Source organism: Pseudophryne corroboree, chromosome 1, assembly GCF_028390025.1.
Source record: "Pseudophryne corroboree isolate aPseCor3 chromosome 1, aPseCor3.hap2, whole genome shotgun sequence".
NCBI classification, from domain to species: Eukaryota; Metazoa; Chordata; class Amphibia; order Anura; family Myobatrachidae; genus Pseudophryne; species Pseudophryne corroboree.
Window position 1 is genome coordinate 58,356,501 of NC_086444.1, and position 144,179 is coordinate 58,500,679.

A 144,179-nucleotide genomic window follows, 5' to 3' on the forward strand; every position below is an offset into this window, starting at 1 on the left:
AGAGGAAACATTTAAAGATAAATCAGAGGGTTTACCTGGCCGCCCTTGTGTCTACAAGGAATGACCTACCAATTACACCAACTGCAACCTCAGGCTTACTATCAAGGCTAACAATCAACTTCACTGGCTGCAGACTATAGGTGCGGCCCAAAATTTTTCCTATATGATCCCTGATTACAATTATGTGTGTCATAACTTTGCTTGTGTTCTTGTCTAGGAGGTCTGACTTTATGTGTGCTGTTACAGTTGCTGGCATAATGCCCTTCCCTTTTACACAGATAACAAACCCTTGGCTTCCTCCATGTGCCAGGGGCTGGGGGTTTTGGTCGATTTGATGCCTCTTCTAGTGCTTGGATGCTCATCACCATCAACCGCTCTCCCTGTGCTTCCCTGGTTCTTTGGATATTATGGTCATGTTTGATAACGGACTCCCTTAATGCAGCCACCGAGATACCTCTCCAGTTAGGTTGAGTGGTCTGTACCCTTGTTCTCAACATTTCTTTTAAACCTTCCATTAATACGGACACCGCTACCTCTCTATGATGTACACTTTCATCAATGTCCGCGATCCCAGTGTATCTAGCCATTTCCTCTAATGCTCGATGGAAATAATCAGAAGCAGTTTCACCTTCTTTTTGTCTAATGGAGAAAATTTTGTTCCACTTGACAACAGTTGGGAAATGTACTCCTAACTGCAGATTGATCTGTTTAACATTTTCCTGATTGTATGCATCAGTGAGAGGTTTCTCTTCATCTAACTTACAATCAGAAATGAATTTCAAAGGGTCAATAGTAGAGGGCAAACATACCCGCAGTACTGTCCGCCAATCTTTGTTAGTGGGTTCGGCGGCGTTACCTAGTTCTTTAATGAACCTTTGGCATGCGGCTAGATCTTTCCTGGGATCGGGAAATTCAGGCATAATTGTCCTCAATTCTGTCCGGGACCAGGGACAATGCATAGCAATGTCTCTGACGGGAGTGACTCCCTGAGCGTCAGTCTTTCCATTTGGGACTGCAATCACCCTGACAGGATTAAGTTCAACTACATCATCTTGTGTTGACTCTACAATGTGAGGTGCAATTGTCTGTGCATAATATACAATACCGTACTTACCTGTGGACACGACCTCAGCTGACCCTCCGTTAGGGGGCTTTACTACTGCCTTTACCGATTGGGCCGTGCCCACCTGGGTGCCCTGTATGGTGGTTGCTGGAGAAAGTGCCGACATCTTGCTGGGCTCACTTTCTTGCTTGTAATCCTGAGGGAAGTTTAACATGGGGTGCAACTTGCACGGGTTAGAATTTGTACATTTATCAGTTTTACTCCTATCGTCATTAACACATTTATTACGTTTACTCTTATTGTCATTAATACATTTATTAAGTGCACTATTATCATCATATCCCAGTATGCCATTCTCTGTAGCCATTGTCTCTCCAGTTGCCATCAGTTTCCTGCTAGGGTTAGAACCAGCTGTGTAAGCTAATTCCTTCTGTATATCACTCTCTCGTTGCCATAAATGTAAACAGTTTGTGTGTCTGATCCTTTGTTTTTGGGACTTTAACAGACAGATCCTAAGCCTTAGATTATGTAATACCTCTGAGTCAAAACTACCTATCCCAGGAAATGGTGCTTTATCCCCCACAGTCATTCGTGTCCATTCATCACAAAAGGTCTCAGTGTGGGGACCATACTTCCCCCACATTACTAACCGGGCAGACCCCTGGGGTCTGAACTCTGCAGTCTGAACCCTGACTGCTAAACGTCCCTGTGCTGTGCACTTGGCTTCCATTGTGGACCTTTTTAACACAGAAAAACTTCCTAAAATGCACCAAACACAGTAGTCTACGGTGGAAATCCTTAAAGCTCTTCCACTGAACTTCTTCTGCTCCGGGTATCCCCAGTCCGCCTTTTAGCATACTCGTGTAGCCGTTGCAGGCCCTACCTCTATTTTACACAAATCACGATTGCATGTGCTCACTACAACGCGTATGAGGATAAGATTTAGGCACAAATATGCAACCTCATATCATGTTGTGTCAATTGTTTACACATACAACCGTGCGGTCCAATCGTACCACTTATAGACACTTGTTATCTATAAATGGTAGGATCATTGGAGTCTCTTCCGTCTGTGCGCCACAACAGCTGGAGTGTAATACCACGAAAACTTTTATCACACTCCGTCGCACATGTACACCTGGACCGTGCTCGCACGTTTTCACCTAGACCATGCTTCACCAAGCTTCACCAAGATCACCAAGACCATCAAACCCACCAAGCGGGATTCAATACACTCATACCTTTTTCAGCCCACACTATCATTCTATAGTTTTCTGATCAGAAAAATCATTTCTTGTTAACTGATAGCTTTCCCCAGAGGTAATACAGAAAAAAAGGTGTTTTTAAACTAAATATTGGATACTGATCAATTTGTGCTATTATCGCGTGGCTACCGTATCGCCTAAACTAAAACAATGCTATCGTGTGATTTGTATTTAGTGGGCGTATCTGTACGTACGTTGCGTAATATATGCCACGTGTGTAGGCCTTTGCGTTGCGTACGCAATCTCGCACGTGGTCCGAGACACGTATACAAAGGCCGGATACGTCCACAGTAACACAAATACCACGCTTCTATAAATGTAAACGATATTTAACTATAATCGCTTACCAAACACCACACAGTATCTCCTGTATAAACCTTTATAACTGGGTCAGGCTGCGTGTGTGTTTTACACTTACTCCCTTAAATATTACTCTTTACTTTTAACTAAATAGCAACAAATTTCTCAGCACGTAATCAATGCTAATGGCAAAAAAGCGGGTAGATATGCAAAATACACAAAATACAGGTCTGAATGAATCTAGTAATCAATGCTTCCAATATTAGCGTACTTAGTCCGTAGGGGTACGCACTTAGGGTAACAGACGCTAAGCCGTGGGCGCGACGCACGAGCGATGCGTACGCTCACGGTTTCACGCTTCGTACCAAGCACGCTATAGGTGTACCGAGTACCGTACTGCTACGCTATTGGCGTAGCGGACGCTGCGCCGTGAGAGTGAGACACGAGCGGCGCAGACGCTCACAGAATGATACGCAGTAAACCTTATTAATAACACACAGTAAGAATATGCTTATACTCTAAACCTTAGTAATCTAATACTACAATGATGTAACGCTGGAAACCCTTAACAATGTGTATGCTATTTGAGCGATTGTGACGCTAAGAAAACCCTTAGTAAGGAGTGAAAACACAAGACCTGGTTTTTGATTTAAAAACCACAGCGGTTCTAACACCGCCATGGATGGTTTAGAGAAAAGGGGAAAAACACAATACAAGTTATACACTACAAACTAACATCAAAATCTAACACAATAACAGAGAATAATATGAACAATAACAAACAAGAGTGAACAAATTGAAACGAATGGCGAACAGAATGGATAACAAAATGGCTACAGAGAAATATACATACGTGGGGATGATTCGCAAGCGCGTCCTGGATCCAGCCCTCAGCATTCAGAGAGAAAGCCTTCAGAGAGAGTGAGTGTCTGGCCAGGCAATGGTGGTCTTTATATACACAACATACATTCACAATACAATGGTCCCTATAATCTCATTGTTCATTGGACACAGGAATGTGTCTCCACATTATAGCAAAGGTCATAGGTGGATTTGAACAGGTGGGCTGTGTCTTTCTCCAACTGCTCTGGTGGGAGGTATCCTCAGGATTCCCGCCGCATGTGTAATTTACAGCAAATACAATATATGTTCATAAACTACTTTTGCACATAACTATACGCAGGAGCGAGCGATCCTTTCCTAACCAACACCGAAATGTTACCCTTACAATATCCTACAGCTGGATACTAGACAACACCTTTCAACCTTTATCTGACCCTTCCTATCATGTAAAGAGGAATCTCTCTGTCCAGGAACCGTTTAAACTAAACATACTCGCTGACATTGTCTAGGGGAATATTAGCTATAAAACACACTATATGGGTTAAATATGCTACGATCGAGTCGCACGCTAGACGCTCACAAACTCCACCGTAAATACACATCTCATGCGCTCGAGACGCTGTAGCGTCCCCTACGCAACTTGCGGGTATGTGCACGTACAGGGGAGTGGGTGCACGAGCAGCGCGCGTGTGCATGAGGGGTTAGTACAAGGCATATGCATCATGATATTTTTCGACTTTGACAATATATAGATATCTGTTGCTTGTACTTGTGCTGTTTGGTGCGCTTTGTTCATATGCATTATTAATAAATGAGCCCTGTGATCCATGCAGTTTCAATGGAGCTGCAAGTTAATATATATATATATATATATATATATATATATATCTTTGCTTGTACTTGTACTCTTTGGTGCGCTTTGTTAATGTTATTTGTAGTTGTACTGTTTTTATACATACAGTATACGGTATATAAAAATGTTGTTACGTTTCATGCACAAGGCGCCTTACAACAGGCTTGTTGGATGGCAAAGGCTGAAATAACTTTATTTGTAAGTCTCATATATGGCCGCTACTGGAATGAAGCCCCCATAGCAGATAAAGCCCCTCTAAATGATGTTAATCTTATTAAACTCATCAAACACTTTCCAAATAGAAAGATTAGTACAGCTGCATAAGAAGCATTTGTTGTCATCTTTGGTATTTTTCTAAATATTTGATTGGTCTAGCTTTTTTGATTTGTGAGTAACAGTTGAGTCTAAAAGAGAAATGGTTAAAAATCTTCACCTACCACCAAAAGCAAATGTGTTAAAAAGACTTGATGGTAAAAGGTTTAACCATCAAAATGCACTTGAGTCTTTTGTTACCCAACGGACTACCATTTTCTTTGATCTATTACTCAATGAAGGATGAGAAAAGGCTGCATCATTCCTCACAAAGCATCCCACAGAGTGAAAGGAGGATGAAGTTTATATTGAAATGGGAGAAAAAGTTTGCCAATTAAAAGTTGTAAATGACCATGCAGAGCGAGGGATTGCATTGACTCTAGTATTACAAAAAATGAACAGCAGAAATAATATCTTCTTCGTTTAGTCAACCTCCAAAGAAATTCCTGCTTCTAAGTCCAATGTCATGCAGATGACAATGGGCGAGTAAAACCTTCGGTATATTACCTTAAATTATTTGTTTTAATAGTTTTGACTTGTTCATTTTTTTCAATAAATAACTTTTGTAAAAAGTAAATTTATATCTAATTTTACCCTCAAAAGCAATTAATCCTAGCGACCTCTAAATATTATACGATTGGGCTTAAATTTGGCACAAATACTAGGTAGCATGTTTGGAATAAAAGCAACCTTGTGGGGAACCTAAATTCGATTTTTGAAAAAAAAATGGACCACCCTAGTGCACACGTATCCACGCATCATGGCATGCAGCTATTCATGGGCACGCAGCTTAGTTGCCCTGTGTATGCACCATGCATTTGACACACACCCATTTGCAGGTATGATTATCACACCCGTATTGCCGTGAATAGTCACAATCACTGGGTATATCTGTGTTATGAGCCACAGCTGTGGCTCATTCCTGTTTTGCATTTTGGTTATGTATTTTATGTTATACTTCTGTTTATGTTCCCCATGGGTGTCATGGGGTGTTCGGAGCTCACCCTTAAGGAGAGGGTACTGTTATGAACCACAGGTAGTGGTTCATTCCTGTTTTCCGTATTTTATGTTTATAGTTGTCTTGCAGGCCAGGATTTCCCGTTGCTCTGGTTTAAGAAGACTCTTGTTTGCTGCCAGTGGTGAGTCTGTGTAATTGTAGCTTGTTCCCATGTGTTCAGCTTCACCTGTCTGTTAATTGCACCTCTCAGTTGTGCAGCAGGGCAGCTGCACAACATGATTAAGTAGGACTCTCTGTTATATTCTGGCTCAGTGCAATACACAGACGCTGGTGATAGTTCCAGAGTTCTTGAGTTCTGAGCTAGTCCCTGCCAGTTCCTGAGCTCCTGTTAGCAGTGTCTGTCTAGCTGCTTCCAGTGTCGGTTCCAGTGTCGGTTCCAGTGTCTGATCCCGTGTCCTGCCGTGAAGCGTTCCTGTCCAGAAGTCCTGTGGCTTTGTCTGTGCCTGGTCGAGTGTCTGGCTTCTTGGTGTCCACCGGTCTGTCGTTTGGGATTCTGCCTGTCCTCCGGTTCTGAGAGTCTGTGTCGGCTGCATTGGGGGTTCCTGTTCTGTTTGCCAGTATTTGTACCGGGTCAGTGAGTAGCGGCTTTGCCGCGTCCGTCGGCCTAGGCCGCAGTATTCTTTGGTTATATTTTGTTACTGGTGTTTTGCAGAGGGTTCTGCTTATGCTATCACCGCCGGTACACAACAGTATTGTGTCGGCGTGTGGACAGCATTTCCTTTGTTGTTCTTTTCCTTTGGCGGCGTGCCGCACATATATTTAGTTTTAGAGTTGTTAGTAGCCCCTAGCCTTCTGTTTGCTTTAGTTAGAGGTCCCCTTGTTATTATCCTGTCTCAGTTCACGCCTTGTCTCACTCTAAGACCTGGGGGCATCGGAGTTGGGCAGACCTAATCCGCCCTTCAAACGCGGCTGCCGTGGGCCCAAGAAACCATAGTCACTCAGGCGTGAACTGACCACACAGGTGAAACAATGGAGGTAGGGTGCTAGGGGCTATTTCCACACCACACCTTATTTCAGCATCACGTTCTGGTGCTCTGGACTCACTACGCAACATCTCCCTTGTTCTGAGCACCAGGAACCTAACATTATCACCAGCCATACAACAAAAAAGAAACAAAGCTAAATAGTAGTTTTTTCTTTTTTGATCCAGTGTCTTGTCTAGAATTCAGTGTGCAGAATCCAGTCCGGTGTTTAGAATCCAGTCCTGTCTAGAATTCAGTGTGCAGAATCCAGTCCGGTGTGCAGAATCCAGTCCTGTCTAGAATTCAGTGTGCAGAATCCAGTCCGGTGTGCAGAATCCAGTCTTGTCTTGTCTAGTTTAAAACAAAAAATCCAGTCCAGTCTTGTCTTGTCTAGTCTAGTTTAGTCTTGTCTTGTCTAGTTTAAAATCCTCCTATGCCAACTATGCAAGCCCTGCAGGCGTCTCTCTCAGCCCTGAACTCTGCTTTCAGTGCTTTGAAACCTGAGCGACTGGAAGTTTTGCAGCAATCCTTAAAGCAACTGCAAAACCTTCTGACTAAAATTTTGCTTATCTTGCCAGAAGTCGTTGAGAGTTCATCTACCTCTAAAGAGACTCTTGCTCACAAAATGGTGACAAGAGAATCCTCAGGTTCAGTAGGAGAGAAAAAGTTTAAAAGTTTTCTGCGGCCCAGGCTCTCAGAAGAGGAGCGTCTGCGTCGCAGAAACTTACATTTATGCCTATATTGTGGGGGTTTAGGCCACTATCTGCAGACCTGTGAGTTGCGCAAGCCAAAGTGTGGCGACAAGTCCTGCCCTCTGGCCAAGTTGAGTCAGGACACAAGACCTACTCCTGTCTCTACTGTGGCAGAGGTACTTGTCACACAACCCACACTAAAAAGCACTCTGTCCTATGATTGGGGTCCTTGGGCTAGGGAGCCCCATTATAGATTCAGGAACCAAAGGAGAATGTTTCTCTCCTCTCTTGATTTTCCTGTTGAAGCAGAGTTGCAAACCCCTGGAGCGGTGCCCGATGCCCGGGGTCCTGGAGTGGTGCCCGATGCCCGGGGTCCTGGAGTGGTGCCCGATGCCCGGGGTCCTGGAGTGGTGCCCGATGCCCAGGGTCCTGGAGTGGTGCCCGATGCCCAGGGTCCTGGAGCGGTGCCCGATGCATAGGGTCCGGGAGCGGTGCCCGATGCCCAGGGTCCTGGAGCGGTACCCGATGCCCAGAGTCCTGGAGCGGTACCCGATGCCCAGAGTCCTGGAGCGGTACCCGATGCCCAGAGTCCTGGAGCGGTACCCGATGCCCTGGGTCATAGAGGGACATCGAATATTATAGCTCAGGTGTCAATACCAGAAGGGGTCTCAGAAGCTGTTACCCCAGGTAGAGACTTGAAAAGCGCAACTCCAGAGAAGGTGTCTAAAACCATAGTTCTAGAAGGGAACTCGAGAAGCAAAACCCCAGAAGGGATCTTTGAAGTAATATCCCCAAGTGGGGTGTCGAGAGACACAGCCCCAGAGAAGGGTCTAGAAGTCGCTTCCCCAGGAAAGGACTCAAGAGGCATAGCGTTAGTGGAGGTTCTGAAGGTTATAGCTTCAGCAAAAGTCCCGGAAGTCGTTGTCCCGGAGAAGTTTCGATAATTATCGACTCGGAGAGGGAGGCTGACGGCCTGGTCCCAGAGAGGGAGGCTGACGGCCCGGTCCCAGAGAGGGAGGCTGACGGCCCGGTCCCAGAGAGGGAGGCTGACGGCCCGGTCCCAGTAAAAGAATCCGAGGTGCTGCCCCCAGCGGGGTTCCCGAAGGCCACTGCCCCGGGTGGGGTTCAGAAAGTCACTGCCCCGGGTGGGGTTCAGAAAGTCACTGCCCCGGGTGGGGTTCAGAAAGTCACTACCCCGGGTGGGGTTCCGAGGGCCACTGCCCCAGGTGGGGTTCAGAAAGTCTCAGCCTCGAGTAAGGTCAATAGTGACCAGGTCCTAGCAAAGCACTCTAGTCAGTCAGATGGGAAGGAAGCAGATCCTGACTCTGTTGATATCTCAACATCTATAATCTTTGATGGGGACTTAGTCCAATTTCTGGCGCTTTACAAACACTATTACATCATTATGTTGTCTAGACCATTTCTGGGCATCACTTCAGAGAACCTTGTGCTCTATCTGATATATTCCTTTAGAGGGGAGCCTTTTGAGTGGGCATCCAATTTAATGAAAACTGAAGATCCCATTATTCAGGATCCCCCAGCATTCAGTGATGCAGTTATTACAAGATATGGTTCCAAAGAAATTGGTTCAGGTTCCTCTAGGTCACCCGTCTTATCTGCTGAGAGTTCACCGTATACTGTAAACTTGGCACAAGAGTCTCAGCCCGTTGTTTTGACTGCAGGATGTGCTTTTCTGTCTTCTTCTAATAGTAGTACTTTGCCTGAAAGTTCAGCTCCCAAGGTTAAGAAACCAATCTCTGATTTGAACCCAGCCTTGCTGGGAGGTACCATCAGTTCAGACAATGTTTGGGGAATTACCTTGGTCAGACCTCAAGAACTTTGTAAAAATAAGAAGAAGAAGAAAAAGAAATAAGTATTGACTCTAGCCTTGATATATAAAAAAAAAAAAAAAAGATTTTTTTTCCTTGTCTTGTGTCCAGTGGCCACCATCAAGAGGGGGCACTGTTACAAGCTGTTGCCACAGCTTGTTTCTGTTTCTTGTCTTTGTCTGTTTGTTCCAGTGTCAGGTTTATTAATGTATACCTTGTTTTGGAAAACCTGAATTTTGGGGTCCTTTGACCCCTCCTCAAGGGGGGGGGGTACTGTTATGAGCCACGGCTGTGGATCATTCCTGTTTTGCATTTTGGTTATGTATTTTATGTTATACTTCTGTTTATGTTCCCCGTGGGTGTCATGGGGTGTTCGGAGCTAACCCTTAAGGAGAGGGTACTGTTATGAACCACAGGTAGTGGTTCATTCCTGTTTTCTGTATTTTATGTTTATAGTTGTCTTGCAGGCCAGGATTTCCCATTGCTCTGGTTTAAGAAGACTCTTGTTTGCTGCCGGTGGTGAGTCTGTGTAATTGCAGCTTGTTCCCATGTGTTCAGCCTCACCTGTCTGTTAATTGCACCTCTCAGTTGTGCAGCAGGGCAGCTGCACGACATAATTAATTAGGACTCTCTGTTATATTCTGGCTCAGTGCAATACACAGACGCTGATGATAGTTCCAGAGTTCTTGAGTTCTGAGCTAGTCCCTGCCAGTTCCTGAGCTCCTGTCTAGCAGTGTCTGTCTAGCTGCTTCCAGTGTCGGTTCCAGTGTCGGTTCCAGTGTCGGTTCCTGTGTCGGTTCCAGTGTCTGATCCCGTGTCCTGCCGTGAAGCGTTCCTGTCCAGAAGTCCTGTGGCTTTGTCTGTGCCTGGTCGAGTGTCTGGCTTCTTGGTGTCCACAGGTCTGTCGTTTGGGATTCTGCCTGTCCTCCGGTTCTGAGAGTCTGTGTCGGCTGCATTGGGGGTTCCTGTCCATTTGCCAGTATTTGTACCGGGTCAGTGAGTAGCGGCTTTGCCGCGTCCGTCGGCCTAGGCCGCAGTATTCTTTGGTTATATTTTGTTACTGGTGTTTTGCAGAGGGTTCTGCTTATGCTGTCACCGCCGGTACACAACAGTATTGTGTCGGCGTGTGGACAGCATTTCCTTTGTTGTTCTTTTCCTTTGGCGGCGTGCCGCACATATATTTAGTTTTAGAGTTGTTAGTAGCCCCTAGCCTTCTGTTTGCTTTAGTTAGAGGTCCCCTTGTTATTATCCTGTCTCAGTTCATGCCTTGTCTCACTCTAAGACCTGGGGGCATCGGAGTTGGGCAGACCTAATCTGCCCTTCAAACGCGGCTGCCCTGGGCCCAAGAAACCATAGTCACTCAGGCGTGAACTGACCACACGGGTGAAACAATGGAGGTAGGGTGCTAGGGGCTATTTCCACACCACACCTTATTTCAGCATCACGTTCTGGTGCTCTGGACTCACTACGCAACATCTCCCTTGCTCTGAGCACCAGGAAACTAACAATCTGTAGATATCTGAGTTTAAAAATGTAAAGAGAGGAAGCCATTCTGTGTGAATCCTAAACTGATTAACAAGCACTTTGATACTGTGCTACTGAAACTGTGAAATGCTGAAGATAATTGTCACATTGAAAGTGGAAAAGTGTTTAATATGCCTTGTCTTTAGCAAACCAAAGCTGTTGTTTCCTGAATCAGAAAAGACCACCATAGATGATAATCCCAATACTATTGCCTATTGTGGATTTCAAAAATATGTGTGTTATTAGGCAGTAATTGTCCAACAACAGAGTATTGCAACAACAAAACTTAGAGGGTTATTCAGAGTTGTTAGCAAACTAAAAAAGTTAGCAATTGGGCAAAACCATGTTGCACTGCAGGTTGGGCAGATGTAACATGTGCAGAGAGATTTAGATTTGGGTGGGTTATATTGTTTCTTTGCATTGTAAATACTGGCAGCTTTATTTTTACACTGCAATTTAGATTTCAGTTTGAACACACCCCACCCAAATCTAACTCTCTCTGCACATGTTACATCTGCCCCACCTGCAGTGCAACATGGTTTTGCCCAATTGCTAACTTTTTTGGTTTGCTAACAACTCTGCATAACCCACTTAGTGCGCACGTCAGAGTAAACTGATTAGTTTTGATATTTTTGCTAAATATGTGTGTAATAATTTATGTTGACTATTTCATTATATCAATGTTTTGCAAAGGATACGATGTGTTTAGTGTGTAGTATATTCAGACATTTGAGAGACTGCAATTTTCCTTGTTATAGCCAAAGAGGTGCTGCAGCAGTTAAGATTAAGAAGACCATTCAACAACTATTAGAAAGAGTTATTGCCCATTGCTTGTTCACTACTATATTACATTTGTCATATTCATTTTATACAGCAAATTCCTGTCATACAGTATGTTTAGTGATCATTATTTTCGTCATACAGTGACCTGATCTGGACCTATGTACTCTTATCACCTTTTAGTAAATGTACTTGATTATTCTATTATCAAGGCTCTCACGTTATGTAATTTTCCTGTGTGTGGGGGGCAAGCCTCTCTGCTAAAACCTGCGGTGGATAAAGCTTGCGGAGTCTAAAATCTTAGAATGCTAGTAGATGAAAACTGGAAATGTAAAATGTAAATTGTATACAGATTAAGGAAAGCTGCATTAATTACCATATGTTACATTTCCAGCAACAATATATAATTATGAAACCTGTGTGTGAGTGTAAACAGGCATTCATCAATATATGCATGAATGTTTTAATAAAAGAAAGACATAAAACAGACACAGGGCAACTCATCAATCAGAATACAGATAGAAACTATGAACTCATTCTGGCACACGTGAGTGGCCTGACTATCATTGCCAGGTTTCCATTTGAGAAAATAAACACATGCTTGAACGTACTGTACTGTGATGGTATATCATACTATCCTATAGCCATTAAGTTGGCATTTAAGGGCAGGGGCACCACAATGTTTTTAGGTTCGGCGGCAAAATCTAATCTCATTTTGGCACCCCTAAATTGCTGAATGTCACCCACTCAGGGGCAGTTGGACTTACCCGCCACACCACCTACCTGAGGGAGATAGATATAGTCATATCTATATATGAAGTGAGAGGTGAGAAGGTCCCAGGGTTGGTCCCAGAGGAGGGGCTGGCCCACAGTAACTAGCCACACACTGTAGGGGCTACAGCTGGGTGCAGGGCAGAGGAGGGCCGTGGAGGCAGTCAGAGAAGGACTGTGTGGAGGGAGGAGGTGGATCAGCGAAAAAGCGGATTATCTCCATCCTGACACTGCCAGTGGAAAGTCTAGATGGAACATTTTATTTCTTCCTACGTTTGTCAATTTCCTGAAATTTATTTTCCCATGGGAGAATTTTTTTTTTTTTTTTGCTGTCCATGGAAAACCATTGTCTGCATGCAGCACAACCGTTCAGTTCATTGTGTGCAAGCCTCACTCCAGCTCACAACAGTCATCTCTTTCCACTCCCTTTCTGGTTTCCATCCCCTACAATCTTCAGAAATCACTCTCACTAAGGTCATCAATGACCCTCTCACTGCCAAAGTCAATAGTAAGATCTCAGTTCTCATCCTCTTAGGTCTATCTACTGCTTTTGACACTGTCAAGCACCCAGTTCTTCTTCGAATTATCTATTCCATTAGTCACCTTGAGTTTGATCTCTATTGGATCAGTTCTCATTTCATTAACAGATCCCCAACTTTACCTTCCACTATTTTTTTTTTACCTCTCCCATTATGACCATCCTTAGCACCCTCCTGTCCTCTATTTTTCCTCTGCTCTTAGAAATCTCATCAGGTCCATCAATGCTCAGCTGCGCCTTTATACCAGTGGCACCAGATATATTTATTAGTTTAGACACAAACATAACCAGTTAATCCATTAATTAGCCTATGTTCCTGCCTAAGTCACAGTGGGCACGGGGGAACCAACATTACCCAGGTTTCAAAGTTAGATAGATAGTCAATAGATGACACCATATGGTCAACATGGTCAAAAAGTCAACAGGGTCAACAGATCGACAGGTAAAAGGTAGACAGTGCTTAAGTTCGACAGGTACAAAAGGTCAACAGATTAAAAAGGTCGACTTGGCTGTAGTTGGAACATATACAGTATGGTTGACATAAGTTTTTTAGGGGTTTTTCACATATTTTTGAACTGTCGCTTGATTTACCATCCACGTGGACTATGATTAGGAATAGTAACTTGTGCCGAGCGCAGCTGTAGCAGACTGAGTCACCTTGCCCGAAGCATGGTGAGCGAAGCAAACCCACGAGGGTATGTTTGCAATAATTGTGGTCATATATGATGAAACATAGAAAAAGAGAACCAAAAAACTCAAAACAGTTGTGTCTACTTTTTCAATGGCCTACCTTGTGGTAGGAACCTTGTGGTGGTGGCCTACTTTGCGGTAGATACCTTGTTGTGGTGGCCTACCTTGTGGTAGGTACCTTGTGGTGGTGGCCTACCTTGTGGTAGGTACCTTGTGGTGGTGGCCTACCTTGTGGTAGGTACCTTGTGGTGGTGGCCTACCTTGTAAAGGTAGGCCATTGAAAAAGTAGACAATTTTTTTGAGTTTTTTGGTTCTCTTTTTCTATGTTTCATCATATATGACCACAGTTATTGCAAACATACCCTCATGGGTTTGCTATGTTGACCTTTTGACCCTATCGACCTAATGCATGTTGACCATATGGGGTCGACCTAATGACTGTCTGTCTAGACACTATCTATACATTGGAACCGCTTAAGTTTCTTGGCTATAAATCACATATGAGTTATGAAAAGCTTGTCCCCAATAGCTAATCCCATTATTTTTGCTACTTTTTTTATGAAGAGAGATCCAAAAGATTCTATTTAATTACTGTAGATCCTCTATACCACGCCCCATTACCCTAACCCATTTTGATATTTAGATTATTTTCACAAACAGCAGGATAAAAGAGGCCCAAACCAGCACATTGTTTATGGTCCATTGAGGTCTTAATCAGCTCTTGACGTGACCCAGCAAAACTCTGACTGTGATTTGCTGAGAGCTGATAATACTCTGACACTGAATTTTGGGGGTCATTCCGAGATGATCGTAGCTGTGCTAAATTTAGCACAGCTGCGATCATTCACACTGACATGCGGGGGGATGCCCAGCACAGGGCTATCCCGCCCCGCATGTCAGTGCCGCCCCCCCCCCCCCCCCCGCAGAAGTGCAAAAGCTTCGCACAGCGGTGATGCCTTTGCACTTCAAGAGTAGCTCCCGAGCAGCGCAGCTTTAGCATGCTGGCCGGGAGCTACTCATTGCTTCCGGCTCGCAGCTGCTGCATGTGATGTCACGCAGCCGCTGTGGTCCGCCCCCGTTCGGTCTGGCCACGCCTGCATTGGCCGGACCGCGCCCACGAAACGGCGGCCAAACGCTGCCGTTCCACCCCCCCCCCCCCACCCAGTGACCGCCTCTGCCTGTCAATCAGGCAGAGGCGATTGTAGCGGCCTTCGGCCGTCTGGCATGCGCAGTTCTGACCCGATCGCACCGCTGCGATAAACTACAGCATGCGATCGGGTCAGAATGACCCCCTTTATTTCATACAGACTTGTTTATTATTTACATTTTTTGTTCGATTTTTCTTCCTTTATTTTTGCAAATCATTGTCAGCTATGTAACTGATATTACATATTAATGTTCAGCAAAACATAAAACAAATTATTATTCTGAAAGTACTGTAGGTAGTTATATCTGTGCATAAGTATTATAACAATTATATTTGTCGTGTACTATTTAGTAGTCAATGAATTAATCATTGAGTTTCTCAGAACAGTGACAATCACACTATAGGGCATGTGAGATAATTATGGTTTGTCAATCAAATTGTCCTATGCCGCAATCATTGCATATTCAGCACACCGGAGACCAGTCTCACCCATAATTTCATCTGCCAATAAAAATGTATAAAAGTGCATGACACACTGTGGGGGAGGTGTATCAAACTTTGCTTAAACAGCTTCTAATGTACCTATCACTTTATAGAATGTACTGTATAAATGTTAGCTAGAAGCTTGGTATAGGCAACTTCCACACTCTTTAGAAGGTTTAATATATTTTCCCCTATTTATTAAAACTGGGAGATAAATAACATTTTCTATCATCTTATCAGAGTGAAAGGAAAAATTTTGCCCAATTTACCATTAAACTATCGCCAGGGTAGCTGAGTGACACTCATTTCCCCAGCGATACTGGCTGACAGCGCTAAGAGGACTCTTACCATGATCCCCTCTGAGTATGCACGACCTGGCTTTAACAGGTAACACATACGCAGTCAGTGGCGGATTTAGCGGGGGGCGATTAGGGCGAACGCCCCCCTACACATACCGGCACCGGGATGGAGGCCGGGTCCCGCCGCGGTGTTGGGAACGAGGTGGAGAGCGGTGCAGCGCGGGGGGGGAGGGGAGAGAGAGAGAGCGTCCTCACGCGCATACAGCGGCTGAGCGGCCTCTGTTCTGACCACGCCCCCTCCTTCCTGTACGCGCGTCAGGACGCTCTCTCTCTCTCCCCGTCCCCCGCCGCGCTGCCCGCTCTCCACCTCGTTCCCAATGCCGCGGCGGCACCCGGCCTCCATCCGACTCCTCATGCTGCTGGCTGCAGCAGGTGTTACTGTCTGCCAGCCATGTCTCCTACCCTCCAAACTTTAAGTAAGTGTGTGTGTGTGCCCCCTCTGTGTTCCATGTCTCCCCCCTCCGCTCCTAGCTAAAGTGCCTGTGTTCCATGTCTCCCCCCTCATCTCCTAACTAAAGTGTATGTGTCCCTGCATTATTTTGGCTCATTCAGTGTACTGTAATGTGAATTTCGGCTCATACATTGTGCTATAATGTGAATTTTGGCTCATTCTGCGTGCTATAATGTGAATTTCGGCTCATTCAGTGTGCTATAACGTGAATTTTGGCTCATTCAGTGTGCTATAACGTGAATTTTGGGTCATTCTGCGTGCTATAATGTGAATTTCGGCTCATTCAGTGTGCTATAACGTGAATTTTGGCTCATTCTGCGTGCTATAATGTGAATTTTGGCTCATTCTGCGTGCTATAATGTGCATTTCGGCTCATTCTGCGTGCTATGATGTGCATTTCGGCTCATTCAGTGTGCTATAATGTGAATTTCGGCTCATACAGTGTGCTATAATGTGAATTTTGGATCATACTGTGTGCTACAATGTGAATTTCGGCTCATTCAGTGTGCTATAATGTGAATTTTGGATCATACTGTGTGCTACAATGTGAATTTCAGCTCATACAGTGTGCTATAATGTGAATTTCGGCTCATTCTGTGTGCTGTAGAAACAGAATTTGTCGGCAGATAAGAACCACTTGGCCCATCTAGTCTGCCCCTTTTTCTTTTTTTTTTTACATTATTTTTTTTTATCTCTAACCTTATCTGATCCTTATTTCTTTGTAAGCATATCCTTATGTCTATCCCATGCATGTTTAAATTGCCCTACTGTCTTAGCCTCTACCACCCCTGATGGAAGGAATGGCGATTCGCCAGTCTGTATCACCAGTGCGCAGGGTTCTCTCCACTAACTGGCAACATTTTATTAGTAATGGCAACAATAGGAAATTTAGAAGCGAACGGGAAGGGCATTACTAAGTGGGTGGGGCTATGATTAGGGGGAGGAGTCATAATTCTTAAACCGCCCCCCCTAAAAGTTAAGTCTAGACCCGCCACTGTACGCAGTGCGCTGGAAGCCCAGACTAAGGAGAAAGGGCCATTTAAGTGCAAAAGCGTGAATTAGTTTATGGCTGGTAGTTGTAATTTACTGACAGGCTTCATGTTAGATTTGTATCTGAGTCAATCAATATAGATGTTTTAGGTTCCCTTTGACAGGAGGTAGGTTTCATTCCATTTTAATATCTCCACACTCCCTCATTTTTGGCTGGTACTTTATCACTCTCCACTTTCTCTCTCTCTCCAAGGTTTCATATTTCTCCCCATAAATGTTATATGTTGTGTGTTCTTAATAATCACAATTTCTTTCAGAAGAGCTGCTTGGTGGGCAGATGGGGTGCGGTCAGGATCCCGGCATTCGGGATATCGACACTGGAATCCCAACACTGATGGGATTACCAACACCAGGAATCCCAACATGGATGACAATGCTAGCACTGGGATCCTGCCACCACTCAGGATAGGTAAGCCATGGCAAGGGGGGGAGGGGAGGGGGCATAGGATCAGGCTCGGGGGGATGGTTAGGGATAGGCTGCGGTGGTGGGAGGGTTAGGGATAGAATGTGGGGACGGTGGGTTAGGGCTAGGAAACCCCTGGGTTAGGCTGAGGAGGAGGGGGGGGGGGGAGGGTTAGGCTGCAAGAAGGGAGGACAAGGTTAGGCTCCATCTGAGAGGGTTAGGCTGCTGTAGGAGGACGGTTAGGTTTAAGTTGCGGGGAGGGTGGGTTAGGGTTAGGCACAATTGGGGGGGGGGATGGGGTTAGGCTGCGGTAGGAGGGCGGTTAGGTTTTGGCTACGGGGAGGGTAAGGGGGGGGGGTAAGGGATAAGGCTTACCTACCGTACTTTGCAAGTGTCTGGATGCCACAGTTGGTATTTTGCCCGCCTGGATATCGGATGTAGCCTGGGCAGATACTGCTCGATGGCCGGACATATTGGACACAAGGGCAGTTACCAGGCATTTCCCCTTTCATAATTGTGAGAAGGCTGATACCCTAGGGGCGGCTTGGACTCTGTCTCAGATGCAGTGCCAGTGCTGGCCAAGTAAGGGAAGGTTGTTCCTTGGTTACCCAGCAAAGGCTGGTCTAGTTACGCCCTATATATGTATGTAGTACTTGCAGATTGGCTGTTACCGGGGGTCAGTGCCTTCTTCCCATCCTAAATTCATATAACTGGAATTTAATTATAAATAGATGCTTTGATCTCACCTTTATAAATACAGTTGCCTGTATCATTATTTCTAGGTTTAAGTCACATTTACATTTAATTAGAAATCTCAGTGCATCATTTACTTACAGATTACTAGCTTCCAGTTATGCATATATTAAAATAAACAGAAAAAAATGAAAAAGAAATAAAAAAATAGAAATAACAACAATAATAATAATAATAATAATAATAATAATAATAATATAATATTTAAAGCACAATCCCCTGTTATTGCAATGCTAAGATGACAATAATAACAGAACAGTCAGTTCTTATTCCTCATGGGAAAATGGGCAGTACCATTGCGTGATGGGTCAGCAGCCATTCTGCCACAAGGGCATGGGGCACTGGGCACCGCCCTGGGCACCATTTCAGCACGCGGTGTACCTACAATTGACAACTGTGTCCACTCACTTCTTATATAAGTGTGGAAATGCCGGGGTTTTCTGAACATTTTCCTATCATGAGTGACGTGGGCAGCCGGGTGGCTTGATGATGCCATTGTCATTCTTACTGAACTGCATCATCATGGCCCCTGCCACTACTTTACCTATCAAGGAATTTACTGCTTTGTGCAGTATGGGCTGGGCCGCAATGACATGATCATAGCTCTGTGCCCCCATACCCCCGTCTGGCTGCACTCACCCCTGGACCCTCCCAGAGACCTTACTGAGAGGTCAGCAAGTATGTCCCAGAGGGAGCTGAGTATTGCATTGGTGATCCACCGATATAAAACTGTTTTTTTCCATCTTTTATTGCCACAGGGTCGCACATCTGTCCTAAGCTGTCTTATAAGCTACATGGTAATACTACATACGGTAGTAGCTTGGAAATAGATTTACTGAACTGCACATACAGTCAGGGCCGGTGCAAGGTTTCTAAGCACCCTAGGCAAAACTTCTGCCTACTGCCCCTTCCCCCTACTCTGTTAAATGTCTGCTGTTCTATCCCCGCCACCATCTGTGTGCATGGTGCTGCTGATCCCCCCAGACTGTGTGCATGCCTGCTCTTTATCTCCCCCCCCCCCCCCCTCACCACACTGCTGCTCTCGCCCTCTTTCCTTATCAATGCAGAGAATGCACTGTGCAGCCACCTTACCTGCAGACTGCAGTGCAGAGTTGGGACAGAGTAGTCTGTGAAAGAGCCTGGAATGAAGAGCAGTGCTGCATGTCACCCCCAGCCAGGACTCCAGGAGCTGTCAAAGTTACTGCCTGTGCCGGGTGGAGGTGGAGCTGGAGGCTGCAATACGGGAGCTTAGCAGTCGCGGCTACTGTAACATACGAGTTCTGGGGGATTGCAGCGGCTGGGAAAGGTAAGACCATTCAACCTTTTTCAGGCAGCTGTAGCAGGCTGCCCCCTCAGGTCCCGGCGCCCCTAGGCAGCTGCCTAAAGCTGCCTAGTGGAAGCTCCGGCCCTGCATACAGTACTGTCATTTGGTCCCTCCACACCTGTCGGAGATACAGAGTGATACTTGTTTAAGCACCCGATGGGAGATGAGGGTCAGAAACAAAGAGATCCCTTATCCACCTAATATGAAGTTCACAGACATTTCACAAGAAAAAAATAATAATAAAACCTTATTGTTTTTACTAAACAACACATCATAAAAAAAAAACAGAGGGGCAGATGTATTAAGCCTGGAGAAGTGATAAAGCAGTTATAAGTGGAAGGTGATAAAGCACCAGCCAATCATTACGGGTTTGAAAAATGACAGTTAGGAGCTAATTGGCTGGTGCGTTATCACCTTCCATTTATCACTTCTCCGGGCTCAATACATCTGCCCCACAATCTTTGCACATGAGATACTTTTACTCCTTGTCCTCTATCATCGTAAAATGATGATTGGATTCCAGAATTGCAGTTACATTGTTTAAGTGATTATGTTGGTTTCTCAGTTAAAAATGTACATGTAGATGGCTCTATTATTGCCGACACCCTACGCACTCAAATATCCGTTCTTCATAACACACTCTTAAAGTCTTTGAAAGGAGGTAAACTAAGTTTTTTTGACAGGTTCAACCAGGGTGTGGCTTGATGGAATAAGGCGGTTGGATAATTATGGCAAGGGTTGTCCTGATATCTTTGAATGAGAGTATAAGATATCTTTCTGAGTTGGACGAATCTGTGGTCTCTTATCCGTTCAGCCGCAGAAGCTTGCTTAATACCTATACTAATGCGATTATCCGCCTGTCTGTGCCGATAAACTGATCATCTTCATGCAGAAGGCCGTGTGGCCCACTGGTTTTGAGTCTTTGGCTGCAGCCATCACAATTAGTATTGTTATTTACAGCCACTCCATTGGGTGCGAGAAAGAGAATAGTCAGAAACAGGCATCACATTTCCGTTAGCACGCCAAAAACGAGCATGGAAGTCAGCCTTACACACCCACGATACTCCCTTGGCTCTCCTATGGTATGGGTCAGTTCAGTATGATTGGTCACTGTCCATATGTGTGTATATGTATGTACTGTATGCCTGTTGTGGAATCGGTGGGACCCGTCCACATTTGGACTTGCATCCTACACTCTGCCTCATACTCTGTACATGCTGATATCAGATATTACCACAGTTTTCACTCATAGGTCTATTGCATTGACCTACCCTGAATTAACAGATGATGAGAAAAGTGTAATTAAGTTTTCCAGTGGCTAAAATATCTATATTAGTGGTCAGTGGTTGATTCTTGATGTTTAGAATACCCAAATTATGATGGAATGTTGATAATGTTCCAGTTATTATACATAATGCTTTTACTGCTATACTTTGCAGGACTATACATTATATTTTATGGTCTGCAGGCATTACTGATATAAGTATCTAGAAAATGTACAGTATTATCAATCTAGGACACATTTTACTCATCATCATCATCCAAAAATGTAACTTCTACAATTTCTTTTGTTAGAGGTAATGTTGTAGTGGTAGTGGGTGTTGTAGTTGTAACTAAAGTTGTTGAGGGTGATGAAGTGGTGGAGGGTGTTGTAGTTGTAGCTAAAGTTGTTGAGGATGATGTAGTGGGTGCTGTAGTTGTAGTTAATGTTGTTGAAGGTAGTAGAGTGGTAGTGGGTGCCGTAGTTGTTGCTAACATTGTTGAGGGTGATGTTGTAGTGGTAGTGGGTGTTGTAGTTGTAGCTAAAGTTGTTGAGAGTGATGTAGTGGGCACTGTAGTTGTAGCTAAGGTTGGTGAGGGTGATGTAGTGGTAGTGGGTGCTGTAGTTGTGGCTAAAGTTGTTGAAGATGATGTAGTGGGCACTGTAGTTGTAGCTAAAGTTGTTGAGGGTGAAGTTGTAATGGTAGTGGGTGTTGTAGTTGTAGCTAAAGTTGTTGAGGGTGATGTAGTGGGCACTGTAGTTGTAGCTAAAGTTGTTGAGGGTGTTGTAGTGGTAGTGGGTGCTGTAGTTGTTGCTAAAGTTGTTGAGGGTGATGAAGCGGTAGCGGGTGCTGTAGTTGTAGCTAAAGTTGTTGAGGGTGATGTTGTAGTGGTAGTGGGTGCTGTAGTTTTTGATAAAGATGTTGAGGGTAATGTAGTGGTAGTGGGTGCTGTAGATGTTGCTAAAGTTGTTGAGGGTGATGTAGTGGTAGTGGGTGCTGTAGTTGTTGTTAAAAGTGATGTTGTTGTGATAGTGGGTGCTGTAGTTGTTGCTAAAGTTGTTGAGGATGTTGTTGTAGTGGGTGCTTTAGTTGTTGCTGAAGTTGTTGAGGGTGATATAGTGCTACTGGGTGATGTAGTTGTAGCTAAAGTTGTTGAGGGTGATGTAGTGGTGGTGGGTGCTGTAGTTATTGCTAAGGTTGTTGATGGTAATGTAGTGATAGTGGGTGCTGTAGTTGTTGCTAAAGTTGTTGAAGGTGCTGGTGTAGTGGCAGTGGGTGCTGTAGTTGTTGCTAAAGTTGTTGAGGGTAAAGTTGCAATGGTAGTGGGTGTTGTAGTTCTAGCTAAAGTTGTTGAGGGTGATGTAGTGGGCACTGAAGTTGTAGCTAAAGTTGTTGAGGGTGATGTTGTAATGGTAGTGGGTGCTGTGGTTGTTGCTAAAGTTGTTAAGGGTAATGAAGTGGTAGTGGGTGCTGTAGTTGTTGCTAAGGTTGTTGAGGGTAATGTAGTGGTTGCGGCTGCTGTAGTTGTAGCTAAAGTTGTTGAGGGTGTTGTTGTAGTGGTTGTGGATGCTGTAGTTGTTACTAAAGTTGTGGGTAATGTAGTGGAAGTGGGTGCTGTAGTTGTTGCTAAGGTTGTTGAGGGTAATGTAGTGGTAGTGGGTACTGTAGTTGTTGAGGTTGTTGTTGTTGTTGTAGTGGTTGTGGCTGCTGTAGTTGTTGCAAAAGTTGTTGAGGGTAATGTAGTGGTAGTGGGTGCTGCAGTTGTTGCTAAAATTGTTGAGGGTGTTTTACTGGTAGTGGGTGCTGTACTTGTTGCTAAAGTTGTTAAGGGTGATGTAGTGGTAGTGGGTGCTGTAGTTGTTGCTAAGGTTGTTGAGGGTAATGTAGTGATAGTGGGTGCTGTAGTTGTTGAGGGTGTTGTTGTAGTGGTTGCGGCTGCTGTAGTTGTTGCTAAAGTTGTTGAGGGTAATGTAGTGGTAGCGGGTGCTGTAGTTATTGCTAAAGTTGTTGAGGGTAATGTAGTGGTAGTGGGTGCTGTAGTTGTTGCTAAAGTTGTTGAGGATGTTGTTGTAGTGGTAGTGGATGCTGTAGTTGTTGCTAAAGTTGTTGGGGGTGTTGTACTGGTAATGGGTGCTGTACTTGTTGCTAAAGTTGTTGAGGGTGTTGTACTGGTAGTGGGTGCTGTAGTTGTTGGTAAAGTTGTTAAGGGTGATGTAGTGGTAGTGGGTGCTGTAGTTGTTGCTAAGGTTGTTGAGGGTGATGTAGTGGTAGTGGGTGCTGTAGTTGTAGGTAAAGTTGTTGAGGGTGTTGTTGTAGTGGTTGTGGCTGCTGTAGTTGTTGCTAAAGTTGTTGAGGGTAATGTAGTGGTAGTGGGTGCTGTAGTTAATGCTAACATTGTTGAGGGTGATGTAGTGGTACTGGCTGCTGTAGATGTTGCTAAAGTTGATGAGGGTAATGTAGTGGTAGTGGGTGCTGTAGTTGTTGCTAAAGTTGTTGAGGATGGTTTTATAGTGGTAGTGGATGCTGTAGTTGTTTCTAAAGTTGTTGAGGGTGTTGTACTGGTAGTGGGTGCTGTAATTGCTGCTAAAGTTGTTGAGGGTGTTGTACTGGTAGTGGGTGCTGTAGTTGTTGCTAAAGTTGTTAAGGGTGATGTAGTGGTAGTGGGTGCTGTAGTTGTTGCTAAAGTTGTTAAGGGTGATGTAGTGGTAGTGGGTGCTGTAGTTGTTGCTAAAGTTGTTAAGGGTGATGTAGTGGAAGTGGGTGCTGTAGTTGTTGCTAAGGTTGTTGGGGGTAATGTAGTGGTAGTGGGTACTGTAGTTGTTGAGGGTGTTGTTGTAGTGGTTGTGGCTGCTGTAGTTGTTGCTGAAGTTGTTGAGGGTAATGTAGTGGTAGTGGGTGCTGTAGTTGTTGCTAAAATTGTTGAGGGTGTTTTACTGGTAGTGGGTGCTGTAGTTGTTGCTAAAGTTGTTGAGGGTGTTGTACTGGTAGTGGGTGCTGTAGTTGATGCTACAGTTGTTAAGGGTGATGTAGTGGTAGTGGGTGCTGTAGTTGTTGCTAAGGTTGTTGAGGGTAATGTAGTGGTAGTGGGTGCTGTAGTTGTTGATGGTGTTGTTGTAGTGGTTGTGGCTACTGTAGTTGTTGCTAAAGTTGTTGAGGGTAATGTAGTGGTAGCGGGTGCTGTAGTTATTGCTAAAGTTGTTGAGGGTAATGTAGTGGTAGTGGGTGCTGTAGTTGTTGCTAAAGTTGTTGAGGATGTTGTTGTAGTGGTAGTGGATGCTGTAGTTGTTGCTAAAGTTGTTGGGGGTGTTGTACTGGTAATGGGTGCTGTACTTGTTGCTAAAGTTGTTGAGGGTGTTGTACTGGTAGTGGGTGCTGTAGTTGTTGCTAAAGTTGTTAAGGGTGATGTAGTGGTAGTGGGTGCTGTAGTTGTTGCTAAGGTTGTTGAGGGTGATGTAGTGGTAGTGGGTGCTGTAGTTGTAGGTAAAGTTGTTGAGGGTATTGTTGTAGTGGTCGTGGCTGCTGTAGTTGTTGCTAAACTTGTTGAGGGCAATGTAGTGGTAGTGGGTGCTGTAGTTAATGCTAAAACTGTTGAGGGTGATGTAGTGGTAGTGGCTGCTGTAGATGTTGCTAAAGTTGTTGAGGGTAATGTAGTGGTAGTGGGTGCTGTAGTTGTTGCTAAAGTTGTTGAGGATGGTTTTATAGTGGTATTGGATGCTGTAATTGTTGCTAAAGTTGTTGAGGGTGTTGTACTGGTAGTGGGTGCTGTAATTGTTGCTAAAGTTGTTGATGGTGTTGTACTGGTAGTGGGTGCTGTAGTTGTTGCTAAAGTTGTTAAGGGTGATGTAGTGGTAGTGGGTGCTGTAGTTGTTGCTAAAGTTGTTGAGGGTGTTGTTGTAGTGGTCGTGGCTGCTGTAGTTGTTGCTAAAGTTGTTGAGGGTGATGTAGTGGTAGTGGGTGCTGTAGTTGTTGCTAAAGTTGCTGAGGGTGATGTAGTGGTAGTGGGTGCTGTAGTTGTTGCTAAAGTTGTTGAGGATGGTTTTATAGTGGTAGTGGATGCTGTACTTTTTGCTAAAGTTGTTAAGTGTAAGGTAGTGGTAGTGGGTGCTGTAGTTGTTGCTAAAGTTGTTAAGGGTAATGAAGTGATAGTTGGTGCTGTAGTTGTTGCTAAAGTTGTTGAGGGTAATGTAGTGGTTGCGGCTGCTGTAGTTGTAGCTAAAGTTGTTGAGGTTTTTGTTGTAGTGGTTGTGGCTGCTGTAGTTGTTACTAAAGTTGTTGTGGGAAATGTAGTGGCAGTGGGTGCTGTAGTTGTTGCTAAAGTTGTTAAGGGTGATGTAGTGGAAGTGGGTGCTGTAGCTGTTGCTAAGGTTGTTGAGGGCAATGTAGTGGTAGTGGGTACTGTAGTTGTTGAGGGTGTTGTTGAAGTGGTTGTGGCTGCTGTAGTTGTTGCTAAAGTTGTTGAGGGTAAAGTAGTGGTAGAGGGTGCTGTAGTTGTTGCCAAAATTGTGGAGGGTGTTTTACTGGTTGTGGGTGCTGTACTTGTTGCTAAAGTTGTTGAGGGTGTTGTACTGGTAGTGGGTGCTGTAGTTGTTGCTAAGGTTGTTGAGAGTAATGTAGTGATAGTGGGTGCTGTAGTTATTGCTAAAGTTGTTGAGGGTAATGTAGTGGAAGTGGGTGCTGTAGTTGTTGCTAAAGTTGTTGAGGATGTTGTTGTAGTGGTAGTGGATGCTGTAGTTGTTGCTAAAGTTGTTGGGGGTGTTGTACTGGTAATGGGTGCTGTACTTGTTGCTAAAGATGTTGAGGGTGTTGTACTGGTAGTGGGTGCTGTAGTTGTTGGTAAAGTTGTTAAGGGTGATGTAGTGGTAGTGGGTGCTGTAGTTGTTGCTAATGTTGTTGAGGGTAATGTAGTGGTAGTGGGTGCTGTAGTTGTTGGTAAAGTTGTTGAGGGTAATGTAGTGGTCGTGGGTGCTGTAGTTGTTGCTAAAATTGTTGAGGGTGATGTAGTGGTAGTGGCTGCTGTAGATGTTGCTAAAGTTGTTGAGGATGGTTTTATAGTGGTAGTGGATGCTGTTGTTGTTTTTGTTAAAGTTGTTGAGGGTGTTTTACTGGTAGTGGGTGCTGTACTTGTTGCTAAAGTTGTTGAGGGTGTTGTACTGGTAGTGGGTGCTGTAGTTGTTGCTAAAGTTGTTAACGGTGATGTAGTGGTAGTGGGTGCTGTAGTTGTTGCTAAAGTTGCTAAGGGTAATGTAGTGGTAATGGGTGCTGTAGTTGTTGCTAAAGTTGTTGAGGATGGTTTTATAGTGGTAGTAGATGCTGTACTTGTTGCTAAAGTTGTTAAGTGTAAGGTAGTGGTAGTGGGTGCTGTAGTTGTTGCTAAAGTTGTTAAGGGAAATGAAGTGGTAGTGGGTGCTGTAGTTGTTGCTAAAGTTGTTGAGGGTAATGTAGTGGTTGCGGCTGCTGTAGTTGTTGCTAAAGTTGTTGAGGATGTTGTTGTAGTGGTAGTGGATGCTGTAGTTGTTGCTAAAGTTGTTGAGGGTGTTGTACTGGTAGTGGGTGCTGTAGTTGTTGCTAAAGTTGTTGTGGGTAATGTATTGGCAGTGGGTGCAATAGTTGTTGCTAAAGTTGTTAAAGGTGATGTAGTGGTAGTGGGTGCTGTAGTTGTTGCTAAGGTTGTTGAGGGTAATGTAGTGGTAGTGGGTACTGTAGTTGTTGAGGGTGTTGTTGTAGTGGTTGTGGCTGCTGTAGTTGTTGCTAAAGTTGTTGAGGGTAAGGTAGTGGTAGAGGGTACTGTAGTTGTTGCTAAAATTGTTGAGGGTGTTTTACTGGTAGTGGGTGCTGTACTTGTTGCTAAAGTTGTTGAGGGTGTTGTACTGGTAGTGGGTGCTGTAGTTGTTGCTAAAGTTGTTGTGGGTAATGTATTGGCAGTGGGTGCTGTAGTTGTTGCTGAAGTTGTTAAGGGTGATGTAGTGGTAGTGTGTGCTGTAGTTGTTGCTAAGGTTGTTGAGGGTAATGTAGTGATAGTGGGTGCTGTAGTTGTTGAGGGTGTTGTTGTAGTGGTTGTGGCTGCTGTAGTTGTTGCTAAAGTTGTTGAGGGTAATGTAGTGGTAGCGGGTGCTGTAGTTATTGCTATAGTTGTTGAGGGTAATGTAGTGGTAGTGGGTGCTGTAGTTGTTGCTAAAGTTGTTGAGGATGTTGTTGTAGTGGTAGTGGATGCTGTAGTTGTAGCTAAAGTTGTTGGGGGTGTTGTACTGTATATGGGTGCTGTACTTGTTGCTAAAGATGTTGAGGGTGTTGTACTGGTAGTGGGTGCTGTAGTTGTTGCTAAAGTTGTTAAGGTTGATGTAGTGGTAGTGGGTGCTGTAGTTGTTGCTAAGCTTGTTGAGGGTAATGTAGTGGTAGTGGGTGCTGTAGTTGTAGGTAAAGTTGTTGAGGGTGTTGTTGTAGTGGTTGTGGCTGCTGTAGTTGTTGCTAAAGTTGTTGAGGGTAATGTAGTGGTAGTGGGTGCTGTAGTTGTTTCTAAAATTGTTGAGGGTGATGTAGTGGTAGTGGCTGCTGTAGATGTTGCTAAAGTTGTTGAGGGTAATGTAGTGGTAGTGGGTGCTGTAGTTGTTGCTAAAGTTGTTGAGGATGGTTTTATAGTGGTAGTGGATGTTGTAGTTGTTGCTAAAGTTGTTGAGGGTGTTGTACTGGTAGTGGGTGCTGTAGTTTTTGCTAAAGTTGTTAAGGGTGATGTAGTGGTAGTGGGTGCTGTAGTTGTTGCTAAAGTTGTTGAGGGTAATGTAGTGGTAGTGGGTGCTGTAGTTGTAGGTAAAGTTGTTGAGGGTGTTGTTGTAGTGGTTGTGGCTGCTGTAGCTGTTGCTGAAGTTGTTGAGGGTAATGTAGTGGTAGTGGGTGCTGTAGTTGTTGCTAAAGTTGTTGAGGGTGATGTGGTGGTGGTAGTGGCTGCTGTAGTTGTTGCTAAAGTTGTTGAGGGTAATGTGGTAGTGGGTGCTGTAGTTGTTGCTAAAGTTGTTGAGGATGTTGTTGTAGTGGTAGTGGATGCTGTAGTTGTTGCTAATGTTGTTGAGGGTGTTGTACTGGTAATGGGTGCTGTACTTGTTGCTAAAGTTGTTGATGGTGTTGTACTGGTAGTGGGTGCTGTAGTTGTTGCTAAAGTTGTTGAGGGTAATGTAGTGGTAGTGGGTGCTGTAGTTGTAGGTAAAGTTGTTGAGGGTGTTGTTGTAGTGGTTGTGGCTGCTGTAGTTGTTGCTAAAGTTGTTAAGGGTAATGTAGTGGTAGTGGGTGCTGTAGTTGTTGCTAAAATTGTTGAGGGCGATGTAGTGGTAGTGGCTGATGTAGTTGTTGCTAAAGTTGTTGAGGGTAATGTAGTGGTAGTGGGTGCTGTAGTTGTTTCTAAAGTTGTTGAGGATGGTTTTATAGTTGTAGTGGATGCTGTTGTTCTTGCTAAAGTTGTTGAGGGTGTTGTACTGGTAGTGGGTGCTGTACTTGTTGCTAAAGTTGTTGAGGGTGTTGTACTGGTAGTGGGTGCTGTAGTTGTTGCTAAAGTTGTTAATGGTGATGTAGTGGTAGTGGGTGCTGTAGTTGTTGCTAAAGTTGTTGAGGGTAATGTAGTGGTAGTGGGTGCTGTAGTTGTAGGTAAAGTTGTTGAGGGTGTTGTTGTAGTGGTTGTGGCTGCTGTAGCTGTTGATAAAGTTGTTGAGGGTAATGTAGTGGTAGTGGGTGCTGTAGTTGTTGCTAAAGTTGTTGAGGGTAATGTGGTAGTGGGTGCTGTAGTTGTTGCTAAAGTTGTTGAGGATGTTGTTGTAGTGGTAGTGGATGCTGTAGTTGTTGCTAAAGTTGTTGAGGGTGTTGTACTGGTAGTGGGTGCTGTAGTTGTTGCTAAAGTTGTTGAGGGTAATGTAGTGGTAGTGGGTGCTGTAGTTGTTGCTACAATTGTTGAGGGTAATGTAGTGGTAGTGGCTGCTGTAGTTGTTGCTAAAGTTGTTGAGGATGGTTTTATAGTGGTAGCTGATGATGTAGTTGTTGCTAAAGTTGTTGAGGGTGTTGTACTGGTAGTGGGTGCTGTAGTTGTTGCTAAAGTTGTTAACGGTGATGTAGCGGTAGTGGGTGCTGTAGTTGTTGCTAAAGTTTTTGAGGGTAATGTAGTTGTAGTGGGTGCTATAGTTGTCGGTAAAGTTGTTGAGGGTGTTGTTGTAGTGGTTGTTGCTGCTGTAGCTGTTGCTAAAGTTGTTGAGGGTAATGTAGTGGTAGTGGGTGCTGCAGTTTTTGCTAAAGTTGTTGAGGGTGATGTGGTGGTGGTAGTGGCTGCTGTAGTTGTTGCTAAAGTTGTTGAGGGTAAAGTAGTGGTAGTGGGTGCTGTAGTTGTTTCCAAAGTTGTTGCGGATGGTTTTATAGTGGTAGTGGATGCTGTAGTTGTTGCTAAAGTTTTTGAGGGTGTTGTATTGGTAGTGGGTGCTGTACTTGTTGCTAAAGTTGTTGAAGGTGTTGTTCTGGTAGTAGGTGCTGTAGTTGTTGCTAAAGTTGTTGAGGGTGATGTAGTGGTAGTGGGTGCTGTAGTTATTGCTAAGGTTGTTGAGGGTAATGTAGTGGTAGTGGGTGCTTTAGTTGTTGCTAAAGTTGTTAACGGTGATGTAGTGGTAGTGGGTGCTGTAGTTGTTGCTAAAGTTGTTGAGGGTGATGTAGTGGTAATGGGTGCTGTAGTTGTTGCTAAAGTTGTTGAGGGTGTTGTTGTAGTGGTCGTGGCTGCTGTAGTTGTTACTAAAGTTGTTGTGGGTAATGTAGTGGTTGCGGCTGCTGTAGTTGTAGCTAAAGTTGTTGAGGGTGTTGTTGTAGTGGTTGTGGCTGCTGTAGTTGTTACTAAAGTTGTTGTGGGTAATGTAGTGGCAGTGGGTGCTGTAGTTGTTGCTAAAGTTGTCAAGGGTGATGTAGTGGAAGTGGGTGCTGTACTTGTTGCTAAAGTTGTTAAGGGTAATGAAGTGGTAGTGGGTGCTGTAGTTGTTGCTAAGGTTGTTGAGGGTGATGTAGTGGTTGCTGCTGCTGTAGTTGTAGCTAAAGTTGTTGAGGGTGTTGTTGTAGTGGTTGTGGCTGCTGTAGTTGTTACTAAAGTTGTTGTGGGTAATGTAGTGGCAGTGGGTGCTGTAGTTGCTGCTAAAGTTGTTGAGGGTGTTTTACTGGTAGTGGGTGCTGTACTTGTTGCTAAAGTTGTTGAGGGTGTTGTACTGGTAGTGGGTGCTGTAGTTGTTGCTAAAGTTGCTAAGGGTGTTGTAGTGGTAGTGGGTGCTGTAGTTGTTGCTAAGGTTGTTGAGGGTAATGTAGTGATAGTGGGTGCTAAAGTTGTTGAGGATGTTGTTGTAGTGGTAGTGGATGCTGTAGCTGTTGCTAAAGTTGTTGGGGGTGTTGTACTGGTAATAGGTGCTGTACTTGTTGCTAAAGATGTTGAGAGTGTTGTACTGGTAGTGGGTGCTGTAGTTGTTGCTAAAGTTGTTAAGGGTGATGTAGTGGTAGTGGGTGCTGTAGTTGTTGCTAAGCTTGTTGAGGGTAATGTAGTGGTAGTGGGTGCTGTAGTTGTAGGTAAAGTTGTTGAGGGTGTTGTTGTAGTGGTTGTGGCTGCTGTAGTTGTTGCTAAAGTTGTTGAGGGTAATGTAGTGGTTGTGGCTGCTGTAGTTGTTGCTACAATTGTTGAGGGTGATGTAGTGGTAGTGGCTGCAGTAGATGTTGCTAAAGTTGTTGAGGGTAATGTAGTGGTAGTGGGTGCTGTAGTTGTTGCTAAAGTTGTTGAGGATGGTTTTATAGTGGTAGTGGATGCTGTAGTTGTTGCTAAAGTTGTTGAGGGTGTTGTACTGGTAGTGGGTGCTGTAACTGTTGCTAAAGTTGTTGAGGGTGTTGTACTGGTAGTGGGTGCTAGAGTTGTTGCTAAAGTTGTTAAGGGTGATGTAGTGGTAGTGGGTGCTGTAGTTGTTGCTAAAGTTGTTGAGGGTAATGTAGTGGTAGTGGGTGCTGTAGTTGTTGCTAAAGTTGTTGAGGATGGTTTTATAGTGGTAGCTGATGCTGTAGTTGTTGCTAAAGTTGTTGAGGGTGTTGTACTGGTAGTGGGTGCTGTACTTGTTGCTAAAGTTGTTGAGGGTGTTGTACTGGTAGTGGGTGCTGTAGTTGTTGCTAAAGTTGTTAACGGTGATGTAGTGGTAGTGGGTGCTGTAGTTGTTGCTAAAGTTGTTGAGGGTAATGTAGTTGTAGTGGGTGCTGTAGTTGTAGGTAAAGTTGTTGAGGGTGTTGTTGTAGTGGTTGTGGCTGCTGTAGCTGTTGCTAAAGTTGTTGAGGGTAATGTAGTGGTAGTGGGTGCTGTAGTTTTTGCTAACGTTGTTGAGGGTAATGTAGTGGTAGTGGGTGCTATAGATGTTGCCAAAGTTGTTGCGGATGGTTTTATAGTGGTAGTGGATGCTGTAGTTGTTGCTAAAGTTGTTGAGGGTGTTGTATTGGTAGTGGGTGCTGTACTTGTTGCTAAAGTTGTTGAAGGTGTTGTACTGGTAGTAGGTGCTGTAGTTGTTGCTAAAGTTGTTGAGGGTGATGTAGTGATAGTGGGTGCTGTAGTTATTGCTAAGGTTGTTGAGGGTAATGTAGTGGTAGTGGGTGCTTTAGTTGTAGCTAAAGTTGTTGAGGGTGTTGTTGTAGTGGTTGTGGCTGCTGTAGTTGTTGCTAAAGTTGTTGAGGGTAATGTAGTGGTAGTGGGTGCTGTAGTTGTTGCTAAAGTTGTTGAGGATGTTGTTGTAGTGGCAGTGGATGCTGTAGTTGTAGCTAAAGTTGTTGAGGGTGATTTTGTAGTGGTAGTGGGTGCTGTAGATGTTGCTAAAGTTGTTGATGGTGATGTAGTGGTGGTTGGTGTTGTAGTTGTTGCTAAAGCTGCTGATGGTAATATAGTGACAGTGGGTGCTGTAGTTGTTGCTAAAGTTGTTGAGGGTGTTATTGTAGTGGTATTGGGTGCTGTAGTTGTTGCTAAAGTTGTTGAGGTTTTTGTTGTAGTGGTAGTGGCTGCTGTAGTTATTGCTAAAGTTGTTGAGGGTAATGTAGTGGTATTGGGTGCTGTAGTTGTAGCTAAATTTGTTGAGGGTGTTGTAGTGGTCGTAGCTGCTGTAGTTTTTGCTAAAGTTGTTGAGGGTAACATAGTGGTAGTGGGTGCTGTAGTTGTTGAGGATGTTGTTGTAGTGGTAGTGGATGCTGTAGTTATTGCTAAAGTTGTTGAGGGTAATGTAGTGTTATTGGGTGCTGTAGTTGTAGCTAAAGTTGTTGAGGGTGTTGTTGTAGTGGTCGTGGCTGCTGCAGTTGTTGCTAAAGTTGTTGAGGGTGATGTAGTGGTAGTGGCTGCTATAGTTGTTGCTAAAGTTGTTGAAGGTAATGTAGTGGTAGTGGGTGCTGTAGTTGTTGCTAAAGTTGTTGAGGATGGTTTTATAGTGGAAGTGGATGCTGTAGTTGTTACTAAAGTTGTTGAGGGTGTTGTACTGGTAGTGGGTGCTGTACTTGTTGCTAAAGTTGTTAAGGATGATGTAGTGGTAGTGGGTGCTGTAGTTGTTGCTAAGGTTGTTGAGGGTAATGTAATGGTAGTGGGTGCTGTAGTTGTAGCTAAAGTTGTTGAGGGTGTTGTTGTAGTGGTTGTGGCAGCTGTAGTTGTTGCTAAAGTTGTTGAGGGTAATGTAGTAGTAGTAGTGGGTGCTGTAGTTGTTCCTAAAGATTTTAAAGGTGATGTAGTACTGGTAGTGGGTGTTGTAGTTGTAGCTAAAGTTGTTGAGGGTGATGTAGTATGCACTGTAGTTGTAGCTAATGTTATTGAAGACAAAAGAGTGGTACTGGGTGCTGTAGTTGTTGCTATAGTTGTTGATGATGTTGTTGTAGTGGTAGTGGGTGCTGCAGTTGTTGCTGAAGTTGTTGAAGGTGATGTAGTGGTAGTGGGTGTTGTAGTTGTAGCTGAAATTGTTGAAGGTGATGTAGTGGTAGTGGATGTTGTAGTTGTAGATGAAGTTGTTGAGGGTGATGTAGTGGTAGTGGGTGCTGTAGTTATTGATAAAGTTGTTGAGGATGATGTAGTGGGTGTTGTAGTTGTTGCCAAATTTGTTGAGGGTGATGTAGTGGTAATGGGTGATGTAGTTGTAGCTACAATTGTTGAGGGTGACGTAGTGGGCACTGTAGTTGTAGCTAATGTTGTTGAAGGTAATGGAGTGGTAGTGGGTGTTGTAGTTTTTGCTAAAGTTGTTGAGGGTGATGTATTGGTAGTAGATATTGTAGTTGAAGCTACAATTGTTGAGGATGACGTAGTAGGCACTGTAGTTGTAGCAAATGTTGAAGGTAATAGAGTGGTAGTGGGTGCTGTAGTTGTTGATGATGATGTTGTTGTAGTTGTAGTAGTAGGTGCCATAGTTGTAACTAAAGTTGCTGAGGGTGATGTAGTGGGTGTTGTAGTTGTAGCTAAAGTTGTTGAGGGTGATGTAGTGGTAGTGAGTGTTGTAGTTGTATCTAAAGTTGTTGAAGGTAATAAAGTGGTAGTGGATGTTGTAGTTATAGCTAAAGTTGAGGGTGATGTAGTGGTAATGGGTGTTGTAGTTCTATCTAAAGTTGTTGAGGGTGATGTAGTGGTAGTGTGTATTGTAGTTGTAGCTAAGGTTGTTGAAGGTAATAGAGTGGTAGTGGGTCCTGTAGTTGTTGCTAACGTTGTTGAGGGTGATGTAATGGTAGTGGGTGCTGTAGTTGTTGCTAAAGTTGTTGAGGGTAATGTAGTGGTACTGGGTGCTTTTGTTGTTGCTAAAGTTGTTGAGGGTGTGGCTGTTGTAGTAATGGGTGCTGCAGTTGTTGCTAAAGTTGTTGACGGTGTTGTTATAGTTGTAGTGGCCACTGTAGTTGTAACTAAAGTTGTTGAGGATTTTGTAGTGGTAGTGGGTGTTGTAGTTGTAGCTAAAGTTGTTGATGTAGTGGTAGTGGGTGTTGTAGTGTTTGTTAAAGTTATTGAATGTAATAAAGCGGTAGTGGGCACTGTAATTGTAGCGAAAGTTTTTGAGGGTGATGTAATGGTTGTGAGTTTTGTAGTTGAAGGATACAGAGAGGTAGCGGGTGCTGTAGTTATTGCTATATTTTCTGAGGGTGTTGTTTTAGTAGTTGTGGGTGTTGTAGTTATGACTAAAGTTGTTGAAGGTGATGTAGTTTTAGTGGATGTTGTAGATGTAGCTAAAGTTGTTGAGGGTGATATTGTAGTGGTAGTGGGAGTTGTTACTAAAGTTGTTGAGGGTAATGTAGTGGCACTGGGTGTGGTAGTTGTAGATGAGGTTGTTGAGGATGATGTAGTGGTATTGTGTGTTGTATTTGTTGCTAAAGTTGTTGAGGGTGTTGTTTTAGTGATAGTGGGTGATGTATTTGTAGCTAAAGTTGTTGAGGGTGATGTTAAAGCGGTAGTGGGTGTTGTAGTTGTGGTTAAAGTTGATGAGCGTGATGTAGTGGTAGTTAGTGCTGTAGTTATGGCTAAAGTTGTTGAAAGTGATGTTGTAGAAGTTGTTCGTGTTATAACGTTTAAATCTGTTGATGGAGATGTTGCAGATGTTGTGGGTGTTGCTGTGGTTGTCACAGTAGTTGATGGAGATGTTGCAGATGTTGTGGGTGTTGCTGTGGTTGTCACAGTAGTTGATGTAGATGTTGTAGTAGATGCTACTGTAGTTGCCTGATCTGCTGGAGATGCGATTGTAGTTTTATTGATAGTTGTTGAATCAAGATGGGTTTGTGAAGGAGATGACACTGTTGTATTGAAACTTGTTGTTGTTTGTGATGTACTTGCTGATGTTGTCCTCCGATCACCAGTTGGTGTTTTACAGATGTTTCCATAAGATGACACAGAGGTGATATTATTATTGTAAGCAGGAACTTGGAAAAATTCACTCTCCTTTTTCTGGAAAACTTGGGCCAATATAATTACTGGTATAGCATGAAAATAATAATCCAGAAACAAAGTGTTGACCTGAAAAAGAAATAGTAAAGTTCAGTAACGCTAATACTAATTTTGTCATCATTCATAGCGCCCTACATTCAAACATATGAAATCAGGACAAAATAAGCCTTGCCTCCATTCCACCAGAGGACACCCCATTTTGGATAGAACTTCCACCCATGATCATAAATCCACCCTTTCCATGATTGTCGGTAGTGCAGTGAGCACACTTCTGCCAGTACATGGGATTTTCACACTCTCATGAATATTCATTCTATCTTCATGCAGAAAAGTACAAAGGTGAAGAAAGAATATAACTTTGATTTAATGTAAGCTACCGTATATTTTATTACGATAGCTAGAAGCTTTGGGTGTGATGGGATACTTCTCCACTGTATCTGTTTCGAAGGTTTGATGCTCTAGATTTCCCTTTTGGAATTAAGGGGTAATTCAGACCTGATCGCTAGGCTGCGTTTTCTCACAGCCTGCGATCACATCCGAACTGCGTATGCGTATGCACCGCAATGCGCAGGCGCGACGGCCTGCAGTAACGGGGATCAGTGCATAGTAATGGGATGGTGCGGAAAAAGCGATCGCATCGGTGATCGCAAGGTGACTGACAGGAAAAGGGTGCTTTCAGGTGTCTGGAAAAACACAGGCATGTCCAAGCGTTGGAAGGAAGGGTTTCTTACGTCAATTTCCGGTCCCGGACAGGCTGAAGTGATGGCAGCGGCTAAGTAAGTCCCGGGCTGCGCAGAGACTGCACAAAAGCAGTTTGTGCAGCTCTGCTACACATGCGTCCGCAACACTTGCACAGCTAAAATACACTTCTCCTTTAGGTGGCTACTACCTGATCGCAGGGCTGCAAAAATCGCTGTCCAGAAATCAGGTCTGAATTAGGCCCTAATTTGGAGCAACACTGCTGTATTTAGAACAGTGCCATAACTAGGCGCTGTGTGCAAGAAATGGCATTGGCGCCCCCCCATGCAAGATAGGGGCAGTGCGCGCCGCAGCCACATGAAAAATATATAGGGGCATGGCTTCATGGGGAAGGGGTGTGGCCACAAAATAATACCAATTCATACTACGGTGCACAGTAGTCTCCATTATTCAAATTACGCTGCACAGTAGCGCCACTACACCAGGTAGAGCCCCTTTTACACATTACGGCAGAAAGCGCCCCCCTTTTTACACATTACGGCAGACAGCGTCCCCTTTTTACACATTACGGCAGACAGCGTCCCCCTTTTTACACATTACGGCAGACAGCGTCCCCTTTTTACACATTACGGCAGACAGCGTCCCCCTTTTTACACATTACAGCAGACAGCGTGCCTTTTTACACATTATGGCAGACAATCCCCCTTTTTACACATTACAGCAGGCAGCGTCCCCTTTTTACACATTATGGCAGACAGCGTCCCCTTTTTACACATTACAGCAGGCAGCTTCCCCTTTTTACACATTACAACAGGCAGCGTCCCCTTTTTACACATTACGGCAGGCAGCGTCCCCTTTTTACACATTACAGCAGGCAGCGTCACCTTTTTACACATTACGGCAGACAGCGTCCCCTTTTTTACACATTACGGCAGACAGCGTCCCCTTTTTTACACATTATGGCACACAGCATCCTCCTTTTTACACATTGCGGCAGCCAGCATCCCCCTTTTTACACATTACAGCAGGCAGCGTCACCTTTTTACACATTACAGCAGACAGCGTCCCCTTTTTTACACATTACGGCAGACAGCGTCCCCCTTTTTACACATTACGGCAGACAGCGTCCCCTTTTTCACACATTACGGCAGATAGCATCCCCCTTTTTACACATTACGGCAACCAGTCCCCCTTTTTACACATTGTGGCAGACAGAAGAGAGAGAGAGAGAAAGAGAGAGAGAGAGAGAGAGAGAGAGAGACTTACCATCTCTCCCTGCTGGCAGTCAGGCTCCTCGTGCAGGCAAATCCATTCCCGGGCAGCAGAGAAGGGGAGGAGGGAGTGGGAGTGGAGCCGCAGCAGCGCTATGTAATTGGTAGTAGCGTTGCTGCAGCAGCCCCCTCTCCTTCTGCATTGGCTGCCCGCCGCTGTGAATGCTGGGATGAGGGAAGTGCATCCCAGCATTCACAGCAGCGCCGGGCAGCCAATACGGAAGGAGAGGGGACTGCTTCAGCGGCGCTACTACCAATGACATAGCGCTGCTGCGGCTCCAGTCCCCCTCCCTCCTCCTCCTCCTTCCCTGCCTCCGGCGCTGCTGCTCTCCTCCATCGCGGCGCACGGCACAGAACAGGTGGCTTGTAATGAGTCAATTTGACTCATTACAAGCTGCTGGCCGTGCGCCCTCAGGTACACCTGGCACACAGGTAGTTACAGTGCTGATTTAGAATTGCACGCACACATGCACATATTATTTCCGTATTCAAATGGTGTGGTCACATACCTCAGGCACTACAGGTGGTTAAGTGCATTGGATTATTGTTTACATAAAATGTGGGCACATTCAGTTGCGGCTCCAGAGTTGGGGCTGCAGCACAGTCCAAAATTCAAATAGGGTAGCCACACCCACTGTCACCAACTGCCAATTTATTTATATATTTATTATCAGTTTCTTATATAGCGCAGCATATTCCGTTGCGCTTTACAATTAGAACAACAGTTATAGAACAAAACTGGCCAAAGACAGACAGAGGTAGGAAGGCCCTGCTCGCAAGCTTACAATCTATAGGGAAATAGGCATTGATACACAAGGATAGATGCAACCTGTTACATAATGGTTCCCCAGATTGCTAGGTTCTTAATGGGTTGTATGATAAGATCACCCAGCAATGTTGGAAGACAAAATGTGAGGTTATGGGGACTGTGCAGAGTAACTGGATAGGGAAGCATTGAAGGTTATGTGTGTGAGTCAGGAATTTGGTAGGCTTGTTTGAAGAGATGAGTTTTCAGGGAACGTTTAAAGGTTTGGAGACTAGTGAGTCCCGGCCGGTAATGTTAGGCAGTGTTTGATGTTGCAACTGGTGTTGCTCCCCTATTTGAATTTTGGACTGCGCTGCAGCCCCACCTGTGGAACCACCACTGGTCACATTTTCTCCTAAACCCCATTTTTCCATATGTAAGCCAATTCTTGTCTGTTAATTCCCCAGATGCCCAATAGCTTTGGAGAGATCTTGTCTTGCCTTGCCTTTGAGCTAACAGACATCATCCCATAAAAAAAGCAAAGTTTGCATGTAAAATCTGTGTAATGCCTAGCAGCAAAGGATGCAGAGCAGAGGGAGATAGAGAATGATCAGTCCTGTCTCAGTATGGCTGGAGCAATTTCTTCTATCCTGATGAAACAATAATGCAGTTCACTTGTAGCCCACACCTGCCAGTCCTGGTGGCTCAAGATGGCAAACTCCTGTGAATCACAGCACGGGCAAACCACTGTAAATGACTGTGGCGTGGCCGTCACTAACCCATTCCAATGTTTTTCTCAATTTCTTTAAGAAACATAAATCATCAAAACAATACTTTTCATAATACATTTTGAAGAGATCTCTGTATATATCTGTACGATGTAGATCCACATTTGTGTCCTCATACACCAGGGAGTATACTGTATTTACTAAAGGTTGATTTTCAGTTTCAATCCATTTTAAGGTGATTTTGAGTAGATTTTTGGTTCTATTGAGGGTGAATAGAACACATTTAGAAATTAAAATAGAGCTTTGAATGAAAACCAATGCACCATCGAAAAACAGAATGGAACAAATAATCGATCTTAGTAAATTACCTATTTTGAATAGAAACACTGTGGTCAAATTTTTGGGGATGTTGGTAATTTTCTGGTTGATTTTAAACAGACCCAAAATTGACTTTTAGTAAATATAACCCCTAGCGTCCGCCATGACTGAGTCGCTCAGAGAGGTGTAGTATGCAGTCATTTTTAAATTTTGTATCTTATGCATCTCTCAGATGAAGCACAACAGAACTTGGCATGAGAAAAAGTTGCAGCCGCTGCATTGTAGCAGTTCTTACACAGATTCACTTGCACACAGGTGTACAAATGTTGCATATCAAATTGATAAGTGTAATCTAGCCATGTAGTGTTGTCGCTTCCATTTGCTTTTTATGCAAATTAGACCCACATTTTGAGTGAGAAACACACTCAGGGCAGTCGGGCGGCACAGGACCTGGCGCTGTAGAGTAGCTGTTTGACATGACTGAAGCCACAGTGCATAAGGACATACCTGTAGGTCAAGGAAATGTTCATTGACAACTACAAGTCTCATGATGGAGAGAAAGATATAGACATAACGTAACTGCCAAGGGATCCATATATGATATTCATAGCTCATATGTATCTGTGCGTAAATTCAGATACTTTTGAATGGAATTATTAATATATGTGTATAATGTTCCAGAAATGGTAAACTCCTCACATAAGATTGTTGGTGAAAATCATTTGTAATAGTGATGTCAGGAATCGACTTTCCACAGCTGCAACTGTCCGTCGGTGCGGACTCCGTCCGGGGCCCCTACGTCTCGCTGTCGCTGGTCTCCCTGTCGCCGGATGCCATCCTGGGCCTAGGAACGCTCCTGTTGTCAGCGGGCGTGCATGCACGCCGCGTTCCCGCCGGGCCGCGGCATGGGCGCCGCCATGACAGCTTTCCTCAGACTGCCGCATCAGCCAATCCGGAGCTTAGCCGCACCTCCTCGTTTCCCTTCCAGCCAATGCCTGCAGACCGGGGGGTATATCAGGAGCAGCAGGGTGAGTCAGTCCTTGTCCTGGACTTCGTGTCACTCCTATGACCTGTGTCCGGCTCCGTTCTCCAGTTCCCCTGTGTTTCTGTTCTGCCTTCCAGTTTGAACCTGATTCACCGTGGAACCACAAGCACCAGCAACCCTGGTATCTCTGGTCAGGCTTCACACCTTTACCATCCACAGTGTGCTCCAGCCTCTGCAGTAGAGACTTCCCTCCAGGTGCATCTCATTAGCTACACCTGTTCATCAGCCTGCAAGCTGCCAGTGTTATCTCCAACTACACTGTGAACTTTAATGCTAGTCTCCTGCAACTGCTACCAGCCTTGCTATTTCCACCATCTTCTCTGCTGGCTCCACAACCCAAGAACTATCGGTTCCCATACTGACACATCGATCCCCTGATCGATTGAACTAATTATACAAACTTTGCCATAGACTCTCAGCTTCCACGCTGCTCATTCTCATTTGCATCATTACTGTTATTATTTCTGCTGCCATATTGTTTCAACTTATTGTTTAATAAAACCACTTTGCGCACATACGCAGGAATCCAATCCGGCCTCCTCACTTCCTCCACATTACTACCACTGACCCACTAGCGCCCCCTCCGGGAACACAAACTAAACAGAACCTGACAGTAAGTCCAGGACCGATGGACTCGGATGGTGGTCAGAGTGTGGGGTCAGGGGCCTTACAAAATATGGTCTCCCGCCTGGATGGTCAAGAGGCTGCGCAGCAGCAGATGTTCCAGTTCCTGCAAGGAATGTCCTCCCGGCTCGATATACTACAACAATATCTACCTAGTGCTCTCATTCCTTCAGCTCCAGTTACCCCCGCTCCTGCAAATTCAGCGGGTTCTCCTTCACCGGCTGCATCAACTCCAGTGTCACGCTTGCACCTGCCCATGCCTAGCAAATATGATGGCAGTCCCAAGTTATGTCGCGGGTTTCTTAATCAATGTGAAATCCAGTTTGAATTGTTATCACACAATTTTCCCACGCCAAGATCCAAGGTTGCTTATATTATATCACTGCTCTCTGGATCAGCCTTGAGTTGGGTGTCTCCTCTGTGGGAGCGTGCTGATCCCCTTATGAATAATTACACTGAATTTGTGTCAACCTTCAGACGCATCTTTGATGAGCCAGGTCGCGCAACATCAGCTTCTGCAGATCTTATCCAACTCCGTCAAGGTACCCGTAGCATGGGTCAATACGTCATCCAGTTCCAGACGTTGGCTGCAAAGATTCAATGAAATAACCAAGCGGTGGTAGCAGCCTTCTGGCATGGACTCTCTGACCAAATTAAAGATGAATTAGCCACCCGTGACATTCCTGAGCAATTATCAGATTTAATTTCTTTATGTATCAAGTTGGACTCTCGCATTCGCAAACGCAATAGTGAGCGTGCTCGTAGTGAGCCCCGCAAGCCGAGAATGGTACCTCCGACACAATTTCAGCCTCCACCTTCTGACGAGCCTTTGCAAATTAATAGGTCCCGCTTAACCCCTGAGGAGCGGTCAAAAAGACTTCGAGAGAGACTGTGTCTTTATTGTGCGGCTACAGGTCACCAAATCAATTCTTGTACAGCGCGTTCGGGAAACGCCAGATCCTGACTTGTAAAGGAGGAGTCAAGTTGGGATCTTCTAGACAAGCTCCTTCAAATCAAGACCTTATCCTTCCTGTGACTTTAGAGACTAGGGCGGGACTCCAGTCAGTATCCGCGTTAGTGGACTGTGGAGCAGCCGGAAACTTCATTACCCAAGCTGCAGTTGATAAGTTCCGTCTGCCTATCTGCGAACTCATATATCCAGCCTATATCACTGCAGTGGATGGTAGCCGAATTTCCAAGGGTTCCATCTCTCATCAAACCAAGCCAGTTGTTCTGGGAGTCGGGTTCCTGCATTCGGAATTAATTGAGTTTCTGGTCATCCCTCAGGCAACCCAGGAGATCGTTTTGGGTATGCCCTGGCTCCAGCTACATAATCCGCAGATTGACTGGTCCACGTTACAACTGACTTCTTGGGGTTCACACTGCCATCAGTCCTGCCTAGCCCAAGTTCGTCCTGTGAGGTCTTCAGAAGTTAAAGTTCAGTCAAGTCTTCCTGTGGCCTACCAAGATTTCTCTGACGTTTTCAGCGAAAAGGCCGCCGATGTTCTGCCGCCCCATAGAGAGTGGGATTGCCCCATCGATCTCATTCCCGGCAAGAAGCCACCTAGAGGGCGTACTTATCCGTTAGCCGTACCTGAAACCGAGGCAATGAGTGAGTACATCAGGGAGAATTTACAGAAAGGATTCATCTGCCCTTCGTCTTCACCCGCTGGAGCGGGTTATTTCTTTGTTAAAAAGAAAGATGGAGGATTACGTCCATGCATCGATTACCGGGGGCTCAACGATATTACAGTCAAAAACAGCTATCCATTACCTCTCATCACTGAATTATTTGACAGAGTCAAGGGAGCCCGCATCTTCACCAAGTTAGATCTCCGTGGTGCCTACAATCTCATCAGGATCCGAAGTGGTGATGAATGGAAAACTGCCTTTAATACTCGGGATGGTCATTACGAGTACCTAGTAATGCCATTCGGCTTGAGCAATGCCCCAGTAGTGTTCCAGCACTTTGTTAACGAAATCTTCCGTGATGTCCTGTACAAATATCTCGTAGTCTACCTGGATGATATCCTTATCTTCTCTCAAGATCTCTCCTCACATCGCCTACAAGTTCGTGAGGTCCTCCGACGTCTTCGTGAGAACCGTCTCTACGGCAAGTTGTCTAAATGTACCTTCGAAGTTTCTTCCATACCCTTCCTAGGGTATATAATTTCTGGATCGGATCTCCAGATGGACCCGACAAAATTAGAAGCTATTGCTAATTGGTCTATTCCGAGTACTCTCAAGTCCATTCAGCGATTCCTGGGATTCGCTAATTATTATAGGAAGTTCATCAGAGGATTCTCAACTCTCATTGCTCCTATTACCAGCCTAACTCGAAAGGGGGCAGATCATTCCAACTGGCCAGAAGATGCCTTGGCTGCATTTCAAAAAATCAAGCAGGCTTTTATGTCCGCCCAAGTTCTGTCGCAACCAGATGTGGACTAGCCATTTGAGTTGGAGGTAGATGCGTCTACAGTGGGAGTTGGAGCTGTTCTTTCCCAAATAGGGGCTGATGGGAAGATTCATCCTTGTGGGTTCTTCTCTCGCAAATTCCTTCCTGCGGAAGCTAATTATTCCATCGGTGACCAAGAATTACTGGCGATCAAGCTGGCTCTTGAGGAGTGGAGATATCTCCTGGAAGGGGCAAATTTTCCATTTAACATCTACACGGATCACAAGAACTTGCTCTACTTAAAGGCAGCCCAGTGTCTTAATCCTCGCCAGTCCCGGTGGGCTATGTTCTTTTCTCGTTTCAACTTCAAGCTTCATTTCCGCCCAGGTTCTCAGAATACCAAAGCTGATGCTCTGTCCCGATCTATGGAATCCGAAGAGGAGACGTCTGATCCAGTTCCGCATTCCATTCTGAATCCAGTTGTGTTTGCTTCGTCTCAAGTTACTCCTGTTCCGCCTCCTGGCAAGATTTTTGTTTCTCCTGAGCTTCGTTCCAAGTTACTGTCTTGGGCTCATCAGTCTAAGTTCACTGGGCATCCTGGTGTCCTAAAGACTTTCAAGTTCCTGTCTGAAACTTACTGGTGGCCGAAAATGAAGGTCGACATCAAGGACTTCGTGGCGTCCTGCCCCAAGTGTGCTCAACACAAGACTCCCCGTCAGTCTCCGGCAGGTCAGTTACAGCCGTTATCAGTACCCAGCCGTCCCTGGTCACACCTGTCCATGGACTTTATCTCTGATCTTCCCTCCTCTCAAGGATTCAATACCATCTGGGTAGTTGTCGACAGGTTTACCAAAATGGCCCATTTTGTTCCACTCCAAGGTCTTCCTTCTGCTCTGAAACTTGCTCAAGTCTTCCTGCGGGAGATCTTTCGTTTACATGGACTGCCTACTGAAATTATATCTGACCGTGGAGTTCAGTTCGTGGCAAGATTTTGGAGAACCCTTTGTTCTGCCCTGCAAGTCAACCTTAAGTTTTCGTCAGCCTACCACCCTCAGACGAATGGACAGACGGAAAGGGTGAATCACGAATTGGAGACCTTCTTGAGACTTTGTTTCATCTTCCCAAGATGACTGGGTAGACCTGCTTCCGTGGGCTGAATTCGCTCACAACTTTCGCTATCATACTGCCACGGAAACCACTCCGTTCTTTGTGGATAACATCCTCGTGTCCCAGATTTCCAAGACCTTCCTAACATCGATGTTCCTGCAGCCACTTCTGTTCTAAGTCAGTTTTCATCAACTTGGAGGAAAATTCATGTTTCCCTTAAAAAGGCTTCAAGTCGATACAAGTTCTTTGCCGATCGCAAAAGACGTGCAGTTCCCAGCCTAAAACCCAAAGATAAGGTTTGGCTTTCCACTCGGAATCTTCGTCTCAGAGTGCCATCGATGAAGTTTGCACCACGCTTCATTGGTCCTTTTCCCATTGACAAAGTCATCAGTCCTGTGGCCTACAAGCTCAAATTGCCTCCTTCTTTACGAATACCTAATGCCTTTCATGTCTCTCTCCTCAGACCTTTGATCCTGAATCGTTTCCAAAGAGCTCTTCCAGTTGGTCCCAAAATACGAACCCAGCGGGGCATTGAGTTCGAAATAGAGAAGGTTCTGGATTCCCGTTGCCGGTACGGTCGTCTGCAATATCTCATCGACTGGTCCGGTTATGGTCCTGAGGAGAGGAGTTGGGTAAATGCTACAGATGTCCATGCTCCAAGGTTGGTCCATGTTTTCCACAGAACTCATCCTTCCAAGCCACGTGGGTGTTCGGTGCCCACCCGTAAAGGAGGGGGTACTGTCAGGAATCGACTTACCACAGCTGCATCTGTCCGTCGGTGCGGACTCCGTCCGGGGCCCCTACGTCTCGCTGTCGCTGGTCTCCCTGTCGCCGGATGTCATCCTGGGCCTCGGAACGCTCCTGTTGTCAGCGGGCGTGCATACACACCGCGTTCCCGCCGGGCCGCGGCATGGGCGCCGCCATGACAGCTTTCCTCAGACTGCCGCATCAGCCAATCCGGAGCTTGGCTGCACCTCCTCGTTTCCCTTCCAGCCAATGCCTGCAGACCGGGGGGTATATCAGGAGCAGCAGGGTGAGTCAGTCCTTGTCCTGGACTTCGTGTCACTCCTATGACCTGTGTGTCCGGCTCTGTTCTCCAGTTCCCCTGTGTTTCTGTTCTGCCTTCCAGTTTGAACCTGATTCACTGTGGAACCACAAGCACCAGCAACCCTGGTATCTCTGGTCAGGCTTCACACCTTTACCATCCACAGTGTGCTCCAGCCTCTGCAGTAGAGACTTCCCTCCAGGTGCATCTCGTTACCTACACCTGTTCATCAGCCTGCAAGCTGCCAGTGTTATCTCCAACAACACTGTGAACTTTAATGCTAGTCTCCTGCAACTGCTACCAGCCTTGCTATTTCCACCATCTTCTCTGCTGGCTCCACAACCCAAGAACTATTGGTTCCCATACCGACACATCGATCCCCTGATCGATTGAACTCATTATACAAACTTTGCCATAGACTCTCAGCTTCCACGCTGCTCATTCTCATTTGCATCGTTACTGTTATTATTTCTGCTGCCATATTGTTTCAACTTATTGTTTAATAAAACCACTTTGCGCACATGCGCAGGAATCCAATCCGGCCTCCTCACTTCCTCCACATTACTACCACTGACCCACTAGCGCCCCCTCCGGGAACACAAACTAAACAGAACCTGACAAGTCATTACCATACCTACATATATACATCTTTAACATGTCAGCATTTCAAATGCTGGTATTCTGACTATGTCGGCATTTTGAACATGTCGGCATAATGAATTACGGTATTTTGGCCATGTTGGTAATTTGACTGTTGGTCAATGGCTGTCGGGATTATGACCGTCGGTATTGTGTCTGTCGGTAAATCAACTGCTACTCTGTCCAAAGGGTAGTCACATGTCGACCAAATGGTATTGACTGTCTACCTAGACACTGTAGCTCTTCTATACCAAAACCTCTATATAGCCACACGAAAGTTCAGGAGTTTTCAGTTTCTGTATTTTTTTCCTATTTATTTTTTTGAAGCGGACTTGCAAAATTGTAACTGTATATTCATTAGTCTTCTTTGTTTTCATTAACTTCACACATAACCATCACACATACTCAAGTGATCATTGCAGTGATATGCAATAAACTAGTTCTGCATTTTTGCCGTGTTCACAAATTAGCTCCTATCATATTTGCCTCCTATCCCGATGTGTCAGGAAGACTCCCAGGGGAGCAGGTCACCCGCCCACATCCCGCCCTCCTCCTGGTGAAATAGGTGTGGTGTCAAGATTCTCAGTAGAGCACATCATCAATGCCCCGCCCCTTATACATGATGCCACAATTTCCCCTCCCCACAGAGAAATCTGCATTTTGTTTTGTTCATATGTTTGTAAATCCAGTCATAAGGATACAGAGACATGTGAGTTCACTGCTGTGCTGTTTATTCCATCACCAACTCCAGGCACACTGCACACTGGACCACCCACTTCCAAGCATTCCCCTGGTCCCAGGGACCATCACTGAAGATTCAGGCTTACACAGATTAGTAAGGGAGTGTCTACAAATATTAAGCATTCTAATACACTAACATCACATCCTCTTTTCTTTAAAGATAAGCCCTGTACGCTTCAATGCAACAATTAACAACATCATCTAACACATTTCAATGAGTCTCTCAGGTCTGCGTATTTCCCTTTTGGGTCTCTCATACACAGTCTGTGTTTCATCTACTGTACCAAGTTGGACCTTTCTAGAATCATGGTTTGTTCACCATTATGAGGATCATCATACATATCAGATGAAGGGTATTCTTCAGTCATGTTGTCTTCATTATGGTTAGGTTGAGATCTTAAATCCACCTGATTTCTTCTTACTTCCGTTGCATGCTCTGTACGTATAGTATAAGATCTTGGTGCTACTTGTGCTTGCTCAATACCTTTCTGCACCCAAATACCTTTCTCGTGATCTCTGAGACGGACCTGGTCCCCCGAATTTAGATCAGATAAGCTTTTTGCTTGCCTGTCATGGAACAGTTTCTGTTTCGCCTGTTGACGTTCCTTACTCAGTCTGACCAACGCTGAGTTATGTGTATTAAGCAGTTCATCATGTATCGGGAGATTTGCTCTAATCCTCCTACCCATCAGCATTTGTGCAGGAGAAAGTGCATTCTGTAAAGGTGTACTGCGGTAGATTAAAAGACTTTTGTAGAAATCTTCTTTACCTTCTTGAGCTTTTTTCATGAGACTCTTTACAGTTTTTACTGAACTTTCCACCAGCCCATTTGAGCGTGGATAGTGGGGACTTGACGTAGTATAGACAAATTCCCACTCATCAGCAAATTGTCTAAATTCAGCACTGGAAAACTGAGGACCATTGTCAGTGAACACTTCCATAGGAACACCATGCCTTGCAAAGATTGACGGCTTTACTAGTAGTTGTATGTAGTGTCTTCACCTCAGGGTGGTTAGAGTAATAATCAGTCATGACAATGTACGTTTTCCCATTACAATCAAACAAATCTGCGCCAATGTTATGCACACCAGTGCCTGCAGGAAAGTACTAGTGTCAGAACTGTTATGCACTCCAGTGTCTGCAGGAATGTACTGGTGTTTGAACTGTTATGCAAAACAAATGGACTCACAGACAAACTGGGGAATATGACATAACGTACACAGAAGGTGATAGGGTAACAAAATACACACACAGTGAACAGAGAAGCCCAGAGGCTAAGGAACTGGGTATCTCCCTTGTATTAGAACTGCTCAGATGTAAAAAGCAAGATGTTGTGTTTTAATACGTAGAGAACCCGAAATGCTGTTGCTAAGGGCAACAGCAAAACCCTAAAGGGTTACCAACGGGTGTGGCAGTAAACTCCTTGGTCAGAGATGGAATGATAGACACAAGGAGAGCCTCCACAATCCTGATTCTCACTTGCAGTGCACAGGTTTAAGCTTACTGCCACTAAACTGACCCCTGACACCTAGCACAGTGAGACAGGATTAGACAGGCAAGTGTTAGAATACAGCCGCAAACTTGCTAAGTTCACAGAGTAATAACAGAACCCCAGCAAGCTAAACGACTGACTCCAGTCTTACTGCTAGGTCTGGATTGGCAGAGTGTAATACCAAATCCCCAGGCCTATTTGCAGTAAGCAACAAACAAATACAAAGCTACACAGTACTGGCTAACTTTCATGAACTGACTAACCAACAGAGATTCAGCAGCATCTGCTTACCCTGAAAAGAGGCCTTATAAAGCAGGTGCTGTCCACGCCCCACTCAGACCTCACAGACTGTGAGCACAAAAACCAGCACCGGATCCCCTGCCGTGCACAGAGCCTATAACCACTGCACAGCAAAAGACCCGAACCGGAGTATCAGCTGCGCTCAGGTTACTCCACTAGCACTTGTCTCCCGGTTGCCATGACGACGTGGCAGCACAGGGCAGGAGACCCTAACAGTACCCCCCCTCTGACGAGGGGTCAAAGAACTCCTACCACCGGGTTTATCGGGGAACTGCGAGAAGAAAGAGCGTATCAGTCTGGGGGCATGAAGATCACAACTGCGCACCCACGACCGCTCCTCCGGGCCATACCCCTTCCAGTGCACCAAAAATGACAGCCGACCCCGAACCACCTTGGAGTCAAGAATCCTTTCAACAACAAACTCCCTCTGGCCACGTATCAGAAGAGGGGAAGGTCTTCCACTGGAAGAAGGATTACTAATCGCCCGTTTTAAAAGGGAACAATGAAATGTTTTATTGATACCCAAAGAACGGGGCAGATCTAACTGAAATGCCACCGGATTGATAACCCTGGTGATCTTATAAGGGCCGATGAACCGGGGCCCTAACTTATGAGATGGCTGTCTCAACTTCAAATTCTTGGTAGACAACCAGACGAAGTCTCCTAATTTGAAGCTGCAGGGTCTTTTCCGCTTATCAAAAACCCTTTTGGTCACTAATGACACAGACACAAGGGCTTTCTTCACTTTCCGCCAAATACCTCTAAGGACCGAAACCACAGAGGAACCACCAGGCGTGGAGTCCAGGGGGTCAAAAGAATTGGCCTTAGGATGATGCCCATACACACAAAGGAAGGGAGAGATCCCTGTAGCAGAGTGAGCCGCGTTGTTATAGGCAAACTCCGCCATGGACAGATGAGCAACCCAGTCAGTCTGACACTTGGAGACATAACACCTGAGGAACTGCTCCAAGGACTGGTTCACCCTTTCAGTCTGCCCATTAGACTGCGGATGGTAGCCCGACGACAAGCTGACAGAAATCTGGAGATCGGAACAAAATGCCCTCCAGAATTTGGCCACAAACTGGGATCCGCGGTCAGAGACCACATCAAGTGGCAACCCGTGGAGACGCACAACATGCAGCATAAATAATTCAGACAGGCGTCTGGCTGATGGCAGCCCAACCAGTGGAACGAAGTGCGCCATCTTCGAAAACCTGTCAACGACAACCCAGATGGCTGTCATCCCCGAGGATTTGGGCAAGTCCACCACAAAATCCATTGAAATGTGGGTCCATGGCTTAGATGGGATAGAGAGTGGATGTAATGGGCCAACAGGAACCCCTCTAGGAGTCTTATTTCGGGCACAGATGTCACATGCCCGAACCCACTGATCCACATCCTTAGCCACCGAGGGCCACCACACCGCCCTAGATAGCAACTCCCGAGTTCTGGCAATACCCGGGTGACCTGCCGACTTCTTGGCATGGAATTCCAGGAACACTCGCTGTCTTAACCTAGGAGGCACAAACAAAAGACCTACCGGAAGGTCTGGAGGAGCCTGCTCCTGTGCTCTAAGGACTAATGATAAGAGGTCCTGGGTAATGCCCACTTTAATACATGATGGGGAAACAATGGGCAACGGCTCCTCGGTGGTCTCCTGGATTGGAGCAAAACTCCGCGAGAGCGCATCAGCCTTGATGTTTTTTGACCCAGGGCGATATGTTATCAAAAAATTAAAGCGAGCAAAAAACAAAGCCCATCGTGCCTGCCTGGCATTGAGACGCTTCGCTGACTCTAAATATGCCAGATTCTTATGGTCAGTGAGAATTGAGACCACAAACTTAGCCCCCTCAAGCCAGTGTCTCCACTCCTCGAGTGCATCCTTAATAGCCAACAATTCCCGGTTACCCACGTCATAATTCATCTCGGCAGGCGAAAATTTACGGGAAAGGTAAGCACAGGGATGAAGGCGATTATCAGACACTCCCATCTGAGAAAGCACTGCCCCAATACCCATCTCAGAGGCATCCACCTCCACCACAAAAGGACGCTCTGGATCTGGGTGTCGCAGCACCTTGGCCGAAACAAATGCCCTTTTGAGACGGGCAAAAGCCGCTTTAGCCTCACAAGACCAGTGAGCAACATCCGCCCCTTTCTTAGTGAGTGCCACCAAGGGCGCCACTATAGACGAAAATCCAGCGATAAATCGTCTATAAAAATTCGCAAAGCCCAGGAAACGCTGAAGCGCCTTCAAACTAGTGGGCTGCACCCAATCCAGGACTGCCTGTACCTTGGAACCCTCCATTTGGAAACCTTCTGGGGAGATAATATATCCTAGAAATGCGATTTGCTGAACTTCAAATTCGCACTTCTCCAGCTTCGCCCCAAGCCGGTGGTCTCTGAGTTTCTGGAGGACTAAGCGTACATGCTTCCGATGTTCCTCCAGGGAATGGGAGAAGATTAGGATGTCATCTAAGTATACAACTAAGAATCTATCCAAATATTCCCTGAGCACATCATTCATGAAATCCTGGAAGACTGCCGGGGCATTACAGAGCCCAAAAGGCATCACCAAATATTCATAATGCCCTGAGTGGGTATTAAAGGCAGTCTTCCATTCATCCCCCTCTCTTATTCGGATTAGATTGTACGCACCGCGTAGGTCAATCTTAGAAAAAATGGTGGCAGTACGAAGCTGGTCAAACAAGACCGAAATGAGAGGCAGTGGGTATGAGTTTTTAATCGTGATACGGTTCAATTCCCTGAAGTCGATGCAGGGTCGCAACGAACCGTCCTTTTTACCCACGAAGAAGAACCCCGACCCAACTGGAGACTGTGAAGGTCTGATAAATCCCTTAGCCAAGTTCTCCTGAATGTACTCTGCCATAGCCTGAGTCTCAGGACGTGACAGGGAGTACAACCTGCTCTTGGGAAGCTTAGCATTTGGCAACAAATCAATGGCACAGTCATAGGGGCGATGGGGAGGTAGTACCTCTGCAACTTTTTTGGAGAACACGTCCGCAAAATCTGCATAACACCCTGGCAATCCTGGCAAACTTAGCTGCGAGAGCCTGACTGGAAGGCTCAAGCAACTCCTGAAACAATCAGTACCCCAACTAAGAATCTCCCCAGAGACCCAGTCAAATTGAGGATTGTGGGCCCTTAACCAGGGTAACCCCAACACCAATGGGGCAAAAGTACAGACAGTCACATAAAAGGACAATTTTTCAGAGTGTGTGGCTCCAATAAACAAAGAAATCTGGCTAGTGCAAGAGGTAATTTTACCTTGGGATAATGGTTCCCCGTTTAACCCACAAATCTCAATTTCCGATGCCAAGGGTACTAAGGGAACAGAGTGTTTTAGGGCGAATTGGCGGTCCATAAAAACCCCGTCGGCCCCACTGTCCACAAAGGCCTCAGTCTTGACAGTTTGACCGAGGATCTTCAAGGTCACCGGAATGATAAAAGTCTTCTTGGGAAATTCTGACTTCTGGCCTGACAGGATATTTCCCATCACCCTCAGGCCCTGAAGTTTTCCGGCTTTTCTGGGCATGATACTACCACATGACCTTTATTCCCACAGTACAAACACAACCCCTGCTGTCTCCTCCGCGTCTTCTCACGCGAGGAGAGGCGGGTAGCCCCAATCTGCATAGGCTCCTCAGAAAATTCCTCAGAGTCTGAGGTTCCCTTGGGAAGGAAGGAAATCTCAGTCTCCCTTTCAAGCCTACGCTCTCTCAGCCGTCTATCCACCCGGATGGATAACTGCATGAGCTGATCCAAGCTATCAGGCAAGGGATATTGTACCAGTTGGTCCTTTATCTGGTTAGAAAGACCTCTTCGGTACTGGTGTCTCAGGGCTGGGTCATTCCACTGGGTATCATGGGCCAACCTCCGAAACTCCGTACAGTAAACCTCAACTGGCCTTCGCCCTTGCTTAAGGATCGAAATCTGAGCCTCGGCTGAGGCCGTCTTGTCAGGGTCATCATACAACATGCCCAGTGCCGTAAAAAAAGCATCAACACTTTTAAGCGACGGACAGTCAGGCTGCAACCCATATGCCCAGACCTGTGGGTCTCCTTGTAGCAAGGAAATCACTATGCCCACCCGCTGAATCTCCGACCCAGAAGACTGAGGCCTAAGCCGGAAGTATAGCTTGCAGCTCTCCTTGAAACAAAAGAACTGCGAGCGATCTCCAGAAAAACGATCCGGGAGATTTACTTTCGGCTCCTTAACCCCTGCAGGTGCTGCTGCTGCGGGAGCTCCGCCAGCAGCCTGGGAGGTGTGCATTTTAATGGACAAATCATTAAATTGTCGAGTCAGGACCTGCACCTGATCGACCACCTGTTGCAACGTATTTTGAGGGGTATGCTCCATATTCCCACAAAATTTCAACAGGAGTATTAGGCTGCTGAATATGTTATGCACACCAGTGCCTGCAGGAAAGTACTAGTGTCAGAACTGTTATGCACTCCAGTGTCTGCAGGAATGTACTGGTGTTTGAACTGTTATGCAAAACAAATGGACTCACAGACAAACTGGGGAATATGACATAACGTACACAGAAGGTGATAGGGTAACAAAATACACACACAGTGAACAGAGAAGCCCAGAGGCTAAGGAACTGGGTATCTCCCTTGTATTAGAACTGCTCAGATGTAAAAAGCAAGATGTTGTGTTTTAATACGTAGAGAACCCGAAATGCTGTTGCTAAGGGCAACAGCAAAACCCTAAAGGGTTACCAACGGGTGTGGCAGTAAACTCCTTGGTCAGAGATGGAATGATAGACACAAGGAGAGCCTCCACAATCCTGATTCTCACTTGCAGTGCACAGGTTTAAGCTTACTGCCACTAAACTGACCCCTGACACCTAGCACAGTGAGACAGGATTAGACAGGCAAGTGTTAGAATACAGCCGCAAACTTGCTAAGTTCACAGAGTAATAACAGAACCCCAGCAAGCTAAACGACTGACTCCAGTCTTACTGCTAGGTCTGGATTGGCAGAGTGTAATACCAAATCCCCAGGCCTATTTGCAGTAAGCAACAAACAAATACAAAGCTACACAGTACTGGCTAACTTTCATGAACTGACTAACCAACAGAGATTCAGCAGCATCTGCTTACCCTGAAAAGAGGCCTTATAAAGCAGGTGCTGTCCACGCCCCACTCAGACCTCACAGACTGTGAGCACAAAAACCAGCACCGGATCCCCTGCCGTGCACAGAGCCTATAACCACTGCACAGCAAAAGACCCGAACCGGAGTATCAGCTGCGCTCAGGTTACTCCACTAGCACTTGTCTCCCGGTTGCCATGACGACGTGGCAGCACAGGGCAGGAGACCCTAACAGCCAACTTTCTGGTACGGTCTCTCTGGCACTACGTGAGGACTCAGTGGCTCGACTTGTTGTTTCAGTCTATACGTAAGACATAATTCACATGTAGCTGTAGTCTGTGCTACGTCTTGGTTCATTCTTGGCCAATACATAACTTCACGCGCTCTCTGCTTACATTTTTCTTCTCCTAAGTGGCCTTCGTGTATCTTGCATAGCATAGTTTTTCTTAGTCGTGCAGGTATGACAAACCTATTGCCTTTGTAAATAATACCATCGACAACTGTAAGGTCACTGCGGTACATCCAATAATTATGGATTGACAGCGGGCACGCATGTTTTTCTGCTCCAACAACAAAATACAGGTACCCCTTCTCTTGCGCCCCTTTAATTAGTGAGTAATATAAATATGTCAACTCTACTTATCTTAAAGCAGAGGATTTCTTCGTATCCCACTATCTCCAGGATTTAATTTGCACTTCAATAATGGTCAAATATATCTCCAGTGACGTTTACATGCAAAGAAAGAATCAAAACACCATCTAGTGCAATAAATTCATAAAAATTTTTTTTAAATTCTACAGTAAAAAATAATTTTTCACTTTAAATATAATGAATCTCAGTCCAATGAATAGATAAAAGGTCTCTTTTTTAATATTAAAAATTGCAATCCAGTTCCAGCAATCTTCATCACAAGAAGAAAAAATATAAAATCATTTCACATCTCAGACTTATGAGGGTGGCCTCCTACCAGATTTTGGAATTTCAAAGTGCACGTATGGAAGCTGTGTAGATGTTGTATATCCCCAAGGATGCTGGCTCCAATCGTGGATACTTTGTCCTCTCCTCGTCTGGTCAGTCCGCCACCGATCTCCTCTGTTAGCCAATGCGTTTCGATCGGATGATCTTTCTCAAGGCATATTCCAAATGATCCATCTTCCCTGATATTTATACCCATATGGATTGATATCCCTAATTACTGGGAGGAGCCACTCTCATTTACAATTCAAATCCATTTATATACATTTTATCCATATAAATTCCTAATCTAACATCTGTATGTAGTCCGTCGGTGGCGGACTGACCAGACGAGGAGAGGACAAAGTATCCACGATTGGAGCCAGCATCCTTGGGGATATACAACATCTACACAGCTTCCATACGTGCACTTTGAAATCCCAAAATCTGGTAGGAGGCCACCCTCATAAGTCTGAGATGTGAAATGATTTTATATTTTTTCTTCTTGTGATGAAGATTGCTGGAACTGGATTGCAATTTTTAATATAAAAAAGAGACCTTTTATCTATTCATTGGACTGAGATTCATTATATTTAAAGTGAAAAATTATTTTTTACTGTAGAATTTTAAAAAAAGTTTTATGAATTTATTGCACTAGATGGTGTTTTGATTCTTTCTTTGCATGTAAACGTCACTGGAGATATATTTGACCATTATTGAAGTGCAAATTAAATCCTGGAGATAGCGGGATACGAAGAAATCCTCTGCTTTAAGATAAGTAGAGTTGACATATTTATATTACTCACTAATTAAAGGGGCGCAAGAGAAGGGGTACCTGTATTTTGTTGTTGGTTGAGAGTGTTCATTGGGGTGAGGGTAACACCCTTCTCAGGTTCCCATTCTTCTGCTGCCCATATGCGCATTTTCATGCAGGTGTAGAAATTATTGTTTTTTCTTATGTTTTTCTGCTGGCCAACCTTTCAGAATGATATCTTTCAACACTTTCATTGTGTCATCTGTCTCAGTTTCTCTCCTAATCTGTTCTTGTCTTGCAAGAGACACTGGTAGAGAAGCTATGATCAAATTAACATAGGCTTCTATCTCTTCATCCATCAGACTTTTGGAACCTTCACTTTTGTCCACAGCATGAGAAAGTGTATCAGCAATGCACATGTATTTGCTGGGACAGTACAGCAAGTGTACATCATATTTCTGTAGTCTGATAAGCATTAGTTGAATTCTCATGGGACAGTCATGTAATGATTTAGTCATGATAGCGATCAATGGCTTGTGGTCAGTTTCCACTGTAAATGTTTGACCATACACAAACTGATGAAATCGCTCACATGCATATGTGATCGCTAGAAGTTCTTTTTCTAAAAGCATATAACATATGAAGATATATCACAAGGAAGCGTATATATATATTAAGTTTGATTAAAAATTATTATGTTTTTTATTTAATTATCAATTTTCTTAATAATGCACAGCATAATATATAAAACTTTAAAACACACCAAATACTGCAGTACAAAAGTCCAGTAAACTGTAACGTTATTAGTATTACCGTCCAAGTAACCGTATACCGCTGGAGCTCCAATAAGGATATTCTATAAGCACACATAGTGCTATTTATGTAACTCCCTGGTGAAGGACTGGTTAATTTGTAATAAAATACGTTGTTACGTTGTATCCATAAGCCAGAGGAATAAACTTTGTAGGAACTACAAGCGTTCACAGTGTGCCTGCCGCACAGCAGCTAGTGTCCCCTTCTCTCCCCACCACCAATGATTAGCGCTCACCACAGCCGTGTGTTGGAGCCTCAGTGTGGCTTGATCTTGAACGACTAGTGCCGAAGTTCTCAGGCGGGAGCGGCGGTAACAGCAGCGTCCACGGGGGGAGGGTGCACACTCTCAAAGCTGATTTCAGGTGATTCCTCCAAGATATCCTCTGGCGTAGAGGGGTTCCAGACAGCCTGCAGGTGTTTGTATGGAATCCTTAACGCGTTTCTCCGTGCTTCCAATCTCACGGTTTCATCAGAAGGTGAAGGCCAGAGGATATGTTCATGTGACCACATCCACTCGTTATCTTTGTCCAACAACCATCTAAGAGAGGCTGTTCATTCAGAGAGTTGAGAAATAAACTTTCCTAAGTAAGTAATCATTCCTAGGAATCTTCTGACGTCGTCTTTGTTGTTAGGACGTTCCATGTTCACTATGCCTGATATTTTCCTTGGGTCTGGTTTTACACCTTGATCTGAGACCACGTCGCCCATAAAGGTAAGTGTATTCACGCCAAATTCACATTTGTCCTTGTTTAGCTTTAGATTCACTTTCTTGACAAGTTCCATTACTTGTCTCAATCTAGAATCATGTTCTTCCTTTGTAGATCCCCAGACAATAATGTCATCCATCATTGTTTCAACACCTGGAATATGTTCAAAAATCATGTGTATCTTTTTGTGATATACTTCTGGAGCAGACAATATTCCATATGGTAGTCGAAGAAATCTGTATCAACCTTCTGGTGTATTAAATGTACAAAGCTTTGAGCTGGCCTCATCTAGCTTCATTTGCCAGAATCCTGAAGATGCGTCCAATTTACTGAACCATTTTGCTCCCGCAAATTGCGACATGATTTCATCTCTGGTTGGTAGTTTGAAATGTTCTCGTTTAACAGCTTTGTTTAAGTCTCTGGGGTCTAGACATATTCTGAGTTATCCATTTTTCTTTTCAACAATTACTAAGGAGCTTACCCATTCAGTAGGCTCATCAACTTTCTGTATCACACCAAAGGCTTCCATGCGATTTAACTCTTGTTTCAGTTTTTCTCTCAGCGCAAACGGCACTTTTCTACAGGGGTGTATCACTGAAGAAACTTGCGTGTCTATATTTATTTTATGCTCTCCAGGCAAACAACCTAGACCTTCAGACAAGTCTCTGTATTCTGTAAACATCGATTTGCAGTCATCTTCTACTTGTTATGTCACCATAAAAACTTTCTTTAGCAAGCTTATTTTCTCACAGGAACTTAATCCTAGAATCGGTTGGACATTTTTATCCACAATCAGTAGAGATGTTTTAAACTGTTGTCCCTTATATTTCAGTGTCACTAAGCATGTACCTTTCACAGGAATTTCCTCCCCAGTGTACCCTGTAACTTTCACTTTGACTGGATGAATTTTAGGTTTTACTCTAAAAGTCTTATAGTCTTGAAATTATATTAAATTCACCTGCGCGCCAGTATCAAGCTTAAAGGGAATGACAATCTCGTTCACAGTTAAAGGGACAATCCATTCTTTCTTATCTGAACTGCAAAGTTCAATGTAATCCACAAAGAATTCCTCTATTTGTTTAACAGCATGCACGTTGGTTGTTTCATTTTTCATTTTACAGCATTTGGCAAAGTGATTTAGTCTACCACATTTCATGCAGGTTTTACCATAAGCAGGGCACATTTTAGGATTGTGAACATTTCCACATCTACTACACATTTCCTTATTAGGCTGTGGCTTAGACTGCTTCATTCTTGAGAATGGAGGTTTGCTTGGCTCTGTTTTCTGTACTATATATACAGCTGCATCAGCGTCCTTGTGTAACTTTTTGGCTTGAAATCTAGTTATTTCTAAAGATCTGCACATAGTCACTGCCTTTTCTAGTGTTAGATCTTGCTCTCTCAGCAGTCTCTCTCTGAGTCCATTATCAGGTATTCCACAGACAATACGATCTCTAATCAGTGCATCCTTTAAATCACCAAACTCACAGGTTTTACTGAGTGATTGCAGCTCTGTAACACACTGATCAAATCCATCTTCAGACTTCTGATCACATGTGAAAAACGTATATCTTTCATATGTCACATTTTTCTTTGGCACAAAGTAATCTTCAAACTTTTGCATTATAGAAGATAGCACCATATTCTGCCCCTCATCAAACTGAAAACTATTATAAATGTCCAGCACATCCTCTCCTATCACATGGAGGAAAATGGATGCCTTAGTTTTGTCAGCCTCTGTATCAGCTCCACATGCAGCAAGATATATATTAAACCTTTGCTTAAATCTTTTCCAGTTTTCAGACAAGTTACCAGACATCAGCATGCTGGTTGGAGGAGCTAAGTTTATCCATGGTTACTCACTGTTTGAAGAGAGGAGCACACGGCAGGCTTTGCAGACACTGAGTATCACAGCCTTACAGACTTCTGCAAGATTCTTTCACACTCTGAGAGCACTAGCAGTCCAAGTTAAACTTCTTCTGACACCATGTTTTGTTCATATGTTTGTAAATCCAGTCATAAGGACACAGAGACATGTGAGTTCACTGCTGTGCTGTTTATTCCATCATCAACTCCAGGCACACTGCACACTGGACCGCCCACTTCCCAGCCTTCCCCTGGTCCCAGGGACCATCACTGAAGATTCAGGCTTACACAGATTAGTAAGGGAGTGTCTACAAATATTAAGCATTCTAATACACTAACATCACACATTTCATCTAAGGTAACTTCCTCGTGGGACTTAGAAAAAGCGTAGGCATGTATATAATTTGTTTTAATAAGTGACGGACAACCAAAGGATGATAGAGACAAGAGTACCGGGCAAATTTAAGTAGGCATGCCGGACAATTAGGGGTTGATACAATTAGGTGCAAATCACATTCTGGAACGCAATTCCACATTGCACCTACATCCAGGATTTTCATTCGCTCCCATAGAGTTGCACACACAAATTAGTGGTTTTGCCAGGATATCGTACAACATATGGCAAATATAAGCAAACCCCCACATCACCAGCATTGCGACCATTAATTGAATTGACCTTTAAACAGCAGCGTTATAGCGTCTATAGCAACTGTTTCAGCAATACTAGGGACTTATACGAACGTAGTTCTCAGATCTTACCTGGCCAGGTGTGCTGAAAGCTCTGATCAGAATAAAATCATCTTCACAGGTGTTTTTTATGTAATGCTGGACTCCAATAGGAAAGTAGATCACATCCCCAGGGCCAATGTTAATTTCAACAGCTTGTTCACCAGTGATTCCAACCTGGATATAATAAGGAAATATCTTTATTGAGAAATAGTTTTTCTTGGCATGCAGATGGTCTGTAGACAGGTTTCCTTGGTGAGTGTGACCGTATTAAAGACATTTGTAAAGGCCCATACACACTTGACGATAAAATGAGCGACGTCGTTCATTTCAGCCCTCATCAACGACGTCGCTCATTATATCGTCAAGTGTGTATGCATCCGACGACCACCGATGCGCGGTCCCTCGCTTATCTGTGGAGCATGTATGCTCAATTTCCACTATGGTCGTTACCGACCAGAGACGTCGTTGAATGTGTATGGTGTGAACGACCAACGACCAAGCCACTGTTCACCAGCCCTGTTCCCAGCTCATTATTTTAATAAACTGTTCAGCTTGGATGCTTCAACGATGAATGGTCTTTGGTCTTTGGTCGTTGGTAGTGTGTATGCTCATGTCGTTTGCTCAGCTGTTCAAGGGAAGTTCAAGGGAAGTCGTTAACGACGTGTGCATCGTCAAGTGTGTATGGGCCTTAAACGTCAATTAATATTACAAAACTCGCAATGATGCATCAGTTAAAGACTATAATATGACATATGTCGGAAATGTATTTAGTAACTTGAGAACTTTATGTCTCTGTAAATATTTTAATGTTTTATATGATGCAGTTTGTTGGTGAATCCGATCAACACTGACCAAGTTACTGCTCTGTCACTCGCATTCACATTGCACCAACCTCCATTAGTAGCTGCAATATATATTTCTCCATTGGTAGCCACAATCCATTGCCAGTTTGATAGTCGCATTCCACCAAACATTATTGCACCTAAATGCATTTCGACCTATTGCCCACAAATTTATGCATAAGTAACCTTTTAAACATTGCCTTTATTTTCAGCATGGTGATAGGGATAGCTGAGTGGTCCAGAAAGCATGATAGAGATACTTGTAGTGTCACAAGAAGAAATAGGGAATCAGTGTCACATCATGTGGTGGTTTAGACTAGCATTAGAGGCAGGAGCATTTTAAGACTCAAAGGGTTCTTGTGCAGATGTTCGTGGGCTGGCCTCTTTGAATCAAAATGAAAGTTAGGCACATTGAAATGTACCTTCCTCTTACACACAGTGGAGACAGCAATTATCTATGTTAATTCAATATTAAGAACATCAATCTTGATTGAAGTTTCATGGTGGGAACCCACAAATGTAGAGTCGTGATAGAAAAGGGAAACTTTGTCTCTGATTTTGAGATTGGAAACTGCTCAACTTCTTTTTTACCTGCAAATGATTTATAACAGAGGACGCTTTTTCACTGTGCTCCAGATATTAAGAAAGTCCTGCATTAGTAACTCAACAACCAGGATGTGAGAGTGGGGCAATGAAGGGAGTGGTGAAAGGCAGGAGCGAATGCCAAAGATGGTGTAGAATGGACTGGTAGCAGATGGTGTTTAATAATGTTTGATAATGGTTATTGTGAGCAATTTTGGTCAAAAGTAGCAGGTTGACCATGTCATCTTAAGTGGCAAGTGGATCTACGTCTTGTTTGGGTTCTGGACTTGGACCACTGGGCAAGACTGGTTGGGATAGTAGGTTGAGGTTGATGCTCTGTTGATTGATGGTATCCACACAAAGATATACAGTTGGTAGCGGACTCTGCAGGTTCAGAGTGGTAGTGCACACAGGTAATGGATATGCACTCTGCAGGCTCTGAATGATAATACACGCAGGTACTGGATGTGCATTTTGCAGGCTGTCAGTGAAATTCACTAGGTACTGGATATGTGAATGATTAGCAGACTGGACAGCAGTGGTTAATTGCACCGGCTTTGTTAGCTGGAGATGATTAGCAGTGTGGGAACTGTACAGGACTGCAGACAGACACAAGCTAGGAGAAGCTAACGCAGAGAACAGGAACTGATGAACTCACAACTTGAGCATGCACCATGGAATGTGCACCAAATGGCAGATACAGCAAAGCAACATAGGAATCAGGAAGCAGAGCTTCCGATACTGGAACAAGAAACTGGTAAGATTCAAGTTGTACTGGCAATGAGCAAATGCAAGTGAGGGGTTTAAACAGGGAGCTCTGATCAGTTACTGGTGCCTCTGGTCAGGTGGACGCTATCCCCTCTGTGATTGGAAGAACCTGGAGCTAGCTGTTCAATCCTACATGGTGGCACCCATGCAACACTAAACCCAGAAATAGGTGCCAAACCACCTGCAGCTAACTGGATTCAATATGTTTATGTTTACTATAGTAGCCAGCAGGAGCACTCCAGCAGATGAAAGGACAGAGCCGAGTCCGGTAAAAGGGAGTCCAAGTCTGTTGCATTACAGCAGAAGTGCACATTCTCAGGATAGAGTCCAAATCATAATTAGTCCCTTGTCTGCCCATTGGACTGTGGGTATATTAAGCTGAAGAGAAGTTGAGATGGATCTGTAATGCTTTACACAGGGCTCCCCAAAACTTTGCGACAAACTGAACACTCGGAAAGGCCGTAGGAATTAGGTGCGTCATGTCACAGTTTTTGTATTTTATAAGTATAAGTAATGTCACTAGTTGCTAGTGAATCGATAACAATTGATTTTGAAATATTGGTGCATCAAATAAAGTGCGGCTTCCATTGTTACTGATGAAGGAGACATACTTGCCAGCTGTCGCAGACTCCAAAAGTGTGGTGCTTGGATCAGAGCAGGGTTTATTTTTAGAGCTGGTCAAATTTATTTCAAAGTGGTTTCATGCTGGTTAATTAAATCAGCTCTAAAGTTAAAATGAATGAATACAAAACTGAGAAAGGTGAAAGAGTTTGACCATGTTTACTTTCTTCTCCCGGATCTAATATCTTCAGGTTTGTTCAAGGTTAAATGGCTACGTTGGTTTGTTTTTCTATCAGTTCTCCATGCAAATGGAAGTCTGGATTTAGTAAATGCCAAATCAGCAATATTCGCTATTTAAGCTAAAAGAACAGAAGCAATTCTATAAAATGTTGTCATTTAAGCTTGTACAGAGAACATTTTATAGTAAATTTTAAAACTTTTTAGAAGTTTGATCTGAAAATGTGAGATTTGAGAATGATCAACCGAAATCAGACAAGCCCAAAAAACAACTTCATACTCAAACTGGTCATACTGGATCACACTTCTAATCAAGGGCGTATCTACCATAGGTGCAGGCAGTGCAGCTGCTATGGGGCCCAGAGCTGAGAGGGGCCCACCTTTCCTGTCAAAGTTGCATGTGTTATATACATTTTTTCGCCATTGGGTGGTACGTAGGGGTCCTTTCAAACTTCTTCCTTGGAGCCTGCAATATATCTAGGTATGCCCCTGGACCTGCTCATTGTAGTGTGGTATAAAATTAACTGGCGAGCATTTTAATGTTATATAATATGAACCGGGGCACTGTAATGAGGTACAATATGAACGCGGAGCACGATATATCATAATGTGAATTGGGGGTACTGTGCGGCGGAATGTGTACTGGCAGCTCTGAAATGTGACATAGGGTGAACTTATACACTACTGCGATTCATAAAAGAAACTAGGGCACTACTATGGGGTATAACATTAAATAAGGCTCTACTATGGTTCATACAATGAACTAGGGCACAAATACAGGGCATACAATTAACAACACAGCAGAGAAGTGTCTCTCTAGAAGCATTAGGACAGGGGGGCTCTTAAAAATGTTGCTATGCGGCCCACAAAGTTCTGGCTACGCCCCTGTTTCTAACTGAAAAAAATTGAGCATCTCTACTTTTTTTGTCCCAGTTGTGCACCTGCAAATTGTTGGGATACAATGGTAAAATGAATCCGTTTGAGTGCTTGCTCTTAAGATACTTATACAGCAGGGACGTGCCTCCCATGTCATTAATGATTAAAATAATATCAAGAAGATACTTATGACACATATTCTGTGTCATAAGTATCTGCTTTATATTAATGTAATCATTATCCCTGTTTAAATGTGTTTGGGAGGCACCGATCATGGTGCCTCCCGTTGTGAATGGGGAAAGGTGTGGGAGCAGGGGTCAGGCGCAGGCGGGGCCTAGCCATGGGCATTAAAAGCCCTCTGGAAATACAGTACATGGGAAAGCGGCACCATTAGAGGTCCGCTTTCATACAGGGACGTGCTTTCAACCCATGAAAGCACGCCCCTGTGAGTGAGGCCACAGTGATTGGCCAGCGAATCCGTCACTGGATCCACTGTCATCACTGTGTGGGCGCGGCGAAGGTGCGGACGTCGGTGGCAGCGGAGGAGGTGCGGGTGGCGGTGATATTAGCGGCAGGCAGGGATCCGAGATCCCTGCCTTCCATTCTGCAGAGTTTGGCAGCGGAGCAGCACCAATAAAAAAAATGGCGCCTCAGCGTCATTTTTTAAATTCAAGATGGTCGCCGCGAGCCAATAACGGCTCGCTGCATCATCGCTCCCACCGGCTGACTTATATAAGTCAGTGCGAGGCAGCGGCGTCAGTCTGACGGCGGAGGAGGAGCGGAGAAGAGCTCCTGAAGACAAAAGACGCCGGAAGTCCTGGATGGGCGGCGGCTATGCAAAAGAGCTTAACAGCCGCCGCCCCCAGGTGAAGACCATGACTAATAAACTTTTTTTTTTAAAGATGGTGTGGTGTTTTTATTTTAATATTTTCTTTACAGGTGGACTACAGGTGCCAGCGGGCCCATTATGTCCGGGCATGCTGGCACTTGTGGTTCTCCAAGTGCCAGCATGCTGGGGCAGGCTTGCTGGGACCTGTAGGCCACCTGTAAAGAACAAAATTAACAATAAACCCCGCACCCACCGCCACCAGGGGTGCGGGGCATAGCACTGGGCTATCAGGTTATTGCTCGGGAGGGGGGACCCCATTTTTATTTTTTGGGGTCCCCACTTCCGAGGAATTCCAGCCCTGGGCTGACTGGTTTGGGGGGTGATTAATGTTATGGCAGGGGGACCCCACACTGAGTGTCTCCCCTGCTATGGCATTACCCCCTCCTGGCTGGTTCTGCCTGGTGCTGGTTTTAGCAATGTATGGGGGACTACACTTTTTTTTCCCACTCTATAGGGGGAGGAGGAGGAGATTGGTTAGCTGCCAGTGCCTCCCCAGCCACTGACCTCACCGCACGCCACTGTTATACAGTATACAAATATCATTCAATGGTACTGTACTCATATTTTTTGTATGCTGATTTGAAACCTTTAAATATGCTTACCTTGCCACAGCCTCTGAGCACATATCCCATCTCATGTGCATTTAAATGAAAGTTTGGACCCAAAAGAGCATACGGTTTCAATGTCAGTACTCCTAGGCTCAGAGTATCTGGATGCTGAAATCATGAAATTATGAACACATTAATATGTTTCCAAACACTAAACTCATTGAGGGGAATTTAATCGTTGCTCCATTTGGGCACGAATACCTGTGGGTGGCCAATATTTCTGCTCACCTGTTCCTAAAGGGGCGAGCAGAAAAGGAAGGCTTTTCTCACATTTTTCTAGTAGGGTCTAATAGTTTAGAGGGATTTAGCTGTTTTTTGCTGATAAACCAGGTCTATTTGGGCATGATAAGTGTGGAAAGTATTGGGCGCCCAGCGCCAGAACAAACAAATGCATATCACCCAGTCTAAAGGGACTGGCGATATGCCATGGCGGGGTGCAAAAAAAAAAAAAAAAATTCCCCCATGAAATGTCTTAGGTTTAAAGTATCATGCAATTGATATTTTGATGACCTCAGAAAATGTATGTATATAGTTTGGTGTAAACATTTTTTTTTTTTATCAAACTTCCTAATTTTGGTTGAATTTTAAAAGCACAAATTATCAAGTCTGATTTATCATGAATATTGATTGATTCAGCCCACACAATGTTTTCCTCCACCTAGTGTGGAAGACCAAGGCACCTCTACGAGCTAATGAGTTCATTGGAAAAGTTGTTCTTAACATTTATATTCACCCACACACAATACAGACGGATATTTCTCTGACGTCCTAGTGGATGCTGGGTACTCCGTAAGGACCATGGGGAATAGACGGGCTCCGCAGGAGACTGGGCACTCTTTAAAGAAAGATTAGGTACTACATCTGGTGTGCACTGGCTCCTCCCTCTATGCCCCTCCTCCAGACCTCAGTTAGAATCTGTGCCCGGCCAGAGCTGGATGCACTTAGTGGGCTCTCCTGAGCTTACTAAAAAAGAAAGTATTTGTTAGGTTTTCTATTTTCAGTGAGATCTGCTGGCAACAGACTCACTGCTACGTGGGACTTAGGGGAGAGAAGCAAACCTACCTGCTTGCAGCTAGCTTGTGCTTCTAAGGCTACTGGACACCATTAGCTCCAGAGGGATCGAACACAGGGCCCGACCTCGATCGTCCGTTCCCGGAGCCGCGCCGCCATCCCCCTTGCAGAGCCAGAAGACGGAAGATACCAGAGAAAATCGGCGGCTAAAGACTCCGGTCTTCAATAAGGTAGCGCACAGCACTGCAGCTGTGCGCCATTGCTCCCACAGCACACCACACGCTCCGGTCACTGGTGGGTGCAGGGCGCTGGGGGGGGCGCCCTGGGCTGCAATTAGTATACCTTACTTGACAAAATGCACATAATACAGTTGTAAACTGTATATGTGCCTAATCCCCCGCCATAAATATTATTAAAAAAGCGGGAGAAGCCCGCCGCTGAAGGGGCGGGCTATCTTCCTCAGCACAGCCAGCGCCATTTTCTCTTCACAGCTCCGCTGGAAGGATGCTCCCCAGGCTCTCCCCTGCAGTATACACTACGGAAAGGGTAAAAAAGAGAGGGGGGGCACATCAATTTAGGCGCAAATTGTGATAATAAGCAGCTATTGGGGGAAAATTCACTTTGTAGTAGTGTAAATCCCTCTGTTATATAGCGCTCTGGTGTGTGCTGGCATACTCTCTCTCTCTGTCTCCCCAAAGGACTTTGTGGGGTCCTGTCCTCAGTCAGAGCATTCCCTGTGTGTGTGTGCGGTGTGTCGGTACGGCTGTGTCGACATGTTTGATGAGGACGCTTACGTGGAGGCGGAGCAGGAGCCGATAAGTGTGATGTCGCCCCCTGCGGGGCCGACACCTGAGTGGATGGATATGTGGAAGGTATTAACCGACAGTGTCAACTCCTTGCATAAAAGGTTCGATGACGTAACAGCTTTGGGACAGCCGGCATCTCAGCCCGCGCCTGCCCAAGCCTCTCAGAGGCCATCAGGGGCTCAAAAACGCCCGCTACCTCAGATGGCAGACACAGATGTCGACACGGAGGGCCATCCGATGCATGATTACGGCAATGAAAAATGTGTTGCACATTTCTGACATTAACCCGGTTACCACAAAAAAGGGTATTATGTTTGGGGAGAAAAAGCAGCCAGTGACTTTTCCCCCATCTGATGAGTTAAATGAATTGTGTGAAGAAGCGTAGTGTTCCCCAGATAAGAAACTAGTGATTTCTAAGCGGTTACTAATGGCGTACCCTTTCCCGCCAACGGATAGGTTACGCTGAGAGACATCCCCTAGGGTGGAAAAGGCGCTCACGCTTATCAAAAAAGGTGGCAATGCCGTCTCAGGATACGGCCGCCTTAAAGGAGCCTGCAGATAGAAAGCAGGAGGCTATCCTGAAGTCTGTGTATACACACTCAGGTACTATACTTTGACCTGCTATTGCTTCAGCATGGATGTGTAGTGCTGCAGCAGCATGGTCTGATTCCCTACCAGATAACATTGATTCCCTTGACAGGGATACTATTTTGCTAACCATAGAGCATATTAAAGACGTAGTCTTATATATGAGGGATGCACAGAGGGACATTTGCCGGCTGGCATCTAGAATTCATGCAATGTCCATTTCTGCCAGGAGAGTATTATGGACTCGGCAATGGACAGGTGATGCTGATTCTAAAAGGCACATGGAAGTTTTGCCTTTAAGGGTGAGGAATTGTTTGGGGACGGTCTCTCGGACCTCGTGTCCACAGCAACTGCTGGGAAGTCGACCTTTTTACCTCAGGTTCCCTCACAGCCTAAGAAAGCACCGTATTATCAAGTACAGTCCTTTCGGCCTCAGAAAGGCAAGCGGGTCAGAGGCGCGTCCTTTCTACCCAGAGGCAGGGGTAGAGGGAAAAAGCTGCACCAGACAGCCAGTTCCCAGGAACAAAAATCCTCCCCTGCTTCCACTAAGTCCACCGCATGACGCTGGGGCTCCACAGGTGGAGCCAGGTGCGGTGGGGGCCCGTCTCCGGAACTTCAGCGACCAGTGGGATCGCTCACAGGTGGATCTATGGGTTCTACAAGTGGTATCTCAGGGATACAAGCTGGAGTTCGAGACGTCTCCCCCTCGCCGTTACCTCAAATCAGCCTTGCCAGCTACTCCCAAGGAAAGGGAGGTAGTACTGGCGGCAATTCACAAGCTGTACCTCCAGCAGGTGATAATCAAAGTTCCCCTCCTTCAACAGGGACGGGGTTACTATTCCACAATGTTTGTGGTACCGAAACCAGACGGTTCGGTGAGACCCATTCTAAATTTGAAATCCTTGAACACTTATATAAGGAAGTTCAAGTTCAAAATGGAATCGCTAAGGGCGGTTATTGCAAGCCTGGAAGAGGGGGATTTTATGGTATCACTGGACATCAAGGATGCTTACCTACATGTCCCCATTTACCCACCGCACCAGGAGTACCTCCGATTTGTGGTACAGGACTGCCATTACCAATTCCAGACGTTGCCGTTTGGTCTGTCCACGGCACCAAGGGTATTTACCAAGGTAATGGCCGAAATGATGATACTCCTTCAAAAGAAGGGAGTTATAATTATCCCGTACTTGGACGATCTCCTTATAAAGGCGAGGTCCATGGAGCAGTTGTTGGTCGGAGTAGCACTATCTCGGGAAGTGCTACAACAGCACGGCTGGATTCTGAATATCCCAAAGTCGCAGCTGGTTCCTACGACGCGTCTGCTGTTCTTGGGTATGATTCTGGACACAGAACAGAAGAAGGTGTTTCTCCCGGAGGAGAAGGCCAAGGAGTTGTCATCTCTGGTCAGAGACCTCCTGAAACCAAAACAGGTGTCGGTGCATCACTGCACGCGAGTACTGGGAAAGATGGTAGCTTCTTACGAAGCAATTCCCTTCGGCAGGTTCCATGCAAGGATCTTTCAGTGGAATCTGTTAGACAAGTGGTCCGGATCGCATCTTCAGATGCATCGGTTGATCACCCTGTCCCCGAGGGCCAGGGTGTCTCTGCTGTGGTGGCTCCAGAGTGCTCATCTTCTCGAGGGCCGCAGATTCGGCATTCAGGACTGGGTCCTGGTGACCACGGATGCAAGCCTCCGAGGTTGGGGGGCAGTCACTCAGGGAAGAAACTTCCAAGGACAATGGTCGAGTCAGGAGACTTCCCTACACAGGAACTAAGGGCCATTTACAATGCCCTAAGTCAAGCAAAACCCCTGCTTCAAAACCAGCCGGTGCTGATTCAGTCAGACAACATCACGGCGGTCGCCCATGTAAACCGACAGGGCGGCACAAGAAGCAGGATGGCAATGGCAGTAGCCACAAGGATTCTCCGATGGGCGGAGAATCACGTGATAGCACTGTCAGCAGTGTTCATTCCGGGAGTGGACAACTGGGAAGCAGACTTCCTCAGCAGGCACGACCTCCACCCGGGAGAGTGGGGACTTCATCCAGAAGTCTTCCAGCTGCTTGTAAATCGTTGGGAAAGGCCACAGGTGGACATGATGGCGTCCCGAATCAACAAAAAGCTAAAAAGATATTGCGCCAGGTCAAGGGACCCTCAGGCGATAGCTGTGGACGCTCTAGTGACACCGTGGGTGTACCAGTCGGTTTATGTGTTCCCTTCTCTTCCTCTCATACCAAAGGTACTGAGGATAATAAGAAAGAGAGGAGTAAGAACTATACTCATTGTTCCGGATTGGCCAAGAAGAACTTGGTACGCGGAACTACAAGAAATGATCTCAGAGGACCCTTGGCCTCTGCCGCTCCGACAAGACCTGCTACAGCAGGGGCCCTGTCTGTTCCAAGACTTACCGCGGCTGCGTTTGACGGCATGGCGGTTGAACGCCGGATCCTGATGGAAAAGGGCATTCCGGTTGAAGTCATTCCTACGCTGATAAAAGCTAGGAAGGATGTGACAGCAAAACATTATCACCGCATATGGCGAAAATATGTTGCTTGGTGTGAGGCTATGAAGGCCCCAACAGAGGAATTTCAGCTGGGTCGATTTCTGCACTTCCTATAGTCAGGAGTGACTATGGGCCTAAAATTGGGATCCATAAAAGTCCAGATTTCGGCCCTGTCTATTTTCTTTCAAAAAGAACTGGCTTCACTGCCTGAAGTTCAGACGTTTGTTAAGGGAGTGCTGCATATTCAGCCCCCTTTTGTGCCTCCAGTGGCACCTTGGGATCTCAACGTAGTGTTGGATTTCCTAAAATCACACTGGTTTGAGCCACTTCAGACCGTGGAGTTGAAGTATCTCACGTGGAAAGTGGTCATGCTTTTGGCCTTGGCTTCGGCTAGGCGTGTGTCAGAATTGGCGGCTTTGTCATGTAAAAGCCCTTATCTGATCTTCCATATGGACAGGGCAGAATTGAGGACTCGTCCCCAATTTCTCCCTAAGGTGGTATCAGCGTTTCATTTGAACCAACCTATTGTGGTGCCTGCGGCTACTCGTTTCCAGGACGGCTAGAGTCAGAAAAACTGACTCGCTGTTTATCCTGCATGCACCCAACAAGCTGGGTGCTCCTGCTTCTAAGCAGACTATTGCTCGCTGGATCTGTAGCACGATTCAACTTGCACATTCTGCGGCTGGACTGCCGCATCCTAAATCCGTAAAAGCCCATTCCACGAGGAAGGTGGGCTCTTCTTGGGCGGCTGCCCGAGGGGTCTCGGCTTTACAACTTTGCCGAGCTGCTACCTGGTCGGGATCAAACACGTTTGCAAAATTCTACAAGTTTAATACCCTGGCTGAGGAGGACCTTGAGTTTGCTCATTCGGTGCTGCAGAGTCATCCGCACTCTCCCGCCCGTTTTGGAGCTTTGGTATAATCCCCATGGTCCTTACGGAGTACCCAGCATCCACTAGGACGTCAGAGAAAATAAGATTTTACTCAACGGTAATTCTATTTCTCGTAGTCCGTAGTGGATGCTGGGAGCCTGTCCCAAGTGCGGACTTCTGCAATACTTGTATATAGTTATTGCTTAACTATAGGGTTATTGTTCTGAGCCATCTCTTTAATGAGGCTCAGCTATTGTTCATACTGTTAACTGGGTATAGTTATCACAAGTTGTACGGTGTGATTGGTGTGGCTGGTATGAGTCTTACCCTGGATTCCAAATCCTTTCCTAGTAATGTCAGCTCTTCCGGGCACAGTTTCCCTAACTGAGGTCTGGAGGAGGGGCATAGAGGGAGGAGCCAGTGCACACCAGATGTAGTACCTAATCTTTCTTTAAAGAGTGCCCAGTCTCCTGCGGAGCCCGTCTATTCCCCATGGTCCTTACGGAGTACCCAGCATCCACTACGGACTACGAGAAATAGAATTACCGGTGAGTAAATTCTTATTTTCTGTGCACTTGGTCTATCGGTGATGCATGCAGCATTTAGAATTGATAGGTCATGTTCTCATGAATAATTAAGTTGTGTGTATCATTTTTTATTTTGCTTAAGAATTTGATGGCAAAAATTAAATGACTCGTTAATTCATTCTGCCGCTGTAATTACAAATATTATTTTTTTGTTTCTTCTCTTCACTTGCTTCATTATTTTATGTCCTTTTTGTCTATGAAATTTAAATGTTTTAGAATAAATTAATCTATGAATTTACATAAGTAACATTCAGCAGGCTAAATTGAATTATTAAATTAATTATTCAATAGTAAATATTATAATAATAATAATAATAATAATAATTACATAAATTAAAGAATAATAATTAATTTAATTAATTTTTATATAAATTAATAAGTGAAATAAATAAGCTGATTAAAGCGATTCAAGAGCAGTAGAGCTACTGTAGATACGTATTTGGTGGGCATTATTTATTACTTATGGGAATGTTTTATTCTTTGTTGCACTTGTAGGAATTTATGTTAGTGTTGCCATAGTTATTAGCTATGGCTGACTGCATATTTGAAGTTGTTCTTGACACAAATTGGGAACATTTATAAAGTGATGGAAAGGCAAAAGCCAGTGCCAACCCCCCCCCCCCCCCCTTTTCCCCCCTGATACAAACAAAGTAAATTTAAATCAAAAGAAAAATTCTGATTGATCGCTCAGGACACCTGTCTCTGCTCACCGTTTTTCTCTGGACCACTTTTGATAAACGTCTCTAAATTAAGATTTTTCTAAAACATACAACTTTTTTCTTATTAGAATAGTGTGTATTACCGAGAATATTGAATTTCCGTAAATAATATCCTCTTCTGTTAGTCCTGTAGTATTCTTATAGAAACGAGCCCATGTAATTTGTGTTCCAGTATTAACCAATTTTGTTGCACCTAGAATCAATAAACAAAACATTCATTATTATAGTTGAACTTAAAGTAATAGAAGCATGGGACCTGTGATACGGAATCTTTGGTACTTGGGACCTATGATACAGATTCCTTGGTACAGTACTTGGAACCTGGAATACAGAATTCTTGATACTTGGGGGTAACTTTACTAAGGTGGGAGATTTTTAGAACTGGTAATGTTGCCCATGGCAACCAATCAGATTCTACTTACCATTTATCTAGCTGCTTCAAGCAGATAATAGATATAATCTGATTGGTTGCTATGGGCAACATTACCAGTTCTAAAAATCTCCCACCTTAGTAAATTTACCCCTTGGGATCTGTGATAACAGAATTCTTGGTACTTGGGACCTGTGATACAGAATCCTTGCTACTCGGGACCTGTGATACAGAATCTTTCGTACTTGGGACCTGTGATACGGAATCCTTTGTATTTGGTGCCTGTGAAACAGAATCCTTGGTACTTGGGACCTGTGATACGGAATCCTTGGTACTTGTTGCTTGTGAAACAGAATCCTTGGTACTTGGGACCTGTGATACAGAATCCTTGGTACTTGGGACCAGTAATACAGAATCCTTGGTACTTGGGACCTTTGATACAGAATCCTTGGTACTTGGGACCTGTGATACAGAATCCTTGGTACTTGGGACCTTTGATACAGAATCCTTGGTACTTGTGACCTGTGATACAGAATCCTTGGTACTTGGGATCTGTGATACAGAATCCTTGGTACTTGGGACCTGTGATACGGAACCCTTGGTACTTGGGACCTGTGATATGGAATACTTGGTACTTGGGACCTGTGATATGAACTCCGTGGTACTTGGAGTATATCAAATCAATGGGCATTTTATGGGGCTGATTCTGAGTCACATGCCAAGCCTGATTTACTACCTAGTGCTAATGCAATTATCTGTTCAACTAATGCAGGGATTGTGCGCAAATGTGTATATTTGCATCTGAGATGCACTGTATGCAAAAACTCGCCATTTGCCTCTATTCTGGTTCAGAATGAGCCCCTGTATCACAAGAATGGCAGGTGGAAATCTGAGATAGGATTTTGTAGTATCAGAATCAATGGAATGTGTTGGGTTATCGCTCCCTTGCCCTAGAATTATAGCTTCTAGCTACACTAATCATTCACATCAATCGCTGTCCCATTGGAGCTTGCAGTCTAAATTCTCTGCCACACAAATACGCTAGGGTCCTTTTTTTATCAGAAGACAAATAACCTTCCACGTTATAAATGTTGGACTTTGTTGGAGGAAATCAGAGAACAATGAGGAATCCCATGTCAATATGGGGAGAAAAGGCAAACTGCACACATAAAGGAACTTGGTGTGGATGGAGCCAGTGGTATGAGTCAGCAATGCAGCACCGTGCTGCCCTATATTTTGAGGACTACTTGTAGTCTTCTGAAATGCTTCATTAAAGAAATGATGTACAGGTGATCATTTATTATCTTCAAGTGAGTATCTACAGCAAAAGCCCTCACTGGGAGTCCATAATCACAAGGACTTGTTGTAGTTTCCCTTGTTTGATTGAAACACTATTGCCTTGACTCAGAGTCGCCTACTGTGTGCATGTGTCCAAGGACGCCCCACTTAAGTTATCCGAATCTCTACTTATGGCTAATGGAGTAACTGTGTAGCAGTAGGGCATTTGTAGTTGGGATAGTTGTGTCATTGGCAAGTACTGTATTCAGAGATGAGCCTATGCCAAGTTCTGGCTGATTTAATAGGGATTGCAACAACGGCATGTGCACGGTGAGTAGTCTGTATCCTGGAGGGGGTGGGATGGGGATAGTCCATAACCCGCTGCAGATACAGTAGCTTCCGTTAATTCACTTCCTTTGCCATCTATTGTGCATGCCCAAGGTTTGCAACAAAGATGAGCCTGGCGAAATGCGTGTTGATAATAATTATGACTATATTTGACTGCATATTTCCAGGATGGCCACATACTGTACAGCAGATGTTTAATACAAAGAAGATATTTCTAATATATTCTTTGTATTTTTCATATACTTTATATAGTCAAAACTCTGGCGTATACGTTAGTATAACAGGAAAGGCTCTGCCTCACCTCACCGCACGTCACTGGTATATAAATGTGACCACATACTGAACATAAAATATATAAATGAAATAACAACATATTCAGAAGTTATTAAAATCACAATGCATATATTTAGAAATCCTGGAATCTCATAAGTCAAAAAGAGAGAAAAAATTCCTTAGAACAACTTGTGTGTCCTCAGGATATAGTATAGGGCAGTGGTTCCAAAATGTGGTCCTCAAGGCACCTCAACAGTCCAGGTTTTAGGGATATACCTGCTTGTGCACAGGTGTAATCAAACTGACTGAGGTACTAATTAATTATACTTAAAACCTGGACTGTAGGGGTGCATTGAGGACTGCATTTGGGAATCACTGGTATAGAGATACAATGAAGGTTGGTAACGCCCAAGTCATGATTGAGCAGCAGAATATGGGCCTAATTCAGGTTAGATCATAAATCACGATCCAACCTGAATTATTGTGTTCACCCAGCGGGCGCATGCACTCTCATTTACTGCGAATGCCTCTGCCTGGTGAAAGGGGGGCGGCAACGCTCCGTTTACAAGATGGAGCGTTGCGGGGGTGGTGATGTAGAAACGGGGGCGTTGCAAAAAAAACAGTGGGCGTGATCGGGCGGCTGCGTGAAGTCACACGCAGCCGCTGAGATCACAAAAATGGCGGCAGACCTCCTGCGGGCACAGCCAGGCTGCGCCGGCAGGAGTATACCCTGATTTTAGCGGTCACGATAAAATTGCGGTGCAAATGCAATTTCAGCGTGGTCAAGTAGGGACCAGCGATTAGCATGCTGTGCCCTGCGATGGGCGGCCCCCAGTGTGTGAATCAAGGGATTGCAAATTCTGCTACTTAGCAGAATTTGCAATCCTTACTGAATCAGGTCCAGTATGGAGTAATACAGAGCAATGCGGTCTTGGCAAAAGTCAAATGGGTAGATGATAAACTGGAGAGAGATAAGTTACCAACCAATCAATCAGCCCCTTACTGTCATTTTTCAAACACTTCCTGTAACATGGCAGTTAAGAGCTGATTGGCTGGTACTTTTTCTCTCTTCACTTTATCACTCTCAAAGGCTTTAGTACATCTCATCCAAAGGTAGATTTAGCAGCCTCTTTAAAGGAAGAGCAATTCATACATAGGGGCATATGCCTCAATGTTTGGAGAGAGATAAAGTACCAAGCAATTAGCTCCAAACTATCATTTTTCAGACATAGGGGTATATTCAATAACTGTCGGATCCATTGACGACATGCATTTGTCGGAATGGATCCGACAAGGGCTATTCAATGGACGGCCAAATCCGACTGTCGGATTTGAGCCAAATCTGGCCGTCGGATTTGGCCATACCCGGGGTCCTGTCCTGCTGGGTGTGCTGACAGCGGCGGCGTGCGGAGGGGGAAGCTGGACAGCGTTGGGCAGTGGGGGGAGCTGGACGGTGGCGGCGGACGGTGGGGGGAGCTGGACGGTGGCGGGCAGCGGGGAGAGCTGGATGGTGGCGGCAGGCGGTGGGGGGAGCTGGACGGTGGCAGGCAGCGGGGGGAGCTGGACGGTGGCAGCGGGCGAAGCTGGATGTCGGTGGGCAGCGCGGGTGCTGGACGGTGGCGGCGGGCGGCAGGGGGAGCTGGACGGCAGCAGGCGGTGGGGGGAGCTGGACGGTGGCGGGCAGCAGGGGGAGCTGGAAGGTGGCGGCGGCGGGGGGAGCTGACAACGGTGGCCGGCAGAAGGAAAAGTCTGCAGCAGCTGGGGAGATGTGTGCAGCGGTGGGGGGGTGAGGAGCCTAGCTGGGGGACGCCCTACTCAATCTGATTTTTTTGAAAGTCGGATTGAGATTGTCAGAAAGGGGCCCAAAACCTGTCAGAATTGGCCCCGTTTCCGACAGAAGAACGCGGAACGGCGCTTATTCCGCTGATCCACATGTTTTCTGACAAGTCGGGAATTCCGGACTTGTCGGGAAAAAACTGCTCTTTTTTAATAGGTCGGAACCCATTTCGACTGAATTCTGTCGGAAGCTGACGTCTTTCCGACAAGACGGCAGCTTCCGACAGCTATTGAACACACCCCTAAGGGGTCACTAAGCTGTGGAGAGAGATATAGTACCAGCCAATCAACTCCTAACTGTCATGTTACAGGCTGAAAAATGCCAGGAGCTGGTTGGCTGGTACTTTATCTCTGTACACTTCACCTCTCTCCAGCTTAGTACATAGACCCCATGGTCATTTAAACACAAGTTAGTGTAACTTACAGTAGCTAATGGGTGCTCTTCAGTTCTATTCTACTTGTCATAGGAGTTTCTCCTATTGGGGAGCAACTATTAAGCTCAGATTGTCAATAGTATTGGCATTATACATGTAAAATATTGTGTTTTAACTATTATATTTCATATATTCCCCTTTTGGAACCTGAATACCTTTTTGTTTTTCGAATATTCTGTGCTACTGTTTTGAAAATGTTGCTTATCTCTACAATAATCTGTCTGCGCCATTAAATGTCACTTGACCAAGATAGAAGTAGATGCCTAAGGAAAAGACAGTTAATACACCTGGCCCAGATGGAATTCACCCAGGTGTGCTAAAAGAACTATGGGGGTCATTCAGATCTGATCTCTGTTGTGCGTTTTCGCACAGCAGGCGATCAGGTACCAACAGCGCATGCGTATGCACCGCAATGTGCACGTGTGTCGGACAACAACAAAGGGCATCGCCGGCCAGCGACAGGATGGTGCGAAATTTCTAATCGCACGGGCGTTCACAAGGAGGAAGTGAGTGGTAACTGACCGTTTACTGGAAGTGTCCGGAAAAATGCAGTCGTGCCCAAGCGTTTTCAGGGAGGGTGTCTGACGTGAGCTCCTGCCCCGATCAGCCTGATTCTATCGCACTGTAGGAGTAAGTCCTGGGCTGCGCAGAGACTGCACAAAGTGAATTTTAACAGCTCGGCGTACACATAGGATCGCACGCTTGCACGGTGAATATACATCCCCCTGGGGGCGGCGACTATCTGAACGCAGGACAGCAAAATTAGCAGCCCACCGATCAGATCTGACTGACCCCCTGTATTCAGTCATTGAGAGCTCACTATTCCTTCCTTATATGTATTGTGGCAGAGACAGCATTGTTCCATGTGAAAGTAATGTGGAGGTTCCATACCAGGTTTGGAAGCAGTAGCAGAAGCCCAGGTGTGTGATCAGCAGCACCTGGGATCTCCCGATATAAGGGTTTCCAGGGCAGAGTCACCTTGCTCCTGACAGCAGTTAGTGTCCAGGTGATAGACCGGGTTGTGTGGGTTAGACTAGGGACCACTGGAACCTATCAAGAGTCTGCTATGCTGAAAGTGCCTGTATGCTACTGCCTGTAATACCAACTGGATATGGATGTAACTTGCTATGTGCTGACCTGCTGTGCAAAATAAACACCAAAAATGTTCACCTGATTGGCTGGAGCACCATTTATCATAGGCAATGAGTCTTAAATAGCTAAAACTCGTTGGTAAATGTGTCCCTAAGTCCAGTCATTGAGAGATCACCAATCCTTAGATTTATGGACTTTCCCATACCTAGGATTAGTAGAAGGTTGAAGGAAAGCAGATGTGGATACAATCTTTAAAAAAAAATATCTAAATATTAGCTAGTTTAAAATATATTTTCTTTTTTTTTAACGAGGAGAAAAGTTTTCAACTGGATCTTGGTAGTAAAACTGATGTATGTATTTATGTGCACTGTGTATATTCCGGGTATCATACAATGTATTGCATGTTAAAGGAAGCACTTATTATCCCAAAAATACATTATGTGTACTGTACCTTCAAGGTCATAGAAATGCTCCCAGATCTCCTTGGCGTCAGACTGAGGATATTCTCTGCTTGTGAGACCCAAGGTGTTAGGAACCAGATTTATTACTTGTGATTTGTTGCGATGTCTGAAACTTTGGATAAAATCAATTCCACCTAAGGGCTGTGAGAAAAAAACAAATAAGGGACCATAATATATACTTCCACAATAGAAAACCTCACAATCAAGCTGCTTTTACATTAGGTTAATGTTGCCTAGTAAATAATAATGCTGCTGGAAAACACAGGAGTACACCTTGGCCTAAATATAATCACCAACGATTTGTGGTCACCGGCGCGATTTTGATGAGATACAGTAGCTGCTAGATTTAAAGTGGCAATTAGTTTAAGGCGACCGCAATACGTGGGCAAATAGGTAAGTACTGTACAGTATGTAAAAGATGTTCAGTGCAGACGGCAAGATTTATCCTAAGTGGCTGCTCAGTTACTATGGACTCTTCTGACTACCGAGGATCAGTACCAGCTCTAAGGGAAAGTGGGCTCCTAAAGGTGAAAAACAAGGCTAGTCTGGTTCTACAACATGACTGAAGAGAAGATCTCCTGGTTCTAGAACATGACTTGAGGAGAAGACCTCCTGGTTCGAGAACATGACTGAGGAGAAGACCTGGTTCTAGAACATGACTGAGTTGAAGACCTCTTGGTTCTAGAACATGACTGAGGAGAAAACATCCTGGTTCTAGAACATGGCTGAGGAGAAGACCTCCTGGTTCTAGAACATGACTGAGTTGAAGACCACTTGGTTCTAGAACATGACTGAGTAGAAGTCATGCCTCTGCACACTCATGTTTATGTGAAGCCATGACCACTTTTCCATGTGCTGCTCCCTTTGGGAGTTCAGAAGCCAAAATCAGGACAATATTTGTCTCTTGAAGTGCATATAACAAATGTTTATGGTAAAAACCACAAATAATACAATCAGGTGTAAAGATAAGTATAAAGATTACTAAATTATAAACTATCAATTAATAATCCACCTATCCACAAGTCTCATTAGAGGGAATCCTGTCAGTCCAAATACCGATGCCGAAATCCCGAAGGGGGTGGGGTGTTAGTCTTAGGCTGTTAGGGTTAGGGTTAGGGTTAGGCTGCTGGGACGAGGGGGGTTAGGTTCAGGCACCCCCAGGTAGGGTTAGGGTTAGGCACGGGGGGGGGGGGGGAGTTGGTTTTAAGCTGTGGGAAGTGTGGGGTTCGGTTTAGGCACCATCAAGGAGGGTTAGATTTAGGCTGCTGGAAGGGGGGTTAAGGATTAGGGGGCCATTGGCGGAAGGTATGTTGCTATCAATGAGAATCTGCATTATGCTGTTTGAAAGGTAATATGCTTACCAAAACTTTTCTTGATTTCAACACCAGGTACACTATATAACCATGAATTATAGACAGATCTACAGATAAGAAAGCTGCAGTACAGTCAGTTATGCTAAATTGTAAATATTAACATAATATTATATCAGTTGTTCCCAAACTTTCTTGAATCATGACGCCCTAGAGTATCAGCATATCATGCCCCTCGGCATCCAGTTTGGGAACCATTGCACTATATCATTCCCAAGAGGAATGTTCCCAGACAAACTGTCAATAAAGGGCAACGCAACAGATTATGCCCCACCCCAAAATGCTGTAGTCCCAATTAAGCAGTGACCTATTAATGCAAAATATTAGGTGTTGGTATGTTAGCAATGTGACACACAATAAATATAAAGACTTAACACAAAGTAAGCATCTCCTAACAAACATAGACCTTTGCATTATATACAGTACAAGGCTCCCTGATTGTCACAGGACTGCTCTTTTTTCCAGTTGAAATCTTAAAGTGACAATGTTTATTTCTCTACCTGCCCTAATGACCAGTATATGTGGTGGTGATTCCTACAGTTTTTATACATTATTTGGTCCTAAAAGGGAATAAAGAGTGGATTTTAGGATCTGAACAAAATCGGGCGCTTTCTGTTGTTTTCATTTCATTTAATAGCCTGGGTAACTCACTTGTAGAGTTCTTGTCAGTACGTTTTCATCCGTTTCTGAAAATAACACATCAACCTCCGCCGTGAAATATTCCTTGTGTGTTGAGATAAACAACACCAGCGTGGAGTTGGTGTCTCCGATATTCTTCATCCAGTAAATATTGTTCCTGGGTATAAAGAAAATTTGACCACAGGTCACCGTAAATGTGACGGCCGGCCTGCCGATTTCACCTATTACACCGACCCAAACTGTGCCCTATGAGAGGAAGGAAAAGGTTCCAGATTTGTATATGTTCAAATAAGCAATCTTAGATATAGACAGTACTGATGCTAAAGTCTATTGAAGTTTAAATGTTGATGGATCCTTATTTGTACTGCAGGTGCGCTTTCCTTATGAAAGAACAAGCTTGATAAATAACACATTCACAATGTCACCATACACTGTAATACCCCTTTAAGATCTCCAATGCCGGATCCCAACCGGGAATTGGAAACGGGTCCTTCCCGGGTGGGATCCGGCATTGGAGACTCTCCTACCCCTTTTCGCTGGCTTCCAGACCCGGCAATATGCCGAGCCGGTTGCCATAGCGGCGGGGGAAGGAGCCGGCAGCGGAGGCGGAGGTGAGGGCGGCACTGGGAGATGAGCTTATCTCCGCGCCGCCTCTCCTTATCTCGTAAACGGGTCCCGGGTCGCATCGACCCGGGAATCCGTTTACGCAGTCACTGACCCGGTATTCAACCCGGGAATAACACTGCTTATAACCCGTTGAATTACCGGGTCAGACGACCCGGGAATTCGGACTTGGCACTTTCACACCACACACTGACCCGCGTCGACCGAGCAATATGCCGGGTCGATACCGGGTTATTTGTGCGATGTGAAAGGGGTATAAGGTGGCTGTAGTGTGCTCCGCCTCTTACACTTACCAGGCCCATCTTAACAGCAGTGTAGGTCCCTGGGCAAAGCAATGCACTGGGGCCCCTACCCATCCTCCAGCTGTAGGGGTGGGGGGTGCTATCAGAGGAGCTTTGATGTCCCGTGGGTTGTAAGGGATATCGTATCTTCGGCTCAGCATGTAGGACCTGGAGCAGTAATTTCTGCTAATGACTCCTTTACTGCACAGATGGTGGGAGATAGGGCGGATGGGAGAACACTAAACTGTAGAAGGAGGCATTGGGCTGAATGAAGGGACCCTGGTACATGACATCCAGGGTGGTAGACCCTCTATGCAGGGGAGGGGTGGATAGTAAAGTGGGTTTAATATTCATAATTTTCCGGTAGGAGGGCAGCTTGCTTGTGTGCAGATATCTCCAGTTCCTGGAAATAGATTTCTTAGCTTTTAACATGATAAAAAAAACTAGAGAGTCCCACCTTTCAGGAGGTTCTGGGGTCTTGGGGATCAGAGTTCAGGAGCCAGAGTAATCCACCAATGAATATATAAAATTGCATACCAGGCGTGTGGAGCTGGAGCAGGGACCAGCTGCTGGAAGGCTGATATCTCTGGTTCTGGGCATAGTAGAGACAAGATGCCAGGGTCCACCAAAAGGGGCAGAGTCCCAGCTTTTGGATTATACCATCAGAAAAACTTTAAGTCAGACAGAATCCCAGATATCTGGCTGGGAAGAGCAATTAACAGGCTTGGATGGGGACCACTGCTTAGAAGTCGGATATCTTCAGTTCCCCAGGGCTGATTTTAAAAAAAAATCTGGTACCCCTGGAAAAAGGGGACCCTCAGCTATCAGCCTAGGACCCTTATACTCCTGGGGCCCTTGGACAACTGGTCATTGAGCTCATACGAAAAGACGGCCCTGACTCTTCCGAGTCGTAGGTATGAGTGAGATATCTGACATACAGTATATCCTAGTTATAGGCTTAATTTTCACTTATTTTAGTGATAATCAGGCAATAACTGCTACATGACTGCCCAGGTCAAAGGGTTTCATAAATAGTAGCCTTAGGGCCTACTTCAGAGGTGGAGGCTGCTGCGTCATCTCTTGTGTCTGTTGCCGGATTCGCAGCTGCGATATTATGCAAATGTTATTATCAGCCTTCCCCTGTTGTAAAGCCTGTGTCTCAATGACCAAGGACCATACTCGCATACCCTCCTGGAATGGCTGGGAGGCTTCCTCCCAGACACTAGAGCCACCTGGCTGTCTGCTGCTGCTGCCTTTGGTGTGTCTGTGATCACACTCACTTCTGGCAGCTTCCTGACTCCCAGCCACTCAGAGGAAGTGCTGACAGATACCCAGGCCTCCAGCACCACTCTGATTGGAGCCTCTCCCTGTCGCTCGCTTCAACAAAAGTGCTGATTGGCTGCCTGAAGCTCCCGCCTCCTAGCTAACATTCTCCTCTCTTGCTGCAGGAAAGAGAAGAAGGCAGACTCCGGGCGCTGTGTTCTAACTGCATGATCATGACTGAGCGCAGCATATAAGCGGCTCGGGGAGCTATTTTGTTATTATTGGAGCTATGGCTGTCAGTCAGAGACAAAGCCCTGAGTACTGATTGGATAGCAGCCGGCCGCTCACCTTACGATGGCACAAATTTGCATTGAATCGCGCCATCATGGATCCGCCCACCAATTTACAATGCTGGTAATTGTCACGCCGCCGCCCCGGGCCCCTTACTTACCTCTCCGGGCGCGCTGGTCCTCTCTGCGGCCGTCCTCGCTGGCGGCTCCCGTCGCTCGGCCCGGCGTCTGGGCGGGTGACGTCATCAGGCACTTCCCACCAACCAGCTGCTGGTGGGAAGTATAAATTCAGGCACCAGGCACTGCATCAGTGCCTGAGTATCATCAGTTCCCCAGGAGTGGTGATCGCCAGACCTCTGTGCCTCCAAGCACCTCCGTGCCTCCGAGCATCCCCGTGCCTCCCAGCACCTCTGTGCCTCCGAGCATCTCCGTGCCTCCAAGCACCTCCATGCCTCCAAGCACCTCCGTGCCTCTGAGCATCCCCGTGCCTCCCAGCACCTCCGTGCCTCCGAGCATTTCCGTGCCTCCAAGCACCTCCGTGCCTCCGAGCACCTCCGTGCCTCCGAGCATCCCCGTGCCTCCCAGCACCTCCGTGCCTCCGAGCATATCCGTGCCTCCAAGCACCTCCGTGCCTCCAAGCGCCTTAGCGCCTCCAAGCACCTCAGTGTCTCCACGCGCCTCAGCGCCTCCAAGCACCTCAGTGCCCCCAAGCGCCTTAGCGCCTCCAAGCACCTCAGTGTCTCCAAGCGCCTCCAAGCACTTCAGCGCCTCCCTGCACCTCAGTGCCTCCAAGCACTTCAGCGCCTACAAACACTTCAGTGTCTCCAAGCCCCAGCGCACGTAAGCGCAGTTGTGCCTCCAGCACCTGGTATTCTTCTCTGATTCTTAAAAAACTGGAGAGAAAGAAAACTCTTGTGTGGGCGCACTCTTGAAAGAAGAAGTGAGAAGAAAAAATTCTTCAAATATAAGTTGAAGAGATATTTAAAACATATATTTATTGAGTAATTATAAAATTAATAATATCCCACTGTGATCAACAAGAACAAGGTTTTTTTATTTTTTTTATTTTTTTAGAAAAGATATGTGAAAAAAGAAAAAGAAATGTTCTGGTCTGAGTAATCACACGAGACGGATTGGAAAGGTTACAGACACCTGATAGTCTGGCAACCGTTTCACCTGACCAGCACAGAAATTCACGAAACGGTTGCCAGACTATCAGGTGTCTGTAACCTTTCCAATCCGTCTCGTGTGATTACTCAGACCAGAACATTTCTTTTTCTTTTTTCACATATCTTTTCTAAAAAAATAAAAAAAATAAAAAAACCTTGTTCTTGTTGATCACAGTGGGATATTATTAATTTTATAATTACTCAATAAATATATGTTTTAAATATCTCTTCAACTTATATTTGAAGAATTTTTTCTTCTCACTTCTTCTTTCAAGAGTGCGCCCACACAAGAGTTTTCTTTCTCTCCAGTTTTTTAAGTACATGTACTTTCTAGCTCTGGGCGCACCGCCAATAGGGACTACAATTGAAAGGTTTTCTCTTTCCAATATCTGTCCATTTTGGTTTCCTTCACTTTATCATAATTCATACCGGTGCCAGGTCATTCTTTCTTGTGCTATTCTTCTCTGATTCACCAGCACCTTTCGAGTTCTGTCTTTCAGGAGACCTTCAGCGTCCACATGTGCCTCCTGTTTGCCGACCTGATCCTGCATGAGGAAAACTTACATTCGGCCATCTCTGCTGCGGCCCAGTTGCGGTTCCTCTTCCCGGTCACCAGAAGAAACCCCGAGTCCACGACACTCCCAAACCAGGTCAGTGATAGTATACTCAGGCCACATGGACCCGGGGGATCAGAACACGGACTCAAGTGCCATCCAGAATCTGGCTTCCCGAGTACAAAGTCAGGAAGCGGCACAAGGTCAGGTGATGCAGTACCTCTAGGAGTTGTCCGGGCGTCTGGATCAGATCCAGGCGTCTCTAGCCTCGGTAATTCCGGCACCAGTTCCAGTAGCCGCACCAGTTGCCGCTTCCAGCAATGTTCAACCATCGGCCGGTGCCACTCCGCGCCTTCAGCTGCCTACTCCGTCCCGTTATAATGGAAATCCTAAAAATTGTCGTGGTTTTTTAAACCAATGAGAGGTACATTTCGAGCTACTTGCACATAACTTTCCTACAGACCGGTCCAAGGTGGCATATATTATTTCTCTGCTGGAAGGATCTGCCTTGGATTGGGTGTCTCCATTATGGGAACGTTCGGATTCACTGGTTTCCAATGACTCCAAATTCATCACGTCTTTTCGACGAATTTTTGACGTGCCCGAAAGGATGACCTCGGCCTCTTCTGATTTGCTCCGCATCCGTCAAGGCTCCCGATCCGTGGGTCAGTATGTGGTTCATTTTCAAACCATTGCCTCTGAACTTCGCTGGAATAATGAGGCTCTGAGAGCTGCTTTCTGGAACGGTCTCTCTGATCGCCTGAAGGATGAGTTGGTCACTCGGGAGCTTCCGGATTCTTTAGAGGAATTGATCTCCCTCTGTGTCAAGGTAGATCTCCGGATGCAGGAACGTGGAGGTGAACGTAGTCGATCGGATCGTTCTAGGTTCCGGCTTCCCTCTGTAAGACAAGCGGTGGTCCCAAGTCCAGACGAACCCATGCAGATTAACCGATCCCGATTGTCCCCAGAGGAGCGACAGCATTGTCATGAGGGTAAACTCTGTCTGTACTGCGGAGCTGCGGGTCACTTCATCAAGTCTTGCAAATCCCGTCCGGGAAACGGGCAGGCCTAGCTTGTTCCGGAGGAGTCAAGTTGGGGGTTACGACCAAATCTTCTCCGACTTCAGACTGTTTGCTTCCTGTAACGTTAACCACCAAGGTTACTTCCAAGTCTTTTGAAGCCCTGTTAGACTCCGGGGCTGCGGGGAATTTCGTTTCTTCCCTCTGTGTCCAAAGCCTGAATTTGGAAGTACGGTCCATCGAACGGCCTATTTCCTTGAGAGCAATCAATGGTACTAGGATATCCAAGGGTATCATAACAGAACGCACGGTTCCAGTTAAATTACAGGTTGGGGCTCTACATGAAGAATATTTGGAGTTCCTGCTGATTCCGGAGATGCATCACGATCTGGTTCTCGGAATGCCTTGGCTCAGAATTCACAATCCCCATATCGATTGGAAGACCGCACAGATTCGGTCTTGGAGTTCTTTTTGTCACGCTAACTGTCTCACCCCTGTCTGTCCGCTTCGTGTTTCTACTAAGGTGGAGGAAGAACTTATCCCGGAGGCGTACCAAGAGTTCAAGGATGTGTTCTCGGAACAGGCGGCTGACCAGTTACCACCCCATAGGTCTTGGGACTGCCCCATTGACCACATCCCAGGGAAAATGCCGCCCCGGGGTCGCATTTATCCTCTGTCCCTTCCAGAGACACAAGCTATGTCAGACTATATCAAGTCCAATCTTCACAAGGGATTCATTCGCCCCTCTATCTCCCCGGCTGGAGCGGGCTTCTTCTTCGTGAAAAAGAAGGATGGAGGGTTAAGACCATGTATCGACTACCGCGGCCTAAATGATATTACCATCAAAAATAAATACCCCTTGCCTCTAATCACAGAGCTATTTGATAGAGTTCGTGGTGCCCACGTTTTTTCCAAGCTCGATTTGAGGGGGGCCTATAAACTTATACGCATCAGAGAGGGAGATGAATGGAAGACCGCCTTCAATACCCGGGATGGGCATTATGAGTATCTGGTGATGCCGTTCGGTCTTAGCAATGCTCCTGCTGTCTTCCAGGGATTCGTCAACGAAATCTTCCGAGACATGTTATACCTAAGAGTCGTGGTATATTTGGATGACATACTGATTTTTTCCAAAGACCTTGCTGAACACAGGATACAGGTCAAAGAGGTACTCCGCCGTCTACGTGAGAATCATCTCTATGCCAAGATATCCAAGTGTACCTTCGAAGTAACATCAATACCGTTCCTCGGTTATATCATCTCGGTGATGGAGTTTCGCATGGACCTGGAGAAACTTTCCGCCATTCGGGACTGGGCACAGCCACTCTCCTTGAAAGCAATACAAAGATTCCTGGGTTTTGTGAACTATTATAGAAAGTTCATTAGAAGTTTCTCCACCATTGTTGCACCCATTACCGCCTTGACGAGAAAGGGTTCCAACCCGGGTTTGTGGCCTCCTGAAGCCATAGAGGCCTTTTCCCACTTGAAATCGGCTTTTATGTCCGCTCCAGTACTCCAACAACCAAATTTCGAGGAACCTTTCTTCCTAGAAGTTGACGCATCCTCGGTCGGAGTTGGGGCCGTTCTCTCTCAGTACGCCTCAGATAAGAAATTACATCCGTGTGGCTTTCACTCTCGTAAATTCTCTCCGGCTGAACGAAATTACACTATTGGAGACCAGGAACTCTTGGCAATTAAATCTGCCTTGGAAGAGTGGAGATATCTCTTAGAAGGGGCCAAACACGTGATTACCATTTACACTGATCACAAAAATTTGTTGTATATCAAAACCGCACAGTGCTTGAATCCTCGCCAAGCTAGATGGGCACTCTTCTTCACTCGATTTTCTTTTGTTATCAAGTACCGAGCCGGGACTTTAAATACTAAAGCGGATGCACTGTCCCGTTCACAAACTCCCACAGAGTAAAAGGATTCTTTTGAGCGGAGTTTAATTCTGAATCCAATTTCTGTCTCCACTGCCTCAACTACTCCAGGTCCTCCCCCTGGAAGAATGTCCGTACCAGCTAAATTCCGGTCGAGGATACTACAGTGGGCCCATATCTCCAAGTTTTCCGGTCATCCCGGCGCCCAGAAGATGTACAAGTTTCTGTAAAGATCTTACTGATGGGACTCCATGAGGAAGGATGTACAGGATTACGTTAATTCTTGTCCACAGTGTACACAGCATAAATCTCCCCATCTATCTCCTGCTGGGTTACTTCGTCCTCTGTCCATTCCTATGAAACCGTGGACTCACATTTCCATGGACTTCGTCACCGACTTGCCCTATTCCAAAGGTTTCAACACCGTCTGGGTGATCGTCGGCCGTTTTTCGAAGATGGCGCATTTCGTTCCTTTGACTGGTCTGCCGACAGCTCCTAAATTAGCTCTAATATTTGTCCGAGAACATTTTCGGTTGCATGGGTTGCCTCAAGAAATAGTCTCTGATCGAGGGGTACAGTTCACCGCAAGGTTTTGGAAAGCTCTCTGCTCGGCCTTACAAATTAAACTTAAGTTTTCGTCCGCTTATCACCCCCAAACTAATGGGCAAACGGAACGAGTCAATCAAGACTTGGAGACTTTCCTCCGCCTGTATCTATCCCCTTCACAGGACAACTGGGTAGAGTTATTGCCTTGGGCAGAGTTTTGTACATAACATTCATTTAATTCCTCCACTGGTGAATCTCCGTTCTTCATCAACTATGGCTTCCACCCACAAATTCCGGATTTTCCAATTCTTCCAACAGGAGAGGTTCCAGCTGTGACTTCCACTCTACTACACTTCAGACAAATTTGGAGTAAGGTTCATGCTAGTCTTAAAAAGGTTTCTGTCCGATACAAGTTCTTCGCGGACAAGAAACGGCGAGCCGCTCCTCAATACAAGGTTGCAGACAGGGTATGGCTCTCCATACGTAACCTCCGGCTAAAGGTACCCACCATGAAGTTCGCCCCAAGGTTCATCGGTCCATACCCTGTGCTACAAATCCTGAATCCTGTGGTCTGCAAGTTGGGATTACCTTCCCATCTACGCATACCAAATGCCTTTCATGTTTCTCTCCTTCTCATCCTTAATCGTTTTCATTCTAAGCCCTCAAGCCCCACTTCGGTAGAAACTGAAACTGGGACAGACTTCGAGATCAAAACTATTCTGGACTCTCGTTATCTTCATAAGAACCTGCAATATCTGGTAGATGGGAAGTATAAATTCATGCACCAGGCACTGCATCAGTGCCTGAGTATCATCAGTTCCCCAGGAGTGGTGATCGCCAGACCTCCGTGCCTCCAAGCACCTCCATGCCTCCGAGCATCCCCGTGCCTCCCAGCACCTCCGTGCGCATCTCCGTGCCTCCGAGCACCTCCATGCCTCCGAGCACCTCCGTGCCTCCAAGCACCTCCGTGCCTCCGAGCATCTCTGTGCCTCCAAGCACCTCCGTGCCTCCAAGCACCTACGTGCCTCCGAGCATCCCCGTGCCTCCCAGCACCTCCGTGCCTCCGAGCATCCCCGTGCCTCCCAGCACCTCCATGCCTCCGAGCACCTCCGTGCCTCCAAGCACCTCCGTGCCTCCAAGCACCTCCGTGGCTCCGAGCATCCCCGTGCTTCCGAGCATCTCCGTGCCTCCAAGCACCTCCGTGCCTCAAGCACCTCCGTGCCTCCAAGCACCTCCGTGCCTCAAAGCGCCTTAGCGCCTCCAAGCACCTCAGTGTCTCCACGCGCCTCCAAGCACCTCAGTGCCCCCAAGCGCCTTAGCACCTCCAAGCACCTCAGTGTCTCCAAGCGCCTCCAAGCACTTCAGCGCCTACAAACACTTCAGTGTCTCCAAGCCCCAGCGCACGTAAGCGCAGTTGTGCCTCCAGCACCTGGTATTCTTCTCTGATTCACCAGCACCTTTCGAGTTCTGTCTTTCAGGAGACCTTCAGCGTCCACGTGTGCCTCCTGTTTGCCGACCTGATCCTGCATGAGGAAAACTTACATTCGGCCATCTCTGCTGCGGCCCAGTTGCGGTTCCTCTTCCCGGTCACCGGAAGAAACCCCGAGTCCACAACACTCCCAAACCAGGTCAGTGGTAGTAATAACTGCATTGTATAGTGGGGACGGTGCTCTGATGAAGCATTTGGATTGTCGTCCCCACCTCCACCACACCATGTCCCCCTTCCTCTGTCCCCCCCGCAGTGCCAAGCTGGCTGCCCCTTCCCAGATGGGGCAGCCAAAAATTCAGGCTGAGATGACCACTTTATGTATCTCTGCATGCTGCAATCCTTTAGATTTCATTATGGGCACACCGTCACGTACACCATTGTTACTTGTACCAGCCCTATGGAATGTGCAGTTTCTCTATCTGACTAGGACATTTGCAGCTGTACTTCACTGTCCGTGACATTCCCATAACATACCCATGAGCCAGACTTTGTGTTCATCTCCTATCACTGTATAGTACACCACCTTTCTTATACCATCTGTCCCTGTTTATGGAAGTGGTATGGGATTGCTGCGGGTGTATTGCTAAAGTGTTTGCATCAAGGGGCCATATTCAGATGGTAAATCATCTGTTGTAGGGCTGTTGCAAGTTTCAATGGTGCAACCTATGGTGGCATGATCTAAAGACGCATCAAGTGGTCTTGCGCACTCAAAGTGGGCGTCACAGTCCTTGCAAATTCATATGCACAGATGTACACCACAGAAGGGATTTGTAGTGGCAATATCATAAAGTCTATGGGGGAATGTGATAGCATGGGAGAAGCAGGAAGTGCGAGACTTTGTTCGAGTTCTCTTGTTTTTTTGTTTTTTTTCAGCGGCAATTATTTACGCTGCAAAACCAACCTGGTTTTGCCGCGTAAATGATCGCCGCTTTATAAAATGGGAGAACTTGCACAAAGTCTCGCACTTCCTGCTTCTCGCAGGCTATTACACCCCCCCATGTGTTCTCTCTATGGTCATCTTGTTGAGATATTATAACAAACTGGGACTTTATCAGTAGATGCAAAAAAATATATACCAATGTGTATTGTCGGGTGCTAGATTGGGGTGCCTTTCTAGCTGCTGTATGATGGGAGATAGTCTCCCTGCAAATAAATTATGGAAAGGGAAGAAACAGCGCTAACAATTCCTAGAATTAAAACACAATTTAATATGCTAAATAAAATTTATAAAAATATATATATAGAAGACTTTACATATAAAAATATATTTTGTCAATTGACGGCAAGCTGGGGATAAATAAAAGTTCAATTATGGATCTTGTATGTGCTGAGCTGTACACTGAGACCGTGTTCCTTAATTGAAACAAATAGTTCACAATTGTGAGCTGGTAAATGCGTGGATGTCCATGATAAATTGAATTACCAGCCTTGTGTTCCTGATGGTGGGATCCGTAACAATGGTTCCTGATGGCAACGAGACTCCATGCAATATTGTTGGTTTCCTTGGTCCACAAAGAGGCTTGGAATAGCTTATAAACATAAACCGGATTGATGAATGACCGTCAGAGGTTCTCCACGCTCCTGTCAATTGAGGCAATGGTCACACAGGTCTTTCTAAGTGCAGCGTATGTAGTCTCTTCTGAAGCATTTCGCTGCTCCAGGCAGCTTTGTCAAAGGTGTGAACTATTTGTTTCAATTAAGGAACACGGTCTCAGTGTACAGCTCAGCACATACAAGATCCATAATTGAACTTTTATTTATCACCAGCTTGCCGTCAATTGACAAAATATATTTTTATATGTAAAGTCTTCTATATATTTTTTTTATATATATTTTATTTAGCATATTAAATTGTGTTTTAATTCTATGAATTGTTAGTGCTGTTTCTTCCCTTTCCATGAGACTTTATCAGTGTTGAGTAATTACACTGGAGGGACAGCAGGTGGAGCTGTTGTGTATATATTGATATGTTAACAGTCTGTGTTGCAGTAATGTACTTGTTTGTTATAGGAATCTTCCAAGGAGGAGAAGGCGAGATAAGAAGCATGCAGTAATGGCTGTTCATATATACTTGTCTTTTTTCAGCATGTTAGTTTGTTTATGATCTATACAGTTTCATTATAAATAAGTTATACCATAAAAACTTCACAGTGTGTGCCTACTGATAGAGTATGTAACAGAGGAGATCCTATCTGCTAACACTTCTGCTAACACCTCTGTGTGCTTCAGTTACCTCCCAGAGTCCAAACCATATTGGTGGTTAATTGGCTTTAGGCAAACTTGCCTACACTCCTGGAACCTCCGGGAGACTTGAAATTTTGAGCAGTCCCCAGGGCTCCCGGAAGAGTAGGTGGCCCTCCAGCATTCTGCTTCCTAGTGTAGTGGTCAGAATAGGTAGATAAATGCTGTAATCTCTGCCTGTGGGGAGGGACTTGGCCAATAGGGCGTGATTTCATGGCGTAAATAGTCCAGCTCAGCTCCCATCAGCTCCCACTGACATCTCCTCTCCTGGTGTCTCCTGGAGAGGATATTACTAAAGTCGGTAACCATGTCTTTAGGTAACCTTGAACCATAATGGCCAGATATGGCCCAGGTAAATCTTTTGCATTCGTTTTAGTTTTGATGGTAATTTATAATATTATACAGTACTTACCTGAGACACAAAGCCATGAATGTTCGCCTGTAAGTTCCAGTTAGGTAGACGTAAGCCGCCAGGCAGAATATATAAAATGCAGATGGATATTTTGGATTTTTGTCTGTTAATAGTTGCACCAAACATTCTGTCTTCTGTACTTGTATAATCCGTGTCGTTCCTTCTGTATCGTGCGCAGCGGATACCTCCTCCTTCAAAAGTTTCATACTATTGGTATTATAAAATTAGATCAAACTTACATATGGTTTGACATCATTCTAATGGTTGTGTACATGTAATGTGTCTTTTATTTGCAGATGTACGTTTAATTCTTTACAAATAAAATAAAAAAAAGTGAACATACTGTATATTACAAAGCCACAATCAAAACATTACAAAATAGAACCTGGTAGATTAGATAGATAGATAGATAGATAGATAGATAGATAGATAGATAGATAGATAGATAGATAGATAGATAGATAGCTTATTTACAGTTTTTAGGTCTAATTGTATTACATTTTATATATATTTTTGTCAGGTCATACTTCATCAGTTATTTTAATCGCAAAAATAAGTAATAAGTGTGTTCAGTAACTGCAAATCCATCTTAAGCTTCATTGCGTGCTAAGATATAGAATAGACAACTGAAAAATAATACATTCTCTATCATTACCCAGTGGGCAATAAAAACCCTGCGGCAGGTGTGGTAGAGTAGCCAAAGCGTATATATGATATACAGTAGCGAGTGATTTAGAGTAAAATAATTTTAGCCATTTAGTAATAATACAATTAATACACCTACCTTAATTTTTGAGAGGTAAAGATAATATTGAAAACTGATGTCATCATCTATAGCTGTTATTGGTGTGGTTGATGTGATAGTGGTGGGATGGCTGGTTGGATTTTCATTATTCCCATTGTTGCTGCTTGATGGGTATCGCGCAATAAAAATAAACGCTATAACCATGACACCAACAGCGGTGGCGATGGTAGAGGCTGTGACACAAACGAGGAAGATCTTCCATGTCCCCCAGTGACTCTGGAACAACAATAAATAGTTTTACTCAGCTAACAAAATATGTATTCCTGCTTAAAGGCTGTCTACGTTCAGACTCACAAACCCACACCACACTTTGTAGACAACAACAACAACAACAAAAAGACGACAAACCAGGTAGTCATTTTATATTGAATGAAACCCCCACACCCATGCTTATTTTTTAATTATAAATAAAAAAAATAATAATAAATAATAATAATAGTAATAATAATTAACAGTTCTCATTTGATAAGGTTGTTTGTAGTACATTTTTTGTAACCCTATTTGCAACATTGAGAATTTAACTAACACGTATCAGTTCAGTTTGAAAAAGATACTAGTCTAAGTTCTCAACTATCCTCCACTGTCCTACAGTATTTGATACAAAAGAACAAATCATGCGGAGTACTGTTTCTCCAACCCAGAGCCGGCCCTAACCAATATGATGCCCTAGGCAAGATTTTAGCTGGTGCCCCCTAGCACCGCCGCTAGTTCTGCAGGACATGCCTGGCATGAGTCATCTGTCAGCTCTGCTAACGTTGGGGCACCTTTTGATTATTAAAATGCATCTTATTTGCATTACTATGTGGCTAGGATGCACAAGCAGCTTTTGCTGATTAAAATGATATGCAGCATGCCTATATTCTGTGTGCGACTGCGGCTGTATCTGCATACGAAATGCTACATTACAGTGATTTCCACAGAATATAGGCATGCCGCATATCATTTTAATCAGCAGAAGCTGCTGGTGCCCATAAGCATACCAAATGCCCTAGGCATTTGCCTAGTTTGCCTATGCCTAGGACCGGCTCAGCTCCAACCCTTCCTGCCCAATCTAGGCTCCTTCTCTTTATATCTACACCTGTACCTCAGCCTTTGTTGCCCCAGTGCCGACTATCAATCTCTGATGGTCCACACCCCAATTCTGGCAATCTAGACTGACGCTCTACCTCTAAAATTGCCCACATTCAATTCAAATTTCTGCTTTTTATGCTCTTCTCTTTCTCCAAAATTATTTTTTTAATTCTCTCATCTTCTCCCAATCCTCCAAATCCCACTGCCTCATTGCCATCTTTGTCCTCACCCTATTCTCTGATTCTCTCTCCTGTCTCAGGGCCGTTGCTTTCACTAAGTACTTTTCTAGCATAATGGCTGCAACCTTTCTGGGCAGTTCCTGCCAAAATCCATTTGGTGCTTCTCCCCCACCTCTTATTTCTGACTAATCTTCTTTTCCGTCCTTCTCCCCTGCCACTGCTTATTATATCTGTGTCCTTGTCACACTCTGGTACATTTTGTGTGACTTACCTTGCCATTTGTCCCACAGGTCAGGGTTTCTGCCTGACCTTTTTTGAGAATCTGACATCAACATCTTGGAGCTTGTCAGCTGACTGCATTTCTCCAGTTGGAGTACTCCTGCCACAGTTGGTCCAAGCAGCCAATAAGGGATCTATAGCTCCTACATACAGTATTCCCTGTGAGCACTCCCACTGACAATTTAAGACTGTGTAGATATACTCTGTACCAGAAAGTGCCAGTTTCTGACCACAACTTACTTACTTGTGACCCTAATCTGTCTCTCCAATTTTGTACCAGCCCTATGGAATGTGCAGTTTCTCCATCTGACTAGGACATTTGCAGCTGTACTTCACTGTCCGTGACATTCCCATAACATACCCATGAGCCAGACTTTTTTTGTGTTCATCTCCTATCACTGTATAGTACACCACCTTTCTTATACCATCTGTCCCTGTTTATGGAAGTGGTATGGGATTGCTGCAGGTGTATTGCTAAAGTGTTTGCATCAAGGGGCCATATTCAGATGGTAAATCATCTGTTGCAGGACTGTTGCAAGTTTCAATGGTACTTTTCTAGCATAATGGCTGCAACCTTTCTGGGCAGTTCCTGACAAAATCCATTTGGTGCTTCTCCCCCACCTCTTATTTCTGACTAATCTTCTTTTCCGTCCTTCTCCCCTGCCACTGCTTATTATATCTGTGTCCTTGTCACACTCTGGTACATTTTGTGTGACTTACCTTGCCATTTGTCCCACAGGTCAGGGTTTCTGCCTGACCTTTTTTGAGAATCTGACATCAACATCTTGGAGCTTGTCAGCTGACTGCATTTCTCCAGTTGGAGTACTCCTGCCACAGTTGGTCCAAGCAGCCAATAAGGGATCTATAGCTCCTACATACAGTATTCCCTGTGAGCACTCCCACTGACAATTTAAGACTGTGTAGATATACTCTGTACCAGAAAGTGCCAGTTTCTGACCACAACTTACTTACTTGTGACCCTAATCTGTCTCTCCAATTTTAAACCTGTTCTATTGACTTCAACCTTTGGATTATCTGATTGTTCTCATTGGATCCCATTCTGTACCATGATCCCCTGTCTCTACTACTATTGCCAGTTACCTACATGGAGGCAGTAGAGGTGTCATGCAGGCTTCAGACAGCAAAGTCCATACCACCTGAATACCAAGGGGGTAGATTAATTACAGTACATGTCTCAACAATGCCAGCACTAATACCTCACTCGATACCCAGATCATCTGGATGCAAATGATGTCACATGAAGAACGGGACATTTATGATAGCAGCCTACAGGAACTTCTTAATGAAGATGCAGGAGAGTGAGAGGCAGCAGATAGCAGAGAGGTCTCAGCTCACCCACACACTGAAATCAGGTTCAGTAGCCAAGTTTAGGAACTACTGTAGATGCAGTGTCTGGAGTTGGGAACAGGTCAGTGTCAGAGGGAGTATTCAGTCCAGCTGGGTCATATCCCAGAGAAGTTTTGATGCAGCATCCAGAAAGTAAGCAGCCACCAGATACTAGAATGTCTCAATAATTGTACTCAAGAGTGTTATGCTGAAATGTAAGATGCAGACAGTGGGGTATATTTACTAAGCTACCGATTTTGACCGATTTGGTGTTTTTTGTTCGAAGTGTCATCTCGGGAATTTACTAAACTCAAATCTCGGCAGTGATGAGGGCATTCGTATTTTTTTTACGGCTGTGTAGTAAAAATACGAATGAATACACCATCGGTAGCGTAGCACTATCTCGGGAAGTGTTGCAACAGCACGGCTGGATTCTGAATATCCCAAAGTCGCAGCTGATTCCTGCGACGCGTCTGCTGTTCTTGGGCATGATTCTGGACACAGAACAGAAGAAGGTGTTTCTCCCGGAGGAGAAAGCCCAGGAATTGTCATCTCTGGTCAGGGACCTCCTGAAACCAAAACAGGTGTCGGTGCATCATTGCACGCGAGTCCTGGGAAAGATGGTGGCTTCTTACGAAGCAATTCCCTTCGGCAGATTCCATGCAAGGATCTTTCAGTGGGATCTGTTAGACAAATGGTCCGGATCGCATCTTCAGATGCATCGGTTGATCACCATGTCCCCGAGGGCCAGGGTGTCTCTGCTGTGGTGGCTGCAGAGTGCTCATCTTCTCGAGGGCCGCAGATTCGGCATACAGGACTGGGTCCTGGTGACCACGGATGCAAGCCTCTGAGGATGGGGGGCAGTCACTCAGGGAAGGAACTTCCAAGGTCAGTGGTCAAGTCAGGAGACTTCTCTACACATAAATATACTGGAACTAAGGGCCATTTACAACGCCCTGAGTCAAGCAGAGCCCCTGCTTCAAAACCAACCGGTGCTGATTTAGTCAGACAACATCACAGCGGTCGCCCATGTAAACCGCCAGGGCGGCACAAGAAGCAGGATGGCGATGGCAGAAGCCACAAGGATTCTTCGATGGGCGGAGAATCACGTCCCAGCACTGTCAGCAGTGTTCATTCCGGGAGTAGACAACTGGGAAGCAGACTTACTCAGCAGGCACGACCTCCACCCGGGAGAGTGGGGACTTCATCCAGAAGTCTTCAAAATGATTGTAAATCGGTGGGAACGGCCACAGGTGGACATGATGGCGTCCCGCCTCAACAAAAAGCTAAAAAGATATTGCGCCAGGTCAAGGGACCTTCAGGCGATAGCTGTGGACGCCCTGGTGACACCGTGGGTGTACAAGTCGGTTTATGTGTTCCCTCCTCTTCCTCTCATACCCAAGGTACTGAGGATAATAAGAAGGAGAGGAGTAAGAACTATACTCATCGTTCCGGATTGGCCAAGAAGAACTTGGTACCCAGAACTACAAGAAATGATCTCAGAGGACCCATGGCCTCTGCCTCTCCGTCAGGACCTGCTGCAGCAGGGGCCCTGTCTGTTCCAAGACTTACCGCAGCTGCGTTTGACGGCATGGCGGTTGAACGCCGGATCCTAACGGAAAAGGGCATTCCAAATGAAGTGATTCCTACGCTGATAAAAGCTAGGAAGGATGTGACAGCAAAACATTATCACCGCATATGGCGGAAATATGTTGCTTGGTGTGAGGCCAGGAAGGCCCCAACGGAGGAATTCAAAAAGAACTGGCTTCACTGCCTGAAGTTCAGACGTTTGTTAAGGGAGTGCTGCATATTTAGCCCCTTTTGTGCCTCCAGTGGCACCTTGGGATCTCAACGTTGTGTTGGATTTCCTGAAATCTCATTGGTTTGAGCCTCTTAAGACCGTGGACTTAAAGTATCTCACGTGGAAGGTGGTCATGCTGTTGGCCTTGGCTTCAGCTAGGCGTGTGTCAGAATTGGCGGCTTTGTCATGTAAAAGCCCATATCTGATTTTCCATATGGACAGGGCAGAATTGAGGACTCGTCCCCAATTTCTCCCAAAGGTGGTATCAGCGTTTCATTTGAACCAACCTATTGTGGTGCCTGCGGCTACTCGGGACTTGGAGGATTCCAAGTTGCTGGACGTAGTCCGGGCCCTGAAAATTATGTTTCCAGGACGGCTAGAGTCAGGAAAACTGACTCGCTATTTATCCTGCATGCACCCAACAAGCTGGGTGGTCCTGCTTCAAAGCAGACTATTGCTCGCTGAATCTGTAGCACGATTCAGCTGGCACATTCTGCGGCTGGACTTCCGCATCCTAAATCAGTAAAAGCCCATTCCACAAGGAAGGTGGGCTCTTCTTGGGCGGCTGCCCGAGGGGTCTCGGCTTTACAGCTTTGCCGAGCTGCTACTTGGTCGGGTTCAAACACATTTGCAAAATTCTACAAGTTTGATACCCTGGCTGAGGAGGACCTTGAGTTTGCTCATTCGGTGCTGCAGAGTCATCCGCACTCTCCCGCCCGTTTGGGAGCTTTGGTATAATCCCCATGGTCCTTACGGAGTTCCCAGCATCCACTAGGACGTCAGAGAAAATAAGAACTTACTCAACGGTAATTCTATTTCTCGTAGTCCGTAGTGGATGCTGGGCGCCCGTCCCAAGTGCGGACTCTCTGCAATACATGTATATAGTTATTGCTTAACTTAAGGGTTATTGTTATGAGCCATCTTTTGAATGAGGCTCAGTTTCTTGTTCATACTGTTAACTGGGTATAGTTATCACGAGTTGTACAGTGTGATTGGTGTGGCTGGTATGAGTCTTACCCTGGATTCCAAATCCTTTCCTTGTAATGTCAGCTCTTCCGGGCACAGTTTCCCTAACTGAGGTCTGGAGGAGGGGCATAGAGGGAGGAGCCAGTGCACACCAGATATAGTACCTAATCTTTCTTTTAAGAGTGCCCAGTCTCCTGCAGAGCCTGTCTATTCCCCATGGTCCTTACGGAGTTCCCAGCATCCACTACGGACTACGAGAAATAGAATTACCGGTGAGTAAATTCTTATTATTTAGTCATAAATAACCTTGCCTAACCACTATTATAAAATGTTTTATAGGTCTGAATTCTGTTTGTGTTGCGTTATTGTTTGTTATTTCTCATGTTGTTTACAGTTAGGCAATAAAATGTATAACTTACACTGTCACTCATTAGCAAATGAAACAACACACATATTGCGTGTGATTCATTTATTACCTTAAACACAGGCATTTTTAGTGAATCAATTAGAAAAATATTATTTTTAAAGTAACATATTGTAGTTGTTGCTGCAGCCTTCATCATTTCTTTGTTTTTTGTTTGCTGGGTGCAGAGGATTGGGATGGTTCATTGGTCCTGGTTCTGCTGGATCGTCTAACTGGGGAGGTAACTGGGGTCTGGCTTGGTGTGGTTGTTCCTGAGTTTGAGCTTAGTTGGTGGGATGCCAACACATTTAGGCTTTGGCTCAGGTTGTTGAGGCTTGCTGTGAGTTGTGTAGTTGCGGCAGTGTTGTTGGCAATGAATCGGGAGAGGCTTTCGTTTATTAATTGGTTATGTTGTATAAGTTGTATGAGGGCTTGTTGCTGCCGCTGTTGGTCATCCATGATTCGTTGTAAATTTGCTTGCATTTGGCTGTTGTCTTCCCTCATCTGCTCCATAGAATTTGCAACTCTGCCAACTTGAACTATCAGTCTGCCTGAGTTCCGACTGAGTCTAGGCAGATGATGGGGCAGACTGGCAAGGTATTGGGTGTGGGTGTTCAGACAGGCATAGTGTTGCTCCTGTTGTGTGGCCCAACTGGACCAAAACTCTGGGGCCATTTGTGGCTGGGGTGGTGTTGGGCTCAATTGGGGCTGTGGGATGTTTGGGGTGGTTGGGTTATGTCCTGCGGCGTGGTTGGCTGGTTTGGATCTATCGCTTGCAGGTGTAGTGTGTACGAATCCTGCAAGTCAGTTTCCTGCTGGGCATCCTCGACCATGATGGGTGGTTCTGTATGGGGTTGAAGACAGCCACTATTTAGTCAATATTTTGCATTGGTCTTTTTATAGCTTTACGTCAACATGCATTACTTCGTAATATTCATGTTGGAAATGATAAATAGATTGTGGCCTAAACTTAACAATTTAGCTCACCTTTTTGTAGAAATATGTGGCTTCTAACGTTTCCCAACTCAGTTGAAAAATGTTTCAGGGAATTGTTGGACTCTGAGCCATAATTAATGTGCTAACACGAAGAACTCTAACAAATACAAATTATTACATTTACATATTATGTATGAAGCTTCCTTTTGTAAAACACACAGTACAATAAATGTGTTGAGCAATACACTCATACATTTGTTCAAGGCAGTCAGTGGTCTGGCCAAAACTTTAACACATATAGTGCACATAAATGAAATGTAATAATATGGTTGAAAATGTCTTAAGGTGGCCTATGTTTAGAACTGGTGATGTTGGGCATGCAAAACAATTGGATTAGACTTAACATTTATGTAGCTGTTTCTAGCAAAAAAAAATAAAAAAAAATGTGGTTGCTATGGCCAACATCACATCTGAAAATTAAATAAAATAACTAACATTACCCCCAAGTGCTTGCTGTTGGTGATTATTACAAGGATGACTGTTTATTTGTAACACATATTTTTGGGCTGTGCACAAACAGTGGGGCAGATGTATTAACCTGGAGAAGGCATAAGGAAGTGATAAACCAGTGATATGTGCAAGGTGATAAAGGCACCAGCCAAACAGCTCCAATATGTAAATTAACAGTTAGGATCTGTTTGGCTGCTGCCTTTATCACCTTGCACATATCACTGGTGTATCACTTCCTTATGCCTTCTCCAGGTTAATACATCTACCCCACTGTTTTTTTAAAGTTTTTACAATTAATTGTTATGTTTACTCACCAGACAGCTGAGGGGATTGTGGTTCCTCGCTTTGTGGACTGGCCAAAATGGCTTGTGGTGGCTGGGACGACACTGTAGAGATGCGCCGTTGTGGTGGTGAGGATGCAGGTGGATATTCCGCCTCAACACGGCGTCTCTTGGTACCCATCTTATGGAGACTATCCGAGCCCTGTGATTGTCGTCTTAGTGGAGGGGTGTTTGATGAAGAAGGACCTATGTGATAAGATAAACATAAAAATTCTGCATTTCTATGTGTTTTCAGAATATGTGTATACACTAAATTCTTACCTGCATCGCCAGCATCTGCATCTCTTGGCAGTGTGGGTTGTGGCCTGGCTGTGCTGCGTCTCTTTCGTACTGTAGAAATATTAAGATTGTCCTTATGAACATTATATTATGTTTATATGTTTATGCAAAAACCTTATTGTGATGTAAACATATGAGGACTAGAGATGAGCGGGTTCGGTTTCTCTGAATCCGAACCCGCCAGAACTTCATGTTTTTTTTCACGGGTCCGAGCGACTCGGATCTTCCCGCCTTGCTCGGTTAACCCGAGCGCGCCCGAACGTCATCATGACGCTGTCGGATTCTCGCGAGGCTCGGATTCTATCGCGAGACTCGGATTCTATATAAGGAGCCGCGCGTCGCCGCCATTTTCACACGTGCATTGAGATTGATAGGGAGAGGACGTGGCTGGCGTCCTCTCCATTTAGATTATAAGAGACTGAGAGAGATTTACTGGAGCTGACTAGGAGGAGTACTGTTACTGTAGAAGTGTAGAGACTGAGTGGAGAGAGTTTACTAGTGAGGACAGTGCAGTTTACTTTATAATCCGTTCTCTGCCTGAAAAAAGCGATACACAGCACACAGTGACTCAGTCACATACCATATCTGTGTGCACTGCTCAGGCTCAGGCCAGTGTGCTGCATCATCTATTATCTATATATAATATTATATATATCTGTCTGACTGCTCAGCTCACACAGCTTATAATTGTGGGGGAGACTGGGGAGCACTACTGCAGTGCCAGTTATAGGTTATAGCAGGAGCCAGGAGTACATAATATATTATATAGTGAGTGACCACCAGACACACAGTGCAGTTTATTTAATATATCCGTTCTCTGCCTGAAAAAAGCGATACACACAGTGACTCAGTCAGTCACATACCATATCTGTGTGCACTGCTCAGGCTCAGGCCAGTGTGCTGCATCATCTATTATCTATATATAATATTATATATATCTGTCTGACTGCTCAGCTCACACAGCTTATAATTGTGGGGGAGACTGGGGAGCACTACTGCAGTGCCAGTTATAGGTTATAGCAGGAGCCAGGAGTACATAATATATTATATAGTGAGTGACCACCAGACACACAGTGCAGTTTATTTAATATATCCGTTCTCTGCCTGAAAAAAGCGATACACACAGTGACTCAGTCAGTCACATACCATATCTGTGTGCACTGCTCAGGCTCAGGCCAGTGTGCTGCATCATCTATTATCTATATATAATATTATATATATCTGTCTGACTACTCAGCTCACACAGCTTATAATTGTGGGGGAGACTGGGGAGCACTACTGCAGTGCCAATTATAGGTTATAGCAGGAGCCAGGAGTACATAATATATTATATAGTGAGTGACCACCAGACACACAGTGCAGTTTATTTAATATATCCGTTCTCTGCCTGAAAAAAGCGATACACACAGTGACTCAGTCAGTCACATACCATATCTGTGTGCACTGCTCAGGCTCAGGCCAGTGTGCTGCATCATCTATATATATTATATATCTGTCTGACTGCTCAGCTCACACAGCTTATAATTGTGGGGGAGACTGGGGAGCACTACTGCAGTGCCAGTTATAGGTTATAGCAGGAGCCAGGAGTACATATTATATTAAAATTAAACAGTGCACACTTTTGCTGCAGGAGTGCCACTGCCAGTGTGACTGACCAGTGACCTGACCACACTGACCACCAGTATAGTTAGTAGTATACTTATATTGTGATTGCCTGAAAAAGTTAAACACTCGTCGTGTGACTTCACTTGTGTGTTTTTTTTTTTTTTATTCTATAAAAATAAAACTCATTCTGCTGACAGACAGTGTCCAGCAGGTCCGTCATTATATAATATATAATATATACCTGTCCGGCTGCAGTAGTGATATATATATATTTTTTATATCATTTATCATCCAGTCGCAGCAGACACAGTACGGTAGTTCACGGCTGTGGCTACCTCTGTGTCTCTGCACTCGGCAGGCAGTCCGTCCATAATTGTAATACCACCTAACCGTGGATTTTTTTCATTCTTCTTTATACATACATAGTTACATAGACATCTTCTCTTTATCAACCAGTCTATATTAGCTGCAGACACAGTACAGTACGGTAGTTCACGGCTGTGGCTACCTCTGTGTCTGCACTCGGCAGGCAGTCCGTCCATAATTGTATACCACCTAACCGTGGTTTTTTTTCATTCTTCTTTATACATACATAGTTACATAGACATCTTCTCTTTATCAACCAGTCTATATTAGCTGCAGACACAGTACAGTACGGTAGTTCACGGCTGTGGCTACCTCTGTGTCTGCACTCGGCAGGCAGTCCGTCCATAATTGTATACCACCTAACCGTGGATTTTTTTCAGTCTTCTTTATACATACATAGTTACATAGACATCTTCTCTTTACCAACCAGTCTATATTAGCTGCAGACACAGTACAGTACGGTAGTTCACGGCTGTGGCTACCTCTGTGTCTGCAGTCGGCAGGCAGTCCATAATTGTATACTAGTATCCATCTCCATTGTTTACCTGAGGTGCCTTTTAGTTGTGCCTATTAAAATATGGAGAACAAAAATGTTGAGGTTCCAAAATTAGGGAAAGATCAAGATCCACTTCCACCTCGTGCTGAAGCTGCTGCCACTAGTCATGGCCGAGACGATGAAATGCCAGCAACGTCGTCTGCCAAGGCCGATGCCCAATGTCATAGTACAGAGCATGTCAAATCCAAAACACCAAATATCAGAAAAAAAAGGACTCCAAAACCTAAAATAAAATTGTCGGAGGAGAAGCGTAAACTTGCCAATATGCCATTTACCACACGGAGTGGCAAGGAACGGCTGAGGCCCTGGCCTATGTTCATGGCTAGTGGTTCAGCTTCACATGAGGATGGAAGCACTCAGCCTCTCGCTAGAAAAATGAAAAGACTCAAGCTGGCAAAAGCAGCACAGCAAAGAACTGTGCATTCTTCGAAATCCCAAATCCACAAGGAGAGTCCAATTGTGTCGGTTGCGATGCCTGACCTTCCCAACACTGGACGTGAAGAGCATGCGCCTTCCACCATTTGCACGCCCCCTGCAAGTGCTGGAAGGAGCACCCGCAGTCCAGTTCCTGATAGTCAGATTGAAGATGTCAGTGTTGAAGTACACCAGGATGAGGAGGATATGGGTGTTGCTGGCGCTGGGGAGGAAATTGACCAGGAGGATTCTGATGGTGAGGTGGTTTGTTTAAGTCAGGCACCCGGGGAGACACCTGTTGTCCGTGGGAGGAATATGGCCGTTGACATGCCAGGTGAAAATACCAAAAAAATCAGCTCTTCGGTGTGGAGGTATTTCACCAGAAATGCGGACAACAGGTGTCAAGCCGTGTGTTCCCTTTGTCAAGCTGTAATAAGTAGGGGTAAGGACGTTAACCACCTCGGAACATCCTCCCTTATACGTCACCTGCAGCGCATTCATAATAAGTCAGTGACAAGTTCAAAAACTTTGGGTGACAGCGGAAGCAGTCCACTGACCAGTAAATCCCTTCCTCTTGTAACCAAGCTCACGCAAACCACCCCACCAACTCCCTCAGTGTCAATTTCCTCCTTCCCCAGGAATGCCAATAGTCCTGCAGGCCATGTCACTGGCAATTCTGACGAGTCCTCTCCTGCCTGGGATTCCTCCGATGCATCCTTGCGTGTAACGCCTACTGCTGCTGGCGCTGCTGTTGTTGCCGCTGGGAGTCGATGGTCATCCCAGAGGGGAAGTCGTAAGCCCACTTGTACTACTTCCAGTAAGCAATTGACTGTTCAACAGTCCTTTGCGAGGAAGATGAAATATCACAGCAGTCATCCTACTGCAAAGCGGATAACTGAGGCCTTGGCATCCTGGGTGGTGAGAAACGTGGTTCCGGTATCCATCATTACTGCAGAGCCAACTAGAGACTTGTTGGAGGTACTGTGTCCCCGGTACCAAATACCATCTAGGTTCCATTTCTCTAGGCAGGCGATACCGAAAATGTACACAGACCTCAGAAAAAGAGTCACCAGTGTCCTAAAAAATGCAGCTGTACCCAATGTCCACTTAACCACGGACATGTGGACAAGTGGAGCAGGGCAGGGTCAGGACTATATGACTGTGACAGCCCACTGGGTAGATGTATGGACTCCCGCCGCAAGAACAGCAGCGGCGGCACCAGTAGCAGCATCTCGCAAACGCCAACTCTTTCCTAGGCAGGCTACGCTTTGTATCACCGGTTTCCAGAATACGCACACAGCTGAAAACCTCTTACGGCAACTGAGGAAGATCATCGCGGAATGGCTTACCCCAATTGGACTCTCCTGTGGATTTGTGGCATCGGACAACGCCAGCAATATTGTGTGTGCATTAAATATGGGCAAATTCCAGCACGTCCCATGTTTTGCACATACCTTGAATTTGGTGGTGCAGAATTTTTTAAAAAACGACAGGGGCGTGCAAGAGATGCTGTCGGTGGCCAGAAAAATTGCGGGACACTTTCGGCGTACAGGCACCACGTACAGAAGACTGGAGCACCACCAAAAACTACTGAACCTGCCCTGCCATCATCTGAAGCAAGAAGTGGTAACGAGGTGGAATTCAACCCTCTATATGCTTCAGAGGTTGGAGGAGCAGCAAAAGGCCATTCAAGCCTATACAATTGAGCACGATATAGGAGGTGGAATGCACCTGTCTCAAGTGCAGTGGAGAATGAATTCAACGTTGTGCAAGGTTCTGATGCCCTTTGAACTTGCCACACGTGAAGTCAGTTCAGACACTGCCAGCCTGAGTCAGGTCATTCCCCTCATCAGGCTTTTGCAGAAGAAGCTGGAGACATTGAAGGAGGAGCTAACACGGAGCGATTCCGCTAGGCATGTGGGACTTGTGGATGCAGCCCTTAATTCGCTTAACAAGGATTCACGGGTGGTCAATCTGTTGAAATCAGAGCACTACATTTTGGCCACCGTGCTCGATCCTATATTTAAAGCCTACCTTGGATCTCTCTTTCCGGCAGACACAAGTCTGCTGGGGTTGAAAGACCTGCTGGTGACAAAATTGTCAAGTCAAGCGGAACGCGACCTGTCAACATCTCCTCCTTCACATTCTCCCGCAACTGGGGGTGCGAGGAAAAGGCTCAGAATTCCGAGCCCACCCGCTGGCGGTGATGCAGGGCAGTCTGGAGCGACTGCTGATGCTGACATCTGGTCCGGACTGAAGGACCTGACAACGATTACGGACATGTCGTCTACTGTCACTGCATATGATTCTCTCAACATTGATAGAATGGTGGAGGATTATATGAGTGACCGCATCCAAGTAGGCACGTCACACAGTCCGTACTTATACTGGCAGGAAAAAGAGGCAATTTGGAGGCCCTTGCACAAACTGGCTTTATTCTACCTAAGTTGCCCTCCCACAAGTGTGTACTCCGAAAGAGTGTTTAGTGCCGCCGCTCACCTTGTCAGCAATCGGCGTACGAGGTTACATCCAGAAAATGTGGAGAAGATGATGTTCATTAAAATGAATTATAATCAATTCCTCCGCGGAGACATTGACCAGCAGCAATTGCCTCCACAAAGTACACAGGGAGCTGAGATGGTGGATTCCAGTGGGGACGAATTGATAATCTGTGAGGAGGGGGATGTACACGGTGATATATCGGAGGGTGAAGATGAGGTGGACATCTTGCCTCTGTAGAGCCAGTTTGTGCAAGGAGAGATTAATTGCTTCTTTTTTGGGGGGGGTCCAAACCAACCCGTCATATCAGTCACAGTCGTGTGGCAGACCCTGTCACTGAAATGATGGGTTGGTTAAAGTGTGCATGTCCTGTTTTGTTTATACAACATAAGGGTGGGTGGGAGGGCCCAAGGACAATTCCATCTTGCACCTCTTTTTTCTTTTCTTTTTCTTTGCATCATGTGCTGATTGGGGAGGGTTTTTTGGAAGGGACATCCTGCGTGACACTGCAGTGCCACTCCTAGATGGGCCCGGTGTTTGTGTCGGCCACTAGGGTCACTAATCTTACTCACACAGTCAGCTACCTCATTGCGCCTCTTTTTTTCTTTGCGTCATGTGCTGTTTGGGGAGGGTTTTTTGGAAGGGACATCCTGCGTGACACTGCAGTGCCACTCCTAGATGGGCCCGGTGTTTGTGTCGGCCACTAGGGTCGCTAATCTTACTCACACAGTCAGCTACCTCATTGCGCCTCTTTTTTTCTTTGCGTCATGTGCTGTTTGGGGAGGGTTTTTTGGAAGGGCCATCCTGCGTGACACTGCAGTGCCACTCCTAGATGGGCCCGGTGTTTGTGTCGGCCACTAGGGTCGCTAATCTTACTCACACAGTCAGCTACCTCATTGCGCCTCTTTTTTTCTTTGCGTCATGTGCTGTTTGGGGAGGGTTTTTTGGAAGGGACATCCTGCGTGACACTGCAGTGCCACTCCTAGATGGGCCCGGTGTTTGTGTCGGCCACTAGGGTCGCTTATCTTACTCACACAGCGACCTCGGTGCAAATTTTAGGACTAAAAATAATATTGTGAGGTGTGAGGTATTCAGAATAGACTGAAAATGAGTGTAAATTATGGTTTTTGAGGTTAATAATACTTTGGGATCAAAATGACCCCCAAATTCTATGATTTAAGCTGTTTTTTAGTGTTTTTTGAAAAAAACACCCGAATCCAAAACACACCCGAATCCGACAAAAAAAATTCGGTGAGGTTTTGCCAAAACGCGTTCGAACCCAAAACACGGCCGCGGAACCGAACCCAAAACCAAAACACAAAACCCGAAAAATTTCAGGCGCTCATCTCTAATGAGGACCTGATGAGAAGTAAACAAAACTATGCTTATGCTTTTCTGCCTGACTTCATTGGGTGTGTATACTTAAATTATGAAACAATTACACCAACCAATCCATACCCAAAGGTGCAGAATTCACAATATTATACTACTTAAAACCCAAACATCGTAGCTTAACACAACTAGAATATTGCTCTGTATTTCACATTTGTTTGCTGCTAACAACCAAACAGTACCTCCAAATATATGCACAAAATTGTAAGCATTAAATTAAAATATGAATGAAAAATCACATCAACCACACAAAGGACAACCCAGAACGACACACAATAACCATAAGTCCACTTAAAAAATACAAAAAAAAATTATGCAAAACACATGACTCACACTTCATTTAAAGACACCAACAACAATTTACTTTTTTATAAAAAAAAAACAGAAAAAGCCCAAGGCCACCTGCTAAATTGACAATACAAGGATAAAAACATAACTATTTGTGATTAAAACTACATCACCAACACAGTATAAGAATGAACCAACTTACAATCACAATTAGCTAGAAGACATTTCAGACAACTAAGGACAAAGCACAGATGTTTTAATTATAAATAAACAAAAATTTTAAACTCACCATCCTGCCTTGGGCGATCCGAATCCCGGACATGAGTCGCACCAACCACTTCTGGCGGAATAAGAGTACGCACAGGCTCCTCCCAATCCTGATATGACACTCGGAAGGGGTATCCACCCCCTGTTTGGCGGGCTGATTTAGCCTCCTTAGACATCTTAGCCTTGACACGGCGCTTGATGTCGTAGAATCGCTTACGACACGTGTCCTTGGTCCTCCTCACGACACCCTCACTATTAACAGCCGCAACGACCTTCCCCAACAGAACACTCTTCTTGCGTGAAGAAACCCTTGCAGCATCATGGCCAAACAGCTGTCGATGATGCCTCATCAGCTCCCGCACCAATGCCATATTCTCTGCGTAGCTGAATTTGACATTGCGGCCCGTCTTTGTAGTGGTGCGTGGCTGCGGAGCCACAGCACCATCACTGTCACTATCACTCGAATCCGCCGCAGCAACCTCCCCCTCTACCTCACTAACCTCCTCCACCTCACTCACCTCCTCCCTCTCACTCACCTCCTCCGCCACACTCACCTCCTCCACCTCACTCACCTCCTCCCTCTCACTCACCTCCTCCCTCTCACTCACCTCCTCCACCACACTCACCTCTGACTGGGACATATTCAGGACAAACAACAAATAACACTGAGAAAAAAAACAGTAAACACACTCCTCCACTACCACTACACACCACACACCAAACACACACACACTCACTCACAAACAATGACAATAGACGTTAAAAAAAAACAAAGACAAAAAACTAGACAGACTTTTAAATAACTACACAACAAGTATGACATGACTACTTACACACACAGTACAGCACTCAACAATCGCAAAGAACCTCCTCAAAACCGCCAAAAACTCCTATCAACTCACCAACTCCAAACACACCTTCCTCTCACCTCTCCACTAGCTAAACCCACGAGGTGCGGACGGTTTGTGGCGGTTTTATAGTAATGAGCACAGACACTCCTCTATCACGAATCAAACCAATCACGGACGAGTGACAAAAACGAAACTTAGAAAAAAAACGCGTCCGGGAACGGAAAAACACTGCCGTAACCGAAAAATGACGCAGTCGGAAAAAAAACAGAGAACACAGCCGCAAATCCACAAAATCGTCCGTATTCTACCTTGGAAAAACACGAATGACATCGACATCGAAAAATGGAAATAATCAAAACACGACAGCATAGTAAATGAGGCGTAATAAATTCAAAAAGTTGCAAATTCACACATTCGATGTCATTCGTGTTTAAACTTTAATCTCATTCTGAAAAATACGAATTTTAGTAAATATACCCCAGTGACTGTGATGTCTGTAACCCAACAGATTTCCTACAGTAGGTCAGGTTAGATCACCATGAAGCTTTTCCCTGTAGTTGAAGAACATTTGACTAGAGATGAGCGGGTTCGGTTTCTCTGAATCCGAACCCGCCAGAACTTCATGTTTTTTTTCACGGGTCCGAGCGACTCGGATCTTCCCGCCTTGCTCGGTTAACCCGAGCGCGCCCGAACGTCATCATGACGCTGTCGGATTCTCGCGAGGCTCGGATTCTATCGCGAGACTCGGATTCTATATAAGGAGCCGCGCGTCGCCGCCATTTTCACACGTGCATTGAGATTGATAGGGAGAGGACGTGGCTGGCATCCTCTCCGTTTAGACACTTGATTTACTAATTTTGGGGAGCATTAGGAGTACTCAGTAGTGTACAGTGCAGAGTTTTGCTGATAGTGACCAGTGACCACCACTTTTATTTATAATCCGTTCTCTGCCTGAAAAAAGCGATACACAGCACACAGTGACTCAGTCACATACCATATCTGTGTGCACTGCTCAGGCTCAGGCCAGTGTGCTGCATCATCTATTATCTATATATAATATTATATATCTGTCTGACTGCTCAGCTCACACAGCTTATAATTGTGGGGGAGACTGGGGAGCACTACTGCAGTGCCAGTTATAGGTTATAGCAGGAGCCAGGAGTACATAATATATTATATAGTGAGTGACCACCAGACACACAGTGCAGTTTATTTAATATATCCGTTCTCTGCCTGAAAAAAGCGATACACACAGTGACTCAGTCAGTCACATACCATATCTGTGTGCACTGCTCAGGCTCAGGCCAGTGTGCTGCATCATCTATATATATTATATATCTGTCTGACTGCTCAGCTCACACAGCTTATAATTGTGGGGGAGACTGGGGAGCACTACTGCAGTGCCAGTTATAGGTTATAGCAGGAGCCAGGAGTACATAATATTATATTAAAATTAAACAGTGCACACTTTTGCTGCAGGAGTGCCACTGCCAGTGTGACTAGTGACCAGTGACCTGACCACCAGTATATAATATTAGTAGTATACTATCTCTTTATCAACCAGTCTATATTAGCAGCAGACACAGTACAGTGCGGTAGTTCACGGCTGTGGCTACCTCTGTGTCGGCACTCGGCAGCCCGTCCATAATTGTATATACCACCTAACCGTGGTTTTTTTTTCTTTCTTTATACATACATACTAGTTACGAGTATACTATCTCTTTTTCAACCAGTCTATATATTAGCAGCAGACACAGTACAGTGCGGTAGTTCACGGCTGTGGCTACCTCTGTGTCGGCACTCGGCAGCCCGTCCATAATTGTATATACCACCTAACCGTGGTTTTTTTTTCTTTCTTTATACATACATACTAGTTACGAGTATACTATCTCTTTATCAACCAGTCTATATTAGCAGCAGACACAGTACAGTGCGGTAGTTCACGGCTGTGGCTACCTCTGTGTCGGCACTCGGCAGCCCGTCCATAATTGTATATACCACCTAACCGTGGTTTTTTTTTCTTTCTTTATACATACATACTAGTTACGAGTATACTATCTCTTTATCAACCAGTCTATATATTAGCAGCAGACACAGTACAGTGCGGTAGTTCACGGCTGTGGCTACCTCTGTGTCGGCACTCGGCAGCCCGTCCATAATTGTATATACCACCTAACCGTGGTTTTTTTTTCTTTCTTTATACATACATACTAGTTACGAGTATACTATCTCTTTATCAACCAGTCTATATATTAGCAGCAGACACAGTACAGTGCGGTAGTTCACGGCTGTGGCTACCTCTGTGTCGGCACTCGGCAGCCCGTCCATAATTGTATATACCACCTAACCGTGGTTTTTTTTTCTTTCTTTATACATACATACTAGTTACGAGTATACTATCTCTTTATCAACCAGTCTATATATTAGCAGCAGACACAGTACAGTGCGGTAGTTCACGGCTGTGGCTACCTCTGTGTCGGCACTCGGCAGCCCGTCCATAATTGTATACTAGTATCCAATCCATCCATCTCCATTGTTTACCTGAGGTGCCTTTTAGTTGTGCCTATTAAAATATGGAGAACAAAAATGTTGAGGTTCCAAAATTAGGGAAAGATCAAGATCCACTTCCACCTCGTGCTGAAGCTGCTGCCACTAGTCATGGCCGAGACGATGAAATGCCAGCAACGTCGTCTGCCAAGGCCGATGCCCAATGTCATAGTACAGAGCATGTCAAATCCAAAACACCAAATATCAGTAAAAAGCCTCTTTTTTTCTTTGCGTCATGTGCTGTTTGGGGAGGGTTTTTTGGAAGGGCCATCCTGCGTGACACTGCAGTGCCACTCCTAGATGGGCCCGGTGTTTGTGTCGGCCACTAGGGTCGCTAATCTTACTCACACAGCTACCTCATTGCGCCTCTTTTTTTCTTTGCGTCATGTGCTGTTTGGGGAGGGTTTTTTGGAAGGGCCATCCTGCGTGACACTGCAGTGCCACTCCTAGATGGGCCCGGTGTTTGTGTCGGCCACTAGGGTCGCTAATCTTACTCACACAGCTACCTCATTGCGCCTCTTTTTTTCTTTGCGTCATGTGCTGTTTGGGGAGGGTTTTTTGGAAGGGACATCCTGCGTGACACTGCAGTGCCACTCCTAGATGGGCCCGGTGTTTGTGTCGGCCACTAGGGTCGCTTATCTTACTCACACAGCGACCTCGGTGCAAATTTTAGGACTAAAAATAATATTGTGAGGTGTGAGGTATTCAGAATAGACTGAAAATGAGTGTAAATTATGGTTTTTGAGGTTAATAATACTTTGGGATCAAAATGACCCCCAAATTCTATGATTTAAGCTGTTTTTTAGTGTTTTTTGAAAAAAACACCCGAATCCAAAACACACCCGAATCCGACAAAAAAAATTTGGTGAGGTTTTGCCAAAACGCGTTCGAACCCAAAACACGGCCGCGGAACCGAACCCAAAACCAAAACACAAAACCCGAAAAATTTCAGGCGCTCATCTCTACATTTGACTGCGATTTTTACAGTGATTCTACTGGTTGTTGTTTTTTTTTGTAGTTTATTACATTGATAAAGAAATAAATAATAAAGGCTATTTAGGTTTGTTTAACCAGGGGCAGAGAACCACTCTGCAGCACCTGCTTTTCCATGTTTCCAGAGTTATATGGAATAAAACAACCTGTGGCTGACCAGATCACTGGTATGCTTACAGTAGCACATAACGGGGGTCATTCCGAGTTGATCGCTTGCTAGCAGTTTTTAGCAGCCGTGCAAACGCTATGCCGCCGCCCACTGGCGAGTGTATTTTAGCTTAGCAGAAGTGCGAACGCATGTGCAGCCGAGCTCTGCAAAAACAGTTTGTGCAGTTTCAGAATAGCTCAGAACTTACTCAGCGCTTGTGATCACTTCAGCCTATTCGTGTCCGGATTTGACGTCACACACCCGCCCTGCGTTCGCCCAGCCACGCCTCCGTTTTCCCTGGCACGCCTGTGTTTTTCCAAAAACTCCCTGAAAATGGCCAGTTGACACCCAGAAACGCCCCCTTCCTGTCAATCACTCTGCGGCTGTCAGTGCGACTTAATTCTTCGCTAGAGCCTGTGCAAAATCACATCGTTCATTGTACCCGTACGTTGCGCGTGCGCAATGCGGGGCATATGCATATGCAAAAATGCAGTTTTTTGCCCTGATCGCTGCGCTGCAAAAAATGGCAGCGAGCGATCAACTCGGAATGACCCCCAACATGTAAAGAGTTGAGCACCGGTTCGCATGGAAGGAGGTGATCTGCAGGACTTCAAGGTGCAGGGGATAGATTTAGGATGTGCAGAGTGGAACAGAGGTAAGGAAAGTTACAAACAGGGAGTTAGAGGTCGGGAGGGAGGCCATCCTCCGCAGCACAATATTTAAAAGTAACAACATTTACTGAACTAAGCATCTGTTTTGACTATCAGTTTAAATCCACCATTGATGCCTATTGGTTTTGAAGCCACTATCCCGCCTCAAACCCACTGACAAACTGACGAGAATCTGCCATCAATCCATCAAAAGGTTTCAAGCCCAACACACAACAATAGGTTCTGTGCAGGGTTTGATGTTAAAAGAATGGGAAAACTGGGAGAAAACTGTGTAGGTCTGGTGAACATTATGTCAGGGGGACCCCAGGCCCTGTGTCTCTCTGCTATAGGGGGTCATTCCGAGTTGTTCGCTCGCTAGCAGTTTTTAGCAGCTGTGCAAACGCTATGCCGCCTCCCAGTGTATTTTAGCTTAGCAGAAGTGCGAACGAAAGGATCGCACCGCGGCTTCAAAATAATTTTGTGCAGTTTCAGAGTACCTTCATACCTACTCAGTGCTTGCGATGACTTCAGATTGTTCAGTTCCTGTTTTGACGTCACAAACACGCCCTGCATTTGGCCAGCCACGCCTGCGTTTTTCCTGGCACGGCTGCATTTTTTCGAACACTCCCTGAAAACGGTCAGTTGACACCCAGAAACGCCCTCTTCCTGTCAATCACTCTGCGGCCAGCAGTGCGACTGAAAAGCTTCGCTAGACCCTGTGTGAAACTACATCAGCCGTTGTGAAAGTACGGTGTGCATGTGCATTGCGCCGCATACGCATGCGCAGAAGTGCCGTTTTTTTGCATCATCGCAACGCAGCGAAAAATTTTTGATCTAGCGATCAACTCGGAATGACCCCCATAGTGTCATCATCCCTACACTGGTCCAGCCTATTAATGGTTATTGAAAAATAGGGGGGACACCAGCCCAGGCTAAGGTGCCAATGGATGGTTATTATTTTGATGTGTGCAGGAATAAGGTGGGAGGAGGAGGGGGTGGGACCCCCACTTGTTTTAGTTTTTCTATTTTCCTGGGGGGATGTTACAATTATTTTACAACAAAGCCTGTACAGATCCTTTTGGTTTTGGAAGTGCTTGCTTACGCATAATGTTATACTGAAGTCCGCTCTGCAAACCATGACATAAACAATTCATAGAAGCCACATATAGTACAGGGGTGTGGTATGATAGGTAGATAGTAACTAGGTTGACAGTGTCTAGGTCGACCACTATTGGTCGACAGTAACTAGGTCGACAGGGTCTCTAGGTCAACAGGGTCTTTATGTCGACATGGTCTAGGTCGACAGGTCAAAAGGTTGACAGTAATTTGTTTATGTATTTTGGTGTCGTTGTCTTCGTAGAGTGATCGGGAACCGCATGGCTCGCTTCACTCGCCATACTTCGGACAAGGCGCCTCACTCCGCAGATTACCTTTCCAATTGTAGTCCACGTGGATCGTTAAGTATGAAAAGGTAAAAATAAAAAAAATCGTGAAAAACTCATGTCGACCTTTTGACATGTCGACCTAGAGACCCTGTCGACCTAGTTACTGTCAACCAATAGTGGTCGACCTATATAGTGTCGACCTAGTTACTGTCGATCTAGAGACCGGATCCCTAGTACAGTCCTTATATCATAGGAATAAATTGTATTATTAAACAGCTATAAGTACATGGTAATTGCAGAACATAGGGTAACATTACATTTTGAGGGATCTCTTCATTGTATGGTTCATGATTCCTTTCGCCCTACAAGAGAAGGAGAGCGAAATGACTGCATAGGAATAGAGAGAGTTAAACCTCCTGTGAGGGGTGGACCTAACTGTGAGGAAAAGTACAGCCCATGGTAGAGAGGGGAGGGTTCAGTATATATAGGGACTGCTAGGCCAGCTTGGTCTCTCTTGCTGCTGAATTGCCTTCCCGCCCTCCCACCCTGTTTGGTAGAGGTTCTGGCACGGAGTGCCTTGGCTTTGAATTGTTAGTATGGTTTTATCGTTGGCTATTTGTTGGCGGAAAAGAACGGCAGGTTGTAGTTTGTCTTGTTAGTTGCAGTGATTTACAGTATTGGTGTGGTTTAGGTGCACTCACCTCCATTGACTTTTAAGGCCGCTTGACCACCCGTCCGGGGGCAGCATCATCACCCATCAGGGTGGGTAGTCACCGTGGGGGTCTGAGTCGGGCACCTATTACCTATTTTATAGTTTGTGTTAAATTAGGATCGTTTGGAAATTGAATGTTTTGAGGTTATCGTCAGTTGAATAAAGCCGTTCTTTTTTCTGCCACCATATGCCGGCTGAATCGGCATGTTCACTAAAATTTTCATTTTACAGGTTTTCTAATGGTTAGGGTACAATAAATAGCTAACAATTTTCTGCCAAATTCAAGTCTCCGTGTCATTATTTCTTGGTATTAAGGTACTGAATGCTTTACTTTTGAATAAGGGGTCCACACATTATCATTAGGAGGTTTATAACATAATAACTTACAAGATGTAGATAACTTAGTTTATAACAATTGTTAATGTTGTTAGCATTGATGGTGTGTGCTATTAAAGTCTGTGATATTAGTTGTTCTGTGTGTAGTCAGAGCTCTAGGCATTGGTGGAAGCTGTGGGAGATATCCGGGGCTGCTGCAGTGGGCATTGATGGTTTCCAGTACCCTCGCTGCGGCACTGTGATCTGGCTGTGTTTGCGCAGAGCCGTCAGCCTGTGAGATGCAAGAGTGGAAGATATACCTCTGCTTGCTTCACTGAATGTGGGTGTGCGTGTGTGTGCCCACATCTCAGTACTCCAGATGATATTTTTGGAGACCAGATTGAGAACCGGGGAGGAGTGGCCAGTAAAATGGAAAAAGTGATGGAAAGATTTGGATTCATGCCCTCATAAGGACTCTAAAGAAAGAAAGCTAAAACAGATTATTATATTTATCATGATCCACATTTTTAATGCAGTTGTGATGTGATAATTTCACCCCAGCTCACAATGTAAAAGTTAATATTTTTTGCTTGAATTTGTCACTGTTGACGTGCTGGGACAGAGCTTGCAAGCAATGTCCCGGAAGTGGAGTAATGATATATTGCTTTGATAACTATGTCCAGGAAATGGAGTAATGATACATTGCTCTGATAACTATGTTTTTCTAGTCGCATATTGCAGCAAGAAGAATTGAAAACAGACTTTTAACCCTCCGTCAGGCGCACCTCTGGGCACCTGACAGGCGCCTGTTAGAAAATCGTCATTATCACCTAATTAACGCTCTTAAAGTGATCAGTGACCTTCATTAGGACGTACAAAGAGAGAAATCGTAGGTTTTACGGGCCATTTCAGCACAAAATCTGAAGCAAAAAAGAGAAAACACGAACATGAGTATAAGTTTGGGCGCAGTGTTCCCTGGACAAACCTACATATTTCCACAAAATATCCACAACCTTTGTCATTTTCCTTCATAAAATGAGCAAAAAAAACAATTAATAGATGAAAACAAAAGGAAAAATGAACCTTCAAAAGTGGGAGGAGTTTGGGCACTGCGCGGTCCTGAGAAGCCAGGAGGGTCACTACTGCACTCCAAGCAGGTGGCGGGAAAACTGACAAGGGGCGTTTTGAACAGCACCTAGAGATAGGAAGGTACTAGGAGGGACAGGCCCCTGCGCCCCCTTGGTGCGGAGAGGGGAGCGAGAACAGCTTTGCGGCGCCTGTCAGGCCAGCTGCGCCTGACTGAGGGTTAAGTGCGGAGATTAGGGAGCAAGATGGGGTAGGAGCAGAAGTCAGAACTAGCCAGTGGGTGGCGTCGCACTGAGCAGGTACTCCAATACACCTATTTGTAATGGAAGGGGGACACTCAGGTACTTTTCTTGCTGTGGAGAGTGCTGTTACACCATTAACACTCTGTAAAACTACTCAAATTGTGTAATTAAATTCAAAAGTCTCCCGGCACTCCTCGAGATTAGGCAAGTTATTATTGTTATACCTTTTATGAGGTAAAAATAAAATATAAAGAGACTACACTATATACAACCCTTAATCCCTAGCAGAGCCGGCCCTAACCAATATGATGCCCTAGGCAAGATTTTGGCTGGTGCTTCCTAGCACCACCGCTGGTTCCGCCTCTGACCTTGCACCTCTTTCCCAGGTGTTTGTACCCTCTATATTTTAAATAGGAACAGTTCACACATTTGGCGCACAGCCCAAAAAGGGGTGTGTTTTTGCTGGCAAGGGGCATTGCCACACAATAGTAACCCCAATTCCAATTACGCCACACAGTACTGCAACTTTATTCACATTTGATCATGCGATAGTGTCCATAATTCATATTACATCCCACAGTAGTATCACTTTACGTTACTCCTCACAGTAGAGCCCCTTATTCACATTACATCACACTGAATTGCTCCTTATTCACATTACACCACACCTTATTGCTCTTTAGTCACATTAGACGACACAGTAGTGCCCTTTCTATAAACAATGCCACATAGTAGAGCACCTTAAACACATAATGCCACACAGTAATGCCCCTTACACATATGAGACACATTATTACTGTCCTTATAAACATAATGCGCCTTACACATTATGACAACCTTTATTAATGCCCTTTTACACATAATGTCCCTTACACATATGCTGCACATTATTAATGCCCTTATACACATAATGAAACACATAGTGCCCCTTACACATATGTTGCACATTATTAATGCATTTTTACATGACAAACATAATGCTCCTTATACATATTCCGAACACTACTGCACAACCAACCCAGTCACATGCACACAGCATTTATACTGCCACTAACACTGTGACCTCTGCCTCTGCTTGGATACAGATGTGTCCTCATAAATCTTGCCTCAGTGCTAACGTTGGGCATATTTTTTTAATGAAAATGCATCTTATTTGCATTGCTATGTGGCTAGGATGCACAAGCAGCTTCTGCTGATTAAAATTATATGCAGCATGCTATATACTGTGTGTGACTGTGGCTGTATCTGCATATGAAATGCGACACACAGAATATAGGCATGCCGCATATCATTTTAATCAGCAGAAGCTGCTGATGCCCCTAGGCATATCAAATGCCCTAGGCAATTGCATAGTTTGCCTATGCCTATGGCCGGCTCTGATCCCTAGAAATTCACAGAAAGCATTTAAAAAAAAATGGATAAATTTTTCACTAATCTTAATCTAGTTAACATTTTACAGTATGTGAATAGGTAACACTTTGTTACTCAGCTATGGCTGGTATTTAAAATATACCAATTTATTATTAAAAAGAATTTTTGTGGTACTTTGCTGTTAGAAGTGGAGGGAGAGCTAGGTTGGCACTGCATGGATTGGTGCAGGGGGCACAATTTAGTACTGGGGGCGGGAGGGGTGTGGCACATCAGAGGAGACTGTGCTGGGGCGTGGCTGCACTATTGTGTTGTCGTGGCCACACATACCACTAGACAATGCAGAGATTACTGGCATTGTACAGTGGGGGTGTGGCTAGGATGACGAGATTCAGCGTGAACTGCATCATCAGTCACTTGGTCCGCCCACTTTACTTTGAAAAATGGGGTCTGTGTGGCAGGTAGAGGCAAGCTTTGGGATATATGCCAACTCTTCTGGATGGCCAGGAGGGCCACCAGATTTTGAGAGTCTCCCAGTTGTTCTGGAAGAGTAAGCAAATATGGTATACAGAAGTGACCCAGGAACAGTGGGCAGTTTATTACAAACACCAGACTAGTTTGGCAGCTTTATCAAAGGTCAAACGCCAAACGCCAGCGAAACGCGTAAGGGAACCAGCCCTGACCCAGACACCCTAAAGCCACCTACAGGATACCATTGCAGTTATTACCATCTTGGACATTTTTCAACCTATGGACGTTGAAAATTAACAGAGGGAAAACCACCAAACATCTGCGTCGGATTGGAGACAGCCTCTGGACCCTCGCTAGGTGGGATACCCGGCCAATCCACTGCAATTTTGGTAACTATACCACAAGATTGGATACATCTGCATATTTAAAACTAAGGATCCTGTTGATATTGTGACCGGTCACAGGGACATTACTAATACCAAGAGGTGTGCACATTTACATCAAAATGTCGGTGGTCAGAGACTGGCTATAGAGGCTCTATATTTTTATGGTTCATATCTGTGAGAGTTTTCTTTTTTATATATATGTTGAATAATATTAAAACGTATGTAATTTATTTTAAGGAAACACCTGTTTTTTTATTCTTTATTAGCGCTGTTTTCATGTTCTACACGTTGTATTTCCAGTATATGAGAGATTGACTGTCTCTCACCTTAACAGCAGCTTAGAGAACCAGCACAATCATAGCACCAGAACTTGTATCAAGCAATGGAGTTGTCATCTCATCCCAAGAAGTCTCTGGTCTTCTATTGTCCGCCACGGTCGCCAGAGAATCTCGTGTGGTGTTCGTGAGTTGCGGCTCTGCCGTGTGCTGCGGCTCTGCCCGCTTTATTTTTGTATTCTGTTTCGGAGCATTTGCGGAGGGTTCCGCTTCCACAAGTCCTCTCCGGAACTCGGCGGTGCCGGGTAGGAGAGTGGACAAGTGGGTACTTTGGTTGTCCTTTTCCCTGGCGGTTTTTCCGCACATATTCTAGTTTAATTTAGCTTGTAGCCCCTGGCCTTCTTGCTGAGTTAGAGGGCCCCTTGTTATCACCCTGTCTCGGATTTCCCTTTGTCTCCCATTAAGACCTGAGGGGGCATCGGAGTTGGGCAGACGTAATCCGCCCTTCAAACGCGGCTGCCATGGGCTCAAGCAACCATAGTCTCGCAAGGGATTTCTGACAGCACGGGCGAAACAACGGAGTTAGGGCGCCAGGGGCTATTTTCCATTCCCGCTTCCTTTCCCAGCATTACGTTCTAGTGCTCAGGTCCTTGTTATATAATCTCCTCAGACCAGAGTGCTGGAATCATAACACTATTACAGTTTCAAAAACATGCACCCTGTGAATCTAATGCTGAGACATCTGTCAAAAAGTGAAAAGTTAACAAGTTACTTAATTGACACAGGATAGGTCAGCAATCATTTGAAAATAGATAAAAGTGGAACCATTGCAGAGCAAGAAATGTGATGACAAGGATCAGTTGGCCTTGAGTATAACAGATAACCACAGAAAAGACTCTTGGTATATCGATTTAGGTGCAATGAGGCAATTCAGGTACAATAAGGAGTGGTTCACTAATATGAGTGAGTATGACCCTATAACAATCAAGGCAATTGGCAATCAAATATTGACAGCAACAAAAGCTGGGACAATTAAACATTGAGGATTGGATCAAGAAGTCAGAGAAATGTAAAATGTATTCTATATACCTGAAATGGAAACAAATCTTATTGCCATTAAAGAAAAGAGGCCACAAGGACAGAAGTGAGATGGTCATTGATACAGGCACAAGACCCCAGCAGTTGTATGTCCTTGATGACCAGCGAAACTTGTGTGTGAAAGCAGCATATTTAGAAACATTTCCAAATTCAATCAATAGAGCTATAGCCCTACTTGAAACAGTACATTCAGACATGTGTGGGCCAATAAAAGTAAAATCTGTTAGTGCATTCAGATACGTTGTGACAATTATTGATGATACGCGTATACTTCGTAAATGAGAAATCTGAAGTAGCAAAGAGGATGGCAGTATAAAAGAGACTCATAAAGAACCAAACAAGCATCAGACTAAAAGTTCTAATATCTGATAATAGAGAACAGTATCGCAACAAAGAGGTGAGCCAATTCTTAAAGAAATACAGTTGACCGTTGCTTATAGTCCTGAGCAAAAAAGATTTAGTGAATGAGCAAACCATACACTAGTGAAGAAATGAAGGTGTATGCTGAAGGATTCCCCTTCACAAGGGCACATGCCCCCAGCACATGCCTATTCTCTGTGCCCAATCTGTACCTACCTCCAGAAGGCCCTGGGCCACTGATGACTGGTACTTTGTGCTCATGTAAAGCCCTGATCATTCAGCCTTTTTGTTGAGCAGTTCCCCATAATCTTCCCGATCATAAAATCAGTGCTCCGTAACTGCAGGTCAGATGCAGTGCAGGTCGGAAATAGTGCGGGTCATATACAGTGCAGGTCAGATGCAATGTGGGTTGTATACAGTGTGGATAGAGTGTGGGTCAATAGCTCTAGGCAACCACTAATCAGCATGCATACGGCCATTCAATATCTGGATGCAGTCTGGGAGGCAAGTAGAGAATCCTGTCTTGCTGCCCTGATTGTGTGACCACCAGCCATCCCTGCTTGAAGGTCCCTTGGATTGTGTGGCCCTGGGCAGTTGCCCAGTGTGCCTATACATTAAGATGGCCCTACATGCAACTCAAAAGTAGATAGACTGCATCAACATCAAGATATGCTTATAGCCCATCTAGGGACACTTTCAGCATATATACCAGCAGCCACATAATAGATGATCCACACGTCATCATCAATTTACGTGGCTATGACCATAGGAAACTTGTGTTGCACATGTATGCCCTGATCCACGGTTCTAGACAGAAAGGGCTGCTATTCTAACTTGTGCAGAGATCAAAATTCCACATTGATTTTTAATGCATTCGCAGTACACAGAGGGCCGGCTCCAGGCCTACTAGTACCCTGAGCGAGAAAATTTCAATGTGCCCCCCTCCCCCCATGCGCGCGCCGAAGGCGGGTGTGCTCCTGGAAAAGTGGGCGTGGTCTCACAATTTCATATTATCAAACTATAAATATATTTTCACACCCCCTCTACACACAATTAGCAGCCTTACACATAACAGCTACAGTAGTGTTCCTTACACATAATGTCACCAGTATAGTGCCAGATACACATAATGACCCCAGTAGTGCAGTGCCAGATAGACATGACATGCCCCTCAGCAGTGCCAGCAACACAGGACATGCCCCCCAGCAGTGCCAGCTACACAGGACTTTCCCCCCAGCAGTGCCGGCTACAGCGGACATTCCCCCCAGCAGTGCCGGCTACACATGACATGCCCCCCAGCAGCGCCGGCTACACAGGACATGCCCCCCAGCAGTGCCGGCTACACAGGACATGCCCCCCAGCAGTGCCAGATACATAAATGCCCCCACAGTGCCAGACACATAAATGCTCCCACAGTGCCAAATACATAAATGCCCCCACAGTGCCAGATATATAAATGCCCCTACAGTGCCAGATACATAAATGCTCCCACAGTGCCAGATACATAAATGCCCCCACAGTGCCAGATACATAAATGCTCCCACAGTGCCAGATACATAAATGCTCCCACAGTGCCAGATACATAAATGCCCCCACAGTGCCAGATACATAAATGCCCCTACAGTGCCAGATACATAAATGCTCCCACAGTGCCAGATGCATAAATACCCCCACAGTGCCAGATACATAAATGCCCCCACAGTGCCAGATACATAAATGCCCCTACAGTGCCAGATACATAAATGCCCCCACAGTGCCAGATACATAAATGCCCCCACAGTGCCAGATACATAAATGCTCCCACAGTGCCAGATACATAAATGCTCCCACAGTGCCAGATGCATAAATACCCCCACAGTGCCAGATACATAAATGCCCCCACAGTGCCAGATACATAAATGCCCCTACAGTGCCAGATACATAAATGCCCATACAGTGCCAGATACATAAATGCTCCCACAGTGCCAGATACATAAATGCTCCCACAGTGCCAGATGCATTAATGCCCCCACAGTGCCAGATACTGTACATAAATGCCCCCCACAGTGCCAGATACATAAATGCCCCCACAGTGCCAGATACATAAATGCCCCTACAGTGCCAGATGCATAAATGCTCCCACAGTGCCAGATACATAAATGCCCCCACAGTGCCAGATACATAAATGCCCCCACAGTGCCAGATACATAAATGCCCCCACAGTGCCAGATACATAAATGCCACCACAGTGCCAGATACATAAATGCTCCCACAGTGCCAGATGCATAAATGCCCCCACAGTGCCAGATACATAAATGCCCCCACAGTGCAAGATACATAAATGCCCCTACAGTGCCAGATACATAAATGCTCCCACAGTGCCAGATGCATAAATGCCCCCACAGTGCAGATACATAAATGCCCCCACAGTGCCAGATACTGTACATAAATGCCCCCACAGTGCCAGATACATAAATGCCCCCACAGTGCCAGATACATAAATGCCCCCACAGTGCCAGATACTGTACATAAATGCCCCCACAGTGCCAGATACATAAATGCCCCCACAGTGTCAGATACATAAGTGCTCCCACAGTGCCAGATACTGGGGGTAATTCCAAGTTGATCGCAGCAGGACATTTTTTAGCAGTTGGGCAAAACCATGTGCACTGCAGGGGAGGCAGATATAACATGTGCAGAGAGAGTTCGATTTGGGTGTGGTGAGTTCAATCTGCAATCTAAATTGCAGTGTAAAAATAAAGCAGCCAGTATTTAACCTGCACAGAAACAAAATAACCCACCCAAATCTAACTCTCTCTGCAAATGTTATACCTGCCCCCCCCCCGGCAGTGCACATGGTTTTGCTCAACTGCTAAAAAAAATTCCTGCTGTGATCAACTTGGAATTACCCCCACTGTACATAAATGACCCCACAGTGCCAGATACATAAATGCCCCCACAGTGCCAGATGCATAAATGCCCCTACAGTGCCAGATACATAAATGCTCCCACAGTGCCAGATACATAAATGCCCCCACAGTGCCAAATACATAAATGCCCCCACAGTGCCAGATACATAAATGCCCCTACAGTGCCAGATACATAAATGCTCCCACAGTGCCAGATACATAAATGCCCCCACAGTGCCAAATACATAAATGCCCCCACAGTGCCAGATACATAAATGCCCCTACAGTGCCAGATACATAAATGCACCCACAGTGCCAGATACATAAATGCCCCCACAGTGCCAGATACATAAATGCTCCCACAGTGCCAGATACATAAATGCCCCCACAGTGCCAGATACATAAATGCCCCCACAGTGCCAGATACATAAATGCCCCTACAGTGCCAGATACATAAATGCCCCCACAGTGCCAGATACATAAATGCTCCCACAGTGCCAGATACATAAATGCCCCCACAGTGCCAGATAAATAAATGCCCCTACAGTGCCAGATACATAAATGCTCCCACAGTGCCAGATGCATAAATGCCCCCACAGTGCCAGATACATAAATGCCCCCACAGTGCCAGATACATAAATGCCCCTACAGTGCCAGATACATAAATGCTTCCACAGTGCCAGATACATAAATGCTCCCACAGTGCCAGATGCATAAATGCCCCCACAGTGCCAGATACATAAATGCCCCCACAGTGCCAGATACATAAATGCCCCCACAGTGCCAGATACATAAATGCCCCTACAGTGCCAGATGCATAAATGCTCCCACAGTGCCAGATGCATAAATGCCCCCACAGTGCAGATACATAAATGCCCCCACATTGCCAGATACTGTACATAAATGCCCCCACAGTGCCAGATACATAAATGCCCCCACAGTGCCAGATACATAAATGCCCCCACAGTGCCAGATACATAAATGCCCCCACAGTGCCAGATGCATAAATGCCCCCACAGTGCCAGATACATAAATGCCCCCACAGTGCCAGATACATAAATGCCCCCACAGTGCCAGATACATAAATGCTCCCACAGTGCCAGATACATAAATGCTCCCACAGTGCCAGATACATAAGTGCTCCCACAGTGCCAGATACTGTACATAAATGCCCCCACAGTGCCAGATACATAAATGCCCCTACAGTGCCAGATACATAAGTGCTCCCACAGTGCCAGATGCATAAATGCCCCCATAGTGCAGATACATAAATGCCCCCACAGTGCCAGATACTGTACATAAAGGCCCCCACAGTGCCAGATACATAAATGCCCCCACAGTGCCAGATACATAAATGCCCCCACAGTGCCAGATACTGTACATAAATGCCCCCACAGTGCCAGATACATAAATGCCCCCACAGTGCCAGATACATAAATGCTCCCACAGTGCCAGATACTGTACATAAATGCCCCCACAGTGCCAGGTACATAAATTAGTGATGAGCACCGGAAATTTTTCGGGTTTTGTGTTTTGGTTTTGGGTTCGGTTCCGCGGCCGTGTTTTGGGTTCGAACGCGTTTTGGCAAAACCTCTCCGAATTTTTTTTGTCGGATTCGGGTGTGTTTTGGATTCGGTTTTTTTTTCTTCAAAAAACCCTAAAAAACAGCTTAAATCATAGAATTTGGGGGTCATTTTGATCCCAAAGTATTATTAACCTCAATAACCATTATTTCCACTCATTTTCAGTCTATTCTGAACACCTCACACCTCACAATATTATTTTTAGTCCTAAAATTTGCACCGAGGTCGCAGGATGACTAAGCTCAGCGACCCAAGTGGCCGACACAAACACCTGGCCCATCTAGGAGTGGCACTGCAGTGTCACGCAGGATGTCCCTTCCAAAAAACACTCCCCAAACAGCACATGACGCAAAGAAAAAAAGAGGCGCAATGAGGTAGCTGTGTGAGTAAGATAAGCGACCCAAGTGGCCGACACAAACACCTGGCCCATCTAGGAGTGGCACTGCAGTGTCACGCAGGATGGCCCTTCCAAAAAACACTCCCCAAACAGCACATTACGCAAAGAAAAAAAGAGGCGCAATTAGGTAGCTGTGTGAGTAAGATAAGCGACCCAAGTGGCCGACACAAACACCTGGCCCATCTAGGAGTGGCACTGCAGTGTCACGCAGGATGGCCCTTCCAAAAAACACTCCCCAAACACCACATGACGCAAAGAAGAAAAAAAAGAGGCGCAATGAGGTAGCTGTGTGAGTAAGATAAGCGACCCAAGTGGCCGACACAAACACCTGGCCCATCTAGGAGTGGCACTGCAGTGTCACGCAGGATGGCCCTTCCAAAAAACACTCCCCAAACAGCACATGACGCAAAGAAGAAAAAAAAGAGGCGCAATGAGGTAGCTGTGTGACTAAGATAAGCGACCCAAGTGGCCGACACAAACACCTGGCCCATCTAGGAGTGGCACTGCAGTGTCACGCAGGATGGCCCTTCCAAAAAACACTCCCCAAACAGCACATGACGCAAAGAAGAAAAAAAAGAGGCGCAATGAGGTAGCTGTGTGACTAAGCTAAGCGACCCTAGTGGCCGACACAAACACCTGGCCCATCTAGGAGTGGCACTGCAGTGTCACGCAGGATGGCCCTTCCAAAAAACACCCCCCAAACAGCACATGACGCAAAGAAAAATGAAAGAAAAAGAGGTGCAAGATGGAATTGTCCTAGGGCCCTCCCACCCACCCTTATGTTGTATAAACAGGACATGCACACTTTAACCAACCCATCATTTCAGTGACAGGGTCTGCCACACGACTGTGACTGAAATGACGGGTTGGTTTGGACCCCCACCAAAAAAGAAGCAATTAATCTCTCCTTGCACAAACTGGCTCTACAGAGGCAAGATGTCCACCTCATCATCATCCTCCGATATATCACCGTGTACATCCCCCTCCTCACAGATTATCAATTCGTCCCCACTGGAATCCACCATCTCAGCTCCCTGTGTACTTTGTGGAGGCAATTGCTGCTGGTGAATGTCTCCACGGAGGAATTGATTATAATTCATTTTAATGAACATCATCTTCTCCACATTTTCTGGATGTAACCTCGTACGCCGATTGCTGACAAGGTGAGCGGCGGCACTAAACACTCTTTCGGAGTACACACTTGTGGGAGGGCAACTTAGGTAGAATAAAGCCAGTTTGTGCAAGGACCTCCAAATTGCCTCTTTTTCCTGCCAGTATAAGTACGGACTGTCTGACGTGCCTACTTGGATGCGGTCACTCATATAATCCTCCACCATTCTTTCAATGGGGAGAGAATCATATGCAGTGACAGTAGACGACATGTCCGTAATCGTTGTCAGGTCCTTCAGTCCGGACCAGATGTCAGCATCAGCAGTCGCTCCAGACTGCCCTGCATCACCGCCAGCGGGTGGGCTCGGAATTCTGAGCCTTTTCCTCGCACCCCCAGTTGCGGGAGAATGTGAAGGAGGAGATGTTGACAGGTCGCGTTCCACTTGACTTGACAATTTTGTCACCAGCAGTTCTTTGAACCCCAGCAGACTTGTGTCTGCCGTAAAGAGAGATCCAAGGTAGGTTTTAAATCTAGGATCGAGCACGGTGGCCAAAATGTAGTGCTCTGATTTCAACAGATTGACCACCCGTGAATCCTTGTTAAGCGAATTAAGGGCTCCATCCACAAGTCCCACATGCCTAGCGGAATCGCTCTGTGTTAGCTCCTCCTTCAATGTCTCCAGCTTCTTCTGCAAAAGCCTGATGAGGGGAATGACCTGACTCAGGCTGGCAGTGTCTGAACTGACTTCACGTGTGGCAAGTTCAAAAGGTTGCAGAACCTTGCACAACGTTGAAATTATTCTCCACTGCGCTTGAGACAGGTGCATTCCACCTCCTATATCGTGCTCAGTTGTATAGGCTTGAATGGCCTTTTGCTGCTCCTCCAACCTCTGAAGCATATAGAGGGTTGAATTCCACCTCGTTACCACTTCTTGCTTCAGATGATGGCAGGGCAGGTTCAGGCGTTTTTGGTGGTGCTCCAGTCTTCTGTACGTGGTGCCTGTACGCCGAAAGTGTCCCGCAATTCTTCTGGCCACCGACAGCATCTCTTGCACGCCCCTCTCGTTTTTTAAATAATTCTGCACCACCAAATTCAAGGTATGTGCAAAACATGGGACGTGCTGGAATTTGCCCAGATTTAATGCACACACAATATTGCTGGCGTTGTCCGATGCCACAAATCCACAGGAGAGTCCAATTGGGGTAAGCCATTCTGCGATGATCTTCCTCAGTTGCCGTAAGAGGTTTTTAGCTGTGTGCGTATTCTGGAAAGCGGTGATACAAAGCGTAGCCTGCCTAGGAAAGAGTTGGCGTTTGCGAGATGCTGCTTCTGGTGCCGCCGCTGCTGTTCTTGTGGCGGGAGTCCATACATCTACCCAGTGGGCTGTCACAGTCATATAGTCCTGAGCCTGCCCTGCTCCACTTGTCCACATGTCCGTGGTTAAGTGGACATTGGGTACAACTGCATTTTTTAGGACACTGGTGAGTCTTTTTCTGAGGTCTGTGTACATTTTCGGTATCGCCTGCCTAGAGAAATGGAACCTAGATGGTATTTGGTACCGGGGACACAGTACCTCCAACAAGTCTCTAGTTGGCTCTGCAGTAATGATGGATACCGGAACCACGTTTCTCACCGCCCAGGATGCCAAGGCCTCAGTTATCCGCTTTGCAGCAGGATGACTGCTGTGATATTTCATCTTCCTCGCAAAGGACTGTTGGACAGTCAATTGCTTGGTGGAAGTAGTAAAAGTGGTCTTACGAGTACGACTTCCCCTCTGGGATGACCATCGACTCCCAGCAGCAACAACAGCAGCGCCAGCAGCAGTAGGCGTTACACGCAAGGATGCATCGGAGGAATCCCAGGCAGGAGAGGACTCGTCAGAATTGCCAGTGACATGGCCTGCAGGACTATTGGCATTCCTGGGGAAGGAGGAAATTGACACTGAGGGAGTTGGTGGGGTGGTTTGCGTGAGCTTGGTTACAAGAGGAAGGGATTTACTGGTCAGTGGACTGCTTCCGCTGTCGCCCAAAGTTTTTGAACTTGTCACTGACTTATGATGAATGCGCTGCAGGTGACGTATAAGGGAGGATGTTCCGAGGTGGTTAACGTCCTTACCCCTACTTATTACAGCTTGACAAAGGCAACACACGGCTTGACAAATGTTGTCCGCATTTCTGTTGAAATACTTCCACACCGAAGAGCTGATTTTATTGGTATTTTCACCAGGCATGTCAATGGCCCTATTCCTCCCACGGACAACAGTTGTCTCCCCGGGTGCCTGACTTAAACAAACCACCTCACCATCAGAATCCTCCTGGTCAATTTCCTCCCCAGCGCCAGCAACACCCATATCCTCCTCATCCTGGTGTACTTCAACACTGACATCTTCAATCTGACTATCAGGAACTGGACTGCGGGTGCTCCTTCCAGCACTTGCAGGGGGCGTGCAAATGGTGGAAGGCGCATGCTCTTCACGTCCAGTGTTGGGAAGGTCAGGCATCGCAAACGACACAATTGGACTCTCCTTGTGGATTTGTGATTTCGAAGAACGCACAGTTCTTTGCTGTGCTTTTGCCAGCTTGAGTCTTTTCATTTTTCTAGCGAGAGGCTGAGTGCTTCCATCCTCATGTGAAGCTGAACCACTAGCCATGAACATAGGCCAGGGCCTCAGCCGTTCCTTGCCACTCCGTGTGGTAAATGGCATATTGGCAAGTTTACGCTTCTCCTCCGACAATTTTATTTTAGATTTTGGAGTCCTTTTTTTACTGATATTTGGTGTTTTGGATTTTACATGCTCTGTACTATGACATTGGGCATCGGCCTTGGCAGACGACGTTGCTGGCATTTCATCGTCTCGGCCATGACTAGTGGCAGCAGCTTCAGCACGAGGTGGAAGTCGATCTTGATCTTTCCCTATTTTTGGAACCTCAACATTTTTGTTCTCCATATTTTAATAGGCACAACTAAAAGGCACCTCAGGTAAACAATGGAGATGGATGGATACTAGTATACTTATGGATGGACGAGCGACTGCCGACACAGAGGTAGCTACAGCCGTGGACTACCGTACTGCGTCTGCTGCTAATATAGACTGGATGATAATGATATAAAAAATATATATATATCACTACTGCAGCCGGACAGGTATATATTATATAATGACGGACCTGCTGGACACTGTCAGCACTGCAGACTCCTAAAGTAAGCTACTAGTAGTATCAAGAAGATAGAAAAAAAAAATAACCACAGGTAGGTGGTATACAATTATGGATGGACGAGCGACTGCCGGCACAGAGGTAGCTACAGCCGTGGACTACCGTACTGCGTCTGCTGCTAATATAGACTGGATGATAATGATATAAAAAATATATATATATCACTACTGCAGCCGGACAGGTATATATTATATAATGACGGACCTGCTGGACACTGTCAGCAGCACTGCAGACTCCTAAAGTAAGCTACTAGTAGTATCAAGAAGATAGAAAAAAAAAAACACCACAGGTAGGTGGTATACAATTATGGATGGACGAGCGACTGCCGACACAGAGGTAGCTACAGCCGTGGACTACCGTACTGCGTCTGCTGCTAATATAGACTGGATGATAATGATATAAAAAATATATATATATCACTACTGCAGCCGGACAGGTATATATTATAATGATGGACCTGCTGGACACTGTCAGCACTGCAGACTCCTAAAGTAAGCTACTAGTATCAAGAAGATAGAAAGAAAAAAAAAACACCACAGGTAGGTGGTATACAATTATGGATGGACGAGCGACTGCCGACACAAAGGTAGCTACAGCCGTGGACTACCGTACTGCGTCTGCTGCTAATATAGACTGGATGATAATGATATAAAAAATATATATATATCACTACTGCAGCCGGACAGGTATATATTATAAAATGACGGACCTGCTGGACACTGTCAGCAGCACTGCAGACTCCTAAAGTAAGCTAATAGTAGTATCAAGAAGATAGAAAAAAAAAAACACCACAGGTAGGTGGTATACAATTATGGATGGACGAGCGACTGCCGACACAGAGGTAGCTACAGCCGTGGACTACCGTACTGCGTCTGCTGCTAATATAGACTGGATGATAATGATATAAAATATATATATATATCACTACTGCAGCCGGACAGGTATATATTATATAATGACGGACCTGCTGGACACTGTCAGCAGCACTGCAGACTCCTAAAGTAAGCTACTAGTAGTATCAAGAAGATAGAAGAAAAAAAAACACCACAGGTAGGTGGTATACAATTATGGATGGACGAGCGACTGCCGACACAGAGGTAGCTACAGCCGTGGACTACCGTACTGCGTCTGCTGCTAATATAGACTGGATGATAATGATATAAAAAATATATATATATCACTACTGCAGCCGGACAGGTATATATTATAATGACGGACCTGCTGGACACTGTCAGCACTGCAGACTCCTAAAGTAAGCTACTAGTATCAAGAAGATAGAAAAAAAAAAAAAACACCACAGGTAGGTGGTATACAATTATGGATGGACGAGCGACTACCGACACAGAGGTAGCTACAGCCGTGGACTACCGTACTGCGTCTGCTGCTAATATAGACTGGATGATAATGATATAAAAAATATATATATATATCACTACTGCAGCCGGACAGGTATATATTATATAATTAATGACGGACCTGCTGGACACTGTCAGCAGAATGCGTTTATAGAATAAAAACACCACACGACGAGTGTTTAACTTTTTCAGGCAGACAATCACAATATACTGGTGGTCAGACAGTGGTCACTGGTCAGTCACACTGGCAGTGGCACTCTGGCAGCAAAAGTGTGCACTGTTAAATAATATGTACTCCTGCTACTGCTCCCCAGTCTCCCCCACAATTAAGCTGTGTGAGCACTGAGCACTCAGCACAGTCAGATATACATAGATGATGCAGCACACTGAGGCTGAGCACAGATATGGTATACTGTTACTGTGTCACTGTGTATCGTTTTTTTCAGGCAGAGAACGGATTATATTAAATAATAATATAATAAAACTGCACTGGTGGTCACTTGTCAGTCACTAGTAAACTCTGCTCTCTCTGAGTACTCCTAAGCTCCAGTAAATCAAGTGTCTCACTCTCACTCTCTCTCTTCTAATCTAAATGGAGAGGACGCCAGCCACGTCCTCTCCCTATGAATCTCAATGCACGTGTGAAAATGGCGGCGACGCGCGGCTCCTTATATAGAATCCGAGTCTCGCGATAGAATCCGAGCCTCGCGAGAATCCGACAGCGGGATGATGACGTTCGGGCGCGCTCGGGTTAGCCGAGCAAGGCGGGAAGATCCGAGTCTGCCTCGGATCCGTGTAAAAAGGCTGAAGTTCGGGGGGGTTCGGATTCCGAGGAACCGAACCCGCTCATCACTAACATAAATGCCCCCACATTGCCAGATACATAAATGCCCCCACAGTGCCAGATGCATAAATGCCCCCACAGTGCCAGATGCATAAATGCCCCTACAGTGCCAGATACATAAATGCTCCCACAGTGCCAGATACATAAATGCCCCCACAGTACCAAATACATAAATGCCCCCACAGTGCCAGATACATAAATGCCCCTACAGTGCCAGATACATAAATGCTCCCACAGTGCCAGATACATAAATGCCCCCACAGTGCCAAATACATAAATGCCCCCACAGTGCCAGATACATAAATGCCCCTACAGTGCCAGATACATAAATGCCCCCACAGTGCCAGATACATAAATGCCCCCACAGTGCCAGATACAATAAATGCCCCTACAGTGCCGGATACATAAATGCTCCCACAGTGCCAGATACAATAAATGCCCCTACAGTGCCAGATACATAAATGCCCCCACAGTGCCAGATACATAAATGCCCCCACAGTGCCAGATACAATAAATGCCCCTACAGTGCCAGATACATAAATGCCCCCACAGTGCCAGATACATAAATGCCCCCACAGTGCCAGATACAATAAATGCCCCTACAGTGCCAGATACATAAATGCTCCCACAGTGCCAGATACATAAATGCCCCCACAGTGCCAGATACATAAATGCTCCCATAGTGCCAGATACATAAATGCTCCCACAGTGCCAGATACTGTACATAAATGCTCCCACAGTGTCAGATACATAAATGCCCCCACAGTGCCAGATATGCCGCCACAGTATCTGCTGTTCCGGCGGCGGTGAGTCGGCGATGAGGGAGGGGGACTGCTGTGGGCCACGGGCGGACTAAAGCTAAACTACTCAGTGCGCGCTATGCACGCTGTGCGGCGCTGGCGTCTAATGTCAGAGGCCGGCGCCGCACAGCGCGCATAGCGCACACTGAGTAGTTTACCATAGTCCCGCCCACAGCACTCCCTCATCGTAACACACAGAGGCAGCCACTAACTGCTGGGACTCGGATGCAGGCCGGGACGGGCGGATGCTACTGGAGGCGCACACAGACAGGACCAGGCTCCAGGCTCCAATATGGCGGCGCCAGCGTGCGGCGCCCATTAAGGGTGGTGCCCTGCGCGGCCGCTCTATTGGAACATGTCTGGAGCCCGAGCCAGCCCTGCACAGAGCAGTATATTATGCTTTAAAACGGAGCTTAAGTACAACTGGAAATCCTATGGTCTAATTTGTGTATTCATCTTGCAAAACATTACCATATATATGCCAACCTATTTGGTGGTAATTCTATAAGATAAGTAAGATGGAGCAAAACAGGAGCGAAGATATGTTGGCATAAGAATTACAAAATATTCTTCAAAAAGTGTACTGGACAAATTCCTGTAAAATAGTTTTTTTCCTATATTTTCTCAATTTTTGAAACTAGATAAACCCTCTATCCGTTGTCTAATTATGTGAAAAAATTACATTGAGATGTCTTCTATAAAAATTGTGAAGTAGCATCTAAAAAAGTTTTTCAGTTGTTTTCATTTTATTATTATAAAGTCAATTTTCCTGACAACACAAGAAAAAAACCACTTAGCACAATTAAAATTTTCTTGCATTTTTATTTTTATTTAACTTATAACGCAAGGTATTCTCAAAGTACGTCACGTGACTTAAAATAAGTTTTAAATGGAGTTAAGATTAGTAGCATGTGACTTACATCTGAAAAGACTTATTAAGCAAATTAGAAAATATTTTGCCTAGTGCTAACATGCTAGCTTTAAATTATGGCTATGAAAGGCTTAGGAGCAAATGTACTAAGTCGTGTAGAGAGATAAAGTAGAGAGATAACCTACCAACCAATCAGCTACTAACTGTCATTTTTCAAGCACAGACTGTTACATGGCAGGTAGGAGCTGATTGGCTGGTAGCTCTATCCACGTTATCTGTCTCCAAGGCTTAGTACATCTCCCCCCTAGTTGGGTGTGGCTCATAGGCCAGCCCCCTATAGATGATTCCCTCTGTAGTTGGGAGGTGAGTACGTTTAACTGCAATGCATATATTCTGGTGTTAAAGACTTGCAGAAAATGGGGGTCCCATAAATGTTTTGCTCAAAATTATGACAAAAAACCCTATTTTATTTGCTACATACACATAGAATTGCAGTATATTATTGTTAGCTCCAATAGCAAAAGTATTTTTAAAAATACTTATTGAGCCACATTAAGGCACACCATTTTTACTACACAGCTGCCTATAGGAGGTGAGGAAGTGACCATTTCCAGTGCCATATACAGGAGAGTGATCAGTTCCCATCCTGATGAAGATTGTATTATTAAGCAAAACAACCATCAAAAAAACTCATTGACCATGAAATAACTTAACATAGAATTTGACTGCAGATAATAAGAACTTGTCCCATCTAGTCTGCCTCTTTTTTATCCTTTAGGTAATCTCAAACCTTATTTGATCCTTATTTCTTTGTAAGGATATTCATATGCCTATCCCATGCATGTTTAAAATGCTCTACTGTCCTGGCTTCTACCACCTCTGATGGGTTTCCAGAACTGGACACAGTATTCCAGATGAGGCCGTACCAATGACCTGTACAGTGGCATTATTACTTCTTTCTGCTGCTGATTCCTCTCCCTTTGCAACCAATCATCTGACTAGCCTTCCTCATTGCTTACTTGCCTTTACATCACTTATTCTTAAATCCCTTTCCTCCTCAGTAGTTTCCAGTATAGTACCTTTGGTACTATATTTAGCCTTTGGGTTTTTGAGACCCAAGTGCATGATTTTGCATTGTTAGTATTAAACTGTAGTTGCCACATTGTTGGCCATTTTACAAGTCTATCTAGATCATCAATCATTTGTTTTTGTGACGTCAAACCAGGAACTAAACGGACTGAGCTGATCGCAATCTGTGAGTAGGTCCAGATCTACTCAGAAACTGCTAAGAATGATTTAGTATCAGTTTTGCTAAGTTTTCGTTCGCTATTCTGCTAAGCTAAGATACACTCCCAGAGGGCGGCGGCCTAGCGTGTGCAATGCTGCTAAAAGCAGCTAGCGAGCGAACAACTCGGAATGAGGGCCCAAGATTGAACTCTTTGGCGTGAATGCCAGGCATCATGTTTGGAGGAAACCATGCACCATCCCTACAGTGAAGCATGGTGGTGGCAGCATCATGTTGTGGGGATGTTTTTCAGCGGCAGGAATTGGGAGACTAGTCAGGATACAGGGAAAGATGAATGCAGCAATGTACAGAGACATCCTGGATGAAAACCTGCTCCAGAGGGCTCTTGACTTCAGACTGGGGTGATGGTTCATCTTTCAGCAGGACAACGACCTTAAGCACACAGCCAAGATATCAAAGGAGTGGCTTTAGGACAACTCTGTGAATGTCCTTGAGTGGCCCAGCCAGAGCCCAGACTTGAACCCGATTGAACATCTCTGGAGAGATCTGAAAATGGCTGTGCTCCGATGCTTCCCATCTAACCTGATGTAGCTTGAGAGGTGTTGCAAAGAGGAATAAGCGAAACTGCCCAAAGACAGGTGTGCCAAGCTTGTGGCATCATATTCAAAAATCATATTCGTGGGCGCGGTCCGGCCAACGCAGGCGTGGCCGAACTGTGTGGGGAGTGGCCCGCAGCTGCTGCGTGACGTCACACGCAGCCTCTGCGGGCCAGGGAGCGAAGAGCAGCTCCCGGCCAGCAGCACGCGAAAGCTGCTCTGGTCGGGAGCTACTCTTGAAGTGCAAAGGCATCGACGCTGTGCGATGCCTTTGCACTTCTGCCCTAGGGGGGGGCAGCACTGACATGCAGGGCGGACTTGCCCTGTGCTGGGCATCCCCCCACATGTCTGAGTTCATGATCGTACCTGTGCTACATTTAGCACAGCTGCGATCAACTCGGAATGACCCCCATTGTGTGTAGAATTTTGAGGGGAAAAATGAATTTATTCCATTTTGAAATAAGTCTGTAACATAATAAAATGTGGAAAAAGTAAAGCGCTGTGAATACTTTCCGGATGCACTTTATATACGTAAAAAATGTTTTTCCCACTTTAACTACTGACTGTGCCATTTTCTCCTCAGCTTCTGCCTTTGCATGTCTGATCACCTTCTTAGTATCCAGGGCCGGTTCTTGCCCTTGTGGCGCCCCGGGCAAAAGATAGGGGCGTGGCTTAATACGGGGGCGTGGTCAGTCACGCCCCCATTTGTAGTGCCGCTGAAAGGAAAGAAAAAACAAAAACAAAGTATACTTACTATAGCCCGCTCCTGATTCCAGACCTGCAGACCTCCGCCGGCGCCGCTCTTCTCCTCGGATCTATGGGAGAGACGTCAGTCATGACGTCTCTCCCATAGCACAGCATAGGCACTAGAGGTCAATTATGACCCCTAGCGTCTGTGCCACAATGCTGTGCAGTGCGCGATGACGTCATCGCGCACCGCACAGCAAAGGTCCTCTTCATGAAGGGAAAATAGACGCTTAGCGTCTGATTCCCTTCACAGGGGGGGACCAGCGCCACGAAGGGAAACTAGACGCGTAGTGTCTGGTTCCCTTCTCACAGCGGGGTGGCACTGCTGGGGGCACACTGCACAGTGGCGGATCTTGCCATGGTGCGGCACCCTCCGGAAGGCGGCGCCCCGGGCAAAAGTCCTGCTTGCCCGTGGCAGTATCCGCCACTGTTAGTATCCTTCCTTCTGACAAGATACACCTCTTTGTAATTATTATTTAGAGACCGTTTATATTTCCTAAAGGCCATCTATTTTGCGTTCACACTAGTTGATACTCCTTTTGTGAACCACAATTAGAGATGAGCGCCTGAAATTTTTCGGGTTTTGTGTTTTGGTTTTGGGTTCGGTTCCGCGGCCGTGTTTTGGGTTCGAACGCGTTTTGGCAAAACCTCACCGAATTTTTTTTGTCGGATTCGGGTGTGTTTTGGATTCGGGTGTTTTTTTCCAAAAACACTAAAAAACAGCTTAAATCATAGAATTTGGGGGTCATTTTGATCCCAAAGTATTATTAACCTCAAAAACCATAATTTACACTCATTTTCAGTCTATTCTGAATACCTCACACCTCACAATATTATTTTTAGTCCTAAAATTTGCACCGAGGTCGCTGTGTGAGTAAGATAAGCGACCCTAGTGGCCGACACAAACACCGGGCCCATCTAGGAGTGGCACTGCAGTGTCACGCAGGATGTCCCTTCCAAAAAACCCTCCCCAAACAGCACATGACGCAAAGAAAAAAAGAGGCGCAATGAGGTAGCTGTGTGAGTAAGATTAGCGACCCTAGTGGCCGACACAAACACCGGGCCCATCTAGGAGTGGCACTGCAGTGTCACGCAGGATGGCCCTTCCAAAAAACCCTCCCCAAACAGCACATGACGCAAAGAAAAAAAGAGGCGCAATGAGGTAGCTGTGTGAGTAAGATTAGCGACCCTAGTGGCCGACACAAACACCGGGCCCATCTAGGAGTGGCACTGCAGTGTCACGCAGGATGTCCCTTCCAAAAAACCCTCCCCAAACAGCACATGACGCAAAGAAAAAAAGAGGCGCAATGAGGTAGCTGACTGTGTGAGTAAGATTAGCGACCCTAGTGGCCGTCACAAACACCGGGCCCATCTAGGAGTGGCACTGCAGTGTCACGCAGGATGTCCCTTCCAAAAAAACCCTCCCCAATCAGCACATGATGCAAAGAAAAAGAAAAGAAAAAAGAGGTGCAAGATGGAATTGTCCTTGGGCCCTCCCACCCACCCTTATGTTGTATAAACAAAACAGGACATGCACACTTTAACCAACCCATCATTTCAGTGACAGGGTCTGCCACACGACTGTGACTGATATGACGGGTTGGTTTGGACCCCCCCCAAAAAAGAAGCAATTAATCTCTCCTTGCACAAACTGGCTCTACAGAGGCAAGATGTCCACCTCATCTTCACCCTCCGATATATCACCGTGTACATCCCCCTCCTCACAGATTATCAATTCGTCCCCACTGGAATCCACCATCTCAGCTCCCTGTGTACTTTGTGGAGGCAATTGCTGCTGGTCAATGTCTCCGCGGAGGAATTGATTATAATTCATTTTAATGAACATCATCTTCTCCACATTTTCTGGATGTAACCTCGTACGCCGATTGCTGACAAGGTGAGCGGCGGCACTAAACACTCTTTCGGAGTACACACTTGTGGGAGGGCAACTTAGGTAGAATAAAGCCAGTTTGTGCAAGGGCCTCCAAATTGCCTCTTTTTCCTGCCAGTATAAGTACGGACTGTGTGACGTGCCTACTTGGATGCGGTCACTCATATAATCCTCCACCATTCTATCAATGTTGAGAGAATCATATGCAGTGACAGTAGACGACATGTCCGTAATCGTTGTCAGGTCCTTCAGTCCGGACCAGATGTCAGCATCAGCAGTCGCTCCAGACTGCCCTGCATCACCGCCAGCGGGTGGGCTCGGAATTCTGAGCCTTTTCCTCGCACCCCCAGTTGCGGGAGAATGTGAAGGAGGAGATGTTGACAGGTCGCGTTCCGCTTGGCTTGACAATTTTGTCACCAGCAGGTCTTTCAACCCCAGCAGACCTGTGTCTGCCGGAAAGAGAGATCCAAGGTAGGCTTTAAATCTAGGATCGAGCACGGTGGCCAAAATGTAGTGCTCTGATTTCAACAGATTGACCACCCGTGAATCCTTGTTAAGCGAATTAAGGGCTGCATCCACAAGTCCCACATGCCTAGCGGAATCGCTCCCTTTTAGCTCCTTCTTCAATGCCTCCAGCTTCTTCTGCAAAAGCCTGATGAGGGGAATGACCTGACTCAGGCTGGCAGTGTCTGAACTGACTTCACGTGTGGCAAGTTCAAAGGGCATCAGAACCTTGCACAACGTTGAAATCATTCTCCACTGCACTTGAGACAGGTGCATTCCATCTCCTATATCGTGCTCAATTGTATAGGCTTGAATGGCCTTTTGCTGCTCCTCCAACCTCTGAAGCATATAGAGGGTTGAATTCCACCTCGTTACCACTTCTTGCTTCAGATGATGGCAGGGCAGGTTCAGTAGTTTTTGGTGGTGCTCCAGTCTTCTGTACGTGGTGCCTGTACGCCGAAAGTGTCCCGCAATTTTTCTGGCCACCGACAGCATCTCTTGCACGCCCCTGTCGTTTTTTAAAAAATTCTGCACCACCAAATTCAAGGTATGTGCAAAACATGGGACGTGCTGGAATTTGCCCATATTTAATGCACACACAATATTGCTGGCGTTGTCCGATGCCACAAATCCACAGGAGAGTCCAATTGGGGTAAGCCATTCCGCGATGATCTTCCTCAGTTGCCGTAAGAGGTTTTCAGCTGTGTGCGTATTCTGGAAAGCGGTGATACAAAGCGTAGCCTGCCTAGGAAAGAGTTGGCGTTTGCGAGATGCTGCTACTGGTGCCGCCGCTGCTGTTCTTGCGGCGGGAGTCCATACATCTACCCAGTGGGCTGTCACAGTCATATAGTCCTGACCCTGCCCTGCTCCACTTGTCCACATGTCCGTGGTTAAGTGGACATTGGGTACAACTGCATTTTTTAGGAGACTGGTGAGTCTTTTTCTGACGTCCGTGTACATTCTCGGTATCGCCTGCCTAGAGAAGTGGAACCTAGATGGTATTTGGTAACGGGGGCACACTGCCTCAATAAATTGTCTAGTTCCCTGTGAACTAACGGCGGATACCGGACGCACGTCTAACACCAACATAGTTGTCAAGGACTCAGTTATCCGCTTTGCAGTAGGATGACTGCTGTGATATTTCATCTTCCTCGCAAAGGACTGTTGAACAGTCAATTGCTTACTGGAAGTAGTACAAGTGGGCTTACGACTTCCCCTCTGGGATGACCATCGACTCCCAGCGGCAACAACAGCAGCGCCAGCAGCAGTAGGCGTTACACGCAAGGATGCATCGGAGGAATCCCAGGCAGGAGAGGACTCGTCAGACTTGCCAGTGACATGGCCTGCAGGACTATTGGCATTCCTGGGGAAGGAGGAAATTGACACTGAGGGAGTTGGTGGGGTGGTTTGCGTGAGCTTGGTTACAAGAGGAAGGGATTTACTGGTCAGTGGACTGCTTCCGCTGTCACCCAAAGTTTTTGAACTTGTCACTGACTTATTATGAATGCGCTGCAGGTGACGTATAAGGGAGGATGTTCCGAGGTGGTTAACGTCCTTACCCCTACTTATTACAGCTTGACAAAGGGAACACACGGCTTGACACCTGTTGTCCGCATTTCTGGTGAAATACCTCCACACCGAAGAGCTGATTTTTTTGGTATTTTCACCTGGCATGTCAACGGCCATATTCCTCCCACGGACAACAGGTGTCTCCCCGGGTGCCTGACTTAAACAAACCACCTCACCATCAGAATCCTCCTGGTCAATTTCCTCCCCAGCGCCAGCAACACCCATATCCTCCTCATCCTGGTGTACTTCAACACTGACATCTTCAATCTGACTATCAGGAACTGGACTGCGGGTGCTCCTTCCAGCACTTGCAGGGGGCGTGCAAATGGTGGAAGGCGCATGCTCTTCACGTCCAGTGTTGGGAAGGTCAGGCATCGCAACCGACACAATTGGACTCTCCTTGTGGATTTGGGATTTCAAAGAACGCACAGTTCTTTGCGGTGCTTTTGCCAGCTTGAGTCTTTTCAGTTTTCTAGCGAGAGGCTGAGTGCTTCCATCCTCATGTGAAGCTGAACCACTAGCCATGAACATAGGCCAGGGCCTCAGCCGTTCCTTGCCACTCCGTGTGGTAAATGGCATATTGGCAAGTTTACGCTTCTCCTCCGACAATTTTATTTTAGGTTTTGGAGTCCTTTTTTTACTGATATTTGGTGTTTTGGTTTTGACATGCTCTGTACTATGCCATTGGGCATCGGCCTTGGCAGACGACGTTGCTGGCATTTCATCGTCTCGGCCATGACTAGTGGCAGCAGCTTCAGCACGAGGTGGAAGTGGATCTTGATCTTTCCCTAATTTTGGAACCTCAACATTTTTGTTCTCCATATTTTAATAGGCACAACTAAAAGGCACCTCAGGTAAACAATGGAGATGGATGGATTGGATACTAGTATACAATTATGGACGGGCTGCCGAGTGCCGACACAGAGGTAGCCACAGCCGTGAACTACCGCACTGTACTGTGTCTGCTGCTAATATATAGACTGGTTGATAAAGAGATAGTATACTCGTAACTAGTATGTATGTATAAAGAAAGAAAAAAAAACCACGGTTAGGTGGTATATACAATTATGGACGGGCTGCCGAGTGCCGACACAGAGGTAGCCACAGCCGTGAACTACCGCACTGTACTGTGTCTGCTGCTAATATATAGACTGGTTGATAAAGAGATAGTATACTCGTAACTAGTATGTATGTATAAAGAAAGAAAAAAAAACCACGGTTAGGTGGTATATACAATTATGGACGGGCTGCCGAGTGCCGACACAGAGGTAGCCACAGCCGTGAACTACCGCACTGTACTGTGTCTGCTGCTAATATATAGACTGGTTGATAAAGAGATAGTATACTCGTAACTAGTATGTATGTATAAAGAAAGAAAAAAAAACCACGGTTAGGTGGTATATACAATTATGGACGGGCTGCCGAGTGCCGACACAGAGGTAGCCACAGCCGTGAACTACCGCACTGTACTGTGTCTGCTGCTAATATATAGACTGGTTGATAAAGAGATAGTATACTCGTAACTAGTATGTATGTATAAAGAAAGAAAAAAAAACCACGGTTAGGTGGTATATACAATTATGGACGGGCTGCCGAGTGCCGACACAGAGGTAGCCACAGCCGTGAACTACCGCACTGTACTGTGTCTGCTGCTAATATATAGACTGGTTGATAAAGAGATAGTATACTCGTAACTAGTATGTATGTATAAAGAAAGAAAAAAAAACCACGGTTAGGTGGTATATACAATTATGGACGGGCTGCCGAGTGCCGACACAGAGGTAGCCACAGCCGTGAACTACCGCACTGTACTGTGTCTGCTGCTAATATATAGACTGGTTGATAAAGAGATAGTATACTCGTAACTAGTATGTATGTATAAAGAAAGAAAAAAAAACCACGGTTAGGTGGTATATACAATTATGGACGGGCTGCCGAGTGCCGACACAGAGGTAGCCACAGCCGTGAACTACCGCACTGTACTGTGTCTGCTGCTAATATATAGACTGGTTGATAAAGAGATAGTATACTCGTAACTAGTATGTATGTATAAAGAAAGAAAAAAAAACCACGGTTAGGTGGTATATACAATTATGGACGGGCTGCCGAGTGCCGACACAGAGGTAGCCACAGCCGTGAACTACCGCACTGTACTGTGTCTGCTGCTAATATATAGACTGGTTGATAAAGAGATAGTATACTCGTAACTAGTATGTATGTATAAAGAAAGAAAAAAAAACCACGGTTAGGTGGTATATACAATTATGGACGGGCTGCCGAGTGCCGACACAGAGGTAGCCACAGCCGTGAACTACCGCACTGTACTGTGTCTGCTGCTAATATATAGACTGGTTGATAAAGAGATAGTATACTCGTAACTAGTATGTATGTATAAAGAAAGAAAAAAAAACCACGGTTAGGTGGTATATACAATTATGGACGGGCTGCCGAGTGCCGACACAGAGGTAGCCACAGCCGTGAACTACCGCACTGTACTGTGTCTGCTGCTAATATATAGACTGGTTGATAAAGAGATAGTATACTCGTAACTAGTATGTATGTATAAAGAAAGAAAAAAAAACCACGGTTAGGTCACTGGTATATACAATTATGGACGGGCTGCCGAGTGCCGACACAGAGGTAGCCACAGCCGTGAACTACCGCACTGTACTGTGTCTGCTGCTAATATATAGACTGGTTGATAAAGAGATAGTATACTCGTAACTAGTATGTATGTATAAAGAAAGAAAAAAAAACCACGGTTAGGTGGTATATACAATTATGGACGGGCTGCCGAGTGCCGACACAGAGGTAGCCACAGCCGTGAACTACCGCACTGTACTGTGTCTGCTGCTAATATATAGACTGGTTGATAAAGAGATAGTATACTCGTAACTAGTATGTATGTATAAAGAAAGAAAAAAAAACCACGGTTAGGTGGTATATACAATTATGGACGGGCTGCCGAGTGCCGACACAGAGGTAGCCACAGCCGTGAACTACCGCACTGTACTGTGTCTGCTGCTAATATATAGACTGGTTGATAAAGAGATAGTATACTCGTAACTAGTATGTATGTATAAAGAAAGAAAAAAAAACCACGGTTGGGTGGTATATACAATTATGGACGGGCTGCCGAGTGCCGACACAGAGGTAGCCACAGCCGTGAACTACCGCACTGTACTGTGTCTGCTGCTAATATATAGACTGGTTGATAAAGAGATAGTATACTCGTAACTAGTATGTATGTATAAAGAAAGAAAAAAAAACCACGGTTAGGTCACTGGTATATACAATTATGGACGGGCTGCCGAGTGCCGACACAGAGGTAGCCACAGCCGTGAACTACCGCACTGTACTGTGTCTGCTGCTAATATAGACTGGTTGATAAAGAGATAGTATACTACTAATATTATATACTGGTGGTCAGGTCACTGGTCACTAGTCACACTGGCAGTGGCACTCCTGCAGCAAAAGTGTGCACTGTTTAATTTTAATATAATATTATGTACTCCTGGCTCCTGCTATAACCTATAACTGGCACTGCAGTAGTGCTCCCCAGTCTCCCCCACAATTATAAGCTGTGTGAGCTGAGCAGTCAGACAGATATATAATATATATAGATGATGCAGCACACTGGCCTGAGCCTGAGCAGTGCACACAGATATGGTATGTGACTGAGTCACTGTGTGCTGTGTATCGCTTTTTTCAGGCAGAGAACGGATTATAAATAAAAGTGGTGGTCACTGGTCACTATCAGCAAAACTCTGCACTGTACACTACTGAGTACTCCTAATGCTCCCCAAAATTAGTAAATCAAGTGTCTAAACGGAGAGGACGCCAGCCACGTCCTCTCCCTATCAATCTCAATGCACGTGTGAAAATGGCGGCGACGCGCGGCTCCTTATATAGAATCCGAGTCTCGCGATAGAATCCGAGCCTCGCGAGAATCCGACAGCGTCATGATGACGTTCGGGCGCGCTCGGGTTAACCGAGCAAGGCGGGAAGATCCGAGTCGCTCGGACCCGTGAAAAAAAACATGAAGTTCTGGCGGGTTCGGATTCAGAGAAACCGAACCCGCTCATCTCTAACCACAATGGCTTCTTTTTACGATATCTTTTGATACAAAGGTCTGTTGCCTTTAGTATTACACTTTCCACCTCTCCTGCACTCCTTTTAAGTTCCTCCAATCAGCCAATAAATCACTTAAACATCTCCCCATTTTTGCAAAGTCAGCTTTCCTAAAATCCAACACCTTTGTTTGTTTGTGTGACAGAAGTTGGCCCTGTCTTTATACTAAACCATACTGCTTGATGATCAATGCATCCTAGGTTCTCACTGTCACGATCCGGGTATCTGGACGCCATTTCTTA

The 144,179-nt window shown here is 45.4% G+C and overlaps 1 protein-coding gene across 1 annotated transcript; it reads right to left on the minus strand.

Moving 5' to 3' along the window:
* Positions 1-19,927: 19,927 nt before the first annotated feature.
* On the minus strand, positions 19,928-93,426 carry LOC135055839 (mucin-3B-like). Its single transcript, XM_063960407.1, has 14 exons — positions 93,325-93,426; positions 91,783-92,019; positions 90,999-91,205; positions 79,240-79,473; positions 77,209-77,359; positions 71,210-71,319; positions 64,033-64,146; positions 58,706-58,849; positions 27,772-34,656; positions 26,511-27,355; positions 26,044-26,468; positions 25,776-25,943; positions 23,607-25,697; positions 19,928-23,519 (listed from the first exon to the last, which is right to left on the minus strand). The coding sequence occupies exons 2-14, from the start codon at positions 91,945-91,947 to the stop codon at positions 20,935-20,937; spliced, it is 14,124 nt and encodes a 4,707-aa protein (XP_063816477.1). The 5' UTR covers positions 91,948-92,019; positions 93,325-93,426; the 3' UTR covers positions 19,928-20,934.
* Positions 93,427-144,179: the final 50,753 nt, after the last annotated feature.

What these genes read in the sequence shown, in the direction of transcription:
- LOC135055839 (XM_063960407.1), bottom strand. Translation starts at nt 91,947, where the DNA reads ATGGTTATAGCGTTTATTTTTATTGCGCGATACCCATCAAGCAGCAAC. An exon ending in TACTGACAAGAACTCTACAA is followed by an intron (nt 77,360 to 79,239) that starts GTGAGTTACCCA and finishes TTTTTCTCACAG; the next exon opens with CCCTTAGGTGGAATTGATTT. An exon ending in TGCTCAGAGGCTGTGGCAAG is followed by an intron (nt 58,850 to 64,032) that starts GTAAGCATATTT and finishes TATTATATCCAG; the next exon opens with GTTGGAATCACTGGTGAACA.